At 42.8% G+C, this 126,157-nt stretch overlaps 9 protein-coding genes across 10 annotated transcripts; 6 read left to right on the plus strand and 3 right to left on the minus strand.

Annotated features, from left to right (window-relative positions):
- Positions 1–5,540: 5,540 nt before the first annotated feature.
- LOC137908523 (sodium/glucose cotransporter 1-like) lies at positions 5,541–11,043 on the plus strand. The gene is made up of 15 exons (XM_068752934.1): positions 5,541–5,669; positions 6,101–6,172; positions 6,522–6,626; positions 6,817–6,876; positions 7,383–7,487; positions 7,580–7,685; positions 8,079–8,159; positions 8,282–8,490; positions 8,934–9,069; positions 9,156–9,263; positions 9,331–9,481; positions 9,578–9,746; positions 10,287–10,502; positions 10,621–10,729; positions 10,829–11,043. The coding sequence occupies exons 1-15, from the start codon at positions 5,541–5,543 to the stop codon at positions 11,041–11,043; spliced, it is 1,971 nt and encodes a 656-aa protein (XP_068609035.1).
- A 2,235-nt stretch (positions 11,044–13,278) lies between these two features.
- LOC137908531 (sodium/glucose cotransporter 1-like) lies at positions 13,279–20,615 on the plus strand. The gene is made up of 15 exons (XM_068752942.1): positions 13,279–13,407; positions 14,060–14,131; positions 14,302–14,406; positions 14,793–14,852; positions 16,365–16,469; positions 16,562–16,667; positions 17,126–17,206; positions 17,329–17,537; positions 18,342–18,477; positions 18,564–18,671; positions 18,739–18,889; positions 18,986–19,154; positions 19,867–20,082; positions 20,201–20,309; positions 20,401–20,615. Exons 1-15 carry the CDS (start codon positions 13,279–13,281, stop codon positions 20,613–20,615), a joined length of 1,971 nt encoding a protein of 656 aa, XP_068609043.1.
- Positions 20,616–30,030: 9,415 nt separating this feature from the next.
- On the plus strand, positions 30,031–30,899 carry rnf208 (ring finger protein 208). The gene has a single exon (XM_068753034.1). It carries the CDS (start codon positions 30,031–30,033, stop codon positions 30,805–30,807), a length of 777 nt encoding a protein of 258 aa, XP_068609135.1. The 3' UTR covers positions 30,808–30,899.
- Positions 30,900–31,509: 610 nt separating this feature from the next.
- si:dkey-106l3.7 (uncharacterized) lies at positions 31,510–35,191 on the minus strand. The gene is made up of 6 exons (XM_068753033.1): positions 34,883–35,191; positions 33,419–33,580; positions 33,104–33,263; positions 32,530–32,612; positions 32,089–32,165; positions 31,510–31,955 (listed from the first exon to the last, which is right to left on the minus strand). Exons 1-6 carry the CDS (start codon positions 35,162–35,164, stop codon positions 31,865–31,867), a joined length of 855 nt encoding a protein of 284 aa, XP_068609134.1. The 5' UTR covers positions 35,165–35,191; the 3' UTR covers positions 31,510–31,864.
- Positions 35,192–38,115: 2,924 nt separating this feature from the next.
- On the plus strand, positions 38,116–40,201 carry cimip2b (ciliary microtubule inner protein 2B). The gene is made up of 6 exons (XM_068753218.1): positions 38,116–38,180; positions 38,256–38,461; positions 38,557–38,711; positions 39,034–39,160; positions 39,811–40,026; positions 40,098–40,201. Exons 1-6 carry the CDS (start codon positions 38,116–38,118, stop codon positions 40,199–40,201), a joined length of 873 nt encoding a protein of 290 aa, XP_068609319.1.
- A 1,280-nt stretch (positions 40,202–41,481) lies between these two features.
- On the minus strand, positions 41,482–47,425 carry LOC137908797 (AP-4 complex accessory subunit RUSC2). The gene is made up of 9 exons (XM_068753219.1): positions 46,127–47,425; positions 45,657–45,921; positions 44,596–45,561; positions 43,503–43,579; positions 43,206–43,380; positions 43,009–43,114; positions 42,878–42,924; positions 41,726–42,362; positions 41,482–41,587 (listed from the first exon to the last, which is right to left on the minus strand). Exons 1-9 carry the CDS (start codon positions 47,423–47,425, stop codon positions 41,482–41,484), a joined length of 3,678 nt encoding a protein of 1,225 aa, XP_068609320.1.
- Positions 47,426–50,765: 3,340 nt separating this feature from the next.
- On the minus strand, positions 50,766–58,417 carry scarb2c (scavenger receptor class B, member 2c). 2 transcript variants are annotated; one of them, XM_068752599.1, is made up of 13 exons: positions 58,270–58,417; positions 57,874–58,031; positions 56,911–57,055; positions 56,385–56,576; positions 56,118–56,209; positions 55,611–55,730; positions 54,434–54,612; positions 54,215–54,333; positions 53,409–53,482; positions 53,151–53,202; positions 52,531–52,683; positions 52,196–52,252; positions 50,766–52,098 (listed from the first exon to the last, which is right to left on the minus strand). In XM_068752599.1, exons 1-12 carry the CDS (start codon positions 58,390–58,392, stop codon positions 52,214–52,216), a joined length of 1,446 nt encoding a protein of 481 aa, XP_068608700.1. In that variant the 5' UTR covers positions 58,393–58,417; the 3' UTR covers positions 50,766–52,098; positions 52,196–52,213. The 2 variants fall into 2 exon arrangements, with proteins under 2 accessions (XP_068608700.1, XP_068608699.1); XM_068752598.1 differs by having other exon boundaries at positions 50,766–52,252.
- A 2,364-nt stretch (positions 58,418–60,781) lies between these two features.
- Positions 60,782–86,259, plus strand: rai14 (retinoic acid induced 14). The gene is made up of 20 exons (XM_068752928.1): positions 60,782–60,817; positions 73,346–73,476; positions 74,416–74,504; positions 74,842–74,906; positions 75,253–75,310; positions 76,031–76,101; positions 79,106–79,212; positions 79,434–79,609; positions 80,194–80,219; positions 80,568–80,654; positions 80,910–80,999; positions 82,121–82,246; positions 82,803–82,904; positions 83,759–84,469; positions 84,581–85,062; positions 85,228–85,396; positions 85,485–85,652; positions 85,780–85,938; positions 86,025–86,090; positions 86,173–86,259. Exons 1-20 carry the CDS (start codon positions 60,782–60,784, stop codon positions 86,257–86,259), a joined length of 3,006 nt encoding a protein of 1,001 aa, XP_068609029.1.
- Positions 86,260–112,706: 26,447 nt separating this feature from the next.
- On the plus strand, positions 112,707–125,767 carry fgf10a (fibroblast growth factor 10a). Its single transcript, XM_068752915.1, has 3 exons — positions 112,707–113,124; positions 123,343–123,446; positions 125,567–125,767. Exons 1-3 carry the CDS (start codon positions 112,707–112,709, stop codon positions 125,765–125,767), a joined length of 723 nt encoding a protein of 240 aa, XP_068609016.1.
- The last annotated feature ends 390 nt before the right edge of the window (positions 125,768–126,157 follow it).

Below are 126,157 nucleotides of genomic sequence, written 5' to 3' on the forward strand. Positions count from 1 at the left end.
TACGCAAATATAAACATTTTTGACCACATGTTGTGCTCATGTGATGTTGCTAAGCATCTGAACAGAAATTAACACAAATATCAATAGTAAATAAAACAAATACACAAAAAAGCTCCATTATTTGGCCAAAATCGCAATTCCATTTAAAGGAATTAGCTCAGAAACATTATCAGGTGCAGAAATAATCCAAAAAGATTGTGCAATCTAGAGTACAACATGGACAACACGCTATATGACTGCCAATCAAATGTTGAAATATATGTTGAACAGAAAGTAAATGAAGTACTAAAATACGGCTTTGAGGAAGGACAAAGAAGAAATTAATAAAAGTTCAAACAGTTCTGGAGTAGATTTGTGGATTGTAGTCAGATTTTTCATCGGTCTTTAGATCAACATTGCTTGAAATGACATCCATTATCTAATAAGGAAAAGGGGATTTTATTTAATTTTTTGAGGAATGCAAGTAGTTCTCAAACAACCATGACCACAAATATACATTTTTGGTATCAGGATGACATTTCAGAAACAATAAATATCTATAATCCTTTGTGCCCCTTTCTATTTCTAAGCCTCTTGAATCAGAGGTTATTGTAAAGAAGGAGAAATAAGATGGTCTCTAGACTCTTGATGCTTTCTGTGCTGTTGATCAGCAATTACTTCCATCTATCGCTCCACTAATTTGGATCATCTAAACTCGGGGTCCTCGCTCTATTGCCTCGGTCTCTTTAGGCTCTCCTGGTGACTCCTTCCTGTGTCTTAACTGACCTCAAAATTGACTTCCCCTTTTTTTTCCCTCTGGACCTCCTCGTCTTTCCTCTAAACTGGACATGGCTGTAAATCAGCTGGAGGATCAAGACAAGCCTTCAAGCAGCTGAGAGAAGATCCCAAGTCTTGGAGGAGCCAGTCTCTATGCTCTATTACCCCACAGAGAGTGTACTAAAGTCCGAGGGCTTTCCTCTTGGCTGCCCTCTGTTCACTGCCTCTTCCTCTGACCCCTCTAACATGAGCTTAATATCCCCACAGCCCAACATCAATGAACCCCTAAGAAGATTCTCATGAGAGGACTTAACTTTTTGTGAGCCAATCTTATATTCCAAATTTAGGACCAGTATCAAAAGTCCAAGAACTATTAAGAACTACGATGTTTGAATTCCATTAGATTAAATTAGTTCAACAACAAAATTTGTCACTTCAACATTTCCCTGAAATATTTTAGATTGAGTCCATAGCTAAGCCAGCAACTCTTAAATGGGGGTATTGAGCTAAATGCTAACACCAACATGCAAATACTCTCACATACATTGCTAGTATGCTGATGCTAAACCATCTCAATTTACAATATTGAATCTGTATTGTATCTAAATACACATTGCACAAATTTAGTTTTTGCAAATTAATTACAGCTTGTCATAAACCATGAGGTGAGATGTGTTTAAAGTATTTAACTAAAAAGTCTCAATCAAATACGTGTCATCGAAAGGGGTGCTAATAATAAATAAACAAAAATACACAGACTAAATAACAAAACAACCGAAACCTGCAGATGGCAGGCAGGTATCATCAAACAAAGATGGAAAATGAATGGATACAAACAGGAGGTTTGATGAAGGATGAGGATCAGGTGCGTCTCGTTTGGCTCAACGAGTCCGCCCTCACCCGTCATGCACACTGTAATCAACCGGAAGAAAAATCAGTAAGGGACCAAACAAATGAAACGACACACGACGTAACCATGGCAATTTGTGAAGTAGGTACTTGGTAGATGTCCAGCTACAGTACGGTCTTTCAAGCTGTGTAGCACAGCAAAAAACACACATGAAAATCCACAAGATAATTGTTTGTCCTTGACAGACCAGATGTTATCAGGCAAATGGACTTAATATCAGAGGCTATTATGCTGAAATTGTTTCTATTCATTCAAAGCCAACTTGAGGCCATCTTAGCAGGCTCTCTGGTTTTGTTAGCTCTCCTCTTTTTGCAGACGAATATACCAGGAGAAGGGAGGCTCTGCAAATAGATTGAAAGTGAGTATTTTACAAGTATATCAAGTGTCTTCAGACCAAACCTTTCAATTTGATTTGATAAAAAGCAGGATGATGCCTGGCCTGGAAAGGTAACTGTATTTGTTCTGGTGTTATGCTAAGTAAAACCAGCCCTTTTCTGCTGTAGACTGGATGTAATGAACCACATGATGGCTAAAGCCTTGATCAAATCCATCTCCAGAGTTTTCTTTGGACATCAGGTGCGATGTGAGCCAACATTCCTCTGTAGAAAAATGGGTGCGATAGCACATGCTTAACCAATGAAGGGCGAACAATAGAGCAGAGGGATAGGCCTCGGTTAAACATATTTCAGAATTAAATCTCTTCATGTCAGGGTAATCCACATGATTGGAACATTCTTCAGTCTTGGAAAAAGTAAAAATGCCAATTCACCTAATACTAGTGGGCCAGATCAAAACATCAGCATTGCATTGTGACTTAATAAAATGCAAGATTAAGTATAGGTAGATCTGACCCCAGCAAACAACAACAAACAGTTACCTATAATTAATAGGTTTACAGCCTTTCAAATTCTGGGCAATCGGTAATGTTCAGTTAAAGGTGTTTAAGCATATATTTTTGCAATATTTCATCCATGGAGTCTGTTTCATAGAAGCTAGCACTCTAGCTGGAAAGTGAGGATTTCTGTTAGTCTAAGTATATTTGAAAAGGACATGCTGTGATGCCATGTTTCTCAATGTTTTTGTCTTCTGCGTTATGCTAGAAAATAATTCTGTCAAAGCAACATAATTGGAGCAGTCAGTATTGGAATAATTCTTTAGCAACAGCTACAAACATGTTGTTTCTAAAGGGAAAAGGAATCATTGTGTTTTGTTTTCACACCATTGTATGGTATTTGGGTTGGTAAAATAATAATTCACACCCATCTGCAAAGTCGTTATAAAGAAGAAAAGATATTAGCCCATCAACTGTGCAACTGTGCAATGTTCTGTGCAATACGGTAAGGTGTGAAGCAAAATGTAAACATATAGTCTCTAATCGATTTCATTTTTGGTCATCCATCAGATGTCTGTCAGTTTCCACTCCCACAGTGATGCACCATTTCTGCAGTGTTGCACTACTGTGCCACCCAGTGGTTATACTATCCTCGAAAGTGTTTCACAGGTTTGAAACACAAAAGATGACCCGACTCCCTACTCGCCAAGGATGCCTCCTAGTCCTGACCATGGAGCTGTTCAAATCTGACATGAATAGTTGATCCAAACATGCCAAACATGTTCATATCAATAAAGCTCGAACAGATTAATGGTGTAAAGTGAATTATTAAAGACATCTTTGCAAAATGCAATTTAAAATCAAATACAATTTGTAGCATTCACATTTGCAAAGAATTGAGTGCTATGATTATCACATCAAGTCGGGTAAATTGGGACACGGAATTTCTAACTGAATTTATTCATTTTGCACGACTTTCCAAACAAAAAGCCTGAAGAGACCATGAGTTCAATTCAACTTGTCTGAATCAGAGCTTGTATTTTTCCGATATCTGATGCGTCATGAACTCAATATTTGTCCATCTCTTGACTTCAGTTTCTGTAATTATGTCACTAAGATATAAATCAAAAAGTAAAACAATGGCATTTAAATGTCTATGAGAGCATGAAGCATGTTTAGTATGTACTTTATTGCCCTCCCTGGGTAGAAAGTTGGGGTCACTGTAATAGTACTTTTGTTTTTTTCCTTTTTGGGACATTGCGCCTCACTAACTCTATGATGCCTTTATGGATACAAACTTCTGTTGTTTCACATGCAGTCATGCATTCCTGAAGCTGTGGTACACCATAGCTGAATGAGCAGTGCACGTCACACAACCACAATGCCACAGGTTTGATTATTGCGTTCCTCTTTCTCCCCAGTCTTTTATGCTCCTCTCCCATTATCCCACCTCATCCAAAGAAATGGAGCACTAGATCATTGGACATAGTTGTCAGCATTATAACGATAGATGGACTCGCAAGAAGCAATTCACCGAGCCGATGAGGTGCAGGAGCACGAGGACGCAACTAGAGAGAGTTGACACAAATGCTGGAGCAATGAAATCTTGTGCAAATTGGATTTTCTGAGAACAGTTACTGTTTGATCCACCGGGCGTAAGTCCCGTCATCTCACATTTGGAAATGCCCTGTGCACTAGTACAGTTTAAATACTGTCTGGGACACATAATTAAATTCATGAATGACTGCTTACTATTTTCTGGGTGGGTGACAAATGCTTAAGGCAATTTATTTACTGATCTTAATTATTATTACATCTCTAGACAAGGAGGTTATATTTTCGCTGCTGTTTGTTTGACTATCAATGGAATATCTAAAAAAACAGTTAATGACTTTCAGTGACAGTTGGGTATTGTGAGGAGTGTAATTTAAGATCAACTTACTACAATGATAGATTGTATTGCTTATGTGTCCACACAGCTAATTAGGTCAAAAGTAAATGAGCATTTTCTGGGTGTTCAAGACACATTTTATTTTTAGTATATTTCCTTAGTATATCCTAAAAGGATATACTAAATGCTAAAAGAAAAATGACAGTTGCATTGCATCAGAATAAAATGTAGTCATTTACATAAAAACAGTAAATTACTGTATTGGCAAGACAGTATATCCCACGCTTCAGTGGCCCTGGGCAAATATATAGTTCTAGCCACCAGAGAATGGAGGGGGAATAGAGAGCCTCCTAGTGGCCACTCCTGGTACTTTTATATTTGCAAAATACATTATAGGCTTGTCGATTACTCGGCTTTTGTTGATGTATTATTCTGGAATCATGCACGACTTTGTTTACATGAGTTATGATATGAGGAAAATTGTATCAAGCAATGATGTGATACACTTTTCAGCATCTCCTGTCTTTGGAATAATCATTAAAACACAAATAAACACAAATCAAGGTAATTATTCCACTGTAAAATAACATATAAGACGAAATGTCCTCATGCATTCAAAACACCATTATGTGTTTTATCAGCAGGTACAATTTTCTTTAACTGCCTTCCTGTTAATTACTGATATTGGTGTCAAAGTCACTCTGACGAGACAAATGACGATTACGTTTCTAATCTTTTGAGTCAGCATGCTATAAATGAATATTATCTCTATCAGTAGGCAGCTGCCCAGGTGCGCGTTAAAAAAAATACCAAACTCTAATATTCAACATTAACCTATTTATTTAGCCGCTTTAGTTCTGCTGGTGAGGCAGACCCGAACTGGTGACAATCATCTGGCACTTGGGTGAAGACCAGACCAGGTGGAAGTATCGGGCTGATGGCTGAGATCGGACCCAGTTGAGCCTCGTCAGCTGAATCTCAGGGAGGGAAAACCTGCCACGCCTCCTACTAACCACACACACGCACACACACGCACACACATACAAACACACACTCGCAGGTACAAGTCAGGTACATAAGTATCAGTGGTGTCATTCAGTCTAGGAGAAGAAGAGCAGGACACCTGCACTCCAGTCTCCAGTCTGAGCAAAATGGCTCAAGATAATTTTGGATTATCCCTAATAAGGAGTAGTAAAAAAAACGACACCTCGATTAACAATCCAGCGGACATCTCGGTTATTGTGATTTACTTTGTGGTTGTCCTGGGTGTAGGAATATGGGTGAGTTAAATACTTTTTTTTTTTAAATACTTTTTTATTAATGCCCCCTAAAAAAAAAAAAGAATTCACTGTAGGCCAAATAAGAAAAAAATATATATAATACATCATCTATTAAAAATAGTTATTTAAGTAATGTTAAAGAGTTGTCTGTAACAACAGCTTGGGTTTTAGCGCCTTTTCAGCCTCGCTTTGGAGTAAAAGAGATGTAGTGCATTGGACACTAATTATTTTTAACGGGAAACAACTCGTTTAAAGATTTCTTGAGTACCAGTATTATTTTTTGTACTTTAGCTGCTATTTTTTCCCGCAGCAAACACTTTTGGTCTCTATTAAAGCACATGTGTACAAAATAAGCTGCGTAGTCATGAATACGTTTTAATAGAGATTCTGTCATTATATGCACAGGTGCATTTTATAGATTTTCTTTGCAGGCTATGCTTCGCACCAACCGAGCCACTGTTGGTGGCTTTTTCCTGGCGGGCAGGAGTATGGTGTGGTGGCCGGTGAGTATCTTGCTGCCCAGGATCAGGGATGGTCTCTGATCTCTTATCAGAATTAATTTCAGTCTTAATCTTCCAGTCATACATCACTGGGGCCATTATGCTGTCAGAGATATATGACTAATGATATTGATTGTGCTAATTATGAGAATAAATGTTATGCAGTGTGTCATGTTGTGGTTATTACAGTAATAAATTAATTATCTGATACCAAATTGAAGCAGCGTTGTTTCAAACCTTCAATGTCAAGAAACTCCTCCTGTTTCTCATTGTTAAATGTATTTTATAAATATAGATTATGCATGTAGATTATTATGATGAATCTAAATTAATAAAACAATGCACCCCTCAGATCGGAGCATCACTCTTTGCCAGCAACATTGGCAGTGGCCACTTTGTGGGGCTCGCTGGGACAGCTGCCGCTTCGGGACTAGCCATCGGTGCATTTGAATGGAATGTGAGTTCTAGCATCTGATGTGCCAATATATTATCATTATCAGCTTATTTGTAACCTGAAACACAGATATTATCTCACTCAGGTGATATAAGTGTGTGATTATGGGTGGAGAGGCGCTGGATGACAGCAAATGTAATCTTTGCAGACATATTTTGTGCAAAGTTTTGAATTGTGTATTTGTGTGTTCCAGGCTCTTATAGTGGTTGTCTTTCTGGGATGGCTCTTTGTGCCGATCTACATCAAAGCTGGGGTAAACACTTTTTTCACTATCACTTCAAAGCCATTATATTGAATTGCTGTTAAATCATTGAAATATGTATAGCTGTTCAATAGCGGAATAGAATGTGCTGTAGACTAAAATTTACTTTCTCAACAAAATTTTAAGTAGGAGACAACAACTGCTCCTGTCCATTCTCTCTCTCCCTCCATTTTTGGCTCTCCTCTTACCTGTCCTTGCTCTTCTTCTGTCATTGTCTCTCTCTCTCTCCCTCTCTCCCTCCTTCTCAACCCAACCGGTCAGGACAGATGTCTGTCCACGATGAGTCTTTGGGTCTGTTCAAGGTTTTTGCCTGTTAAAGGGAAGGTTTCCCTTGCCTCCATTGCTCTTGTGGGACAAATTCGGTTCTTTCCCTGCTACACCTGTAAAGTAAATTGAGATAACTTTCTGTTATGATCTGGCACCCCAGAAATAAAAATGAAATGAATTGAACTGTAGAAGAGAATGCAATCAGCAGACAAATCTGGCTTGTATTCTAGGTTGTTACCATGCCTGAGTACCTGAAGAAGAGATTTGGAGGGCAGCGTATTCGCATCTACCTCTCTGTGCTTTCCCTCTTCCTCTATATTTTCACCAAGATCTCAGTAAGTGACGGTGACGTCTTGTCTTAACTCCAAGCGATGTTCTGTATCCCGACCATTAAACATTATGCATTTCTCCTCTCCCTTTCCCTCAGGCAGACATGTTCTCTGGTGCCATTTTTATCAACCTGGCTCTTGGGTTAAATATCTACCTTGCTGTTATCATGCTACTATTGATTACTGCGCTGTACACTGTAACAGGTCTGTCCACTCCGGATCTCCTTTACAGCATCAATGGTGTCATGACTGGGAGTAAAGTCTTGTCAAGCACATATGTTGATATGTAGACAAGTGCATTTCCTGGTCAGGTTATCTGCTGTGTGTTATTGTGACGATTAATTACCCATGGACTGTGATAACGAGGAAATAACCTTCTGCTGCTGTTTCGTAATAGTACATCCACGCCTGAACTTTAGATTTGCACAACTACAACAGTGAAAGAGCACTTGCATAATACCTCATGATGTTGAATACCTCATTTGGAGTGATTAACTGGCTCATGCACATAGAATTGTGCAATATGTTTACTAATAAACATTGATGACATTAAAATGTGTTGCTTTTGAGTGACATATATCACTGATTGTATCTCAGGTGGATTGGCTGCAGTGATCTACACTGACACATTACAGACATTCATCATGGTTGTTGGATCATTCATCCTTATGGGTTTTGGTAATATGGCATTTCCCTTGTAATCCTTATTGCAATCCTATTTATTTCAGAGAGCTCTTTCTGCAAAAACTGATTCTGTGTAAACACCAAACTGTTGAGTGATGCATGTCTCCTATCTTTAGCTTTCAATGAAGTGGGAGGCTTTGAAAACTTCGAAGAGCGCTACATGCTGGCTGCCCCTTCCGCCATAGCTAACATCAGTGCGAGCTGCTATGAGCCTCTGCCGGACTCCTTTCATATTTTCAGGAATGCAATCACAGGAGACCTGCCATGGCCCGGCCTCGTGTTTGGACTCACCATTCAGGCCACCTGGTACTGGTGCACTGATCAGGTCAGCTATGAAATGGATAGAACTGTTGGGCGTGACCACTGGAACACTTTACTTGTGCTATCTTAATGCAACCTATAAGAAGAGACAAGCAAACAATGGCTATCAACACACATTAAAAATGGATTCCCAGTTCTCACACACCTGTACACACATTAACACGCCGTTATCTTGTGTTCTGGTGGACTGACAAGCTTTTAGTCAGACCTTAATGCACTGAGAAACCCTGAGATAAGACTAAAAGGCAGAGTGATCCTGATCACAGTCCAGGATGAGATGTTAATTCAAATGCTAATTCCCATAAACATATGGTCAGCCAAGTATATCCCTGTTTAGTTAACGAAAAAAAATATCAGAAGATATATCCAAATGCATTGGAATTTATTTTTTTCACATTTTTCAACTAATTTTCTGACCGTTTCCCATTCCATGCTGTATTCCTGCAGGTGATTGTGCAGCGTTGCCTCTCAGGCAAAAATTTATCACATGTTAAGGCAGGGTGCATCTTATGTGGATACCTGAAGCTGCTGCCCATGTTCCTCATGGTTTTCCCTGGGATGATCAGCCGGATCCTCTACACCGGTAAGCCTGTTGTTAGCACTTCTATGATGCAGTGGTGGATTTGAATGTTTCCTGATCCCCTGTTGATCTTATTCCGGTTATTCCAGATGAGGTGGCGTGCGTGGAACCAGAAGAGTGTAAAAAATATTGTGGGGCCAGTGTGGGCTGCACCAACATTGCTTATCCTAAACTGGTGTTAGAACTCATGCCCGATGGTGAGTGACTAAAGATCTCTGCTTTATATGCTTCCCCTGAGTGAATCTGTTCAACATTTTATTTCAGGTCTCAGAGGTCTTATGCTGTCGGTGATGATGGCGTCTCTGATGAGCTCACTTACCTCCATCTTTAACAGCGCTAGCACTCTGTTCACAATGGACATCTACACTAAAATCCGCCACTCAGCCTCCGAGAGGGAGCTCATGATTGCCGGCAGGTAAAACATATTCAGGGTTCAGTTTGATGGCAAGGATTTCTGATGGTGGTTCTTATGTGCCTCTATCTCCTCTTGCTTGTGCCTGACTATGTACAGAGTGTTCATCTTGGCCTTGATTGCTGTGAGCATCGCATGGATCCCTGTGGTGCAGTCAGCCCAGAGTGGTCACCTCTTTGACTACATCCAGTCCATCACCAGCTACCTCACACCTCCCATTGCAGCTGTCTTTGTACTTGCCATCTTCTGCAAACGTGTCAATGAGACTGTGAGTTTCCATCACAATCATTTATTTACAAACACAATTAAAATTCTGTGCAATCAGCTGTCCAATGTGGATTGGGTGGCAGTCAACTGCAGGGGGCTCGACGACCCAATCTTTGGACATGGGTCGTCGGAGCTTGTGCGGGAGATTGAAAGGTACCGTCGAGATATACTTGGCCTCACCTCCACCCACAGCTTGTTCTCTGGAACCCAACTGGACTACATTTCTCTGCCATTGCCCGTGGTGAGAGACGGCGAGCTGGTGTGGACTTGCTTATAGCTCCACAACTCAGCCGCCTTGTGTTGGAGTTTACCACATTGAACAAGAGGGTCCCTTCCCTGAACTTCTAGATTTGGGGAGAGGTGTCTCACTGTTGTTTTGGCCTACAGGCCAAATGGCAGTGCAGATTACCCGGCCTTCTTGGAGTCTTTGGGAGGGGTACTGGATAGTGCTCCGACTGGGGATGCCATTGTTCTTCTGGCGGATTACAACACTCAACATGTGGTTAGTCTCAACCGACAATGTGTATTTTTCTTTCATCAGGGTGCATTCTATGGCCTCGTTATTGGCCTGGCTATAGGCCTGTGCAGGATGATTGCTGAGTTTGCCTATGGGACTGGGAGCTGTGTTAACCCCAGTAACTGTCCCACCATCATATGTGGAGTCCACTATCTCTACTTCTCCATCATCCTGTTTGTTGCGTCCTGTATCATTATCCTGGGAGTCTCTCTCATGACCAAACCCATCGCTGACAAGCATGTAAGTAATGAGACTGGATAGATCATTGCTTTCATAAACATGGAGGTTCACTGGGAGTCACTGCAATAAATAACTCCATAAAATGTTAGTCTCAACCCGTAGATTGTTTCTTTTCTAGTTGTACCGACTGTGTTGGAGCCTGAGGAATTGTACAGAGGAGAGGGTGGACCTTGAACTGGACGATTGGGTTAATAACCAACAAGATTCCAACCAAACTGACATAGAAGGTAATTGCAAGACATAGAGTAAAACATGCTTACAGGCATTTGCAAGTGTACTTATGCATAATCAAATCCATTTTATCATCTTTGTGCATTCCAACACAGAACCCGTGGAGGAGCCAGGATTGTGCAAGAAGGCGGTGATGAGCTTCTGCGGCCTGGAGCAGAATAACACCATGAAGCTGAGCGAAGAGGAGCAGGCAAAGCTGCAGGAGAAGCTTACAGACACCACAGAGGTGCCGCTATGGAGGAACATCGTCAACGCTAACGCTCTCATACTCCTCTGTGTTGCTGTTTTCTGCCATGGCTTTTTTGCTTGAAGAAGCCCAACTTAGGATCTGAGATACAATCATCTATGTTTAAGTGGATTATAAAGAAATTGATGTGAATATATGATCCATTTCTCTCAACATTCCAGAACAAATCTGTATATTTTATCCTACATATAAAAATGTATTTCACAAATATATACTACTGAACTCATCCAGGGCATTATTATGTTTTTGTCAAGTATGTGATTCTCAATAAATTAAGGTACATAGTTTTTCATTTTTTGTTAGCTTTGTCATTTAGCAGTGGTAGTAAACCATGAGGAGAGTCAGGAAGCCCCTTTGAATATGATATTTGCAGATGATAGTGATCTGCAGTGAGAGCAGGGAGCAGGTAGGAGGATTTAGAGAAGTGGAGGTCTTCTTTAGAAAAGAGGAATGAAGGTGAGCAGGAGTAAAAGAGAGTACATGTGTGTAAGTTTATCTAAGGCTGGAAAGTTACTGAGGAAAATAAATAATCTCAGCCCCAAACCACTGGATACAAAGTTGTGAATTTATTTTCATTCAATTTACAAGCATGTCTGGTCATTTTTTCAAAACCTTTGATGGAATAGTTCAGAATGGAACATACTCAAAGCCTTTGATTCTGTTCCCTATCAACCTGTTCAACACGTTTACAGTCTCCAATACAAGTGTTTTATTAGCGTTTATAATATATTAAATTCAACAGCAGATGGCAGCATTTCGAGGCTTCACTGCTGAACCATCAAGTGAAGCAAAAAGCTATGAGGGCCACATTGGTTCATGGCGCTTCATTGTTTCCCATCACTAGGCAGAGGTCACAAAACGGGTAGTCATTCATTCTATATCTCAATGTTCATTCCATACATATCAGACCCCATTCCATATATATCAGGAATCATTCAATATTCTCAAATAATAATTTCCTAAACGGCCCACCATAATACATATGTCTATAATATGTATATATAGCTGTTTACTGGAGTTATACTAGGTTATAATAAGAGGAAAACTGTATTAAGTGATGATGTGATTTATTTTTCAGTGTCTACCGTGTTGGCCTTCAAACACAAGGCTTTAGAATAATAATTAACACACAAATAAAGACACCCATCTACAGTGAACACTGGTTAAGGAGATCAGGGTTAATGTATTGTCATAGGATTACGGTAAACGAGAATACACTTCCTTGTTGATGCTAGTTAGAGATCAAAAGGCCTTGCTTGGGTTCAAAGATTTCATATTTGCTTGATTATTCCACTATAAGTATAATGCCAAACTGTCCTTAGACATTCAAAACACCCCTATGTGTTTTATCAGCAGGTGCAATTTTCTTTAACTTCCTTGATGTTATTTACTGATATTGGTGTCAAAGTCACTGTGACGAGACAAATGAGTCAGCATGCAATAACCTAGTATTAGCTCTATCAGTAGGCTTCCGTTCCACCTAGGTGTATTTTATTTAACCAAAATCTAATATTTAACTGATTTATTAAGCAGCTTTAGTTCTCTGAAATAATAAGTAGATTGAATTGACTTCAGATGCAGTTCAGATGAAGCTTCCTTAGTTTGAAATCCACACAAGCGTCTTTACTTTCCTCATCGGTTGATTATTAACAGCAAGCCACTAAAAGCTGACACATTTTAACCCATTCATTTTCACATCCCCAGTCAGGCTCAGCAATTATATTGGCACATACGTTATTTCAAACATTGGTGGTGCAGGTTGGTGTTGAGGCAAAGAGAAGACACTGGGTTGAAGCTCAAAAGCTTTACTGAACAAAAACGCATACAAAAGGGCACAGGTGTAGCGGCAGAAGAAAATAGGAATCCACTATGAAGGATAATCCAAACACACAGAAAAAAACACTGGTGAGCAGAGTCACGAGAGGCTAAAGCTGCCAGCGAGGCAGACGCAAACTGGTGAAGACCAGACCAGGTGGAAGTAGCGGGCTGAGATCGGACCCAGGTGAGTCTCGTCAGCTGAATCTCAGGGATGGAATGGAAAACCTGCCACGCCTCCTACCAACCACATTCAACAGGGAAAGAAGACCAAGTTAACCCGAACAACCCAAAACCACAACAAAACAAACACAAGACTATATCCTCTCTCTCTCTCTCTCTCGCTCGCTCTCCCTCTCTCTCTCTCTCTCTCTCTCACACACACACACACACACAGACAAGGTACATAAGTATCAGTGGTGTCATTCAGTCCAGGAGAGGAGGAGTGGAACACCTGCACTCCAGTCCTCCGGTCTGAGCAAAATGTCTCAGGATTATGTTGGATTATCCCTAATAAGGAGTAGTAAAAAAAACAACACCTCGATTAACAATCCAGCGGACATCTCGGTTATTGTGATTTACTTTGTGGTTGTCCTGGGTGTAGGAATATGGGTGAGTTGTTCACACTTCATGTGCTTCTTCTCTTTGAATATTTAACTCCATGTTAATTTCACTGTATTCACAAAATATATTGTAGTCACAAAGGGAAAAAAATACAATATATCATCTATTAATGAAATTACTTATTGACATACTGTTAAAGAGTTAAAGAATGCAGCCTCATAGGTAGCACGGTTAGCAGGAGCTAGTGTAGCACAGCCAGTGTCTCCCTTGAGCTGGATCCAAGCCCAGATAAATACAGAGGGTTGCAGCAGGAATGGCATCCGGCGTGAAACTTTGCCAGAATTAAATATGCAACCAACTTCAATATGAAAGTCATACCAGATCGGCTGAGGCCCGGGTTAACAACGACCACCATCAGAGGAAGACACCAGAGGAACATGTACAACAGGCGAAGTGTCCAGTAGGAGTGACAGGGGAGTTCAGCGTAGAGGTGGGATTGCACCAGGGATCAGCTTTGAGCCCTTTTTGTTTGCCATGGTGATGGACAGACTAATAGATGAGGTGAGACAGGAAGCCCCTTGCAGCACACACTTTTGGTCAAGTATGCACTTGTGTACAAAATAAGCTGTAGTCATGAATACGTTTTAATAGAGATTCTGTCATTATATGCACAGGTGCATTTTATAGATTTTCTTTGCAGGCTATGCTTCGCACCAACCGAGCCACTGTTGGTGGCTTTTTCCTGGCGGGCAGGAGTATGGTGTGGTGGCCGGTGAGTATCTTGCTGCCCAGGATCAGGGATGGTCTCTGATCTCTCATCAGAATTAATTTCAGTCTTAATCTTCAAATCATACATCACTGAAGCCATTATGCTGTCAGAGATATATGACTAATGATATTGATTGCGCTAATTATGAGTTAATAAAACAATGCACCCCTCAGATCGGAGCATCACTCTTTGCCAGCAACATTGGCAGTGGCCACTTTGTGGGGCTCGCTGGTACAGCTGCCGCTTCGGGACTAGCCATCGGTGAATTTGAATGGAATGTGAGTTCTAGCATCTGATGCGCCAATATCATCATTATTAGCTTATTTGTAACCTGAAACACAGATATTATCTCATTCAGGTGATATACAGTCCGGTCAAAAATGCATTTGGCAGCCACCGATTGTGCAAGTTATCCCACTTAAAAAGATGAGTGAGGTCTTCATCCATGCAAGATCTCCCCTCATGTGCTACAAATGATATTGAGAATGGCAAGGAATCAGATCAGAATTAGATGGGGGGGGGGGACTTGTCAATGACCTGAAAAAACCAGTCACAAAGGCAACAATTAGTAACACACTACGTCGTTATGTCATCTTTGCAGAAATATTTTTTGTAAAATTCTGAATGATATTTCTTGAATGTGTTGTGTATTTGTGTGTTCCAGGCTCTCATAGTGCTTCTTCTACTGGGATGGTTCTTTGTGCCGATCTACATCAAAGCTGGCGTAAACACTTTTTACATATACAGCATAACACAATATCAAGAATAGCAACAAAGAAGAATCAACTGCATTCTTTCAAGTTTGATTGAATACATTTCATCCGAGAGGCTTCTTCAGTTCTGATCGACTGGTAGAGAGTTTAGATACTTATACTCTTGTTGGAGCAGAAAATTAACAACAAAGAAGTTACTGAAACCACAAAGGCAATCAGTCTTCCCAGGAGTATTATTATTTCCTTTACGAATGCTAATGCTCACCAGCAGTCATGCAACCTGACTAATGAATCCCCTGGAGTCATTATTATCCATAAGGTGTGCTGTTATGCTGAGATGCATCCAGGTGTGGATGTGGTTTTTTGTATTTTTGGGAAAGAGGTCAATACTGCATTGTATATAGACGGTGTCTCTTAATTCTCCTCCTCTGTTCAGGGGTGGCTTCTTTAACTCCTCTCTCAAACCATCTATCTTTCCCGTCTAAAACCTGGACATTACTGTCCTCAAAGGAGTGTCCTTTGTTTTTTTCAGGTGCAGATGGACTGCTGAGTCTTGTCCTGAGGAGTTGGCTCTCCTGTGTTGAGCCATGCGCTTGTGGAGCGGTTGTTTGGTCTCCCCAATGTACCGGTCGCTGCATTCTTCACTGCACTGGACAGCGTTCACTACATTGCTCTGTTTGTGTCCTGGAGTTTTGTCTTTCGGGTGGACCAGTATCTGTTTCAGGGTGTTGCCAGGTTTGAAGTGTATGGGGAATCTTGTGTTTCACCGGCAATGTAGGAGATGTCAACGGATTTCCGTTTGTCTTCCCTCTCCTGTTCCTGGTTGTTTTTGTTGTTATATTTGTTGGTCTTGACAAATGCCCAGTTTGCATCGCCACATGTCTTTAGAGCATTCCAGATGTGTTTCTGCTCTTTGGCCTTTCTTTCGACTCTGGTGGGGATGTTTTGGGCCCAGTGGTTCAGGGTTCTGATGACCCCTAACTCATGCTGCAGTGGGTGGTGGGAATCAAAAAGAAGATACTGGTCGGTGTGGGTGGGTTTTCTGCCTCCACTTCTTGGGTCCTGAGTTTTACCCAGGTGTAATCCACATACCTGAACCAGCCATTGCTGGGTGTAGTCCCTGCAAAATAGGTCATGGGCCTTGCTTTCCACCTCTTCCATATACAAGTTGGCTACTATCAGAGATACCGGTGAACCCATGGCACAACCATGTTTCTGCCTGTAGTAGTTTTCTCTGTACTGGAAGTAGGTGGTGGTCAGACAGAGATCCAGCAGCATGCAAATGTGGTCTGGGGTGAGGTGTGTTCTGTTCGGTAGTGAAAGAATCAATTCATAACCATCCTAAATAAAGTTTAGAATGTGCTTTCTGAATTTCTGCTAAATCATTAAAATATTTATATTTTTTCCATAGCGGAATAGTATGTTCTGCAGGCTAAAATGTATTTTCCCAACAAAATTTGAAGTAGATGACGCCAACTGTAGAGGAGAATACAATCAACTCACAAATCTGTCATGTATTCTAGGTTGTTACCATGCCTGAGTACCTGAAGAAGCGGTTTGGAGGGCAGCGTATTCGCATCTACCTCTCTGTGCTTTCCCTCTTCCTCTATGTTTTCACCAAGATCTCAGTAAGTGACGGTGACGTCTTGTCTTGACTCCAAGCGATGTTCTGTATCCCGACCATTAAACATTATGCATTTTTCCTCTCCTCTTCCCTCAGGCAGACATGTTCTCTGGTGCCATTTTTATCAACCTGGCTCTTGGGTTAAATATCTACCTTGCTGTTATCATTCTACTATTGATTACTGCGCTGTACACTGTAACAGGTCTGTCCACTCCGGATGCATTCATTTCCTTCTCCACAGAACTCACACATTTTTGTCAAGTTTCTAAAACAAGTGGAGCTATCTCCTTTACAACATCAATGGGGCCATGACTGGGAGTAAAGCCTTGTCAATGCCATATTTTGACATGCAGACAAGTGCATTCCCTGTCTGGCCAAGTTATCTGCTGTGTGTTATTGTGATTAATTACCCATGGACTGCGAGGAAATAGCCTTCTGCTGCTGTTTCGTAATAGTGCATCCACGCCTGAACTTTAGATTTGCACAACTAGCAGTGAAAGAGCACTTGCATAATACCTCTTGATGTTGAATTATGAATACCTCATTTGGAGTGATTAACTGGATCATGCACATAGAATTGTGCAATATGTTTACTAATAAACATTGATGACAATAAAATGTGTTGCTTTTGAGTGACATATATCACTGATTGTATCTCAGGTGGATTGGCTGCAGTGATCTACACCGACACATTACAGACATTGATCATGGTTGTTGGAGCATTCATCCTTATGGGTTTTGGTAATATGGCATTTTCCTTGTAATCCTTATTGCAATCCTATTTATTTCAGAGAGCTCTTTCTGCAAAAACTGATTCTGTGTAAACACCAAACTGTTGAGTGATGCATGTCTCCTATCTTTAGCTTTCAATGAAGTGGGAGGCTTTGAAAACTTCCAAGAGCGCTACATGCTGGCTGCCCCTTCCGCCATAGCTAACATCAGTGCGAGCTGCTATGAGCCTCGGCCGGACTCCTTTCATATTTTCAGGAATGCAATCACAGGAGACCTGCCATGGCCTGGCCTCGTGTTTGGACTCACCATTTTGGCCATCTGGTGCTGGTGCACTGATCAGGTCAGCTATGAAATGGATAGAACTGTTGGGCGTGACCACTGGAACAATTTACTTCTGCTATCTTCTTGCAACCTATAAGAAAATACAAGTAAACAATGGCTATCAACACGCATTGGAAATGAATTCCCACACATCTGTACACACATTAACACAAAAACTGTTAAAGTGCCTGTTTTTGCCAGAATCACTGAATTGTTCTGGTGGACTGACAAGCTTTTAGTCAGACCTTAATGCACTGAGAAACCATGAGATAAGACTAAAAGGCAGAGTGATCCTGATCTCAGTGCAGCACCAGCCACTCATGTCCTCCCTCACTACGTCCATGTATCTTCTCCTGGGTCGACCTCTAGCCCTGTTTCCTGGCAGTTCCATTCTCATCATCCTTCTACCGATAAAGTCCCTGTCTCTCCTCTGGACATGTCCAAAGCATCAAAGTCTGTCCTCTCTGACCTTACCTCCACAACGTCTAACCTTCACTGTCCCTCTTATTGCCTCATTTCTAATCCTATCCAACCTGGTCACTCCCAAGGAGAACCTCAGCATTTTCATGCTCTGCCTCCTGTCTTTTCCTCAGAGCTAATTCAAATGTTAACTTCCACGAGTCCAGTTCTTGTATTTTAAAGGTTTACTTGAAACTTAAAACATTACACACTATGTATACGCCAAGTATCGACGTAGAAGAGTAGCAAGGTAAAAAACTATTTTGCTCCAATTTTCCATCTTTTTCCTGTTTTACTCCACATCCTGTGTATAAAAATAAAAGCATCTCAACAGTGATTTCCATTCTATGCTGTATTCCTGCAGGTGATTGTGCAGCGTTGCCTCTCAGGAAAAAATTTATCACATGTTAAGGCAGGGTGCATCTTATGTGGATACCTGAAGCTGCTGCCCATGTTCCTCATGATTTTCCCTGGGATGATCAGCCGGATCCTCTACACCGGTAAGCCTGTTGTTAGCACTTCAATGATGCAGTGGTGGATTTGAATGTTTCCTGATCCCCTGTTGATCTTATTCCGGTTATTCCAGATGAGGTGGCATGCGTGGAACCAGAAGAGTGTAAAAAATATTGTGGGGCCAGTGTGGGCTGCACCAACATTGCTTATCCTAAACTGGTGTTAGAACTCATGCCCGATGGTGAGTGACTAAAGATCTCTGCTTTATATGCTTCCCCTGAGTGAATCTGTTCAACATTTTATTTCAGGTCTCAGAGGTCTTATGCTGTCGGTGATGCTGGCGTCTCTGATGAGCTCACTTACCTCCATCTTTAACAGCTCTAGCACTCTGTTCACAATGGACATCTACACTAAAATCCGCAGCTCAGCCTCCGAGAGGGAGCTCATGATTGCCGGCAGGTAAAACATATTCTGGGTTCAGTTTGATGGCAAGGATTTCTGATGGTGGTTCTTATGTGCCTCTATCTCCTCTCGCTTGTGCCTGACTATGTACAGAGTGTTCATCTTGGCCTTGATTGCTGTGAGCATCGCATGGATCCCTGTGGTGCAGACAGCCCAGAGTGGTCACCTCTTTGACTACATCCAGTCCATCACCAGCTACCTCACACCTCCCATTGCAGCTGTCTTTGTACTTGCCATCTTCTGCAAACGTGCCAATGAGACTGTGAGTTTCCATCACAATCATTTATTTACAAACACATTTAAAATTCTGTGCAATATATTGTGCAATGCGGATCAGTGCCTACAGGCCAAACAGCATTGCAAAGTACCAGAACTTCTTGGAGTCTTTGGGAAGGGTACTGGATAGTGCTCCGACTGGGGACTCCATTGTTGTTCTGGGGGATTTTAACACTCATGTTGGCAATGACAGTGAGACTTGGATGGGGTGATTGGGGTGAACGGCTTCCCTGATCTAAACGCAAGTAGTTATCTGTTGTTGGACTTCTGTGCTTAGTCACTGTTTGTCCATAATGAACACCTTGTTTGAGCTCAGATATGTCCATAAGTGCAAGTGACACCAAGACAACCTAGGCCAGAGGACGATGATCAACTTTGTTGTCGTGTCATTGGACATCCGGCCTTGTGTCTTGAACTCTCAGGTGAAAAGAGGCATAGAGCAGTCAACTGATCACCACCTGGTGGTGAGTTGGATCCGCTGGCAGGTAGGGGGGGAGCTGTGGTCACAGGGTATGCTGTGCATATCGCGGTGGCATACCCCGATCCTGATGGTGGAATAAGGAAATAAGGGATGCCGACAAGCCGAAAAAGGAGTCTTATCGAGTCCTCCGAAGGCTGCCTGGGTGCACCCTTAGAGATAGGGTGAGGACAAACATGTGGTTAGTCTAAACCGACAATGTGTATTTTTCTTTCATCAGGGTGCATTCTATGGCCTCGTTATTGGCCTGGCTATAGGCCTGACCAGGATGATTGCTGAGTTTGCCTATGGGACTGGGAGCTGTGTTAACCCCAGTAACTGTCCCACCATCATATGTGGAGTCCACTACCTCTACTTCGCTATCATCCTGTTTGTTGTGTCCTGTATCATTATCCTGGGAGTCTCTCTCATGACCAAACCCATCGCTGACAAGCATGTAAGTAATGAGACTGGATAGATCATTGCTTTCATAAACATGGAGGTTCACTGGGAGTCACTGCAATAAATAACTCCATAAAATGTTAGTCTCAACCCGTAGATTGTTTCTTTTCTAGTTGTACCGACTGTGTTGGAGCCTGAGGAATTGTACAGAGGAGAGGGTGGATCTTGAACTGGACGATTGGGTTAATAACCAACAAGATTCCAACAAAATGGGCATTGATGGTAATCACATGTAGAACATGCTTACATGCATTTACAAGTGTATACGTACATAAGCAAATCCATTTTATCATCTTTGTGCATTCCAACACAGAACCCGTGGAGGAGCCAGGATTGTGCAAGAAGGCGGTGATGAGCTTCTGCGGCCTGGAGCAGAATAACACCATGAAGCTGAGCGAAGAGGAGCAGGCAAAGCTGCAGGAGAAGCTTACAGACACCACAGAGGTGCTGCTATGGAGGAACATCGTCAACGCTAACGCCTTCATTGTCCTGTGCATTGCTGTTTTCTGCCATGGCTTTTTTGCTTGAAGAAGCCCAACTTAGGATCTGAGATACAATCATCTATGTTTAAATGGATTATAAAGAAATTGATTGGTTGTGAAATTATGAGCTGGAGCTCTCAAGCATGTGATCTTGAATAAATTAAGGTACATCATTTTTCATTTTAGTTTGCCATTTAGCAGCGGGAATAAACTATTAAATAATCATGTTGAGTATGTAGCAGATGCAGAATGTGTACAATTTACAAAAAAAACTTTAATAAAGGCCATATAAATTAGAACACCTCATTAATAGTGACTCACGCTTGTCTTCCTGTGGAGAGTATAATCACAATGCATGCAGTCATGGAAACTTAATATTTGATTTGTGATCACAGCCACAAGTCAATGATTGTGCAAATTCACATGCAGAAAATATGATGCTTCTCTCACAAAACACGTAGAATGTGATTGTGATGTTCATTCGTGTTTAATTCATAATGTGCACTTCATTGGCCAAGATACAAGCTTTTACCATTTCTGTATTTTCTGCATCCTTGTTAGTGTCATTGTTTTCTTTTCTGTTCTTTTTCATTAGCACTGTCACATCTTAAATCTGTGATCGTAAAACCCCGTGAGGGGGAATGAGGATCAGGTGTGTCTCGTTACCGCTCCTGTCAGCTCGCTCACAGGTGTGTTCAGGCTGGAAACACACAGCAGAAAGCATGAGGGAAGGGAAAACACAGGACAAAAAGATATCACAAATAGCAGGACTGTAACCCCTGTCATTGGTTTCCAGAACTTGTTATCACATATGTTTGTAATCAGTAAATCTCTGTGACAAAATAACTAATTAATAAAATGAGAACCAATAAGAGATGTTTCAGAATTTATTGAAAAGGTTTTCACCAAACTTATGAGAAGGAATTGGCCTGGAGAGACTGTTATATTTTTTTGTGAATTCAATGATTTCCACAACTTTCCTTAATTCTAAAATTTGTAAGAGTGTCTAGTGTCTTGCAGCTCTATATCATTGAGATCTTCTTAATCAAAACAATTCATTTGCACAGGGTGATCTCAGAAAAGCAAGCTTAACGCCACTGTTTTAGGTGTTTAGACAATGGACATCTATCTACCTTACATCTGGAGGTAATGTTATTTAGGCTGATTAAAAGCTAATTTAACAGCTTAAAGTATTTTATTGAGCTTTTAAGCTATTTATTTGACCTTTGGAGCAATTTCTTTATTTTTTTAACAGAACAATGATCTTTTGTTTGAAAACAAGATTACTTAATTAAATGCAAAGTCAACATTACAGTTTGCTGTATTTCAAATTAAACATTTTGGTAATAACTTGACCTTCATATGATATTATTTGTAGAACAGCTATCTTAACAACACTGTTTGAGGTATTTGGTGTACCTTACATTTGAAAGCAACATTATTTACTAATAAGCTAGTTTGACATCATAGTTTAAATATTGAAGTGTTGAAGCTTTTGAATTTAAGTAGTTGTAGGTAGTAGTACCGGTAGTAGTGAATTTAATAGTGTTTTGGAAACAAGGGATAGCAGAGTATAACCGAAGATCATGTGCCAACGAGCCATTTTGAGGATCTTTATTGCATTAGTCCTGTGTTGACTATGCATCCAGTCAATCTTTCTAAAATGTGACTTCTGAGAAGTTACAGCAAGTTCATCCAACTCCACCACTAACACTTCTTTAACCCCAGATGTCCTGCTATACTCTATGACTTACGGACGCTTTGTCTCATTACATTATTATGTAAGCATAACCCTCTTACATTGATTGAAAAATCGCATCATGTTTTTTTTTCTTTGCTCGAGTTTGATCCGAAGATTATTTATTGGTCAGCATGCATGCAGGCTTTAGCAGATACAGAACTTATTAAAATCCTTGTTATGCAACATCACTCTGCAGCTCAGTGACTGGAGCTTAGGATGATGATTCTGAGTATTGGGTGAATTTTATAAATACTCCTCAAGTTATTTAAAAAAAAGAACTCTGCAGTTACAAAGATGAGCAGATCATACAGTGTGTGTAAAATGTGTGCATACAATGAGGTCAATTTGAGGTCATGTCAACCAGGGAAGCCACAAAAACCATTTTCCGAACCAGGCGCGGCGAAGGATCGGCCACGCCGTTTTCTAAGCCTTTTTGGTTTTCGGGCCTGAGCACGGGTTACAGCACACGCAGGAACCACAGGAGGCGAGTCGGGCACAGCAGAGTCTGAAACACACCCAACTTCGATGGGGTTTAACTTCTCAGTTACCTCTGCTTTGACATAAACATTTCTGAGTCTCTACTTAGGAAATCGTGAATGAGATGCAGCTTGCTGGTATTGATTTTGATCGATCGCCTTTTCCAAAGTTTCCTGTCAGCACCTCATAGATAGATTGTTGCTTTGTTTTCATTCTCAGATCTGCTGACCAGATTAGATCAATCTGCAATAGCTTCCTGTTTCCTGTGTGCCTGGATGGTGTAAATATATCCATCCATGTGTGTATTAATTTAGCATTTTAGAACTGACTTATCGTATTATATGTGTTTCGTATTTTATTTGACTTGTGTGGTTGTGTGTTGTTGTGTACTAGTTGGTATTTATGCTAGTAGTTGTTTATATGTGTTCGTTCTTCAGTCATGGTTGTCAGTTGTGTATTTGTTAGTAGTTGTGTATTATGTAAGTTTGTAGTATTTTTGATTTTTCAAGTTGCCTATTTATGCTAGTTGTTGTGTACCTATGTTGATAAGTTGTGCATTTATGTTATAATTGTATTTAAATGTTAATCTGTATTTGATATGTTGGCTATACGAATTATCTTAGTAGCGTATTAGATGTGGTAGTGCATTTACTGTGGTGCTTTCAGTGAAAAGCCTGCATATCTATGCATATTTCTGTATAAATGTACATCTGTGTGTATGATTGTGTAAGTGAGTTTATATGACGGTTGTGAAAAGTGGGCGATGTTGTTCCCGTTCTTCACTGGCCTCCAATCCTCCAATTCTGTGAGACTAGAGAACGTGATCCTGCCTGCAGAGGTACTGCAGTGTGTGCTGCATCAAAAAAGACCAATGGGAGAGAGAGAGGGAGTGTGTATGTATGAGAGAGAGAGAGAGAGAGAGAGATGGGGGTGGGCAGGCAAAATAAGCCACATGCATAAGGAGGGAGCCAGAGCGAGAGTGCATGTGTGTGTGTGATGACTGCGCATGTGTGACGGTGAGGTGCACCGAGTGGAGCAGGCGAAGGAGAAGGAGTAATGACCGGCAGCTGAGAAAAGAAGAAGAGATAACAGCAGAGGAGAGGGCAAGAAAGAGAAGAGAGGTTTTACCTGAACACCAGACGAAAGGAATTAAGGAAGAGAAAGGGAGGCGCATGCAGAGAAACCCAGGAGGGAAGCTCAGATCACCACCCAGAAGGAGCCCGGCGATATAAAAGGAAGAGGTGCGGGGATGGAGAAGCAGAGAGGAGAGGGGGACTCTTAAACATGGCACAGGTGGAAGAGTGAAGGACAAAAGACGCAGACGGGACACAAAGACTGGAACAAGGGATGAAGCGCTCGACAAAAACATCCTGAGACGTGACGCATCCTCTCCTCCATCTTACATCTGCTACGTGTTGTCCTTGTTCATTGAGCGAGAATCAAACTGACAGGAGAGAGCATCCTCCTCCCCGCCGAACAGCACGGCTGAGCTGATCCGGTTCAACCTCACAGAACGCCATCAGCAGCTTCGACGGCGGCCACAACCAGAACCGGCGAGAGAAGGCGAGAAAGGACTGGAACCAGAGAAGCGCACAGGCAGAGAGGTGAGGATGAGAGAGAGGTTTTGTCCTTCTGTCACGTGTGTGTGTGTGTGTGTGTGTGGGGAGAGGGGGTTCTGTTGGTTGATCTGCATCGGTTGGATGTGCACGTTGCAGATCTGACATTTGTGTTGATCCTAATTCTCTTTGCTTTGTGCAAAAAATATAATAGAGGTGGCCTCTGCCTCATGCCTGATGGGATTTACACGGCTGTTGCATCATGGTCATCCATTTTGCAGACGCACGCACAAAAGCAGAAGCATGAATGAAGACACGCACAGAAGAAGAACACACTGGCACACACGCGCCTCTCTTCTGGACAATGCAGATAGGACAGATAGCGCGTCCTTTGGGATCGGTCAATAAGTCTTTGAGGTTTGGTCGATGGAATCTTTAGCGTGTTATGTCTCTACTGGTTATGACATTTCGCAGAGCTTTGCACAGACAGACAGACAGACAGACAGACAGCAGGGGCAGGAAGAAGGCAAGAACGGCGGCGGGGTGGGCAGCAGGGACAGAGCCGTAACAGCCTGTTCTGTAGCCGTCAGCAGCAATAAGGCATCTCCATATTGGCCGTACATCCGTGCTGCAGTGAGAGAGCTGAGTACACCATGCTGCAATTGCATAACTGCCCCGGATCACGCATCCCCTCCCACATGACAAAGCCACACCATCTACCACAGCCCAAGTATTTCGCCACCTCGCCTCTATCTCAGACCCTCCGCATCATCTCGAGCCGTAACACCGTGTTCTGAGGAAGCCTCTGTCCCTTTAGCCTCCTCAGCGGTCTCTATCAGGTCACAGCGATGACAATATCGGCTTCATTTTCCCATCTGTATGCGGCTCTGCCATGTTGCTCTGGCAGCGACACACACATGAACAAAGAGCACTTCAACTGTAATGAATTGCGAAGCAAAATGGCCGATGTCTGCGCGGATGCCAGCGGGCTGAATTATTAAAATAACAACTCCCCTCGTATTCACCGTGTTTCTGCTCATGCAAAAGCACAAACGCGAGACTGCCATCGTCCTGCAGCGTGGGGAGGACTTGTGTGCTCGTCGGAGTGATTGCCCAATGAGGAATGAGAGCCAAACATCATCTGGATGTGAACCGTGGAAACAAAACAAATCGGTTATTTATGTCTTGGCATTTAAAATATGTTGTCCTTTCATCCAATGCTGCATTATGTAAATGAGTTCCTCTGATTGCAAGCAATGGCATGCAATTTAAAGACAATAATGACAATTAGTTTTATGCATTATACATGGCCCAACACCAGGACTGGACAAACAATGCACCCTGTCATCATCTGTATTTAGACAGTCCTCGCTTCATATACTTTTCAAAGGGTAAAAAAAAGAAGCAAAGCCTCCCATAATTAGATGATTAACAATATTTCAGGACGTCCGTCGAGAAGCTGCCACCAGAAAGTCATGCTAGAATTGCAACATGCTATGCAATGAAAGATAACATTACATCCCACACAGGTTTGAGAAGATATGTGCACTTTTACCCGTCGAGGCATGAATGTGAATCTCAGCATAGCTGAAATACCTGACATACTACTGGCATGTAGCGCGGGCCACAAGGACCTGGACTGTCCAGGCCAACACAGGTTCGACAAACGGATGGATAGACGGATGGCGAGAGGGAGAGACTGCTCGATCGACAGATTTCCGTTGGGCAGGGAGACAGGCTAATGCAGTGTCTCTATGACTCATCCAGAACATGCTGCCCGATCTGTACGGGTCGGACCTGTGCGCTGTGAGGGAATATTTTGGGAGTGGGAGAGGATAGGAATGTTCTCGATGTGCAGAACGTGCGTGTTTATCGCTCCGAAGTTGCGTTTGTTAAGGTTTAATGACTTGGAGATAACTATAATAAGATATGCACGTTTTGAAAATTCCTCTCAGTGGCTACCAGTTGTCTGCTCGATTGTGCGTCGACTGCAATGTAAAGGGTAGTGCCCTGTGCACGAGTCGACTGATGTGTGTGTGGCTTTATGCTGTGTATGCAGGTCTGTGTGTGTTTAGTGGTATGAGGAATTTGCTGCTGAGACAGACTCCTCTAATATCTCTGTGGTTGGCTCTCCTCTTCCTCCTCTTGCTTGTGATAAGAAGGTCAAATGCCTGCCATGATTTCATTAGCGTTATAATTTCAATACAGGGAGAGGATCCAGAGCTGTGTGTGCACACGGATAAACACACACAGGCACACACACGCAGTTAATGTCAAGACTGAACGAGAGCTGTGTATATGGTGGCCGGTCAGAGACGAGCTTCTTACATGAGGATTTTTGTCAATTAGGACGAGGCGGCGCCGAGACGGCACATCATCGGGTAGTCTGAGTTATTTACCGGCCCATTTCAGAGTGCTGTCACCAAATTAGAGGGTAATTTTAGATGCTTCATGTCCCCAAAGGTCAAAGGTTCGAGCAGCTTGGATGTTTTATCAAGTCGAGCCTTGCCACCTCCAGAAAGACGTCTTATCTCAAGACGCGTCCAGGTCTCTGAAAGGTGAAACTGATTGTTACGATTTTAAATAATAGATTAAATGACTGAAATATTCAATTTGAGATTTTACAATAGCTCTATTTTTACGTGAGCATAGAATGAAATAAATATCTATTCGATCATTTCAATCTGTTTTTACGTAATTAATCTTTCTTATTTCATGCTGCTGTATATTGTTATTTTTTTTATTTTTTTTTGGAACTCTTTATTAAAACAAAACATTCAAACATTCCTTGCACATATACATTGTGATGGGGTCAAACAGGAAGTAAAATTGTCAATAATTTTTTTTTATTTTTTTATTTTTTTATCCATAATTATTAAACAATAGTACGGTAGTTGAAATTAAAATAAAACCACACAAATGGAATGTGTTTTGTGGTTGAATGAAGCCATTTGTGCTTATTTTTAGGGATGGGGAGAACATGTTTGTTGCTTATTTTGATGAAGACAACAAAAGAAGCCAATGTGTTTTTATAAAAAGTCAAAAATCTTGATTTCAACCTGCAATTATCTGCAAAATACAGAAGCATAATCTGATCATGTATCAATATTTCAGTCACTCATGTACCATCTGATCAAATCATCTTTATTGATTTTCCTTCTGTCAAATTCATGAGTGTAAGGAATTTGTCCTCGTATAAAACAAAATAAGTTCTCACATGACTTGCTGAGATTTCTTTCCAGAAACATCACAACGCGCCATCACCCTAAATGCAACACTATCTTTATTATGTGAATGAATGGATCGCATTAGAGAAAGGCCACTTTGCAGCACTTTCAGAGCTGAAAGAATATATTTAGAAATATTATGATTAATTCTGTCCAACGGCATTGTGTATTTGTTGAAAGCACAACGCAAATATATCTGGGCTGAAACCGTTTTCTGCCTGCCTGCCCACCGTGGCTTTCTGCATCACATGAAAGTAATGGGCTGAAACGCTCCAGCCTGCTCGGCGCGTTTCTCTCATTCACTGTAAATCTTCAACAGGGTTTGGGAGCAGGAAACCACTCGGAGGTAAATAGATAAACCATAAATAGAAACAAGATTGCCGCACTCTCCCTCCTCTCTTTGTCTCTCGCTCTTTCCCTCGCTCTTCCTCTCCATGTAGGTCACCTCCTCCGCTGTTTTTTTCCCCTCTAATGAATCATCACTGTTGACAGCTGTGCAGAGAATGAGCGACGTGTCATCCGCCCTCCTCTGCTGTTTGCCAGCCATTATTCTGTTCAATCTAAGAACTTTTCGTGCGTGCATGTATTCACTTTCATATCCCCACACACACACTGCTGAAACCGGTTCCCACGTATGCTCGAGTCTCGGTGACGCAACTCACAAGATGCTGATAGACAGCAGGAAGTGTGTCAATAGCTGGACCGCAGCGTGTCACAATCACCTGCCGGGACCAGTGTGGCCGGTTAGATTTGCAGTTTAGAACAGTTTTCCTTCTAGTTTTCCTTTGTGACACTGTTTTCATAAGATTTTTCTGAATTGTGAGGTTTTTTTTTTTCATATACTTTTACATCCCCTTAAGCACATGTTTTAAAATCTTACAGGAAGGGGGTAGGAATTGATGAGGATGGACTTTGAATCATAATCTCAATCTTGAGGCAAAAAAAAAAACAGTTTAAGTGTGTATTTTCAAAACGGATTAACAGTGGCAGAATGCGTTTACAAAGCTCACAGCGTTCATCTTATTTGTTGTTGGATGTTGAACATACATTGATGTACTGCATGCATGCCTGAGGTCACATTAAAGGTCAGATTATTAGAAATATCTCTAAATATTCAGTAAAGGAGAAGGATGTGATTAATCTATCAATCTAGACACGCTTTCGTACGCCGAGGCCCGAAGCGTGAGGCAACACAATATTATATTGTTCATAAAAGAGACACACCTGCGCCAAGGCCAAGATTACAGGTTTTATTTCATCATGAGTCTTCTTGGTATCTTCAGGCTTCAGTTCAATACTAACTAACCTAAAATGACTATAATAAAACATTTATTATAGTCATTTTATGGAAGCCAACCTTGTGAAATGTGCAGTTGGTCAGTGCGTATGCTGCTCTTTTTGCTGCTGTTCTACCTCTCATTGCATATCAAACGTAACATTTGCTAAATTGTCTTTGTGAATCTGTCAATTAGAGCAGAAATTGGTTTCTTTTACAAAACCTTTTATTTATTTTTTCACAGGCAAGACAGACAAAAGGACGGAAGGAAAAGACAATAAAGAACCAGAGACACCGAAAAGTGACGCAAGCACAGACGCGTCCATGTGACTCTTATCATATCAGCGGGGAGGATCGTCTTTAAAATAAAGACTTGTCACTCCAAACTGGGAGGAGTTCAAAAAGTCTTGGAGCTTCAAAGAATAATTTTAATAAACCAGTGTCGGAGGCCTCTTCCTGAATTGTTACCGCCGAGCCGACTAAAGGGTCGTCTGACCTGGATCGAGAGCGGAGACCAAGACTCGAAGCTGAAGCGTAACACACTGCAGGCAGAAACATTTAAGTAAGAAACACACGTAAGTGCTAGTTTGAGACTTTTCATTGGCAGGCCACAGGATATACTAAGAAAAACATCACCTTTGGACCTTTCTAGACTACCTGAACTTAATCCCCCTCCAGCCTCTGTGAATGCAAATATCCACCAAACATTTACTATTTGTGTGTATGTGAGCATACAAGATTATTTATTGGTGTCATCACCGTGAGAAACATTTTTGTGCTGAATTGTCCTTGTGTATCAGTATTGTGCAAATAGCTTTCAGAGTTAGGAACATCGGAATAAGTGAACGACAAACAACAAAATAACCGTCATATGTAGTCGACGCCAGTCTGACGCTGCGACCTGGACTGTTCTGCACGTATCAGCAGAATAACAGCCGAGGATTGTGGGGCTCTGGCTGAACTATTCTATCGGTCGATCCCTCATAAAGACTCAGGCTGACAAAAACACACCAGAGGGCGATCTCTGAGGAAGCATGGAGGCAAGCATCCGTCCCCATGTCCCATCCAATGGCTGATTTCAGAGAAACAGTCCAATTATATCCCCCGAGTCCAGAAGCAGGCCGAGGTGTCTCGCGCCGATAAGAGTCGTAGCCCCTGTCTCTTCCACTTTCAGGAAAGTGCGAATGTCCTGCCTCCGGCGTCAGCCCATCACCATCCCCATGGACACGGTCAAGATCATTCAGTCGGAGAAGTTCCCCAGAGAGTGCCCTGTGCCTGTCACTCAGCCACGCTATGCTCCGCCCCCCAGAGTGGCGTGGGCTGGCGGAGGTGAGGGCGAGATCATCGTCAACCAGGCGTGCAGCGACCTGACTCTGGACATGGCAGGTTCCCCCCGACCCATGGTCCCCCCTGTGGCTCCCGTGGTGCGTAGGGAGCAGAGCTTCTTGTCGCAGCGCAAAACCAGTGCCAACGAAATCTGCTACCACCAGTTCCAGTACAAGATGGAAGACGTCATAGTCAACCAGTACGTGCTGCGCTCCTCCTCCACCTCGTCCTCCACTTCCTCCTCATCCTCATCGGGACCCGTCATGCCCTGCGAGCCGCTGGACTGCCCCACTTGTGGTCACACCTACAACTTTGCCGGGAAGCGCCCGCGCATCCTCTCCTGCCTGCACTCGGTGTGCGAGGAGTGCCTGCAGATCCTCTACGAATCCTGCCCCAAGTATAAGTTCATCTCCTGCCCCACATGCAGGCGCGAGACAGTGCTGTTCACTGACTATGGCCTTGCTGCTTTGGCCATCAACACCAGCATCCTGAGCCGCTTGCCCTCTGACCCCAACGGGCCGGTGCAGTGGGGCGGCGAACCTGACCGCAGCTGCTACCAGACTGTGCGCCAGTACTGCCAGTCCGCCTGCACCTGTCAGATTGCCAACCCTTTGTCCTCCTGTGGCATCATGTAGGGGGGGGGGGCACACACACACACACACACACACACTGCAGGCATGCCTCGACGATGCACCCCCCCCCACACACACACACACATGACCACCACCACTCTTATCGTCTATAATAAGCTATACCCTTCTCTGCCAATTCTCCCTGTTGCTCACACACATCCAGTAAATGAATACTTCCACAGATGTTATCTTTATATATTTAATAGCACAGATGGATGCTGTGTGGGACTAATGGATGCTGATGGTATATATATATATATATATACATATATGTATTTTATGTATGAAGTGGAATCCTATTCACCCTCTTGTTTGGATGTTTGTCATTGACATCTCTTTACATGGGAATGCCATGGGAGGTATACCCCCCAACCTCGGTGAATAAAGCTGAAATAAATTATGACAGTAACTCTGTGTGTTCTGCACGTGTTATGTGTCAAGTTGCAAACGGACGGCTTTAGTTTAAACGTTTCAAAACAGTGGGCTTTGTCACTGGACCGCTTCGTTGTTTGCCTTGACATCGATTTTAAGGGGACAGTTAGCAGACAATTTAAGGGGGCTTAAATCATTTCATAAATGAACAAAATTGATGCTGCATCCTAATTTACACCCTTTTTTTTTTGCCACTTTTCATGAAAGGATGCAATTTATCAATACTTTTTTATTCCATAGTGCTGAATTGTTTGTCTTTTATCAAGCAAGCATACAAAATAATATGTGGATTTAATGTCTCAAATGCGAGGATGTGCTTTTTTACTATCTTTGTACAGTAATTATATTTAAGAATTGACACATAGACTATATTATAAAATAAATATATATATATTTTTAAATGATCACAGGATTGATTTGAAATCAACAACATAATCATATTTGTACAGTTTTATATTTAAGAGGACAGGGGAAATAAGCCGAGGGATCGACGACTTGATATTTCTAATGTGGGAACGCAGCAATATTTGCTGGTTACAAAAGCAGACATGGGAGAAAGCAGTGGAGCTGCTCAGACATTTAAACGGATGCTTTCTCTTCAGAACTGGAGCCAAAATGTCCATCATCATTATTCTGACAGAGTCTTCCTCCTGCTCCTCTTGAACATCAGGTTCAACCGTTGGCGGGCCGAGGTTTTCTCAGACGACTGCATCTGTTGGCTGTATGGATAAAAACAAAGTTATAACATATTAAAACAAGGATCTGATGAAGAACATGCCACAATGGCGATGTGAACGCGTTTCCTTATTGAAGATTAAGAAAACCGCTTCAAAGACAAACAGAATATCTCACCTGTGAGCTCTAAAAACAGGCCGCATTCTAAATGTCCAGTTCTTGGCAACTTTATTCCTCTCCTTTACTTTAGGCACCTGAAAAGAGAAATAATATTGTTTTTAGATCAAATCATTTCGATTATAAAAATATTCTTAAAAATTAGGACTCTAAGTGAAAAAACAGCATTGCAGGGATTTACTCCTCACTGAAACGTCATGTAAATGATTATAGCAGGACGGCGACGTTTCAAATGTTGGAGCAGAAAAGTTCCGTGGGTTTTGAAAATGATATCATGGTTTAGAAACTGAAAACAATATGCTTCTGTTTGTATTTATAATTTACACAGCATTTTTATTGGAAAAGGTCATAATATACAATATTTTCCTGGTGTATCCTGTATATTGTATTTTTACATCACTGTTTTTCCAGTACTGACTGTGTACTTTGAGCATACTCTACCTTCTTTGTTTGGCCTTCCTCTTCCACGTCCAGCAGGTCTTCCGTACTCCGACACTGCCCTCTGTGGTCCACATTCAGCTCTCCTGTCCCGATCACACACAAGACATATCGTCTCTGAACATTCTCTTCCATATAAGAATGTACAAATGGATTTAAAAACACTACAAAGATTTGGCTCCATTTTATATTAATGATTGATTGTAATCTATTGTAAAGTTACTTGTTTCTCTGGAAGATGAACTTTTAGAGAAATAGCCATGATTCTTTCAGATGATAATCCCAATCTTGCATGCTATGCTATTAGAAATGCCATATCGAGGCCGCACATTAACGACCGGTACTTATAATTTAGCATTTTTGACATATTTTTTTGTCTCTTTGATTTTGTTACTAATTAAATGAAGATAATCTTGAAAGGATATTAAGGAACAAAAAAAAAAACAGGTTATTACTTTCACTTGCCTCAAACTACTTGGCAAATTGGCACGTAATCAAAATGTGGTGCTTTAAATCCCTTCAGTGTACAAATCACATCAACACAAAATGATGAGGAAACAGTCCAACTGTGACTCACTTGAACGCAGAGTTGTTATGGCCGGGTTTGACGCTGATCTCTGACGAAAATGTCTCTGACAGTCTTTCCGGCTTCGGGGGGAGCTTGAATTGTGCTCTGCGCTTTCCTTATTTTCAAGACTTTGACAAGAAGAGATCTCCTCTGGACTACGAGAGTCAGCCTGTCAGCGAGAGAAAGCCTTAAGTCATTTGAAACATAATTCATATTCACCCTAGAACTGAAAGATGATTCATTATTTTATTAGCTAAGACGTTTCATTAACCGAGCCTGATGTGCAAATTGCTTTTCAAAGTTTCCATGCGTGAGCGTCGTCACCTGGTCTACCTCCATGTCCTGGTGCTTCTGCAGGGCATCCATCTCCATCTTTAATGATCGGTTGTGCATTTTTTGTTTCGCAATTTCTTCCAACATTTGGCACACCTGCTGCAAGTAGCTGAGCCCAGGACTGAGTCCTTCCCCTTCCTCTTCACTGAGGTCCTGCACAAAAAAAAAAAAAAAAGCAGCATTAGCTAGTTTATTCAAACAGTAAAATCACAATTTTATTCTTCTGAAAAACCCATGAAAAAATGTTGCAGAAGCAACAAATCAAAGCTGCCATCCTGCAACAAGACAGACTTTGTATTTTTGCCTTGTGGAACCAGGCACTGTGTTCAAATCTTGACAGCAAATGGATGGATTGACATGAAAATTGTTAGCATTCAATCGCCTTCCCATATTAGTGAATAGTAGGCTAATACATGATCCTCCAGGTGCCAGGTTAAAATTCTGATAGCTGTAAAGACCAGGCATAACCTGTATTGTGTTTTTATATGCTAAGGAATGCCGCGGCAGCAATACATCAGCAGTGACACGAGCATGTAGCTCAAAGCTGCACCTAAATTCAGCGGCTTGGCTCAAGTACTGACTATCTACTCGAATTTACTCTGTAGTCTTATTGAAAAATAGATTTGGGTATGTTTAAAGAGAATTTATACATTTAAGTGATTATTATTCATTCAGCATTGAATGTAATAATGGCTAAAAAAGATGATACTCCTGATTATAAAATATATCTAAAATGTGATATATATATAGATAGATAGATAAATAGATAGATAGATGATGTTACACCATCATTTAATGTAGAGTTACATTTTGATTGGAGCGATGAAAGCATGACATCATATAATTATGGAAAGTGTGTAATTGCACGCCTATTCTGATTTTGCAATCTGCAAATTTATCAAAGGACAGCTCATGATGACATCAGCCAAACATGTGCACACACCCAAACACTAACAAAATCACTGAGAAGTTGAATGAGCACAACCGGCTTCAATGATCCAGTTGTTTTCGGTGCCACAAATTTACAGACGACCATCTCCTGTTTTTCTTTCACGTTGCTGAACAAAAAAATAAAACGCCAAATCAGCACTATGTTTTCTGTTTAACAGCGTGCCTGTTCAACGTCCTCCACCGTGTCTCCACCCGTTTTCACCTGGGCAGACTGGTTGTTGACTCCTCCCACCACAGACAGACCTGGTGTCTGCGTTATGGCATGCATGCCCGTCTTTCATGTGGAGACTAAAATGCCGTGTTGCAAGTTGAAGCTTTGTTACACCGCCTGCACTTTCTTTGAACATGCAAACCTGTGTTGCGCAAACTGTGACATTGGTGCCAAGAACGCACAACCGGAAGTCCACACATCACGGGAATACTTGCATCTCTGGTTTTTCAAAAATAAATTACCGGTATCTTAATGTGAATGAAATCTGATCTCTAAAATACGCAGGATCTCACCTCGAGTCTTGTATGAGCTGGTCGCTTGTCAGAAATCATATATAGTGGCTGTCTGTCCATCTGTCTCAAGGGGAACAATAAGTCAGCCATCCGTCTTTGTCCAGGCTGGTTAGAGCTCATTAGTCCAGGTGTGTGTTGTTTGGATGGAAAAGATGCTTGAAGTTGCTGCGTTGACACCTCATCCATGGTGAGGGACTCTGAAGGTCCAGGAGAATGTCCCCTCAGTGTCTCCATGGTGAGGGACTCTGAAGGTCCAGGAGACTGTCCACTCAGTGTCTCCATGGTGAGGGACTCTGAAAGTGCAGGAGACTGTCCCCTCAGTGTCTGCACTGTGAGGGACTCTGAAGGTGCAGGAGACTGTCCCCTCAGTGTCTCCATGGTGAGGGACTCTGAAGGTGCAGGAGACTGTCCCCTCAGTGTCTCCATGGTGAGGGACTCTGAAGGTGCAGGAGACTGTCCCTTCAGTGTCTCCATGGTGAGGGACTCTGAAGGTGCAGGAGACTGTCCCCTCAGTGTCTCCATGGTGAGGGACTCTGAAGGTGCAGGGGACTGTCCCCTCAGTGTCTCCATGGTGAGGGACTCTGAATGTGCAGGAGACTGTCCCCTCAGTGTCTCCATGGTGAGGGACTCTGAAGGTCCAGGAGAATGTCCCCTCAGTGTCTCCATGGTGAGGGACTCTGAAGGTGCAGGTGACTGTCCCCTCAGTGTCTCCATGGTGAGGGACTCTGAAGGTGCAGGGGACTGTCCCGTCAGTTTCTGCACTGTGAGGGACTCTGAAGGTGCAGGAGACTGTCCCTTCAGTGTCTCCATGGTGAGGGACTCTGAAGGTGCAGGAGACTGTCCCCTCAGTGTCTCCACTGTGAGGGACTCTGAAGGTGCAGGAGACTGTCCCTTCAGTGTCTCCATGGTGAGGGACTCTGAAGGTGCAGGAGACTGTCCCCTTAGTGTCTCCACTGTGAGGGACTCTGAAGGTGCAGGAGACTGTCCCCTCAGTGTCTCCACTGGGAGGGACTCTGAAGATGCTGGAGGCTGTCTGCTGATTGTCTCCAATGTGAGGGACTTTGAAGACTCTGGAGATTGACGCCTGAGTGCCTCCTCTACTGTGAGGGGCTTTGAAGACGCTCTAGATGGTCGCCTGAGCAGATTGTCTATCATGAAGCGAACAGAAGAGGACTGAGGCTGTCTCCTGAACACGTCATCTATTGCATGCCGTTCTGAAGAGGCACGAGAGATTCGCAGGAGTCCCTTGTCATCTCTAGGGGGTTCTGATACCGTTTGAAATCTGCTGTTGAGCAGCTGGTCCACCATAAACTGCTCGTTTGATTCTCGACATTGATTATTGAGCAGCTTGTTTACCGTGAGTTTCTCTGACGGTGTTATAGCTCCTTGCCTGAGCTGCTCGTCCTCGGCAGAGCCCTCCAGAGATGCTTGATAGTGCTGCTCGAGGACATTATCCAATGGAAGACAATCTGAAGAGGCTCGGCCTCGTCGCCCGAGGTGCTCGTCCACAGTCGAAGGCAGTCGAACAAATTGCTTGCCCACCCCTTTCACCATAAAGGGCCGTGGAGCACTCTTTACTTTTTCAGAGTAGGTCCTTAGCAATGCTTGCTCCACTTGTTGATGCAAGCCCTTCTGAGGTTTGTTGGACCAGCTCCGCGGCGGAGAACTAACCGGCGACTGCGGCTTCGGCGCTCGGACGAGTCCGCCGTGCTCTCTCTGTGGTGAAAATGCATCCATTTCTATATTATCCGTCGAGACAGAGCGGGAGGCGGCAGGAAGGGACACGTCAGAGCTGGCTGTCTCCACTCCGGAGTCCACAGTTTCTGATGGCAGGTCTGTCTCCATGTTAGAGGAAGGCGTTCCCGGCCGTTCTGAGTATGAACACTGACCTCTGTCGTTAACCCATGCCTCCATGAGGCTTCCAAAACTCCTGTATAGATTCATCGCCAAGGATCCCCCCTCAGTCCTTCGGACCTCTTCAGCCACTGAACTGCAGCAGGCAACAGGAGACAGCCTGCACCGTCCGTGGCTGAGGTGTCGTAGCATTTAAAACATCCCTTCTGATCCGCCTCGACTCTCTCACCACACCCTTTCCCGTGTCTGTCCTATCGCAGCGCTGAGCTTCGTGTTCATACCTGCTGCTTCTTGTCGGTGAGTGACTCTCTCACAATGTTATTTTATTTATAATATTGAATTTGTGTGTGAGAAATCCAAGACAGAACAAGAACAAGCTATAGAAGAGATCATACAGATTTAGAGTTCACCTCCCCCAGTGTTACGATGTGTGTTTGTGAATAGACTGAAAGAGTAAAAGTCATTTGTGTCTTTTCAGCTTTGATCTGAGAGGAATGTGGACAGGGGGCATGCCTTTCTGTGTCCTGGTTGGATCTGCATTTCCTGGGGTGAACGGGAACTCTATGTGAAACACGCTCTCTCATTCAAAGTCCTGGAGACACACGAGCAAGTTCGTTTGAGGCGGTGTGCAGTCTGCCATAGTTAAAAGTAACTTACCGTTTGGTGCTTAGGTACAATATAAAATAAAAATAGCAGTAGAAAAAAACAACACGAATTGAAAGTGATAAACAGTATATTAGGATTAGGACGTCCCCTGTCCTGTACATCATCGTCCAAGTTCCACAAGCATCATCTGTGCCCTGTTCCTAGTTCCACAAGCACGTCCCCTGTCCTCTGCCTGATTATGCCGATGCCATTTTCAGACAAACATTGCACAACCTGCCATATTTCCACATTTTGGGGTCCTCTTTCCTGTTCCTTCCCTATTGGAACGTCACCGTTTGGAAGATTTGAGTGATTTTTGGCAGTTACTGGATATTCAACAAGCACGGAAAAAAATTAAAGCCAGAAATTATTGAAGCCTTTAAAATGGATTAAAAAACTTTACACAACATAAAACAACGCATAAAGTATCATAACATCATGGAATGATCCAATCATTCGCTAGGGGTCGCTGCTGAGCATCAAAACTCAAAGACACTTGCGTCTTTATTCAGGTTTGAAACCTCTCCCAGGTAACAGGTCAGTGTCAGTGGACATGTAAACCCACGGTATTCTATGGAAAGGTATGCGTGATTAACAGAATAATGATTGAATTAACTTTAGTAATTCTGTAATCCCCTTTGGGACGAGTCTCATTGAGCTTCTCCAGCGCGTCTGTTTCATTCTCTGTAGCAACCAGCAAACAGCGACCCGCTTCAGCCTCTCGTGGTGCCGACATGGAGAAACACACGCCTAAATTCAGCAACACTCTGCTGACACCTGAGCCGCATTACATGCCGGGGTAAGCACAGCCACACCGATGCGTTCAGCGCTCCAAAGGCTGCAGTCCGTGCGTAACGCGCCCTCCTCGTCTCAGCTACGGAGGTTATTGTCCGCAGCTGAAGTACAACATGGGCAAGACCTACGGCCAGATCACGGCTGAGCTGCTGACCAGTCCTCAGGTGAGACACCCCGATCGGCTGGTCCTCCACGGAGGGGGGCACGTCCCCGAGACAGAGACAGCCGTCCTGGCGCTGAGACGCACCCCAGACTGCGCGGTGAAGATGATCCCAGGATACACAGGCAGGCTGTTTGCAGTACTTTGTACTATTACTATCTTAGATTAACAGTGACGGTTTCTTTTTGTGTCTGACCCTGGTGTCTCTTGGTGTTTTTAGGCTTCGTTCCAAGAAGTCGGAGCTACTTTGCCTGCAGCTACTTTGAAACGTGTCAAAAAGCTCTGTCCGAGTTTCACCAGGGGAGGAGAGCAAAGATCCAACGACAGTCCGCAGACCAACCGGATGTTGTCAGCCACAGCGAGCCAGCGACCGGAGTAACCTGCGCGCGCGCACACACACACGCGCACACACATGCTTGTTGAATTATCCATGGTGGAACTTCAGTGTCAGATCATTGTACTGTAATCCACACTAAAAGCTGCTCGAGACCAACCACAGATTCAGCAATTAGATCTGGAATCAGCTTTTCCATTTACTTCTAGTCACTGGCATCCTTTGCTCTGGAGCAGGTTTGCATTAAAGCAGCATTACGAATGTTTAGTGGAGTATTTGATGCATTTATGAGCTCATAACATGTTTGTTGTGTGATTACATTTGATGATCTCTCCTTTGCTTCTCTGCTGCCTCTCGGCTCAGAGACAGAAGCTGCCTTTGATAGCAGCCTCCAACAAAGTGAAAGGCGACAAGCCGTTGAAGTCTTTCACCCCCATTGGAAATCCTTATTTTATGGATGATGATGATCCACACAAGTTCTTCATCTCAGGTAGAGCACAGTGGTTTCATTTTGGTCTGAAACATGCGGTGATCTTATTATTATTTTTTGCAGGTTGCTCTGAATGAAACAAATCCTATTTGAAGTTTATATGACAAATGTTGTGGCACACGGTTCATTATTACATCCGCCAAGGAGGTTCTGTTTTGGGCGGTGTTTGTCTGTTTGTCTATCCGTTAGCAGGATTACGGAAAAACTGCTGGATGGATCTAGATGAAAATAATAATCTGAAGATGGGTCTTTATCCAAGGATCCAAATTTTCCTATTTACTTATAATGGAGGATATACAAAAAAATTAAATATTATCTTGAAAAATATATTCAATTCACTCATCAAATTACATTGGCAGGAATTCTTTTTAAATATTAACATTAAAACCCCATTTATGGATTCAAGAATTACCGGTAGTTAAAAATAAACTCTGATTCACTTTTACTTTTCACGGTTGGTGTATAAAGATACCGAGAACAATGCGGATGCTGTAAATCTAATTACGAAGCTGCTTGCCGGAGGTTTTTCTAGCTGGTTTGAGTAAAATTAGCATTTAGTTGAGAGTTTTTCAGCTGCTTTTTGGGCTTCATTCCATGGAAATAAATTCCCGGAGTTCCCCGGCAGCTCGCTGAGTGATGTGCTTTCACAGGTTTTACAGGGCATGTGCCCAAATCTCGCTTCATAATTGGAAAAGGTCACCCCCTCACCACCAACCAGGCACTGATCCAGTTTGGGAAGCAGCAGCGGCAGAGCAAAATCACATTCCAAGACATTCCGGAGTGGATGGATGGTACAGTAACTCCCATGGATGGAATTTATCCATCAGACAGGGGTCTGGTTCCGTCATTCACAGGACACATCCCAGGTCAGTGTCAGCTATACAGGCCTTGTGCCGTCTTTGTGAAGCTATTAAAGGATTGGTCTGCCATCCCACAGGTTACAGGTTCACATACGGACAGACGTTTGGTCAACTTTCCCAGAATGCGCTGGAAAAGAGTGGCATCAAGAAGAGCCTGCAAGCAGTTCTAAAACCGTTATAGCCTTCAGTAAAATGGTCTCGTCTGACATGAAGCAGTGGAATAAGGCTTAATTCCTCATCCTCACATTTCCTTAAAAATAAAAAGACATTAGGAATGAGCTTTTAGACTTTTAAATTACAAGCAGAAGACGTGAATGTGTCAAGACTTTATTCACAGACTTTGATTGTCGCCCGGCATTACAGAAAGCATTCAGTGTTCCAGGGAATTATTCTGGGTGGCATAATTTCACAGAATCAGCATTATTGAAATCGACTGAAAAAACACAGTTCTTTCCTATTTTTATTTTCTCTCTTAAAACTTGGCTTTCACATTTAAATACATTTAAATACCTGAAACCACCACCAGGTGGCTCAAATCAGCGCAACTCAACAAACGTCACTGGAAGACATGTCCAATATCCAATCATACAAAATTACTCTTAAAAAAACTGTCAGAAGAACTCGATAGAAATATCAGATACTGAAACACTGCACTGAATGTCATGAGTCATGCACCGTCAGTAAATTCATGCTCATTAAAGGAAAGTTACTGAAAATAAAGCCCCGCTGTCAACCCACAGTGCTCATATTTTGTACTCGTATTGCTTGCTTTTTTTCCTGCCCGTGAAAAGTACCACAGTGACATAAAAGAAATGCACATACATGCAGTACAAGAACATCAAACATACTTCAAGTGCATTTTGTGACTGATACTTTCAGGATATGGAAAAGGAGAGAACAATGGGAACCTACTTGGAATTATTCCAAAGTATAATTGCAATGGGAAGAGTAGGGCTCAGATCACGAAGCCGTGTCCAGGAACAGAGCCCGGGATCTAGAGCAGAAATGATGATTTCTGGCTCTCAGACTGAGATCAGCTATGACGAAGGCTAACGTGGAGATTTATGCATCACTAAAACAAAAACTTATCGCACTGCACAAACTAGAATACAGTCACCTTAAAGGACAAAAAACAAACGGCTAGATAATAATCACATTTCAATATTCATCATTCTCAACTATACGTAAAGACTAACACTTGAAACGCATGTTTTTATGTCCGTGGCCTGATCTCCTCTGTTTAGTGCTACGTCAGCTCTGCAGAGACATCTGACTGATTCAGACATGCTATAATAAAGGAGAAAATGTTCTGGCCTCTGATCTCACATGAACAGATTTGGTGCAACAGAACCGTTAGCCCTGTGTGTGTTACGTGCTGTGCGATCAGATCGGTAATGATCGAGTCCTGTTCATTTCCTGCAGACCGACAACCTCCGTCTCTGCGCTCCTTCCCCAGACGGTTCATTCTTCAGCCTGAGCTCCTCTCAGCTTCATTGATCTGATGGACCGAGCCAGCTCTCCAAGCTGGAAGCTGTTCAAATGCAGCCACTGCGATGGAAGTTTGCACCTGTGGGAGCAAAAGGTGAAGAGCTATTGATCATGAGTGGAGGCTTTCATTAACATAGATCCAATTCCCACCAAGATTAGAATCAAGAAAATGCATTGAAATGAATGTTACAAAGCGAAGCTCACTGCTGGCTCCCACCTCCTGCTTTGTGGTCCGACGTGACTCTGAGAGACTCGTTTTGTCCCGGCGAAGGCGCTGCCCGCCCCAAACAGTTTGGCCCAGCGAGGCCAACCCTGCAACGGACTCCCGTCCTGGACAAAAGTTGACGTATCTGGGGTCTGCTCTTGTTTCCTCTCTTCCTGCCTGCTGTGAATGCTTATTTGAGACCAAGTACATGCGCTCCTACGGCTACGCTCCTCTTCAACCACGCCGTCTATGAGGTCAGACTCCATCGGCCTCCACTCTGGAATGGGAGCTAACGAATGACCCCCGCTGGCCCGCACCTCGTTGCAGACCCCCTTCAGTTTCTCTTGGTGATGCTGGCGCGAGGTCTTAGTGTGCTGGCCGCTGCGCTCGCCGACGAGCGCTTTGTCGGCTTGCAGTAAAGGCCAGCAGGTCACGAGGTGAGCTGAGCACGGCGAAGGCGAAGAAGCACCGCCCTCCTCTGAACACAGCTGCCTGCTTTCCAACAGCCGGGGCTCCAGGAGCAGGTTCAGGTCAAAGGGCATGACGGAGAGCGGCTGCAGCAGAAGGAGCAGCTCCTGAAACATGGGCTGGCACCGACCACGTGACATGCACAGGAACCCCCACGAGTGGTAGCACGCTGACACCACATCTGTGGAAACAGTGATGAAGACACGTTTCAAAAGCGGCACGCTGAGGCTCCATCTCCCAGCTCGTTCCTGTCACCTGTGCTGCTTTGATCACCTGCAGCTCGTCTCCCAATCAGCGCTCGCACCACGTGCACTCTGCTCAGTCCTCACCCCCGTGTCAGATTGTTAGTGAGTCGTTCCTGCTCTGCAGCGTTAGTCTGATGACTCGGGCCTTTGGCCTCGCCGGCCTCTTTGATTCCGTCTCTCTCTGCCTGCTTATCGACCTTGTTCTGATTAAACCACCGTCTCGTCTTTTGGGTCCTGTCCAGCATTAGTCCGTGACAGCTATGTCCTAACCTACGTCTGCTGACGCGGTTCATTGACTGCAGGATGCTGGGCATAACGTTGGTAACTAAGAACAAGAAGCAGTCCGACCCACGCTGCCGTTCCGTATTGATATTGTGATTCGATATTGTGATTCTTAATGCGACGTAGCGTGGCCACGAATGAAAACACAATCCATCGAGTGCTCGCTCACCTTTTTGACTCTGGAGATGGCTGAGCCAGAATTCCAAGGCTCTCAAGCTGAAGGGAAACAAACGACCAACAAAAGATGAATCCTCATTTGTGCAGTGACGCTCTTTATATCCAAGTAGTTTCAGAACTTACTTAAGGAGGCCCATGATGAAGGCTCTCAGTCTCATGCAGGGACTGCTGAGCTGGGGGAAGAGTGTGATTTTTGAGACCAGGCTATGAAGAACTCTGGTGGACGGACCTGCAGCAGCATTCGAGAGAGACCGGAAAGACTTGAATCAAAGAACTGGCGACATTTATTACATCGGGATGGAATCAGGAGTCACATTTACCGATCTGAGTGGAGACTTCCACGACACTCCAGGAGTGGTTCCGCTGCTGCCCAATGATGAGATCCAGTTTGTGGTCCCGGAGACCATCTTCTAGAATGTTCTGGAGAGCTGGACACAAATGCTCCAGGACCAGGCCAGCGATTGTTGGACTGCGAGAGCTGTTGCCCAGACGCATCTGCAGCACAAAGTAAGTTTCACGCTGACTTCCTCTGACTCCGGTTGTAGAATGTAAGTACTCTCGTTTTGTTTCGTTTCCAGCTGTGTCTCCTTCTGCTTTCTAGCTCTGTAACTTCGTACCTTTTCTGCAGGGTCTCTGCTGCTGCCAAAATGAGCCACGACCAGATCCATGGCCCGGTTCACAGATCTCAGCAAACCTTGACACGAGAAGAGAGGTTGGACAGGATTTACTTCTCTTTAATACTTGCATATATTGTGTGCGCAGACAGAAAACACTGAAATATTCATGTACGCTGCACATACCGATGTGAGTCACCGTCGCCTAGTTTCTCACTCGAGCTGATTGGTGACTTTCAGCTGGTGCTGTGCGGTGGGGATTCTATCAACCCATCTGTTTCCAGCACAAATCTACTAGCTCCTTGAATGTTCATTCTAGTGCAGCGATCTCTCTCATCTGACATTCTTGTTTGACGATATGGGATTGTTAACGTGATCTGTGTCAGGAACGTTACTGCATTGCAGATTTATTTTGAACTTGCTTAAAGAAAGAAAAGATCAGTCCATAAAATAACACCGGCTACGTTCTGTGTGTTAGAATAGAAATGGCATCTGAAGATGAAAGAGACCTTTTATCATTTTAGCATCAATCCTCACTGAATTACTCTCCTCCGCCTTGTTTTGTTTTTTTCCGCATTCTGGCTCAAACCTGAAAATGTCCCCCCTAAATTCTTTATTCGCATTGATGCTGCCTGCAGTGGCGCCTCACGCTGAGCGTTTGACACATCTCTGATCATAAAGTGGTGCAATCAAACTACCAACAAATAGCCCATGTGATAGCAAAAACCAAAATGATTAAGTGTAGCATAAATCATTAATGCCCTTCCTACTGCATCATTCTCCCTCCCATCCTCTCTTGGAGCTTGAAGTCTCACACACACACACACACACAGGCTACGGAGCAGGATGCCTGGCCAATCATGTGCAGGGAGAGTTAAAAATAGGTCATGTTTGAGAGGAAGCCCCTTCAGGGTATGGAAGGCTCTGCCGCAGCACGCTGAGTTTTTAATGCTGCTGCTCCCAACAGCTCATGACTGAACAGACGATCCAATTTAAGAGGGACACGAGCGTTTACTGCCACTGGGTCCGACTGGTTCCGTTCACATGTCAATGCACGGCACTGTACTGCAGCTGTTTTACACAAACGGTTACTCACCTCTCCTCTGGAGATGGCTGATAGACATGGACTCGTAGAACGTGTGGGGCGAGAGGAAGAGCTCTGTGGGAGGCTTGTCACTCAGGATCAGAGACTCGCCGTGGTTCACGCTGGCCTTCCCACCGAGCCCGCTATAGGCCTGTATTTGCAGCCCAGACGCTACAGAGGATAGCAGAGAACTCAGCGTGGAAAGCGGCGCTGCTGAGAAAAGGGCTGCGGTAAAACTGATGTTCAAGAAGCCAGAGTCAGCCGCTGGCGCCGCCCGGTCCGGAGAGGACGGCCTCTCTGGCTGTGAGCTAGTGGAGGAAGATGCCTGTGGATTTGTGTCAGCTGTTACAGTTGAAGTAGAAGGTCCGTGAGAAAGCGGCGAATAATGTGCGGTGTGGTTCTGATTGCCACTCCTGGACTCGGTGTGGCGCTGGTCCGAGGCGAGGTCAATGATGTCCCGATAGGTGTTATTGCCTTCATGCTTTGGGGCTGGGGTGACGTTTAAAAAGGGTCTAGCCTGAGTTCTGGATGAGTTTGGGTTTATATCTTGACCCAATTTGGGCTTTGGGCTGTTGTAAGTTGTATCCAGGCTGCTTTTTGAAACACGGGGACTCAAGCGTCCCCAGCTCCTGCTGGACTGACTCCATGTGTGTCTCCGACTGAAGCACTCGGGACTCGGCGTGCAGCTGGAGCAGGTATCAGAACTTGAAGGCGCCTCGAGAAAGACGGGGTAATGGCCGCCCATCGGTGATACCTGAAGGTCAGAGAAGCACTGACTCCTCTTTCCCTTGAACTTGAAGCCTGGTTGGGAGCTGGCCGACTTGCTGCTCTTCTGATTCATGTACTGTTCTAGAAGACAGCCCAAGTGCTGCGCCTGCGGTTTTCCTGCAGGGACCAGAACAAAGGGCTGGATGGGCAATGAGCTCGGCCTTTGGGCCTTACTGTAGCGGACCACCGCGTTTCCCAATGAACATGCTCCTGAGACGGAGGTAGAGAATCAGAAATCAGAATAGTTGCATCCAATGATTCATTATACAGGACGTGTGTTTGGGTTCAGTTCTTCGGTGTCTTACCTTCCTCCACATGCTGCTGGTCCACGATCAGAGTCGGCCGTGTGGTCGTAACGCTTGCGTCGTGGAATGCATCGCTGAGTGGGCCGCACTGACCCAGGCGTGATGGCGAGGGGGCGTGGGAGATGTTCTGGATGCTGTGTGCATGTTTCAGACTGCAGCAAGGTTTCTCAGCGGAAGCGGCGGCAACTCGCCGGTCGTTGGCTTGAAACTGATGGTCAAAGCTGGCGCCGCACTGCGCGGAGAAACTCTTTTCCAACTTCTTCTTCTGAGGAAGAAAAGGAACCGAGTCACGCATTCCCTGCTTCATGGAACGACGCTTTTCTGATCATCTAATGGATTTATAAATTAAATATAGCTCAAAACATTGAATAGTCCCTGTCTCTCCTCTGGACATGTCCAAAGCATTGCTACAGTGTATTGAAATGATCTAACTGAGAAGCAAAACAAGAACGGACTTACTCCAAATTTACCTTTGTGACGTCTTTCTGTTGTCCTGTCTTGTCATTGACAAAGAGGTGCTCAGAGACGGGGAAGGGACGACTTCTGCTCTGACCGTCCGAGCAGCTGGTGACGCTGGAGTAGGCAGGACTCGGCGACTGGGACGAGAGGTCGCAAGTCACGAGTTCGTAGTACTTCTGATTGGTCCCTATTGCTAATGTGGCCTGGCTTTGGAGACAAGCAGTCAGGTCTGATACCTCCAGTGAGGAAAGACCTGCAGGTAATGGATCCAGGGAATAAAGGTTGCAGTTGGAGTCAAGGCCATGGGGAGACCTGCAGGAAGCCGAGGGCGTTGGGGGAGAGTTAACAGTCCTGCCATCGTGTTGGAAGTCCTTGGCTGGAGTCTTGGAAAAAGGTTGGAGGTTGAGGAAGACAGATCCCTCAGATGCCTGAGAGGGGTGGACTGCGGGACTGCCGAGGTCATGAGGCGTGGCAGGGTTGTTACTCCCGTTATATATAGTGCAGAAGTTAACCAAAATGCCATCGGAGCTGTTGCAGGAAGAGTCGCTGACATACTCCGTGCGACTGCTGAACAGCTCCGGGGAACAATTGGACAGATTTTCTTTCATCCCCTCCGAGTTGTGTTCACTGTCGGCCTCGGTGCCACATCTGCTCCCATCAGAACGCAAGCGTTCAGCTTTCAATGAGTCCAGCTGGAGGTGCCGGTTCGGGAGCCACTCCTGGTCGCTTTCAGTGCCGTGCGTGGCCCCTTTGCCGCCCCAGTCACTACCCACAACCCCATGATGGGGCATAGCGTAAATTCTGCCATCATTATTTCGAGGCCAATTTGAATTTCCATGCAGCACGAAAGATGAGTCCTCGCGATACCTGTGCAGATTACCTCCATCGCTATCTTCGTCGTCCTCATCTTCATCTAGCTCTGTGTTGGGAAGGAACGAGTTGTGTGGCCGCAGACCGCCCCCGTTCCGAGAGGTCCTCTTCTTCGGATGGGAACTCACCTCCTCTGGTGACGAGGTCGAGTCGTACCTCCCGCTGCTGTCGCTGCCTCCTTCCTCTTCCACCCGGTCCTCATTCAGGCTACCGTAGCTGCTGGAGAAATGCCTTCGCCCACCAGTGAAGCTGTGCTCTCGGTTCAGCGAGTCTTTTTCTGGGAGCGACACGGCTCGGGTCAAACCAACCGAGCATAGCCGGCTGGGCCTCTTCGACGAGCTGCACAGGGATTGGACAGGAAGTCGCCAGGTGGGAAGCTGAACCACAGGAAAGTGGCATGCTATGAGCGTGTCCCCTGAGAGAGTGGACGCTGCTATCATGCTGCTGGATGAGGCCCGGTGATGGGAGGTGCCTCCATTTTCTTAAAATTCAAGCCTGAGAGAGAAGAAAAAGAGGGAATGATATGGCATTAAAACATTAAATTAGGTTCCATCATATCAACCATGCACTATTCCTCCTGAATTCTCTTCCCTGTGCCAAACCGTCACAGCCCGAATACCGGACTCTGACGCGTTGTTTCAGACGCTGTACGAAGGGATTCAAAATCACTTCCTGCATTTATGTGGCAAAATCCACTCAACCTGAGGTTGATCTTAAGTGTGACTACTGATGTGACAATAATTTAACATTCACGCCACTGGAGGAAAGCAAAAAGTCTATATGTTGCACTGGCCTAATCTTAAATCATCCCTGCTTAATTTTACTGCCATTCCTGAAAGTGTGCTTTTGGTGGATAACGTCTAACCTACTAATACTATCAACGTAAATCAAGTTGCTAAAGGTTTGTTTTCATGGTTAAGGAATCTAAAAATGGGAGGTAAAATAAATGTCGGACAATAATCTTTTGGTGTAAATTTCAATATAGGAGGACTGAGGTGCTCGGTGGAGTGCTTTTCTCTGGTATAATGTGATGCGGAATATGAAGGATGATTTCCCCGCGTCTTGTTCCTGCTTATACTCCGTTCAACACCACAGGAAAGTAGGCCAGTCTGACGGATTAGTTGTCTGCAAAGAGCCGACAGCTACGGCTCATCATCACGCATCTCCGGTGATCAGCTCTGTCATCTGGAACTGAAACACACACCGAGTGGTCGGGCAGAGTCTCACTGGAAATGTTTGTGGGATGAGAAAAGAGTCTGTCGGATCTCTTTTTGTTGTTGTTGTTGTTGTTGTAAACAGATAATGACGCTGCTCCTTATCAGAGATGCGCTTCTGTAATAAGACATGGCGAGATATTTCTGTCAGGAAAATGTCATAAATAACTGAATGACTTTAGAAGGAAGTCAGACGGTAGCAAGTGTCATAAAACGCTCACAAGGGATTAAAAAATGCGTCATTCGTTTTTACGTGGTGTGAGAAAACCGCTGGGTTTTTTTGGGGTTTTTGCTTCTATCTCTGTCGGCCAGGTTTGACTGGAATCCTCAACATCTGCTGATCGTATGTATCGTCCCAGAATCAAATATACACGGCAAAAACAGGGTAGGCGGTTACCCTCAAAGCCACAGGATGACATCCAGAGGTTGTGTCGGTCCATGAGGAAGAGGATTACTGCTGTGATCATTATTATTGATGGGCGTTCATTGATTACTGATTGGAAAATATTCCATAGCCACTCAGGATGTAGAGTCCTGATGTATTTCTTATGTAACTTGTTTTTGTTATTCATCAGTTCAGGATAATAATTTAAAATATAACAAAGGGTTTTCACGTGACAGAAAAAAAATGCAGTCATATATTTCCACGTCAACAAGACAAACACAAATTAAATCAATAATTAAATAAGGCAAAGGATTAGCATCACGAGAAAGTAACGCGTTCGTGCGTTCCATGCATCCGTTACGCGCGACTCACGCGATGCGCCGGTTTATCAGCAGTCGTCATCAAAGCTGCTGTCCGTCCTCCTCTTCGGGTGATTTCAATAAAGTTCGGTCCAAAAATAATCAACCCAAATATATAGATTTTTTTTTTAAATCATACGGATGCTCGACGCGTCTCTGACGTCAAAGACGGATTAGGAAGATAATATTATTCTTGTCTGACATCTGCAATTATAATGACGGGGACTGTGCGTTTCATAGGATAAAATAAAACCGGTCCAACGTTATTAAAGGTCCGGACAGACTGTCGAACCTTGATGCTGCCGCTTCAGCAACGCGCAGCCTGAAGGGTGTATGACGTCACGGCGTATTTAACCAATGGCGTTGGAGAAGTGCATTGAACGGAGCCCCGACACCCGGCAGGAAAAGTTAATCAGAGAATCCATACTTATGGATAATAAAAATAGTCTCAACATTAGGAGCAGGCTCGTTAGTTATGGTGTTGAAGATATGGAATTTAATCACGGAATGATGAGGTTAAAAAAACGGTTCAGAATGATGTCATATTTTTTTCAAGATTGAGTGATTTTCTCATTCTTAATTTATATAACTTTATTTAGATTCTCACAAGACTTGTGCGCACAAGATAAAGATACAATAAATTAGGATATCCTTACTTTCACATTCTGATATTCTTCATAGTCCAATAAGAACCTAATAATATTACTAAATCCCCTAATTAATAGCAAATTATATTGCCGAATTTGTAAAACTAATCAGTATAATATTTCAAAATAAATTTATACATTATTTCAGATTTCATTACAATATTTGTTTTTATGCAGTCTGACTTTATGCAGTCAAAACACAGACTCGACAAGGGTATGCTGTACTTATCTTTATGTCAGCGCGCCCTCTAGTGGTAGAAAGTGAGCAATCAACGTTCTCATTCGTCAGCCCTCCTATCGAATGTCATCTCTCAAGTAGTTATTGTGAAATCCTGCAGATAGACAAACAAACTAGTTTTAAATTTAAATTTCACAGATCAGTGAGAGAATGATGGTGATGAAGATGACTCGCTGCTGAAATGTCCTCATGATGCCCGTACAAGAGGGTTGCTGTTCTGTCTGGGTGATATCTTGGCTGGTGTCACACGCGATAAAGGCTTTATTTGGAACAGGGAGGAGCCAGAACGACATATTTCACTGATTTATTCTGATTTGTGACTTTGATAATGTAGGTTAAGGCTTGGCAGAACTTGTTCTCAAGCCAAAGGCAGTGAGGCAAACATATTTACACGGCAGTACTTATCAGTCTTGTAATGGCAACTTAAGTCAAAGTTTATCTGCACGAAACCAAAGTACACGATTACCGGGTAATTAAGGACAAGGCCACGTCAGAGGCATCTCAGTCTGCCCAGAGCTGCAGATGCATAAACATCGGTCAATAATCAACAGAGATTTTGAGGAAGCTCCATTTAATCCAGAGTCTCTTCTGGATCATCTTTTCTTTAGCAGAGGTAGCTACCTTAGTTTTATTGTGACTTGACTTCAATGGAAAATGTTTACTCCTACACATCGTTGTCCTGTAATTGGGCCATTTCACTCTTAAATCCAGAACACAGTTGGAAGTGGCATGATATAGATAGCTGTGTTATCTTAGTTTAATAATTGCTGTGTGGATTAAAGTTGAATGAAAATGAAGCAACCTACTGCCATTCTCTTCAGAAAGCATTAAACAGACTGATAGTTATTTAGTCGCATATAATCATGCTCTCCTCTTGACCTACATACACACAGACAGAATGCTTTTGCAATGCACATTGGATGAAATACCAACACACTTTTAGAGACTGGCTCGGTTTTATTGATGCTGCAGCAAATGACAAGGTGCAAAAGGTTAGGACCTAAACCTACAGGATGTGAATGTAAACAGTGATTACATATTGACTATGTAGTAATAGGGGAAACAATGTTCTATTTTAGACAAAGCAACAAGAAAATTAGCACATGCAAACAGTCAGTATTTATTTAAACAGCAGGAACTTACACAATTATACTGACATTCAGTTCAACTGACAAAACAGCTGTTCCATCTGGAGGGCCGGGGATCCGATCGGCTGCAACCCAATACAAAAAAACTGAAGTCACCATAATCTCATAAAATGTTAAACTCGGAATCCTAAAAAGAACAACACTTTCTAGTGTTTAATAAAAAAAAAAGCTTTTTATACTTGGTTAAATATTTTTCACGAGTGTCTGAAAGTTCATTTTCATACATGGAATTTAGGACAATATGACTTAAATATCAGATTCATGGCAAAATACTGCAGTATTGGGGAAAAATAAATCTCCTTTTAAAATGACATGACTTAGTGTGGAAACAAATACTGGCATTTGGATGTTTTCAACAACATTACTAGTTATCAAGCCATGGCTGTCACTGCAGAAAGTACTTGGTTTTAATTAAAGATTCAGAGCACCAACTCAACAGACTGAAAGATGAATGCGAGCAAAACACGGCAAATGGAATCTGATAAAAACAAACGATCCCCAGTAATTTTCACAAACATTTTCTGGGACCTATACATTTTTGGATGTACACATAATAATCCTTACTGTAAGAATGCTAAACATCGGTTTTCTGTGTTTGGTGTCTGAATAAACTGTCACAGAAATGTTGATAAAAGTATAAACTGGTATAAAGAGGATTTTCTCTCTTGCTTAAAAATAGCTGTATAATAGTGCTGCCTGTTGAAGCCTCAATGATTTATTAGACGATGGTCAAAACTGATTGTTGGAACACATTTAACCAGATCACTGCTATGATTCTGTCACTATTTATTACACACTTCTCCATTCAATATGCAGATTACAAAATTTGACTGACTCAATCCGGTATCCTTTGTTCAGATGTAGAAACGTAATTATAATGAAGTTTTAATTTAAAAGATGCAAAGTTAGAACTGGCTTCAAAGGCAGACTCCAAAGGAAGCCTATAATCAACAACTCCAAGACGAGACAAAGTCATCTTTGCTGTCTTTCCTGATACTACTACTACTACTACCACTACTACTATACTTTCAGCTTGACCCGTGAGGGGTCGCCACAGCAAATCGATGTTCTCCACTTCACCCAGTCCTTTGCATCATCCTCCCGTTTTGCACGCTGTCTTTCCTGAAACAATTTCATTAAAAAAAAAGATTAATAAGTTGAATTCTGGATTATTAATAATCAATAATTAACATGTCATGAGCATGTTAATCCTCCTGACGTCTTATCCTGTTCAGGGCTACGATGTGAGCAGCGGCTTTCGTTCTGCTGCAGTGCTCTGAAACAAACCATACAATAATGTCAAAGGTGGTTCATAAAATCAAACTTGCTGTTTGTACAAAAAAATATTTAAATATTTATTCATTCATTTATATTTAGATAAATAAAATTGTGAAACCTGCCTCTCATAAGAGCATCTCATGTTTGTCTCTTATGAGAGGCAAGATTCACAATTTTATTTTATTTCACAGACTATAATAAATTTAAATATAATACAACAGTTTAAACAGATTCACATGAACAAAAAGTACTCTAACAAGCTCATTACTGTCTCACCTCGGGGACCTTTTGTCGACACATCAGGATTATGAAGACGGCTCCCAAAATGATGCCGAGCCCAATCAGAATGAACGGAATGTTCGCCAAGACTTCCTGCTCTCTAACAACCGCCTGCAGCTTCAGGACTGATGCGTCGTCAATGACGACACTCTGGCATGACAGGAGGTGAGACGTTAGAGGCTCAATTAAATGTATTTTAAATTAGAGCATGAAACTGAATAATACCTACAGCTCTTGGACACTTGATACTTGAAATAGTTCTCTTTAATAAAGTAATTCCAAATGTGTGGTCAGATTTTGCCCAATTGAAAGTCAATCGCAATATTATTCTGTCCAATCAGAGTGAGTTTTGGCAGTCACATGACCAGAAAAGGGCACAAGAGGACATTTCAAACCACATATTTGTGTAAATGATGCCAATTAAACTATCTATCCATATTCCACGTTTTTAAAAAACATTGACTTCGATTTCATTATTTCATTTCATGCCATGATAAGAGCGAATAAGGTCAATGAATCTCTTTATCATCTGAACGTGGCCAAATTTGTTGAGAAATGTATACGACTACCAGTATGTCAAAACTCTGTGTGTGTCCGATGACTGTGTGCTTTCGTACCTCATTGAGATAAACCACAGGAAAGACCAGAGTCCTCACATTTCCTGTTTGACTAAAAGAAAAAAACATAATTCTGTCAGTAGTTGAGCTCATCGGAACATGAATATTATCTCTACGCTAATGTGTGAACCCGGACTCGCGTATGAATGACAAACAAGCAACGAATGTCAGAAATAGTGGCATAACTAGTTTATAGATTATCCTAGTTTATAACAAACAGTATCTCAGCTGAAGACACTGATGAAGAAAAGCAGTTACCTGAAAGCGGAAATTTTCTCGATGTAGACGTTGATCTGGAGCCGCTTTGCTGCCTGCAGGATGATTCCTGTTAGCTGGAAGAGAGAGTTACACGCAGTTACAGAATCAGAAACCGAATCTTACTCGCGCATCAATCTACAAGCTGTGAATTACATGTAAACAATTCAACGGAGACGTAAAGGTGTGCATCTTTATTGCAGAGCCTGAAGCTGTCGGCGAAGGGTATTCGATCTACTCATGATGCTAAACACAGGAACTAGCAAATCACTCTTTAAGACAAGAAGCTGCTGTTCTTGAATCAGTTTTTATGATCTTAAACTGTACAATGAAGATCACAGGAGAGGAAGGAGAAAAAACAAAGCGATAAAATGATATCTTATTTACTGCTGTCAACCCTGAAGGTGGTGACGTTGTGTACACGACCGAGTATGACAGTATTGTTGTGAAATCAGTGTTATACACGACCAGAAAAAAGGTTCATCATTATCTTTATTTTATTACCTTAAAAACACTGTTCGGATTTAATTAAGTACAGATCGTGAAGAAATACTTTTGGTAGAAAGTAAACAAAGGCTGTTTATATTTTTCTGTTTTTTTTTTTTCTTTTAGTTATTGCTGTTTTCATATTTATCTGCTAAAGAGAGAAAATCTGAAAGTGTGATTTTGAAATTTGAAACAACCAGAATGCTTTTCCATCAGTGAAATCTTGTATTGAAAAACATAGAAATATTCATAGATGATAGATTTTTCTATTAAGGAGTAGGCGAGTTTTAAACCAGTTGATTTTCCTCTTTAGAAATTCCTACCGGATTGATGTCGATCACTGTCTGGTGCTGCTCTTTCTGAGGCTCCATGCCAAACACGTCTTGAACGTACTTCTCCTCTGCCTGGTAGAAGTGCGGTGAGGACATTATGATGGGGGCTCCTAAACACACAAGAAACCCGGTGAGACATGGATGATTGTACCCTCCTCTCTCCAAACACTGGCTGAAGTGACACAATGAAATGCGTAAAGCGCTCCCCACCTTGCTTACACAAGCTGACGTTCAGTATTCCGGAGCCCATGCAGTTTCCGGCAGGGACACAGAAACCTGCATTGGCTGGATTCACAGACATGTTGGCGAACACCTTGGCGGGCAGACTGAAGCGATACCCAGGGATCCCCTTCACAGTCACATCCTCCTCATATAGACCGTAAATCGACCTTGTAAGCAGAGCCATACATTAGTTCATCTCTGCAGGTGCGCATGAATTCTGTATCAAAAGAACAAGCGCTCTGTGGCATGTTGATTTGCAGAAAAACAGGCGGTGCAGGTCTTTGACACATTCCTGGCTCCTCAACCGTCTCAGAACCGGCGTCAGCCGTTTCATTTCTGATGTATGACCAGTTGGAGAGAGCTGATCGGGTGTTTTAAACACTAAACAAGCCAGCAGTGACCTCGATGAGGAGGCCCAGACGGGAAACTGGCCAGGCTAAGTTGCTATTCAATATCCAGACAGGATCAATGCAGATCTTTGTGACAAATGAGAGAATAGACGGTTCAAAAGCAAAGTAAAGACAACCAGAATAAGAACCAATATATCCTTAATTACATTCCATAACACTTAATAAAGCTTTAAGCTCTGATGCGCTCAAAAGCAAAATTAAGAACAAAATTCATTAGTGTCTTAAACTGTTTCCAATTTAAGCAACATCCAAGCTAAACTAAAGCTTCTAACCACCATTAGATTCTTCTATGCCTCCACTCCCAAAAGGAGAAAAAGGAAATGAAAATTAAATGTAGAAGGAAGTAAAAAAAAAAAGAATCGGGAATCCACTCCTTGACGGAAATGTACCGTACTCCAAAATTCTTTGCTTCCTTCTGTCACATGTGCTTCTTTTCCACAAATGTTAATGAAAATATGTCCAGTAGTTTATACAGAATACACGCAAAAAGATATTTAGCTATTGTTAAAAAGTCCTAAACCTAATGCTTAATTCATTTACTTACAGCATATCCAACCATTCTATAAAGTTTCATCAAAACCTGTCACATGGTTTAAAACAAAAAAAAGAGAGATTTTGTATAGACCTGCTCCCAGAAAATCAAACAAGCCTGCAAACAACAAAGAAATCTGAGATGCATAAATATGTGCAATCATTTGGTGATCTTTTATGACATGTTGGTCTTGCAGCTGCGTGGGCATTGAATGGTTAATCACCTGCACAGGTCAGAGGAGAACATGTAGAGCTCCTCATTCTTTGTGATGACGGGATGGAAAGATGCACCGTTGGTTCCATTGATCATGTTGCACTCGTCAGATGACCACCAATTCAGCGAGCTGCGCACAAACACAAACATTTGATTATTTGTTTCTTGTCAGGTTGTCATTTCTCTATTTAAAGCACCTCTCTATCATTTGTCTGATAAGTGCTTGCTAGAATGGAAGGTTGCTTTTGAACCTTACTGACAGACACAACGGAAGTGTCTGCAACGAGGCTTAAAAGGGAGACGACGACAAAAGAAGCGCATCAAGTAGCTGTGTCATCAACAGGATGAAATGAGCCTTGATCGTTCTCGTCTGTCACATTCGCCATCCAACTCTCAGATGTAAATATTTTAAGGTAATCTATGAATCTTGCCAACAGGAGAGAAAAGCCTTTATTGAGTATAACTCTTCTGTCATTGTTATTTTGTGCTAGAGGTGAGTGGTAAAACTCCTGGTTACCTCTTTCCGTTCCACGTATCCACTCTGGCGAAGTCTTGGTAGTTTTGCTGGCCAGTGAAAAATACATAATCACCATCGTTGGAAGCGTTTCTCTGTGAGGGAGAAGTAAGAGCCAAGAAAAATGTGTGTGCGGGAAAGCAGAAAAAAGACACAAGTAAGACACTGTTCATTTTATGGGAATTAAAGTCCTTGAGAAACCATCTAATATCACGTGACATTTTATGAATAAACACACTGTAAAAACTGAATTATAATCTGGAATGAAACCTTATAGAAGAGTCCGAAAACGTTGTCCAGATCAGGCACCAAATGTTTGACGACTGTGAGCAGATCGTCTTCATATCCCCACAGGAGCTCTCCAACTGTACGGGTGGTGAAGAGGCCTTGATCGGCGCCCCTCATGTAGGCGGAGATCAGACTGGCCTGAATAACACTGTTCTTGACTCTCTCCATCACCGTCTAGCACGATAGAGAGGGGACGGAATCTTATAAAACACCGCATTATGCGTCATGACTTAAACTGCGCAAGTTCCATGAAGAAGATAAGAAACTAATTTGCTTAGCATGTGACAAAACCAAAAACCTGAAGGAGATGGATAGAATGTACAATCAGGTCGGTGCAGCAATGCCTTAATTAATGCTGAAAAACTGAAAACACGTAATTGTTGTTTTGAGTTAGGATCTCGGCACTTAATACAAACAAATATATTTAAATGGTGTCTGTCTGTGGCTGCCCAGTAAATAAAAACTCTTTGAACCCTTCAATAATTTACTACAGATTTCTGTGGCTCACCATTGCAGGGATGTTGACTGTCCTGATGAGGTCACTCTCTGGACCTCGAGACATATTACGGACAAATACGTAGGTCTTAGTGTTAACAGCTGATACTTTAGTCCCATTGTCCTGGAAGTTCACCTGCTCCATAGGCCGGTACTCTCTGTGGAGGGAAAACACCGTGTGTTCAAATTATTGCTACAGATCTGCAGTTTATCACCTCAAGAATCGTAAAAGTATGATGAGAATGTCTCATTTTGTGCATTCATGTGTACATAAAATATGACAGTGTGAATAAAAGGCTCTGGTAATGTAAACATGTATTGAAGATGATATAATTTTTTTATAGAATAAAGGAGGAAGAAGTTTCACTTGAATGCTTTTTTACTGACTCAACATCACATGATGTGTCACAAGAAGAACCCCCCCCCCCCCCCCCCCAGATATAGTTGTTGAGCAATAATGGCAGCTGGTGTGATGCCATCAGTGACAATCAGAAATAATAAACTCCTCTCCAAAGAGCTTGTTTTCAATCATAATTCAAATGATTCAGACACATAATGTGAGATTATAACAGAAGCTCAATATCACATATAAATACATTAAAATGTCTCTGCTTCTGACCCTATGATTTCACATTACTGTACTTATTTTCAGATTTTGAGGTAATTAAAACATTTATTATTTAGTTAGTACTTCTATGATCATGAAAAAAATGCAACCAACCCAACATCTAAGTGAAACTAGCATTTTTACAGAATAAAAGCACAATTATATATATTTTTACTTCTATCTAGTCAACCCTAAGCCTTCTTCGGCATTTATTTCCTCTTATGTCAGCTTAAAATGAATATTATGATCTTTGTAACCCTTCCAATTTCACCTTCGGGGAATGGTAAATGCTTTTAATAACCCCTAAAATGCATTCAAGTGAACCCTTCACATAAGACTTTTAGAATAGATTGAGTAAAATGGTCTCACCTATATGTGTAGGGTCCGATCTGCACCACAGCAGGCCTATCCCCATCCAGAATCTCCAGGGAATTGGTCACATTAAAGAAGTAAAACTGCATGTAAATAGGGGCTGGTGGATTTTCCCAGGCCTCAAATGCCTCTGTGCCATTCTTCAATATTACTTCCTACGGGGGGGGGACAAAGCAGAGTCTAAAAATGTGTCTCATCGTTTGATGACCACTTATAGGTTATTAATTCCAGATACAAATATGCCGATTAGATGGATTATAACTCTGCTAGAGTTCGCTTTGTTAACAACTATCCAGCAAACATTTACACAATAAATGAGTGGGTGAGACAAAAGCTGGATGTTATCTGAGGTTGACGCCTTTTATGGAATGTTAGCTTTTATAAGATGCTTACCTTTCTAACGAGCGACTGCACAGCATGTGAAAACACATGAGACAAGATCAAAGCAATGCCCAGCACGAGGAATAGTACAGAAAACACTCCTGTGCTGTAAACGCAGCATGATTTCAGTGGCATGGTGAAGGTTCTCGGGAGATTTAGTTTCTGTGTGTCATGGCTGCGTTTGTTTTTGGCTAACCAGGAACTAGCTCGAAGAAGAAACGTCAACATCCGGAACGAAAAGACATCTTACTACTACTTCCGGTTTCTTCGAACATGGACAGCAGACAGCCGAGATGAAAACATTGAATTATCAATTTAGAAGCAACAAGTTAATGAACATTTTATATTAACATACATGCAGATCCGTAACACTCTTACGTGAATTGTGTTGCAGACAGAAGTAAGATTTGTCCACGTTTGATGCTGTTGAAGCACGAAAGCGTTGAAAATATCTCTCTTTTCGAAACAGACTCTTTGTTTTTAATATGATCAGTTACGTCATTCACGAAACTCTCGTCCCATACTTAAATAAGTATATAACACTGACAGTATAATATGTAGTGTAGTGTACATATGAATGCGATAATCAACTGATCTTAATTTATTACTTATGCAAAGTAGGTTATGCTTTTTTGTTTGTTTGTCTGTTTGTTAAAAGGAATACTAAAACACCGCTGAATGGGGGGGGGGGCTGAAAATGGTTCCAGATACCCTTCTGGATAAAACAACAACAACAACACAAAGTGTCCAATCCCAGCTGAGTCCAGCTTTTATTTTATGTCACAGTTCCATGAAGCTTATCTTCCCCACTAGGTGGCGATGTCTTAATGTTTAGCGAGACGACGTCAGCCTTTGGATTCTCTGCTGACACTTGAGTTCAAACGTGATCAAACGGGACAACCTTGTCCAATAAGTCTAATTGATGAGACGGACAATGACACAATGAATGGCTGGACCCCCCCCCCCCCACCGCCGCACACACACACTGTGACCCAGAGACAATGAGGCCTCCCCTGGTATGATCTCATTATTACATCCTTCAACGCAGACACGTTCCTACCTGCACGGAGGTGTCGCCCATAACCTCAACATTGTAACATGATTTTAATGAGAAAACCTATTTTCTTCCCAGCAGCAGGTAATGACATCACGATGACGTCACTTCACACCAATGTGCCACAAGGCCTGATACAGCCGAATCCTTTGAATCCACCTCTAGAGTTTAATAACGTTATTATCATTGGTTAGATTATGGATTATGAACAAAAGTGATTTTTTTTTTGCTGTCCACTTTCTTCTTCTTTTAAGTTCTTACTTTCAAGTCTCTCAGATCTGATCTGGGACCTGCTGGTGGGACATCGTGACGTTATTTGTTTGTGTGTCTCCATATTTTAAACCGACCCATAAACTGTTCCTGAACGCTCCAAATTCATCTGTTGTGAGAAATAATCCCGTTTCCAGAATTTGAACGAGACACAATGGGGGGGGGGGGGGGGGGGGCAGAAAGAGGCTGGCGCGTCGGCGGTCACAAGAGCGACCGGGGAGTGACGTCACTCCCCTAACCGGGCAGCAGCCCTCGAGTTGAGTCCTGAACGACAATCGGGCAGGAACCGGGAGCGACTTTTAATTGATTCCGGCCCAGACGAGCCCGGCTGCGTTCCCTTCAGCTCCACCGGCGGCCCGTCGTTTCCTTCACCGGCGCGGTGGCTCGCCTGCTTTCGGTTCCAGCCCCCCCCCCCTAACAGAACCGGGTAAGCGTGTCCGGTCATTTCATATCTTTCACGCTCGTAGCGTCGTTAGTTGTTTTTTTTTTAACGAGGAGCTCTGAACCGTTTTCTTTTTAAAAGTAATCCGCGCGTCAAAGTAATCCGTGCGTCAAAGTAACGCAGCTCAAACGCGACCCGTCTGATTGTAACGCCCTTTGTTTACACTGATTTTACAACGATCCGCGTCTCCTGCGGAACGAGCTGCAGATTCAACCATGTTCGTGCGTTCTTTACAAGCTTTGCGTTGTTTGAGGCGCAGACGCGCGCAATGCGCCGAAGCGCTAACGGACTGAAGTAAACTTCACCGTCTGGCAGCAGTGGTTCGAGTGTTAGTATTTTAATCCGATCATTTTAATCCGATCAGGGGTTCACAGCAAATATCGATCGATTTGGACTCGAGTCGAGACGTGGCTGTCCTCGATGCACCCCTCCTCTATCTGCCCACAAAATGTTCAGAAGCAAGTTTGAATACTTTTTTTCATCTTAATGAATGCATAAACATTTTGTTACTCCATCCATAGCATAAAGGCTCAAATGTCTTGCATATATGCAGACACAGGGTGTAATAATAACAATGGACTAATAATCATGACTAAAAAAAAACATTACTTGTAGAAGTGCAGTCACATTTGTTGTAGAAAGTATTGCGTTGTATCTCAGAATAGAAACTAAATTTAAATTTAAATTTAAACAACCGCTTTATTTCCACAGCCTTAGTCTGAGCGATCGAGGGAGAGCCTGCATGGACCAGACTGAACATGAAGAGCCTTAAAGCCAAGTTCAGGAAAACTGATGTAAGTACTGTAGCAGATGCTCATGACTGTGACGTGTGTGTGTGTGTGTGTGTGTGCATGTAACCACTGGAGCACGCGTGTGCGTCTGCAAAGCGGAGCCTGTGGGCTGCAGCAGTTGGGCATCAGCAGAACTGGGAGATGCTATTCTACTATTTAACAAAAATAAATAGCTTGGAAAAGTACAATAATGATATCGGTGTGATCAATCTAAGGCTTCCTCCAGACTCTAGGAAACCGTTTAAAGTAAGTCATGCCCAAATTCACATGACATGTCGTCTGCTATAATCGAGGGTGCGATGAAATGAGACCTTAAAAACGGGCTCGTGAGAATGAGAAACCGTGATTCTTGGTGGTTTCTGCCTGCCGTACTGCAGGAAGTGAGGCGTCTCCACGGCGACTGACTCGTTTATTGCCACAATGACTGTAATGTCACAGAGCCATAAGCCAGACAGGGAAAAATCTGGAGGGTTGCAGGACGAGTGGGATACGTTATAACGAGTTCTGGGAGTGTCAGAAATACATAACTTCTCAAATGGGGCGGGAGGGGAAGATGACAAAATGAGACACGCTCTGTAGAGAGAGAGAGAGAGAGAGAGAGAGAGACACTGTCCCACAGAGGAAGAATTGGAGCACGCATTCCCGATAGCGATGCATTTATGCCGTCATGAATACGAGAGGCCGGTGGAGATTCACCTAAAGATCACCGAAAACATTCAATCATGCCTTTTTGTTCATAAGGAATGCAGATGAAGGCAGTGAAAACAGGAAGGTAACGGATTTCCCCGTGTCTGATATATCTTTGACAACCTGCAATTTCACCATCAGCCCACAGCTTGATATTGGTGAATTATTAAAAAAAATCACGAAGCTATGCAGGGAGAGTACAATGGTGCCCATTGTTCGAGAAATCGTGAGTCCAGCTTTGGGCTACCGGGTCACGGTTCCTCCTTGGTGTGTAAAAGGGAGGAAGCCGTCTCACCTTTTCTGGGGGCGGGGGGGGGGTTCCTATCAAACCCAAAAGATTTGTTTTCTGTGGCTGTTTCTGAGAACGCTGGCCTGCGCTGAAATAGTCTGTCGTAGGAGGCACGAGGGAAGGAGAGCGGCTGATGTGGACGTTGCTTAGAAACACAGCTGAAGTCGATGCTTATGCAGCCCCCCCTCCCCCCCCCCGCAGATCTATTGATTGGGTGTCTGAACATTTTTAGATTTTCATTTAATAAAATAATAAATCATTCTTTTGATAAATGCGTAATGTTTGACGCTGTTTGGATAAATGGAACTAAAATGAGTTATAGGATGGTTGCCCGATTGAGATGATCTGAAATGACCACAGTTTATGCTGCATATTAGCGTCGCTTTCATTCATCCGCATGCTTCCATCGCTATCTCCATGTCGTTTCCCACCTCTTGGTGCTTCGGTAGCGTTCAGGACATCGTCTTCAGCCAGAATTAAAGTACCGTATTTGCACCACCGATCGAAGGATCGAAGCCGGACGCCGCAGCGTCACTTTGGGAACTTTGGGAGAACTTAAGTCAAATTAAAGAAAGGTGAATTTGCACCGGAGAGGAAGCACCGCATATAATAAACGGGAATCAACTGATCCAACGGACAAATATAGGTTTAATTAAAGCTTTCAAATAAGAGTCTCAAAATGTATGTTTCAATAAGTTCTTCTTGATGAGGCTTGTTGGTGTTATTACACTGTTATTACATTTACAACAACCATTAATACTATGATAAAATGGAAAATGTAATCTTTCATCCCAATTATTTGTTTGAGTTAACGATCCACTAGCGAGCCCCTGCAGACGCGCTCATTTTCACACCGTGATCTCCTGGGAAAAAATGCTATCAACTTAGCGAACACATGGTGATTACAATTAATGGACATGATTATGATTAGAAAAGCGCGTTTATCCTCTGAGCCAATGGCCATTCCTTTTTCTTTTTTTTTTTTTTATAGAATTCCAGAACAGCCTTAGTAGACAGAAAATATCTCCTTGCTTCTATTTTAGGCACTTTGTCAGTCAGAGATTACCCAGGAATGCTTCCCCAAATCCGCCCCCTCCATTTTTAAAAAACAAATGCCTCTTTAAATAGCTTTTCGATGAAGCGCAGCCATTTCCAGATATTGTGTGATGAAGTGTGTTTTACTGTTAAATCTTTCCTGGATGCATCACTTTGAGGTTCCTCCTCCAGCCCAGGGAACTGAAAGCATCAGGCAGCCAAAGTCTGACTCAAACACCTCCTCAACACGAGGCCTAAATAAGGTAGAAGTATTCTTGGAGGGGATCAGATGAATTATTCTTTACTGGAATATAATGCTGGCGGTATCGAGGCAAAAATGTCAACCTGAAAGTAAATCCATGGTTGTATGTTTTTAAACAAGGTTAATTTAGTTTTGATGATACTGCAGATTGTGTAATAGTCTGAAATAATAGCTCCCTAAGGATAAAAATAAGTTAATTCATTCATTCATCCTTTCATCTTCCTGACCGCTTTGTCCGCTGAATTACAAATGTTTTAATATTTAGAACTAATTTCAGTTTGATTCACTTACACAGCATGAACAGTGCCTTGTCGTCTGAACATTAAACTGAGTTTATAGTAATGAAGCAGGAGATAAGCAACACGTAACTCCAGATTGTCCTTCACACCATTAGCTCATGAAAGAGTCCTTTGATCAGCATAAGGGCATTCGCTGTACTTTGCACCTTGCATCATTTAGGGATCTTAATCCCTAATCTTTTCAATCAGATTATTTGGTTTTCTTTCGTGTCTTGTCTTTTTTCTCTTCAGGGCTGCACATTGAGAACCACATGAGTTTTCTTTTAATATAATCCAGAGTAATAGTTGTAGTGTGACATGTTTGAGTTCCTTTATTTTGCAGATTATTTCACATTCCACATCATCATAGTGTGTTTGTGTTGTTTTTTTTGCACTCCATGCTTCTTGATAAACGAAATAAAACATTTTATCTATCTTTACATTGACTGAAAAATAGAGACTATTTAAGCCTCGAGGATTAGTTTGTCGTCTTGCCTTTCCTGCACTTGAGATGTTGTTATATTGATTTGACTGCTGTGCCAGATTATGCCAGCTACAGAACTGATCTATAGTATAGATGAGAAGGAGAACTTGATTATCAGTGTGTACCTCATTTTACAGAAAGACAAAGGTGCAGAGTGTAAAGTTTGTCATCAGTATGCAGTGAAATAGAAGCAGCACTGTCGATGCAGCTTCAAATCTATTTCCGCCTTTTAAATATGACAAAAAACTGTTTTATTCAGGGAATAATTGTTGTGTGCAGCTGCAGAAATGACATGCAGTCTATCTTAAAACAGCAGTGCAGACTCAGACTCACGGTGAACACGCTGGACGACGAAGCAGTGTGAAAATGCTTCCTATTGTCAAGGCGCTGTGTCTGGTGTGCAGGATGAATAAGAGGAATTCACACTTGTCCTGGAATGTTTGCTTGCTTCTCTGCTGGACTCTGTGTCCGTTTGTCTGTCTCTGCCTGACACAGCTTTGCAAAATGTCATCCGCATTTTGGATTATTTGCAAATCATTTGGTTTCAGCCTGTTTTGCCCCCCAAAAAGTACGTTTAATGAAGGGGGTTGTGTGTCAGCATCGTTTAAGACGAGCAGACAGTGTAATCTGGGAATTGACCTTTCTGTGACACGCCCGGTCCAGTCGTGCAATAAGCAGAGCTGACAGGCCTCCCTGGATACCGATAGAATGAAACTATCCACTGTGATATATTCTTGCACCATGAAAGTCACGTGTAATCTTTACACTAACAGTAAAATGCTGCAAAAAAAATAATAATTATATAACGTCAAAAACATTACATATATGAAAAGTCATTGATTTATAACTAGTTAACTTTATTTATTAAGCACTTTAAAACAACCGCAGCAATTCAATTAAAACATAAATAAGTGGAACCAATAATGGAAACACAAGTAAATAATGTGACATTATTAGTCTTAGAAACCTTAATTAAGTGTCCGAGTCTGTCAACCTTTTGAGAAAACGTTTATGACTGTGCCCCCCCCCCCCCCCCCCAAATGAGTTCATTAGCCGTGCTCTCAGGCCTTATTACCACCCTCAAGCCCTTTACTCAGAGACTGTTGCTTTGTACACAAACAAACAAACAAACACAAAGACAGGCCCCGTTACCTCTGTTTCGTGGCAGTTCTTAGCTTGTTGTTTGATTGTTAGCAGGATTGTTGTTGTCGTATTTGGTGTGGATTTAGATGAAAGGCGTCGATCCAGAATTTCTTCACCACTTTCTTTAACAATGCAAGATTCAGCAAATACAACAGAACCAATTGCCCCCGAGGTTTGGAGAGGGGTGGTGCATGATCCGGACATGCTTTACCCTCGAAGGTGTGTGTTGTGCAGAGTAATATGTGTATTCTTGGTTCTGGTATTAAACAGTCACTCCGGCCTTCCTACTATCACACTCGATAACCCTGCTCCCCTTGCTGCTCGGCTAAGCAGGATTAGTCAGGGCTTTCTCTCACACACACACTCAGACAGACACACACATGCTTTGACATCCCTTTGACCAGTATCCATAGTGTATGTGCAGACACACACACACAGCCTCCCCCTTAATCATTCCAGTCTCTCTGTTTCTAATTCATGTGTGGATTATCCTGTCTCCTGTGTCTCCACACATCTGGTTCATGGCTTCAGCCAGGCCGACCTGCACGACGCTGGAGAATGAACTCCACATCTCCTGTGTGCTGTCGTTTATTACAATACACAGAATCGGAATTTATCCGTGTAAATATGGAAGGAATGGAGCTCGTCTTATCTGGGGTTACGGAATGTCTTTGCTGTGCCAACTGGAGCACAACTGCCAAAAAAAAAAAAACAGAAAGAAAAGTAATACAGAAAGTAATTGGTAGTATGATCATTCCTGAAAATCACACGGACTGATCTGGAGGCGGTGCCGCCGGCCTTTAACATCCGCCGGGGATCATCTCGGTGGTGCAGGACAGCCGGTTCTGGTTCTGATGCCCATTCGTTATTCGTGCTACCGTTTGCTATACGCTGCTCCATTGGCCCCCGTTGGTATTTGGCTGTTGCTGCAACCGTTCCCAGTATGCTGAAGGTTCTCTAATGACTTTGACCACCAGGAATTTACTTTACAATGTGAAAATCACAGACTTGAACTAATTACGGAACGGAATGGCAGAGACAAAAAATGACTTGTTTATAAAGCAGGAACTGCCCAGGGGATCTCTTTATCCCGTATCGTCTGTGTACATGAACTGCAGACAGCCCGTCCCGGTAAAAGCAGCTGGGTGTGATCTCGTCTGTGTCCATGCATGTGTTTGCACGCTCATTTTTGTGTGGGTGAGTGCTTGTGCAATGCGCACGGCCGCGTTGTTGTCTGGTGTGGGTGCGTGAGGACCTTTGTCCTGATGCGCAGTGGTTTTCTCTTGCTTCACGTGCACGCTTTTGTTCTGTGCTTACGGATGTGCATCTGGTGGACGATGAGACGCTGCCTCATTACGTCTGTGGACATGGTTCAGGATTGTAGACTAAGAACTAGAGACTGGAGATTATGGTGTACAGCTAAGAGAAATAAAAAATGACCCTGTGCAGGAGGAGCAGTCCCCCCCCCCCCAACGGCAGGTTGGAGCAGATGGGATGTTTTGTTTGGTCTCTGTAGGACAACTGGAACAATATTCATACTGGGGGATGGAGGGTTAGTTCCCCTGAGAACATTCCTTCATCGGAGACGCTTGACATTGTCCTGATTGATCTTCCATTCTTGCAAATGTCTGTGGGTTGTCCTCACTTCGTTGTCGCGATATGAAGTGTTTGGAGATCAATAGTTTCATACGTAGAACATGCTTATTGTAGAAATGCTGTCTTTGAGTTGAACAGAACAGTCGGTCCATTCTCCCCCTCGTGCACCGACTCATGTCTGTGTGTTGGCGTGTATTAACTACCGACGAGAGTTAGCCATTTCTTTTTGTCTCTGCTCCACAGACATGACGAGCAGCAGCCCACCATGAAGACACTGGTTGCTTTCCAAGTCCTGCAGTGTTTATTTATAGCGCAGGAAAAGCTACTTGTGTCAGAAGGAAGTGTCACACTAAAGTTTTTTTACTGGCGCCCATAAACGATCTATGAAATACTGTAAGTACATTCCGTGAAAATAGCTCATGTGTCATTCTTTCATCTTCTTGGAAGGTGGCAATCTACAAAGAAAGCACAGTTTACATGATCTATCATCTGCTTTTCCGTCTTTGCTTGTACACGTGTAACATCTGTCAACAAGCTTGTGGGTACAGTTTTTTTTTTTTCCCAGTTTGGAGCTTCGCTGTGGCCTCGTCGTGTTCCTGTAATTAGAGCCGTTGTTTATGAGAGTACTTGGAAAGGTAATTAGATAATTATAGAGGTCACGGAGAAATCTGAGTTTATTAAGATCTGTCAAGTAAACTGAAAAGAGGGCGAAGGCGGGGCGGATCAGTGAACTGACGATATAAGTATGTTCCTCCTCTGTAAAGGCTTATAGAGATAGAGATACCAGAAACAAACCATTCAGGGTGTGGATGCATAAAGGTGTGCAGCTCTGTCGTCATTGTTCTCTGAGATGTTGCGTTTTGGTTCTTTAATCGCTTCAACCAAGTCGCATGTTTTTGGAGGTGAGAGGAAACCGTGAGAAAAGCCACGCACAGATAGGATTGGAACCCGGTATCTTGTTGCTGTGACGCGACAGCGCTGACCACTACGCCACCGTGCCACCATCATCATAATATAATACTGTAAATGAAATGCCAAAAAAATGGTTTTATTAAACCACGGCAACCCGAGGGCGGTGACTCGAGGCTACTTTAGCCGCTGCTACCGTAACACACCACAGTCTGTACGATCCAACGCGGGTGAGTGGCATTGTGGGTTATATTTTTGAGGAGGAAAACTGTGCATTGAAAACATCTCTGTGCTCCGGTGAGTTCGATCATGCAGTAAAGTCTTGAGTCTGTCAACGTAGAAGCTACAGGACGCTAAACTGCTCTGATGATCACACCGAAGTTCACTTTAAAGTCTTAGTGGGAGGAGGTTGGCGCTAATAGCGTCGTGGTTTCCATGTTACAGAGTTTCCAACGGAGAAAAATGCTCTTACAATGTGAATTGGTCTCATTACCCAGATTGGGCAGTATTGTGAAATGCATCGGTCATAATGAGACCAAGCAGCTGGTCTGTGTTTAGCTCTGTCGACTAACTCTTATTCTGGGTTGAGTTTCAGGGTCTCGGGACTGTTTGGTGTGTGTGTGTGTGTGTGTGTGTGTGTGTGTGTGTGGTTCAAAGTAAGCAGTTTCAGCTGTGTGTTCCAGAGAATGGATGCATTGTTGAGGATATTTGAGCGTCTGCTTTGCCCGATAAGGGATGCGATGTTAATCGCCACTAGTGATCAAAGTACAGACATATTGTTGTCCGTTTCTGTCTTTCCTTCCCTGTTTCTTCCTGTTCATCCATCGTTTTCTTTCTGTATTGTCCTATTCTGTCCATCCTCTCTCTCAAGCAATGAATAGTCCTGTAATGCATGCAGACCTGTCTGTCTGTCTGGCCATCCGTCTGTCTCAACACTTCAGTCTCACGTTTCCTGATCGTTGGCCAGATCACGTGAAATTTTCAACCCATGCAATAAAAGTGATTGTGGCAGCAGTGCTTTTAAAAACACCTCCATCCATCACAGGGCATCTGGAAAAGCTATTCCTGGGCATCTAAGGACGTTTGTTTTGGATATATCGTACTAGTTGTTTTAGTTCCTAGGAATGGATTTGTTTAAAAAGAGTTTCCTTTTGTTTCAGGCAAATGGCACACACTCAGAAAGTTAAAGTACAACAAACATTTTAGTGAATCTCATCAACAACATCATAAATGTTATTTTACTTAAGGCATCCTGAAGTAAATATTTTCTTCTCTTGTGCTCCACTTGTTCTTAATGGTGCAAATCTAAACGCAGAATGTGATGGAGGAATTGCTGCGGCCGATCTCAGTTTGTTTTTCCTGCAGAGAACTGAAGAAGTTCAGACGAGGAGAAAACCAAACTCTCTGAGCCAAGAGAAACATTCGGCTAATAAACAGACACAAACATTTGATGAGCATTGGTTTCCTTTCCACTTTTGTTCTACAGTAAAGCTGTGGGAATGAATCAATATTTGATATAGAAATGAACATATAAGACCACATGAGGAGGAGGAGGAGGCACAAAGACAGAAGAAAAGACGGAATAACTCATTAAAAATATAAAACAACACTGCGTACAGATTTATGCAAATCCAGTATCGCTTTATCTGTTTTCTTCTCTCAGCATGTCTCTACCAATCAATTAATTCCTTTCTCTTTGCCTTACCCCTTTGCCTCTCTCCCCCCCTGTTCTATTGCCCTTGTCCTTGGCAGCCAGTTTAAGGCCTGGACAAACAGGAAACTCTTAATGTTATCAGTCTACTCTTTGTGTGTCTTAATGAATGTCAGGCAAAAGACAGAGCGGGAACAAACACGACTGTCCACACCCTGATCCCACTGTAAACACACTGAACAGAAGAAATAGAAATGGAGGGAAGACCTGAGAGAGAAGCAGACGGACAGAGGGGAAACTGGAAAGGAAATGACATGCCTTTCACTTCCTGGTGCCAAACACAAAACCACGCCGGCCTCCCTGGATTATAATCTAAGGATTAGCAACCCATGATTTGTTGCCAGTGCTAAATGCACGCTTTCCAGTGTGAGCCGATGTCGGCTAATCCTATTTAGTGCATGCAGATATGATCTGAAGTCATGTGGAGTTTATGTGGTGGGAACCTTCAGCTGTCTTTTTGCAGTATTGTGTACATGCACTCTACTCGTGGGGGCTGTAACTGATACGCTTCGCTGATTGTTGATCCTCAACATAGCCGCTGGTTTATTCTAACCCACTGTAGGTCTGAAGGTTTGGCGCCGTTTGGCCACAACAGCCCAGTTATGTTTTTGTGCATCGATATTCTCTTGTGTTTTCAAGTTGTAGTTCAGAACCTATTTTTCTGACTTGAAGCGAAGTCCTTGCAGCCGCTTGCCACCACATTCCCTTTAGTCTTTAAGTACCACGTTTGCAGCTATTTTACGGTGGGATGAACATTTTCATCTTGCCTTCATTTCCTACACAGCAAGAGCTTCAAATGTTTTCTTCTCCCAATGCTTTCAAATGATCCAATCAGGGACTACGATAGATTTCAATCCTTCTCTGTGAGCTAATGGCGAGGCCCACCTCATGGTTTCTCACAATAATTATTAGTGGTAGTAGAATCTAATGTCTGCGTCTAACAATCCTCCCTGGATTCATCAGAATGCAGTAATTACAGAGCAATTTCAAAATGACAGTTTATGGCAAACCTCCCTGAGAAAACTGTCTCTGTACAGTTCTTTGAAGTGCTGAGACTAAACAGCATTTATGAAAAACGGTATTTTACACTGCTGTTTTTAAGATGGATCTCTTTTGTTGGTGCTGTGGTCATGGCGAGTGCACGCGATTATTTCTTCGGCCTCGCTGCAGTGACTCATTTTTGTATGTGGCCAAAACTGGAGCAGTGCATTCCGCTCCACTTGAATCTGTCCAATGCGATGTAGCCTGAAGCTCAGCGGAGATGGCCTTTCATTCTTTGTTTGGTCTATCTGACACGAGCGCCATTAGGCAGGATCGGACCCGCTGGACATAATAGAAGAGGCATTATTAGAATATATATTTTTAATCAGAATCTACCTGCCATGTTTTATAATTAATCGCTGAAAAGTTATTTATTACCGGTATACAAAGCCATGTTGATACATAAATTGTGCAGCTGATGAAGGGTTCCTTGAGTTCATTGGATGGTCTGTGGATCTTGCAAAAAAGGCTGCTAAACATGACTAAATTCTGATGCAAGGTAGTGTGTGGAAAAGTCATTCAACATTAGACATTAGAACGCGTATGCATTTAATAAAATTGATGATGGCTGATCGGCAGGAAACTGCTCCCAGCCTGCAGTTGTCCTTTAGGGCCTCCATCCAGGTGGATTTCTTCAGTAGCAGTAAAATGATCAAATGCAATGTAAAATGTTAATTAAGTCATGTTAAGCAACAACTCTTCAACACGGGACTGCTTCTGTTGTTGAAATTGTCACATTATAGGACTGGGTTTGTTTTACGGCCATTTCCGGATCACAAAGGTTCTCAATTACTGCGGGAGGCCCGCCCTTCCTTATGTCCACAGAGCATGATAAGAAGAGGTCTGTGCACAATGTTGAATTACATGCACAAACCGCTCTTGTAAAAGTAGCTCAACAGAAGCACAGAATGTGTGCATCTGTACGCATTTCTTTCTGCTAACTTCCTTCGGCTATGCCTTTATGTGCACACACCTTTTTCTTTTTAGTTCCTTTCGTCCTCTGCTGTTTTTCCCACTGTAGTATTGATCAATGCCTCTTTGAACAACACACACAGCCATGAGCCTTTTCATTGCAGCACACCAGGAGATGATGTGTGTGAAAACACGTCTTTACCACTACACCGTATATGGGATGTGTCATTTATAGCCTCAGTCGCTGCATCTCCTGCTGTGTTGTGTTACATTGAATGCCAGTCATAATGATGAATAGCTGCGTGTTCCACTTTCGTTTGCCTTCTCTAACCGCCATTCATTACTGGATCTTTATGAATGTTTTGACCCAGACACCAGGAAACCGTTCAGCAGAGGTGGTCATGACCCGGTTCTGTCCGGTTCTGTTGTGTGAAATAGATTCTCAAGTGTTCGTATTTCATGAAATATTTCTTATGATGTGTGTAAAGGGCAGTCCTCTGATGGAAACATAAAGCAAACAGCAGTAAACTCTTAAAGGATTATTACATTAGTGCTGTTTTTATACAAGTTTGTTTGTCTGTATGTATATATATTTTCTTGTATTTTGACTGAATACTCAATTAAACGTGTGCTGTAGAAAATACACATTTTGTGTAGAATACAAACCATCTGGAAAACCAATTCTTTTAATTCTATATAATTTTTTTTAGCTTATATTCAGCCTTTCTTGAAAAAGGGAATCGCCCATTAAAATGTTGCTCCATAGCGCCGCCAATGGTCAAACCATACGATCGTATAAACACAAGCAATTAAAGCAGAAATGCATAACTCGCAGCTATATGCTAGTTATGAAAACGTTTTCCGTGAGCTCAGCTGAGTCCCTTTATATCTGATCTGTTATTTCCAGTGTGCCGGAGATCTTTCTCATATTACACCACCTCTTAAATAGTATGTCACCTCCAGCTTCAAAGCATTGAAGGCCGGATCACAAGGAGTGTGTGTGTGTGTGTGCATCCTTTTACAACAGTTTTCCAAAGCTCCTTGCCCGAAAACCAAAAATATTTCCTCAGTCAAGGTCAGCGTTGACTTCACTTCCAGCTTTCAAAACAGTTTAATACATTTAATGTCCTCGCTGGTCCACGTTAATGAGTTTGTGTGTTTGGCTGCGGAGCTGCGTGGTCAGAAGGTTTTATATAGCCCTGCGTTTTTTCCACCAGCTGTGCAAAATGTATTGCAGCATTTGCCACAGAGGCTACGGCTACCATGTAACACCATGCTGGCTAATAGCTGTCTTAAAATAGGATACAGTTTGGCATCACGGGGAGTTATGGGGTCGGATCCTTATCACGGGTAGGTTAGTAGGCTATCAGGTCAAATCTCCAGTGCTGCATTCTGATGAAAGAACGCATTTGTCATTAATAGCAATGTTAGTTTCATGTAAATGTAGTTATTAAACTTGGCATTAAGCTTGTTTTCTTTCAGACTTAAACAGCTCCTCAGGCCTCCTCCGCTGTATTCTTAGACTTTAACAGTCTCTGCATGAGATCATGCATCAAAACTTTCCAAAAGCCAGCCTCGCTTTATCTGAGCAACTTGTCGGTGATAAAAAATGTGAGGCTATTTGATTTGTGTGTGCGTGTCAGGGAGCATGCCCACGTTGAATGTGTGTGTGTGTGTGTGTGTTAGCATTGTCTCCCACTGAATAATATTCTTCATATTAAAGGTATCTTTAGTAATGCGAACGCCAGCGTCTAATAATGTACACAGCGTCACCTCCACTGAACGTTTTGTCAGCAGGATTGCACAAAAACTACAAAACAGAATGTCATGAAATTTAGCAGGATGGATCTCTGCCCAGGATAGAGAGTTTTTGAGTGGTGTTAGGTAATATTTCCCTGTGACAGCTTGGGTTCTCCCCCCACAGTAGAAATATATTGCAATATTGATGAACTGGCAACTCTAAAATAGCCTGCCGCTGACAGAGCCTGCAGGGTTTGTCTCACTATCTGTCAAACCTCAGCATAGGGTGGGCCCCACTGGTCGCCCGGACGGATGGACGGATGGATGGACGGATGGATGGACGGTCTTCTGGTTATATACTGGTTGCGTTTAAAGCCAATATACTCTGTCTGTCTTCTCGTATTCGTCTCTTATTCTCTCCGTCTGAATTCCTTTCCCCTGTAGGTCAACGAGTGGAACAAAAATGACGAGCGCCTTCTTGCAGCGGTCGAGCATGGCGAGGCGGAGAAGGTGGCGGCGCTTCTTGCCAAGAAAGGTGCCAGCGCTGTAAAGCTCGACAACGAGGGAAAATCGCCGTAAGCGTCCTATTATCTGCTGAATAATGGAGGAAGCATTGCTATTTAACCCATTTATCAATGGAGAGAATTACCATCCGTATATTTTAGCTTGCCCTTTCATGTCTCTGCAGCTTTTCTGAACCAATGAAAATGACATCAGCACAGCCCAGTCTAAAAATACGGCTTTTCCCCGTTGTTCCCGTGTGCTGACATTTCCACCCATCCCTCCATCGTCCCGACATTCAGTGGTTTTAGCTTCTTGCCTCATCGATGCAGATGTCTGACAACACAGTGTGACCGCTCTTTTCTTTTTATTTCCTGAAACACAACACCAAAAGACAGGCAGAAGCGCATGCAGGTTCTCGTGTGCTGAAACAAACACAGGCTTTTATGTTTAATCAGAAGTTCACAGCCTTGGCCTTTCCTCTGTATGTTACCGGGACACAGAAACACACATGCAGATGCGTAGCCTTTTCAGATCACGATGAATGGGACTCAGTCCTTTCAGGGCCCACAAAGGAGGAGTTTACAGAATCTCTATGGTGATAAAACCTGATGGAAAGGCATGTGGGCATAGTTGCGAGTGTGTGGGAGTGTGTAGGAGTGTGTGTGAGTGTGTACCCTACACAAACACGTTTGGGGGGGGGACGTTGTGCATGTGGACAATTTTATTTTTTTCCTCTACACTGCTGAGCTGGAAGGCGGCTGTGCTGATTGCTGGCTCAGGTAAAGACTACAACTTGTGGTTTTGTGGTTTATGCTCTGAACCCCACCTGGAGAAAGAGAATTAAAATAATGAACTAAAACTTAATTAGAGGTTCTGTTGCCGCTGGTTAAGGCTAGGCTAACTCATGATATGGGACTTTAATTGTAGGTCTGACAACCATCTTTTCTACACCTTTATTGTGATTTGACAACGATCTACATTTCAATTCTGTGTCTTGGGTTTGTGTGCAGTCTTCATGTGGCAGCCGCACGAGGACAGACGGACTGTCTGTCTGTCATCCTGGCTCACGGAGCTGACCTGTCGGCCACTGATTCTGCAGGTTTGTACTGGAGTCATACGTATCAGTGGTGGAAAACGTGGACATTGTTTCAGGTGTTCTATTTTTCTGCACAAATTACAGTAAATTCCAGACTATCGAGCGCACCTGACTATAAGTCGCCGCCACTGAATTTAAAAATAAAACTATTCTGTACATATAAAGGACGCAGCTGTCTATAAGCTGCAGGTGTCAGATTCAGATTCAGAATAGTTTATTAATCCCAAAGGGAAATTGCATTCACGTAGTTTGCAGTTTCATTTTCACATAGACCTATTCTCTTCTTCTATACTCAGTCATTTAACCTAATGAATTAAAACTGTTCTTGATTTATGTTCAGGTTTCAATCCCTTACACCTGGCTGCCAAAAATAATCACATCGAGTGCTGCAAGAAGCTCATTCAGGTAAAGAGAGGCATCCAACTCTCAAAGGATTTATTGTGTGTGATGTGCTAAAATGACAAATTGCAATCAAGCATTTAAGGCCTTTAACGACGGAGCATCCAGCCACCCTGCAGGATTTCTTCTTGGATGCAGTTTTGTGCTTTGAGAGAAAACAGGAGCCTGAACCATTTTAAGAGACATTCTTAATCTAAATAAAATAAAACAAATATTCCTTTTGATTCCTAGAACTCAATGTTTAACACACCAAGCAATGAAATGTCAGACCCAAAAAAATAACTTCTCTTTCCTGCTCATAATTTATGTGTAGCGTTAATGTCCAGGTGGAATATGTCTCTGTTCCCTCCAGAGTAAATGTCCCATTGATGCCGCCGACAGCTCAGGAAGGACTGCTCTTCATCACGCTGGTGAGCGACTCGCGTGTCGAGAGCAAAGGGTACAAAAGTGCTTTGTTGGAGCTCAGTCTGCTTGGACAAGGATCTGGGAAAATATTTTGTCAGATGAAGCAGAAACTTGAAATTTATTGGATGAAATTATATTTGGGCTCAGGTGGTTTCACCTCAGTTTGTGTCGGTGAAAATGCCTCTTTAAAAATACCAACGACTGTGTTGTTTTTGAAGCAGTCGATTATTTTTATGCCTCTAAACAATTTGCTTTAATAATCTCTGCCTACACGAGCCGGCGAGACGCGCTTCACGGACACGCGCAAAGACGAGCAGGAGCGCTGCATCACCATCAAATCGACGTACGCAGAAGTGCGACGCGAAACCCGTGTCACTTTGTCACTTTGTCACTTTTTAATTTTGTGTATATATTTACTTTAAGTTGAATGAATGTGTGTTGTGTGCCTCGAGCTGGGACCTGAGTGCTGTTTTTTGTTCGTGCATGAGAGTGTATGAATGACATTAAAGATTTCTTGATTCTTGATTCTTGATTCTTGATTCTAACGACAAACCATACAGTTACCGTAATCCCATTATAAAACTTTACAGACATTACATTCAAGTTCTAACCATGTTATTTGTGATTAATTATGGTTTTTTTCATCATAAAGAAGGGATAAATTAAATTCAAGACCACACCGCAGTTGTTTTCTTTGTCTAACAGCGCTTGTATTTTATCCTCAGCTGCCAGTGGGAACATCCAGACCGTCCAGCTGCTCTGCGAACTCAAAGGTCCCACCGACCTGAAGGATGCAGTGCGTATTTCGTTTTTATTTTCCTGGCAGAATGAAGACCATAGAAATGACTTTCTACTAGAGAGGAATTTGTCTGCAGGTCAAGGATACTTCTTGCATTTATCTGCTGTCAAATATCTCTGTAGCTTTAATGGCGCCTTTTTACAAGTTTTAAAAGCATAAAGTCAAGTTGTCCAACAGCTGTAAACCTACGATATGAGAATCCTCATTAACCGACATTGCACGCATAAATATTGATTCATATTCAAAAGTCATATATATATGCACATACGCGTGAATGTGTGTGATGGACGGGGTCAGGGAACTGTGGGAACTCTGCTTGCAAGCCGCAGACATGTGGTCTCTATTGCAGTGAGGCTCGCTGCCTGTGCCTTTTAACCAGTGTGTGTATGTGTGTGTGTGTGTGTGTGTGTGTGTGGTTGTGCGTGCGTGCGTGTAAAAGAAACTGAACAGAGCCAGTTTATCTGCGTTTTATTAACCCACCACTTGGCAGTGTTGGAGAAACACAGACACACACATCTGTTAGCTCACACCTAAAGATCTTATGTTACTGTAAAATAGAATTTATCGCTGCCACATGCTTGTGACATGTATGTTTATGGCTTCATGATACCACCCTGATCCGCTGCCTGCAGGAATTTGGAGTCTAAAATATAGATTTTATGGTCGTATATTAGCCCATAGACCTCCTCATCATCAAAAGGTTCTAGATTGTTCTTGGTATCTTTATACACCAACCATGAAAAGTCAAAGTGAATCAGAGTTGGTGTGTATTTCTAACTGATTATTTAATCCATAAATGGAGTTTTAATGTTTACATTTAATCTTTTTTCCTGACCTCATTCTGGATCTGGAAGATAATTTACATGATAGTTCATATGCATTCATTTGGTAAGTGAAATGAATGCATATTTTAAAAGTTTTGATTTTTTGATAAAGCCTCCATTATAAGTAAATTGGAAAATCCAGATTTCTTTGTATCCAGATGGGTATCCGGATCGCTCTCAGAATTAAATGGGATCTAAGTTAGACCGAGACCCATCTTCAGATTTGTTTTCATCAAGATCCATCCAGCGTCAAAAAATATAACCTCCTTGGTGGGTGGAGGTAAAGAATGGAGCTTTAAAACAAATTTTAAAGCTCCATTTACTGCAATGATAACCAAAATTTCAAACTGATCCAGAATCCAGGATCTCTTCTGGATCATCACCAATATTTAATCATCTGTTCCTGGTAACATTCCCAAAATGTCCCATTAAGTCCCATTAAGATCCATCTGTAACCTTTTGAGTTACGTTGTTAAAAGACAAACAGACATATACATGCCGGCAAAAACATAATCCCCTTGGCAGAGGTAACAACAGCAATAGCGCTTTTACATCTGTGTTTTCAAAGCCCCTGACAGACACAGCATCTGTTACATTCTGAATTCTATTTTCCAGAGAAGAAGCAGTTCCCCAGAAACAGGCTGAGCAGAGACGACGGGGCTGATCAGGCCTTTAGCAGAGCTCAGAGGAACCCACAACATAGTTTTGTTCACTGTGGCATGTGGAAGCCGCAGCCTTGTAATATAAAACACAAAACTATGCTGACACACTTCACTGTTTCTTCATTTCTTTTGCTCTTTTACACTCAGACGTGGACATTTTATGCCTTCGTGTCACTAAGAGCAAATTGCATTTTGTCGTAACTCAAGAATTCATTGTGCTCATTATAATAAACTTTCGCACAACTAAATTTAAGAATATATAAAGTTGTAAATATAATAACAAATAATAAAGTTTTAATACAACTTAATATCCAAAATATTAACTGTGCCGTCATAACTTTCAAAATTTGCATCCGTCACCAAAGAATATGAAACGTATAAATAATTGATGGTCTGTTTTTGTTTCCTTCCACCATGAGCTCTTTGGCTTGAGCTAATATTTAGCTTCATTGATTACTGTTGCACCTCGTGATCCAGTCCTTCGTATTCTATGTCCATAAGTGAGGACAGCATACTGTTTGTCTCACTTCAAATGTGTCGAGTCCTTCAGTCTTCCTGGCATGTATCTCATGCTGTCTCTTTAATTTTGCAGTATAATCATTACTAATGACTATTCCCATAATTACCTCCGCCAAGGAGGTTGTGTTTTTACTGCCGTTTATCCGTCTGCCTGACTGTTAGCAAAATAACTCAAAAAGTTATAGATGGAAGTTGATGACATTTTCAGGAAACGTTGGGAATGTTACCAGGAATTTGGTGATGATCCAGAAGGGATCCGGAATTGTGGATCACTTTGAAACTTTCATTCAGTCAATGGAGCTTCAAAATGTGTTCCTCACCGAATTTTATCTGGATCGGATAAATAACTTCTAATCTAATAATGATATCAATGTGAATCCAGTTTCTAAAGTTTTTTTTTTTTATGGTTAAGGCATCTAATAATAGAGATAACATAAATGTAGGACAATAGCTTTTGGTGTATATCACAATATAGGGGGGCTGAGCTGCTCGGCGGAGGTCTGCGCTCGCAGAGTGCTTTTCTAGTTAAATATGTATTCCTTATCTGCTGTCAGAATATAATCTCAGTGAGGGTGATGTTGGCAGCAGAATGTGCTTGTTTATGTTACATTTAGGTCATGAATGAGTAAGGTTAGGTTCAATGTCTCGCTGGAGGCTTGGAAATGTCAGTCCTGGAGATGGATATGTACGTTTGGTCTGCCAACCTTTAGAACTGCAAATATATAATTTTGGGAATTTCCCAAAAGCTACTTTCTTCACAAAGTGGAACAACTTTTGGTTTTACTGTTTTTCTTCTCTGCTCTGGAATTCTCTCAGGAGACTTTTGCTTCTTTTTCACATGGATCTGACATTTCTCTCACTACACATTCTTTACGTCTAGGAGGCCCTCGTCATCACGTCACATAGGATGAGTTATGTAGCTGTGGGGTGTGTTTCCTGCACAGAATGATCGCAGGCATTTCTAATATTTGTAATGTCTTTTTTTTCCTCCCAAAGGACGGATTCACCCCGCTGCTGCTGTCTGCAAAACACGCTCATGCTGATGTGTGCAGAGCTTTGCTGGACTGTGGTGCTGAAATTAATGCCTGTGACAACAGCGGCAGGTAAAATAGTCATAATGATGATGCATTTTATTCATGGCACTCAAGGAAACATGACAGAACACAACAGTACAAGGCGTTTGTGAGGGAGAATGGCAGAGCTGGTAGATGAAGGTGGAAATATGCAGTGATATAACCGATACACGCCACGGAGTACTCATGTCCTCCGAAGACGGGTCAATGTATTGGTGATAAATACATATTTGTACATTTCCTTGCTGTAGGACAGGCTTGATGCTCGCCAGTGAATCAAACGCCGTCTCTGTCGTTGAAATCTTGGTCCAGCGTGGCGCAGTCCTGCCTGCTGTAGATCCACAAGGCCACGATGCCAAGCTGTCGGGCAACTCTGAGGTCACAACTGCCCTCTCTGCTGCCCTGGGCAGACAAATCTCAGGTAAGAGTCACGCAAATCCACATTAGGAAGGAGAGTAAGGAAGGACTGAGGCGGCAGAAGGCATTGTTACCTTCATTTATTTATGGAATCAAACACAAGCACATTTTTTGTCAATTCGATTTCCATTCTACAACTAAACTAAAATCTTAGTTTTGCATTTTTGAGTTAGAGACCCTTAAAATTATTTGTGTGTTCAAACAGTAGAAACATGGCTGCACAACATGGTCGCCTCCCCAGGAGATCCAATACAAGCGTCCTAATGCAGAAGCTGACATTATTAAATATAATCTAAGTTTAAACCTAGTCCTGTATTACCCCTAAAACTAATTGAACTTTAATGGTGAAAACCCACGAGGAGCTGGTTTTAGATCCGTGTCCCCCCACAGTGTCGTTCCACAGTGTCGTTCCACTGTGGTAGTTTAGTTCTGACTCGTTTTCCAAGTCAACACTGCCACCTGGAGGAATTCTCGCTTCATATTCACGTCATAAACTATTTTAAACTATGTTCTCTATGTCGTAAAAAAAACATTTGGAGAAACTAAATGACTACATCTGTTTGATTTGTTATTTTCCTTTTCTCCTTTAAACAGACACAAAGTCTCCTAGAAGTCCTCAGGTAAGACCAGTCTCATTATTCTAAACAATAAAAGTTAACAACCTGCAACAACCAATCGACTATTAATGGCAGTCAATAGTTTAAATCAGTTGTTAATGATGTAGTCTGATTCACAGCGGCAAAGAGCTAAAAATGATTAATGTTTGTTGTGTAGTTACATCTCATAGAATACAGTTTAGAATTAGCTTTTCTAATGTCTCGATATCAAATTTCTTCTTTTAGTTGCTTAAAAAAACCAAAAAAAAAACCTTAGCGCTCACTGATTGACTCAGCTTTTACTAACCAGCACCCCCAACCCCCCCTTTTTCTTCTTCTCGTTGCCTTTATTCTCTTTTGCTGGCGCCTCAGCATGATCAAGTAGCTAAGCTAAGTGATGAACGGATCACAACTCCCAAAAAACGAAAAGCACCTCCACCTCCTATTAGCCCACTGCAGGTAAACGCATGCCTCTCTACGTCGCTGTCGGCTTGTGTCAGTTCACCACTCTTTACATTAATGCCTGCAAGATGTCCATAAAATGGACAGTCAGACCTTTTGTTTACGTTATTTATTCATTTATTTTATGAATGTTTTCGCTTTGCTCGACTAGCAACGGGACGTCTTAAAACATTTTTAGTTCAGCAAAATAAATCTGGAAAAAATCAAAACAACTGAAACTAAAACATAATCCTGAATTCATTCTTTCTTCAGAGCTCTGGACATTCTTCTCCTTCGCCCATCGTCTCCACTGGGAACCCCGCATCCAACAGGAGTGACACTCCCAAAAGCTTCCACTACAAGGTAAAATAATGATTATCAGGCAATGTAAAAAGTGTGTCACGTTCAACAATGAGGGGTGACCTCCCAGGAAGCAGAGGCTTGGATTCACGGTAAATCAAGCGCTTACATAATGAATTCGAAGCTAACTGATTAGACAAAGACCTGAACTAAGGCGTCCCAATAATTAAACAAAATTACTGTGGGGAAAAACAACAACAACAACAACAACAACAAAGGAACCGGCTGACGTCCCAATCCTAAACCAACTCGAAACACAGCTAAAATAGCAGGAGGGTCTTATTGTGGTGGGCTGGCACCAGGAGAAACCCTAAACTAAAATACACAGCCAAAAAAACGAAGTAGCGACACAGCAATACTGATGGAAAAGAAGAAACAGGAGGTTTAAAGACAGATGTGATGAGTTGGAATGGCTGATCTGCCAGTTCGTCCACAGCTGCGGCTGAAAGAGAAATCACAGGGACAATGGGTTTAGATGGAGAATCCGACAAAGTCTCTACAGACAGGATCACAACATCCGTAATGGTGAGGTGCCCAGACAGGTTTGCTCCTGAGCCCCCCCACCCCCACCCCCCATGGGCTAGGACAGGGGTGGGCAAACGTTTTGACTCGCGGGCCACAATAGGTTCTAAAATTTGACAGAGGGGCCGGACCAAGAACAGATGGATGGAGTATTTGTGTGAGCTAATATAAATGACACATGAAAGCTATAGCATTAAAGGATTTGGCCTTTTACAGGTAGCATTACAGGGAAAAGGTCAAATGAATGAGCTTTAATTATAATAAAATTTAATTTAATGCTATAATTTGGACAAGTTTGGCGGGCCGGATTAAAAAGACCAACGGGCCGCATATGGCCCCCGGGCCTGGGTTTGCCCATGTCTGGGCTAGGATCATCACATGTAGCAGACAGCAAATCCTGAAAGGTGCATCTGAACCCAAATCAGGACCAAATCTGATTGCTCTTGAATCTCGGTCCAGAGGGAGACATGATCGTCACGTCTTCTGTGACCTTTGTCTTCTGCCTCTCACGTTTTACACTCTCTCTTCTCCTTGTCCATATTTTTCCCCTTTCCCCCTCCCATCCCTTTTTCCTACCACTCCTCCCCTTTCCCATTTTAAAGGAGGATGAAGTTCGAGGAACAGCGCTGAGAGAGGAGGTGGAGAAGCTCCACGAGGAGAGAAACATGTTGCTGGAGACAATCGGCGACCTGAAGCAGACGGTGACTTCGCCTGGATCGGATACAAAGGTGATTAACGACTGAGCAGTGCCGTGGCCAAGTGTTTCCATACGAGCAGGTCGGAAAGCAGATGTGGCGCCTGGAACAGAAGCCGAGATGGACTCAGAATTATGTTGGAAAAGCAGTAGTCGATCACAGGGCAGCAGATCCAGAGAAGTGTTATTGATATGTAATCATGTTGTAAATCAATCCGTTTAATCCAAATGCTTTTCCTAATTGCACGAAGAGACATCGAAATCTCTGCTGTTTGGTTCAGTTCGAATTCAACGGGCTGGTTATTCTGACCATAGCTTCATTTTCAACTGTGAATATTTAACAAGTTCTAGAAAGACTAATGGTTGTTAAAATTGTACATCAGAGTACCATAGTTAAATACTACACGACACTGACTACAGCCTCCTGTGTACTGCTGAACATTTTCACCTTGGGCATTCTTGAAGGAGGTCTAACCAAAGCTTCAGACGAGTCCCGACTCGCTTTGTTTTTCAGTAGGTAACTAGCTTTGCTTTAGCTTGTTCACGTAAATGTATGTGTGTTGAATGTGCGTCTGTGTGTGTATTGACAGGTGGAGCATAATTTAACGGCGTCTGCAGCTCTGGTTTCCACTCTTCAAGCCAAGATTACCGCTCTGACTTTAGAGAACCAGCAGCTCACTGGAAAGCTGAAGGTATGTAATCCTTTCATTCAGGCCCGTGGCTAAAAGCAGCGCTGGAATATAATAATAATGTTCAGTTGGTGCAAATCCCCATGAACGGGGATGTGGATTTACACGACAGCGTTAAAAGCATTTACAGCAAGTGATCCAGAAGAGATCCTGGATTCTGGATCACTTTGAGATTTCCATTAACAATGCGGTAAAATCTTTAATACCTGGGGAAACGGATCCAGTTGAAATCGGGGGGAAATGTCACAACAAAATGATTTAGTTTTTGGACCCATTCAATAATCTCTCTCTTATTACCTCCCTAAGGAGGTTCTGTTTCTGCTGCTTTCACCAAAACGCTGTGGAATTAGTAGTGAACAAACGGATTTGTTGTATCTTCAGAAGCTCTGGATCCAGATCCAGAAGAAACCACCATTACTGAAAGTGTGATTTTAGTGAATAACTTCTAATCTAATAATGATATTAATGTGAATCCAATTGTTAAAGGTTTGTTTTTATGGTTAAGGAATCTAAAAATAGAGATAAAATAAATGGAGGACAATAATTTTTGGTGGAGGTCTGTGCTCTCTGACTGCTTTTCTAGTCACAATTGAGTCGGTGTTTGTTCTGTGACTTTTTCTGGATTACAATAACTGTGTGTTGGACATATCATATAATATCAAGTACTGCATTAAAATTATGTCTAGTACTGTATTGTTGTTATTAGTAATACCAAATTAAAGAAGAAATTATTTATCAAATTAATAATTTTAAAGAAAAAGGATAAAAAAAAATTGAAGCAAGAAAAATAAAAGCGGGATTTGAAATATAATGATATTTAAGCTCTTTACTGTCCATCCCATCTCCTCATCTCATAGAGACATCCGTCCATCCAAGGAAACGAGGACGAGAGGGAGACTAGCCGTCCAAACAGCATGGCCTCCAACTCCTCCTTCCACTCTACCCAGGATGAGTTTGAGTCACAAGTCCCTCCCTCAAGCCATGCAGAAAAGCAAGATGGTCCAGGCAGTGTTTCTCTAAGGCAGGAGGAAGACGATGACAGAGGAGGAAGCATAGAGGAGATCAGACTGTTGAGACAGGCGTTAGAAAGTGTACAAGTTAAACTATTAGAAACCAGGAAGGAAAATCGCTCGCTTCAAGGGCAGCTGAGACTGGAGCGAAACAGGGAAAGAGAGGAGCAAGAAAGTGTGAGGGAGAAAGGAAGAGAGGAAGAGCTGATGGAGAGTCTGGCGGAGCTCCAGGCGAAGCTCACAGACACTCAGGAGAGATACCACCAGGCAGTGGAGGAGGTGGAGGACCTGACAGCCCAGGTGGGAAGGGGAGGAGGCGAGCCGATGGAGAAGCAGGAGGTCCAGAGGAGTGCATCATCCAAACTTCAACATGAAGTTCAACAGCTGAAAGCCCAGCTGGTCCAATCAGAATCTGAGCAAGAGCGGGACGCCGAACGACTCAGAGAGCTCGAAGAGATGTTGAAAAGGGTGGAGGAGGAACGACGAAGCGGAAAGGAGAAGGAGGAACAGAGGGAGGAGCTGTACAAAGAGGCGCAGGAGGAGATCAGGATGCTCCAGGTAGTCATGTCTTTTGTCTTCTGTCTGAGTGCTTTCTTCTGTTTCGCTTTCAATTCACTTTAACTCCTCATTTTTTACTTTGTCCCTCCTTTGCGCCTCGTTATTATACAGGAAGCCCTGAGGGGAACTGTTCCAGTTGAAGCTGCAGCCAAAGACTTCGTAGAAATGAAGGATGAACTGAACGAGGTCATTGATGGGCTTCAGCGCCGCCTGCTGGAACTCTCACACTCCTACAGTGACACTAAGGGTCATCTGAGCGCCGTGCAGAAACAGCTGACTGAAGCCCGAGCCGAGAGCGCGGCGGCGTCGTGCTCCTCCTCAGAGCAACAGCAGGGGCAGGTGCTGAACCTCAAGGTGGAGGAGCTGGAGGCGTCGCTGGCCGAGATGGAGAAGAAGCACTCGGCGGCGCTGGAGGAGGTTTCATTGCTGAAGCAGGAGGCGGAGGTGCAGGCAGAGAGCTCTGTGGCCCTCGCGGACCACACACAAGTGATGTCATCTCTCGGAAATGCCATCAAAGAATTGGAAAGTCGGTCGAAGGATCTGAAAGAGCAGCTGTACCAGAAAGCCTTGGACTTGGAGGCACTACAATGCAGGTGAGAGAGCGTACTGGTGTCCCGTGTTTGCTGGGTGCAGCTTTTTCTGCTTAAAACTACAGAACAAATGTGTGAAATTAGAATTGCAGTGGATGAATGAATGTACCCGAGCTATTTGTGCATCTACCACTAGGCGTCACTCTGTTGTTCTTGTGTCTCCTGCAGGCTAACAGATGTGAAAGATGACACGCCAGATGATTCGGTTTCCCGTGCGGAGCACGAGACGACATGTGAGCGGCTGGAGGGCGAAGTGAGCCACCTGACGCAGCTGCTCCAGGGGGCCCTCAGGAAGCAGGACGAGATGGCCCTGGGGGCAGCAGATGCATGGCAGAAGGTGAGGAGGCGGAGGAACACGAACAAAACAAGACCTAACAACTTTCAAATGGGGAATCTAAACAATCAAGCCCTCATTCCCACATCAGGCACGAGACAACTGTGCAGAGCGGGAGGCCCTGCAGGAGCTGGTTACATCAAAGGAGAAGGAGAACCAGGCGCTGACCTCGAGGCTGGCTGAAGCCCAGGATGCTGTGAGTCAGCTCAAGCAGCTGGTGGAGAATCATGTTGCCTCAGAAAGAGAGAAGAACAAGAGGGTGAGTAGGAAACTGGAAGCAACGGCAGAAGAACCGTCACTGTTTTCGCACCAACCCTTTACCAGTTAACCCAAACTAAACTAAAAATAAACAGCAAGCCTCCTCCCCCCCCCCCCCCCCATCTCAGATAGATGACTTATCACGAGAGGTGGGGAAGCTGAAGGACGCCTTAAACAGCCTGTCTCAGCTGTCCTACGGCTCCGGCTCGCCTTCCAAAAGACTGCAGCAGAGTCAGCAGCTGGAGACAATCCAGCAACAAGTCAAACAGCTCCAGTACCAGCTGGCTGTAAGAGACATCCAACACGCGTATTAGACGGAACACGCGCCATTTACCTCGTATGCAATTCACCTTTTTTTTTTTTTTCTGTGCAGGAGTCAAAGAAGCAGCATCACGAGACTGTGTCCGTCTACAGGATGCACCTGCTCTACGCCGCCCAGGTAGGCTCATTCCGTAGCCTCAACATAGTACTACAGAACACAAAATGTTTTTAGCGTTTTTAAATCAAACTGTTCCCTTCAGGGTCAGATGGACGAGGATGTGCAGAAAGCCTTAAAGCAGATCCTGATGATGTGCAAGATGCCAAGCCAAACCAAGGAGGCCTGCTGAGACGCACCGGACTGCGACAAACCTGAACTGCTGACATCCGCTAACCACATTGTCATCCCGTCCAAATTCACAAGATGCCTGCACTGCTCAGGAGGCAGCAAACGGCACGGTGCCCCCGGATACACCTCAAGTATTACTCAGAAATAGGTTTAGAGTATTGTGTTTGTTGCCTTCAGTGTCAGCCCGACTGTCTCACGTTGTTTTCTACCAAACGTGTATTTCCCGCACGTGTACACAAGCAGTGTGCAGTAATGTAAAATCACTTGCACTTTGACGTGTGGAAATACAATGAAAAGTTGGTTTGGTGTGTTTCTGTTACAACGCGCGCGCTCGGTTGGCGCCGCTCTTAATAGTGACTATTTTATGACGCCGTTTTTACTTATGAAATGTTCCACGATTGTCAACGTTGTCCCGACTCTCATTATTTGTGCCCTTTTAACAACGCACGTGACTTTGTTCAACGCCAGCCTGAAGATCACAAATAGTGTTTGGTTGCACTTCTATGAAGAAACATGCATGATAGCGTTTGTAATGCTTATTTTCCTATTAGCACAGAAGTGTACGAAAACGTATTTTACTGTGTTGCTTTACCATTTCGTGTTTTCTAAGTTGGGTCCTGGAACTTTTCTGCGTGTCGTGCTCTCCAGCACAGATACTATGCAACACAAGTGAATTGATCGAATGAGTGTGAATGATTGTTGGAATGACCCCCCCCCCCCCTCTCCCCCAACCCTGCAGGCATGACCGGTTACAGACAATCATTGATCGTTGATGGCCGAGTTTGCCGTCTGTGTGTGTTTTGTGAATGTGTGATTGTGCACTATTCGGTCGTCACGCCTCAATCAGCTAAAAAAAAAAAAGCCCAACATTTCACAACTCAAAATGTTTGTATTTTTGACTCAGAGGATAGTTGAGAGATATTTAGCTCTGACATTTCTTCTCTTTTTTACTTTTGTTCTTACTTGCAGAGATGTTTTGGCTGAAAGCAAAGCGCTGAGTTCATTTCCACCCCGAGTCCCTGTCCCATTGTATTAAGTTATTTAAATCGCCAGGAGTGTTTTTTTCTTATCCATCTGAGATACTCGTTGTAGGTACGGATGCACACTGTCCATTTGAGAAAAACAATTCAAATGCATTTCTGAGACCTTCTAGAGTCTTGTGATGTCACACTCCTTTGCCTTAGTACTGTACTTAGAGCCTTTAGATATCACCTTTGGTCTACAGTGTTTAGATTCTTGAGTATGCGCCAACACTAAGGCCATTTGACTGTCACGTTTTATCTGACTGACTGAAAATAGTTTCTCTCAGGAACCTTTGGTTCTGTTCTGAACATGATTTACGCCCGTCTTACATCAGAGTAAAAGTAAAGCTTTTACTTCACAGGCGGTAGAATCTCGTAAAAGCCGTCTCTCTTCCTCTGCAGACCTTGACTGAAAGAAGGAAACAACTTTCCTGTTGGTTTGTCTTTTCTTCTTCTATCTACGAAACGTTTTTATAGCGACACGAGGAAAAAAATGCATGTTTGCCAACTGCTCCACAAATCCATTTCAAAGTTAATGTACAACTGTTGGTTTACGCCATTTGCCTCTTTTATATTAAAGTATGTGAAAACGACAGAACGAATTACTTCATTTGTGTTTAAATACAAAAGAGAGTGATTAAATGGATTTTATCATTCCATGCTATTCCCAGTTTACGCGGGTTCCCAGGCGACCACAGATTAAATGGTAAACGGACTGCACGTTTACACCTTCGCGGTGCTCGAAGCGCTTTACATGAGGCCTCACATCCACCCATTCACGTACACCATGCAAGGTGCTGTCAGACACACTGGGAGCAATTTGGGGTTCACTCCAACATGCAGACAGTCAGAGCTGGGATTCGAACCACTGGTTTACCGACCACTGGACGACCCACCCCACCAACTAAGCCCACTCTTATTCCAACTCAAGCAGCTCACATGTCAATACTGCTCCTGAACGATGTTATTAAGCCAACATTGACCACAGACAAGACGCCAGAACCAAACATGCAACTTAAGCTAAAATAAATCTAAAGTATGAAAAACGGCTGTGCGTCATTGTTAAGGGGACATTTTTGTTGAGCTATTTCTAGTGTTGAAATGAAAATAAATAAACAGATATATTTATCCAGCTGTCTTAAAAGAATGAAAGTGTGTCTTGGTTATTTGAAGAGTCAATAAAAAATGACGTAAACGTATTTCTGGTAAATATTTGTTGAATTGACAGGATGGGTTGAGACTGATCAGCTGATAAACAACCACGAGATGGCGGCATTTACCAAAAGTAGGTCACTTTACCATATAATCCCACAAATGACAAACTCAAAGAAAAAGTAGAACAAATGAATGTCTTATTGATGCATTTTAGTTTTCGTTTGTAGGACAGACAGCACCATCATCAGTAGAATAAGGTAATGCATATCGGAGCAGAATAAACTGCTGTAAGTGTCACTGGAAGCTAAGCTGCAGAAAATCTGTTCAGTGGCAGGAATAAATGCTGTTAGATGCGGGCCACTGGCTCACTTATCATATCAGATCAAGTGATGTCACTGTGATGAGGTCACTACGATATCAGTAAAAAAAAAAAAAAAAATCCCCCATACTTTACAGAGTTGATGAAAGTATAGAAAGAGATCCACATCTGTACCGGCTCGACCTGAAAGTGCAACCAGTTCCTCTTTTGTCAAAGATCAACCCCGGAACAAAAATGTATTAAATTCTATTGCCAATCTCCAGCTGTTGTTGGCAGAGGAAAATAGATTTTATTTCCTTCCATTACTTTGAACCACACATACACACTAAATGTCAATATTTACTAATGCAATATGAACTTCCTTTCATTTGTCCACTTCTTTTTTTATTACACCTGCATTCATAGATACATAATTAATGTCACAATGCATTTCTACTATTAATCTTTCTCTAGAGTCAGAGAAAGAAATACACATTTGCGTTTTGCAGTAAGACAAAAATAATCCTTCTGTTGGTCAGGCACACCGTCCTGCATGTCAGCACGCTGTCCTCCCTCAATGTCCACTCAGCTTTGGCTCTCAGAAGTCCTGCCAGCCCAACCCTGCAGTAATTTATCTGCTGCTCTGTTTCCTCCAACCGGTGGCACAACCACTTTGTTTCCTGCCCCTGCCCTGTGTTCTGCCCGCTGGTCAAACACACACACACACACACACACATACATGCAAATGAACATGAGAAATGCACACACACTTCTGCTTTTACACGACAACTTCCTGTCAATCTTTCTTTCCCACATGTTCTGCCCTCAGGCGTCGGGAGGTTAGGGCTGTGATCCTAATCCAGCCACGTCCCATTTTTTGTCAAGCGTCCCGGGCTGCAGTAAATTCTCAACCTCTGGAGTTCGTGTATGACAGGACGAACTCCGCTTGAATAAACTGAAATGTTCAGTTTGATGTCATTTGGTGAGGATGTTCAAACATTGGAACTTTTTCATCATCAGTCCTGAATTTATTTGGTTATTTTACTGAGATTAAATTAACTTTTTCTGTTTTCCTATAACATGTAATTTCTTGAACTGGGTTTAATGTCAATAGTCTTGTCACGTATGTTTCCCCCTATCTGGATGACCCGGTTTAATCGGTGATGGACAGCAAGATAATGATCAAAGAATTTACAATCAATCAAGAACCCATGTTATTTTAACAGCTCGGGTTATTTCATATGTTTGTGTTTGGATTGTGGATTTGGCAAAAGAAGAAATATATGAATATATGAATGCAAGAGCTCTGGCTCTGGAAAACACCACAAAGATATTTTCTGACACCTGTAGACACAACAGAGAAAATATTCATGATGAAAATAATTCATCATTATACATCACATCAGATAGGTAGATGTGAATCTGTTTGGGTAAAATGGTTTTATTTGTCGTTGGTCGGCAAATAACAAGGGAACCTAGAATGCAACCCTGAGGAACCCCAGTACAGTATCTTGTTGTTTACACTTATTCTTTTTAGCTTCCAATATATAATTGCTAAAAAAGGAAGTGAATTATAAAACATTTGGTCGAGAAAGAGATCTTAAAAAGGAATAAATCAATAAAAAAGAGTAGCTGACAGGACTTTGACCGATTGTCATAACAGAAGGTCAAAGCCCAGGAGAGGAAGGCTGAGGCTGCAGGAGGCCATTCAGGGAGGAAATGAGAAGAGGCTGTGGCCAAGAGAGAAACACGAAGTCAAGTGTATCTGTTGAATCACTGCGGGGATGAGTCGCAGCAAATAAACGTCCTCAGCTGGAGGGAGAATGTCGGCGAGGCGGCGGACATCCACCACGTTCAGGATATTTAAACGTGCCAACCCTTTTATTTTGTTTATAATGCGCATTTCTCGGGGGATCAACAAGTGCGCGCACGCGTAAATATCATTCATTGGCTTTTCACTGACGTGCGTCATGCGTGGTCAAGCGACGCTTCGCTCGTTATTTCACTGAAGGATTTCCTACATTCTTGCCTGATTTTGAACACACCACGCCTGCCTGGGAATTAGCAGAAATATTCACAACAATATTTACAGTTGACGCGCAGCCAGCTGCGTGAACTTTCCTTGGAGAGCTCGGGCGACCCTGTGCCTATTTAGGCTGCAGCTGTAATCCTGATTAGATATAATCACAATGAAACGTATATATATATATATTTTTAAAAAAAAACACTTAAAGCGCAGCGCTCCCCTGCGCGTCGTGTTCCCAACCCGCCGTGGTAAACCGGCACGTGTGCGTAAAACGACGCGTTGAGCAGAGCGCTAAACGTTGTTGACAACACTGACAACCGTGAAACACTTAACAAACACAGCGGGGCTCACATCTGCAGCGTGATGGGAGGTCTGATGGGATTGGATGTCGTAGAAATGGAGGAACGGAACCAGAAAACGAGAACAGTTTGACGCTTTTCTGGATCCAAAATGTCATCATTCTTCCAGTCAACAAAGTTGACCTGCTTGTGTTTGCATCTTCTACACGTCGCTCTGTTCTCTGCAGGCTGGCCTTGAAACAGGACCCTGCAGCAGATGAATGGAGGGGCGTAAGAGACGCATGCAGCTTAATTGCTGCAAGATGTAACCTCGCCTGCAGCCTACTATGGCCCACAAACACTCACACACATCCATGCACATGAAAGCAAGCTGGTGTACACAAAAAGCATGCAAACGCACAATCATACAGGCACACATGGCAGTAGAGGCGACACAAATTGTGTTAGGAAATTACAACGTGGCTGTGTCACGGCAGAGGTCCAAACATCAGACGCATTTATTCTGTTTGTTTGCTGGTGAAAAACAAATTATTTCTACAACAATGGTGCCCTTTGATAGAGGATGTTCAAAATTCCTCCTCCGTGAGACAAACCAAATCCAAACGGTTCAAAATCTGCAGGTTGTGTTTCATTATGCAACTTTGAGATCTCAGAACCTGAGTCTAATAGAAAAAAAAAATCTAGAATCAGCCTTTACTGGAACATTCATTCATTCTCTACGCTTTTTGCGCTTTGCGCGTCACGAGAATTGCTGGAGCCTATCCCACCTTGCTATGGGTGAGAGGCAGGTTACACCCCGAATGCGTCGCCGGCAATTCGCATAGGGCCACACAGAGACAAACAAATATTTACACACACACTCATACACTATGGGCAATTTGGAGTAACCAATTGACCTAAATTGCTTGTTTTTGGAGGTGGGAGGAAACCAGAGAACACGGAGAGAACCCACGAACACGAACAGACACACTCTGTACAGCTAGGACTCGAACCCGGGACTTTCTTGCTGTGAGGCGGCAGCGCTAAGTATTGTGAACAATACTTAAATGTGAACATTTAATTCAGTCAGAAGTAATAAAAGTATCTACCACCTTACAGGTCCATAAAGAATCAATTGGAAAAGGTGATTGTAACAGTGCGTCCTGGGAACACTCAAATCTAAAATCACAGAAAGATCACATAATAAAAAAAAAAATACACAAAATTAATTCTTGCTTTGGGCAGCAAACCAGGATGACTTAAAAGAACAGTCTTGGCTCAACGGATTGGGAGAAGTAGGGGTTCCACAAAACGAGGTTTGACAGCACAGTGCAGCTGTGCTGATGGCAGATATGAATTCTTCAATCCAGCGGTATTTCCCTACAACCCCGGCACCAGTTCTGGGCACGCTGATGCTTTTCACTGACATCACTGCGCTGACTGCAGATCTGCTGGCAGCAGTGACCTCGGCCACTCAGATACAGTTGCATGTGTTTCTAACTTTTCAAAAATGTTCCTGGTAACATTCCCAACATTTCCTGAAAATTTCATCGAGATCCATCCAGACCTTTTTGGGTTATCTTGCTAACACATGTTATGACCTCGCCTCGGCGGAGGTAATCATGTATTTATTATCTAGAGACAAGGGCAGCATGGTGGCACAATGGTTAGCGCTGTTGCCTCACAGTGGGAAGGTCACAGGTCCAAATCCAGCTTGGGGCCTTTCTGTAAGGAGGTTGCGTGCTGTCTCCGTGTCTCCGTGTCTCCGTGTCTCCGTGGGTTCTATCCGGCTTCATCCCACCTCCAAGAACGTACTGTAGGTCCAGGTCGTTATTGGAAATGAGAATTAATTCTTAACTTACCTGTTTAAATAAAGGTCAAAAAGAAAAAATGTTTAGGAAGCAATTTCAGGATAATATGGTCTTAAACACTTCCAAGTTCTGCACATGCGTAGATGATATTTAATAATCCATTATCATGTGCTGCAGCCCGGGTCAGAGCTGCTTCTTCCCTCTGTGTAGATGTGGGACATTTGGATGAGATCCTTCATCCAAAAGTGTTTTGGCCACAGATCTAAACCGCAGAGATGTTTACTCCTGCATCTGATTTAGCCCAGCGTGATTGCAGCACTATTGTCTGGGGGTGGGGTAATAGCAGGCCTTTGATCAGGATATTTACTTGTTTGTGTTTTACATTATGGCATCTTACAAATATGTTAACAGTCACGCCGACTCACTTGTGTCCCGGGGCACCTATACTCCTTAAACCAGTAATGTATAAGACATAATAATTGCACGATCACTTGTATACTGTGAGCAACATGTGCATGTAAACATTTGGTATGGAGCCATGTAACGGAAACCTGAACGGGAAAACATTTTGCACAATGTTAGATTAATTAGGAAGGTCAGGAAAGCAACTTCACTGGCCTAAGTGTTGTGCCGATGCGCCCATGACTGTTTGCAGGTCACGCCGTCTATCCTTCTTATTCCAAACAGGCTTTGTGAGCGTTTATATATCACTGAAGTGAACTGAAAAGGCTGAGACCTCGTGATTTAATTACCTTGCCCTGTTGCCGACGTTCCCACTCTAGGCCGGCCTTTCCAGTTGCAGTCCCTCTCATTTGCTTCGGCCTCCCCACATCAGGTTCTGATGAGCCTAACTGGAAACACGTGCTCCACGCTGGCTCCCCCCCGACAGATGGGACAATATCATATTATTAATGACAGAAAAGGAGAGATGGAGGGAGGGCAAAATCCTCCCTCCTCAAAGGGCTTGCTGGTCTTAAATAGCTCAACACTGAGCTGTTGTTGCTTCTGAGGAAGTTATTATAGGAAGGCGACACGTCTGTGTTTGCATATCCTTAAAATCCACCTTAGTACGCTGCAGGCTTAACTCCTTGTCGCTCCTCTAGGAGCCAATGGATGCTGGTCCCCGTTCACACGGATGAAAACGCATATTTTGGATGTGGACAACCTTTTTGGGTAGTTTTGGTCTGAAGCTGTTTTCAGTCTCCAAAGACATTTTAACAGTAGACTGATTCCAACTTTGTGGCTCCATGTTAAAATGTGAGATCCTTATAAAATGTTGCATTTCCTTTGATGAAGACGAACCTGGCAGGTCCAAATCGCTGCTCAACATCTGACTTGAAAGCTGCAAATCAAGAAACGGGCTGGACGAGATTGTTTAAACTCATCTCAAGCGTTAGGGCGCTTTTTATTTTGAGCTCTTACAACACGCTAATGCAAGTTGAGTAGTTACCCCCACTGCCCCACTGCCCCACTGCCCCACCCAGCAACGACGGCAGATTCAACGGCTGCAGCCACGGATCAGTGTGAGGATGAGGCGTTGGAATAAACCGACGAATCATTTCTCTTGAACCGAACGGGCAATTTTTCAGAAGCAACACAAGCTGAACGACAATTAGGTGGTCCACTGCTTTAATGGCTTTTTCATCCTGACACCCCCCCCCCCACACCGTCACTACTGATTCACTTCCTATCAAAGCGCCGGAAACAGCGCTAACGTGAGTCAAACCAGCATAAAACCACATATGTCTCTCTCTCTCTCTCACACACACACACACACACACACACACACATAATGCTACAGCATTCACAGGAAGGGGTCTCATAGTTTGCAGCCAAGTGACAAAGAATTTACAGGCGTGCTATTTGGACCCTGTAGACCCGAGAGAGAGCAAAAAGAGGCCTGACACTTGTCTATATGCGCCTCATTTAAAAAGGTGAGACGTGAGTGCGGTGTCTGGAGGAGGGGGTTAATTGTGCTCTTAAAAGAAGACTTCAAAGGGAGGCTGGTGGCGGGCCCGAGGGGAACGGGAGTGAGGCAGGATGAAGAGGAGGAGGATGAAGAGAAGATGCTGTAACTGGCGTTAGGGGCTTAGAGCGATAGCTGGGAAAGGGAAGACAACCTTCTTGAGAAAATGTCCATCCATTGCGGTTCATGGGATTTGCTGGAGCCTATCCCTAAGGGTGAGCGGTGGGGTACACCCTGGACACGTCACCAGGGCATCGCAGAGCCACACAGACAGACAACCACTCACGCACACACTCCTACCCGGAGAACCCGGCGGAAATCCACATGGACCCAGGGCACAGATAGGATTTGAACCCGGTACCTTCTTGCTGTGAGGTGACAGCGCTAACCACTACACCACTAATAATGAAAAGGAAAAGTATGTATGAGAGAGTTTCCTTGAACCGGGAAAGCTCAACCTGTCAAATGAAGGCTTTTGCTTTTTTTCACATTTAATAATAATCTTACAAAATAAAATTGGGCCTATTTCCATAAACGATAGAGGAGGGGTGGATCAGTGATCATGAAATTTACAATGAGTAAACTTTTTTTTTTTGCTGCTATTTAGCCTTGAACTGATTTTCCAGGCAGCTGAACAGACCCAGACAAGTCATGCATGAGCGTAACACAATAAAGCGAGCAGAATAACGAATCTTCCGGTTGATTAGCAGACACCGCTCCGTGTTATTACAAGCACAACGTCGCCGTCGGTTAAAGCGAAACATTAGTCATGTTAGAAACCTTAACCAATGGCTCACTGAAACTCTCTGACAGTAATAGCTGCTCTCGTGCTCTCTGACCCCCTGATTGGCTGTGTTAGATGTTAGCTCAATGTAGCAGAGATGATTGGACATTATCATTGTTCTAATTGGACCCGCTAACAGGCATCTGGGAAGCAGATGGGGGGCGAGCAGCTCTCAGACTAAACACTCCAGCGCTGGAGGAGACACGCTTCACATGCCACTCCTGTCGGGCAACATGCTCACATCTCCAATAACGTACCTTTTTAGCAACCTTTCTTTTTTTGGCCTGACACCCACTTATCCAGCAGGCATTGAACTAGGCCCATTAAAGATATTGTAAAGATTAGTGAAACACAAAGGAGAGCTGAATTAAATATAATGAGTTTTAACACATTTGACGCGTGACCACAAATGTTTTACGAATGCAAAGTGCATCCAGGTTTCCCACAGCAGATCTGAAATGGAAAACAAATGCATAAATCTTTCAAGAAATTTCAGCCACTCGTGCAATGCAAGCAAATGAGAACGTTCCCAGTCTTATGGTTGAAAAGCAAAAGATGTAGTTAATTCATGAAGATTCAACGTTCCCCCCACAGAGCATCGCGTGTTGGGAGTCGATCACACTGACATTTATCGCCAGCTGAACATTTCATTTCCGCACCACATCTCTCCATGTTGCCACATTGAACATTTTTCCTAGTGGTTTTCTAGACACGAATAAAAGTGGCGCCCGCTGCTTTTGAGACAATTGTCTTTGTGATTGTGACCTTCTAACCGCTGTGTTTTGTGGAACGGTAAAACATGGTGGCAGGTAGGAATTCAGGACCAAACTGAATCAAATGAGCTCAAAGAGGCGACGTTAAAATCCTGAGAAAATGTCTAACAGCCAACTTCAAGGCGTTGCTCATTTCCAGCGTGGATTTGTTTAACATTCAACGTTTTTCAGCGATTCATGGTCCATCCACGGGAGGACACCGGACCGTGATTGCTCTCCGTGTGGACAGACGGTTTTACAGCAGTTTTGTTGAGGAACCATAGCAACAACAAAAAAGTGACAATGAAAATATAATCTGCATCTGAATCAATTTGGCAGCATTTGTTTATTTTTTCTTCTTTTGAAATGATTTCATCACAGGTTAAATCTCAAGATAATTCCAGATCAGATTACGTAATAATAGGATTATTGACTATGTGCTCGACACCTGCTTTTAGACTGCACACACACACACACACACACGGATGCACAGTTCATATCCATGCTTACGTGACATATCATTGGCCTCTGTCTCCCTGCCCCGTCTGACAATAATTATAATGATTCATTTAGTTCTATGATACAGCAGACATTTTTCTTTGTGTGTGTCTTGGCCTGCAGGCCTGAGTGTCTCTAAGTGACGGGTCTTTAATTACAAGCACAAACAAGCGACACCACATACATATGTTCTGGTTTACTGTAATGAAGTAGACACCATTGTGAAAATGATGCTGTCATCACAAAAAGAATTACAGCGAAATATATATCAAGTTCTCCCTTCGTCCTTCCAGTGCCTCTCCCTCTGTAAGAAGCAATCACCGTTAGTATAAATTCAGTAATCCAATCTGCTGATGCTGCTTTGATGCTATGATGCTGCTGAGACAATGAATGTACTTACAGTACAGTAACAAATTAGACCTGGGCTTTCTGGCCCTCCGATCCACTCCTCATCAGGACCCTCCAGACCTTTAACCATGTGTTTCTGATCAGTTGAATTAATTACAGTTTATTTGGCTGAAGTAAATTTCTTAGGAAAAAAGCAACAACCACAAAACAGAAAAAACAAAGTGTCTTGCTCTCTGTCTCCGTCACTTGTTGGACGGGGACAGTGATCGTGCCAAATCTCCAGTGGAGACAGAAGTTGAATTACAAAGCAAACTCGGCCTGTCAGCATGAGCACGACGTGTGCCACATGTATGACCAGATAACACCAGGTGGTGGTGTGAGTCATGTCTCAGCCTTTGGACGTGTCTCATACAAACCGACGTCGGTGCCCGTTAGTAAACGGTTAATCAGGGACTAGATTTGGGCTAATGCTGGCTGATAGCATTTTTCCTGGAAGCTCTGCAATTTGTTTTCACAGCTGGACTTTTAAAAGATCTTTGTGTTGTTCAATACTCCCTCCGAATGTGTATCCTTAAAAGCTTGGTTTATCACACACCATCAGTTTTTACGCTGTTCCCTGGGACGGTTCCTTTTAGAGTGTTTAAACAACTATATTTTTGCTTTATTTATTTATTTTTTGTTCAGAATGGCAGAACAGACTTAAAGTCTGCACCAATTTTAATGTAGTTAATGATCAGAGATTCGAATTTGGTGCAGTAAAGTAATAGCAAGATCACCTTGAGGAACAGGAAGCAGTCTCCTCTTGATTTCACACTGGTGGTGGTGGATATGCCAGATGTGAGAAAGAGACGTATATAACTTTGGAAGGACATCTTGTTCTGCTGATTTAAAGGTGGAACAGATGAGCATGCTGGGAACTGGAGTTTTTGGTCAGTCTATGCTGAGAACAGCTTTATAAAATTAAGATTGTCACAACTATTTAAAGACCTTTAAGTTGCATTATTTTGTGGTTGTGGAAAAGATGCTAGATTTATGGCAATAATTGTAAACTTGTTATTGAAACTTTTATATTATCGTTAAGCCCACTATGAATTTCACATTTAAAGTTGATTGCATGCTTAATTCTGGAAAGTTTTACGGCGGACGCCCTTCCTGCCGCAACCCTCTGCATATATCCGGGGTTGGGACCGGCTCAAGGGAGACGCTGCCTGTGCTACGATAGCTTCTGCTAACCGTGCTGCCAGCTGTGGCGACCCCTGACAGACAAGCCGAGAGAAGAAGAAGACAAAGAAGAAATTATTTCTGGGTTATTTTACACCAAGTGTTTTTACCATCAAAATGATTTACATATGTTGGATTTCTCCTCTACTTTTTCTTTTTCTTTTTTTTTTGCTAAATCACTTTTCCAGCCACTGATGGGAAAAGAAACGGCAACGTGGTTTGAGGCAAGCATCCAACAAAAGACCTCTCGCTGTGACGCTCCTGTCACATCTGTTGCAAGCCATCTGAAAAAGGAGACAGAAGAGATATGCTGACATTTATGAAGGCAAACAGACAGACTGTGGGTCAACCTTTGCTAGCGGGCTGGAATGACCCACTGCCGGAGGTCCCACCATGTTGAAACAACTGTTAGTTGGTTTTAAAAACCTCCAGCCAAAGGTTCAGAAAGAAAAAGCAAAATCTAAGTGACTTGGTTGGCCATCTCCTTCCTCCTCTTGATGTTGTGACATCCTAATAAAAATGATATACCGGTAATTAAATGTATAAGAAAACGTAACATTTTAAAACAGATGTAGTTTTCTAGCATTTCCTTACATGATTTATGCAGTTGTTCTTTTGTTGTTGCTGTTTTTCTCATCATTTTCTCTTTTCTGGATTGTACTCACTTAAAGTTATGGTGAGTGAGAGTGCAATTTCACCTGCAGCCAATTTAAAGGCAAAAAAAATCCTGGTCGGGTCATGTAAGACATTTTGTAACATTCATTAATTCTTAAGTTATTGAGTGCAAATTGAATTTTTTTTTATCTCATTTTTCTAGTTTTTTTTTTTTTTAATATGAACAAATGCATTTCTGCTTTTTCACCAGACAGACGACTTCTTCTCTCATCTACTACATGTGCAGCCAAGCTAAACATGCGCTCGCTCTCAATGCTTGTGCATGGGGCGGCGAGATAGACTCGGGCAAGTAGGCGGTCCTGTCAGTGATCTCATGGCAGAGCAGAAGGGGACAGCGGCTGACTTTCAGGCCTTTTGCAGATGTAGATAAGATCAGTTTCATATGTAGGAATCGGCCGATGGCCAATCTCCTAAAATTAAGGAAAACGGTTCGATCGATTGATGCATGTTTATTAATTAGACTGGAGGCAGACTGTAGATAACAGACAATACCTTCCTTTTTGCCAGTTTAATGCACTGTTTTCCCACCTCTTACAGTTATTGCTGTGTGAGGTGAGAATAACAACATTAATACAACTGGAACATTTAACATGGATCTACCAGCTCAAGGAAGAAGAAATGATATGCAACAGTGAGTTGTGGGAGCTCCTTCCCCTCTGAGCAGAGGTGCACATCCAAAAACATTTTTCCTTTCATTCAAGCATCCAGAGATTCACACCTTCCACTCCTGCCTTGTGTAAGTGATGACTTTTCCTTTTACCTGCAAGTTTCCTGCACTATTATTTGGAAAGTCTTCATCCACTATTACACTTGGATACTAACTTATAGAGGTCATGGTAGTTCTCTGTGGGGTCTGTGGAGTGTCTTGTTCTGCAGAGTCTGTGGTTGACCTGTCCACGGCAGCAGCAGCAGGTGTTTAATGTGTGTCTCTAATGAGTCTCATTCTGTATGCTGCTCAGCTGTCTCAGCGTGTCACTCCTCATACCCCAGCTATAGACGCTAAGCTAATGCAGGCTTAGTGCCACCAGATGCTTGACAGATCACACCAAAGATGGACTCCTGACTGAGTCCATGTCCTGCCACATCCTAACAACATACAGCTCTCCATTATTGTTCTGTCGCTGTGGTTTACAAATTGGGGCACAAAGACCCACTGGGGTACTTGAGGTGGTTCCAGAGGGCCTCAAGCAAAAGGGAAATGACTGTTCGATTTTGATTGTGTGTGATTGTGTTTGTCATGCGCTTTTGTCATCAAAATTGTTTCTGTGTGTGAATGTGTTTCAGAGTCCCTGACTTGGAAAAAGTTTGGTTCCTGGTGCTAAACAAAGTTAAAAAAGAAAATATAAGAAGAACTCAAATGTGTTTTGGATGTTTGGCATTGTGACTGAAGCCTTCCTTCCTTCCATCCATCATAACCCGACTCCTGAATCTCTTGGACTGTTCATCTTTCTAAAATGGATTGCAAGATGTAAATATGGGCTGTATAAGAATCAATAAAGTCTGGTACTAATAAAGAATTCAATACCCCATATAGTTTTGTTGCTGTTCAATCCAGTGGTGTTGTGAGTTACCCAACTTTGCTGATGTAATACACACACGTGTGAACTCTCCTGTAAAAACACACATTTCTCTCTCTGGAAGCTCCCATGTTGCTTCATCATTCATCCAAACACACAAGAGCAACATTCAAAACCACTGATCAATCAAATGTAACGTGACGTGATTTTTTTGGTGGTGTATAAGTTTCCTGAACTTGCATTGCGGCTGTATTTGTTCATCCTTTTCTGATCTATTAGCCATTAATCATCTCTTGTGTACGCAGTTGGGTCGGCATACAGATCATCAAAGACACTTGTGTATCGCTGCCGCCTCATGAGGGAGTTGACTTCTCCTGCACAGAATGAAAAGTGTACAGAGAGGAGGGGAACCCGAGAAAGACCAAAAATATGCGCAGTTCAAAACATCTCCAGACACAAGCTGCACTGGTCGCTGCTTGAGAAAGAGCCTTTGCATGTCGCTACAGAATCAGCAATTAAATGAATCATGTATATGAATTGTTTGCATTAGAGCATTATCTGAAAGAGATAAGACAAGAATATCTCTGTCATCTTACTAGATACAACAAAAATGGAGCAATGAACTCTCAAAATGTGCAAAACGTCCAGCGTGAGATGGCAACATTAGTGGTTTGTGAAAGCACTTTTGGCTCATGCAACCCAGATGAATATGTCTTGAAAATCCACTTAGGGCTTCTTTGGATTTCACGGGGAAAGGAGCAAATCGTTTTTTTAAATACCTCCTTGAAACATGAGGAAACCTTGTAAAATAATCTGATGACTGATCTTTAAAGAGTTCCCACTACAGAGGCAAGTACTCAACAGGTTGATTCAAGTACATTTCAAGGACTTCAAAGTACTCTCAGGGTATTTTCATCTCAACACTATTTTGCATCTGCCCCACCTACAAACGAGCGTCTTCATCCTCTCTGGACGGATTCCCTTTTGCCTCGCTTTGTTCGCATGTCTAGACAGAATACATTTTGTGTGGCTTTCAGTAGGCTGTCTATTGTCTACCTGTATACTAGGCTATGGTTGGATGGCTTCACCACATCAGAGGGCTTTGTCTGAGGTTTGTTCTCTCATCAGAGACCAGACATAATTGCCTTTCAACTCCTGCTGCCCTCTCTTCTCCAGACAAATGAGGGGTGCAGGGGATTTGGAACATCTCTACATGCTGTGCATGTACGTGAATTCGCAATGAACCTAATAAGGCTTTAAAAAAAAAAAGCAGGTACACCGGTCACCTCTTTACTGAGCATGTGCAGAAAGGTCAGGAAAGGGGAGGGAGTCTTTGCCCCATTTAAACCTGATACTCGAAATAGGACCGCAGCGTATGGAACAGGAGAGGTATCTTGTTCAACGGTCAAAGCAATGCATGTTGGGAGTTGATAGAGCAACCTACGTCTCACTCTTTCCTGTGACCTCTCACCCTGAACTGACCATCACGAAAGCACGCTCGAATAATCGCGTGTGAATTCTTCTATCTGCGAGGGCGTAAGGGTGGAGCAGCAGGAAAAAGGAGATGCTGAAAGCGCTTTGTAAAATCTTCCACATGAAATGATGCCATGCTGCGGCGTCTAAAGTGGGATATTCTTCATGCTTGAAAGATCTGGGAGCATTTTGGCCAAACAACTCTCCAGCCATGCAAACACCTGGTCTCCATTTTACCTCCTGACTATTGTGGCAGCCGTTCCAAGTCAACGTCAGTTATTGTGAAACACGATGGATGGAGGGGATCAGACCCGAGTTAACATATTATAGCTCTGGATGTGTTTTTTTAAAGAGTAGAATTGCAATAATTAATAGTATGGAATAGATCAGAATCTAGATGTCTTCTGGTTCTGGATATTTGCTTGATAAAATCATGATCAGATGTCATTTGACCTCCTGAAGTAATGAGTACCGGGGACTCACCTCTCAGGACGAGTCCCCACAAGGACGCAATGAGTCACATATATTATCATTTACATATTGCAACATTAGTATTAAGGCACCTAATTCAACTATTTTTTTCAAATATCATTTTTGTTCACAAAATAAGATACATTTTTTTACATTCAGTTTATTTTGCTTCATTCATCAGCTATCTAGAAAGCACAAACATTGTACACAAAACAATCACGGTGTGTGTGTGTGTGTGTGTGTGTGTGCAGTAACCGCACGTCACTGCATCCCACACGATCCACTTGCTTAATTTATACTACCTAAATATCCCCCTTGTTATTACCAAACTAACAAGCTGCAAATTAAAGTATAAATAATAATTTGAATGAATAGTTACACCAGATATTACACTAGTTATTAGTGCATTACTATTGAACTATAGTGCACTTCACTAACATACGTTAATAAGGCAACATGTAAAGATGAAGGTAACTTGGAGCATAAGATTTACAAACTTAACAAGTGTGTTTCATCTGTTTGCTGTCAGACGACATGACTGCCTTGCACTTAACACGCCTTCTAATGAAGCAGTGTTTGATTGGTTCTGGAATTCATCCCGCCTTTTATGATGAACACTGATTGGTCACAGACCTACTCTGCTTTCAACCTCCAGCCTGCTGAAATAAATAAGAAAACCACACGAATCATCAGTCATCAAAGATAACTCTCTCTCTCTCTCTCTCTCTCTCTCTCTCTCTCTCATGCTGTATACATTTATTTAGGCTCTCTTTAACCTCACATTTTTGGTTGTCTCGAGATCATGATACTAAATTTTGGCACCAAATAAAGAGACAAATATGAAGATAAATGTCCTCATATGTTGTCATTATTTTTCTCAGAAACCACATCATGGTTTAAAAAAGAATACGTTTAAGATTTTTACATTCCTCAGGTCCCAATCACCCTCAAATTGGGATAGAAGAAATTAAAAATGCATGCCATGCAAGAGTTTGGGTTTCATTATGGTCATAAAATGTTCTCACATCAGTCTGTTGGAACATTGCAAATTATCACCGTGTGTTAGAGGACTCCAGATTTAAGAACAGAAAACCCACATAACATAATATATATAAAACTAATGTACATTACACATCCTCAAGTTTAACGAAATTGTAGATTATAACACAATACAAATAAATGTGCAAAGCAAAAAATGACCAGTTACCACAAAGTATTCAAAATCAGTTCAAGATGAAGTACATACGACTTGAAAACATGTATTTCTGTGAATGCTTTGGGAAATATTGTATAAGGTTCAAAAACAATATTTATAAGTATATGTATATAAATATTGAGTAATTTCCTAAATAATTGGATTGCCATAAAAAAGCAATCTACTGCATGAAGAGGAGAAGGGAATTTTTGTTTTGTTTAAATATTAGTGTAAGAAAAGGTGTCGGTTCCAAATGTGCATTTGCTTTAATCTCCCCTTTTGTTTCAAAAGAGGCTGGTGTAAACCTATATATTAATTAATTTAACCGTCTACTCGCTTTCTCTGAAACCAGAACTAATCCGCCTGTTGCATTATTCAGCCGGAACCAACACTCCCAGTACCAGCATCAATATTTCAGTGATGACCAGTGCACTTCTACCAAACAAGGTGATGACATGTGGATATTGGTAATGTGCAAAAAATACAAGTCAAAGGCTAATTTGCTTCATATTGTATATGGGTGACTATAAGAACATTTTAATTGTATTAATACATAGTATTTATCAACTGTTTTAACTTCTCCTATTAATACATTTATAATATTTGACCTGTGGTTTACAAATTATGTTCCAGATCCTCATTTTAAGAATCATCCATCAAACTCTCATCATTTGATCATCATTCTCATCATTATGCATTTACGCAACAATTGTTCAGCCAATGACAGTTTTATATTTAAAAACAGTGAATCTCCTGGTCAACCAATATCGAATGGCCCTAAGTAGAGCACGGACGTCGTCCAAGGCCGGCCCAGGTGACTGTCATTTGAAATCCATCAAGACACGGATGCCATCAGACTGTTCATTCTGTGAATATAAAGTAAATATCATGGATCCACCCCTTTTCAGGTACCTATAAATTCTTTCTTTCTTCCGTAGCCAATCCTCGACCAAGTTTTACGAGATTTGATAAAAAATTATGCGAAAACCAGGATCCACTTCAAAATATAAAAAGTTCTTTGCTACCAGGGGCACAACACCCCAACCAAGTTCAGTACAGACACAGGTCATTCAGTTGGTTAAGCATATGCAGTTTATTTTTTATACCTGTATATATTCTATATATCCAGATGCTTTGCTTAAATTCAGACTAAAGGACAATAGAGAAGGCCTTAAACAGAGAATACTGCAATTGTTAATATACCTGAAAAGAGCCCTTGTGTCAGAGTTTGTTTCCCAGTGGCGGCTGCTTATAAGTTCAGAGCCAAGTGATGGAAATGATCATCACTGTGGTGAAATGCTAATTGTTACCACGGCAAAGGCATCATGAGAATTAGCATTCGAGTGTCAATTGTGTTTAATGTTGAAACGTTTTGTGTCTCCTGCTTTGGCCACAATTAAATTACTTCCATGCAGGTAGAATAATAAAAATAATGACGCTATGGCAACTATATAGCTTGTAGGCAGTGGCTCAGTGGGAGCGTTGGCTGGTTGCCGGAGAGGGGCCAGTCTACTGCCAGTACACTGCCGAGGTGCCCTTGAGCAAGGCACCAACTGCGCGAGGCGTGCTGATCATGCATAGGCTGAAGACTCACATGTGAATGATCTGTTTAGTGGGGCCCCTCATTCTAGGGTGAAAACGTAATGTCGTTGTTGTGTGTGTTGTGTTCACCAATAAAAAGCTTTGTGTGACGACGTTACAGAATGTCTGGTTTAAGTTTTAAGATGGAAAATCAGTCGTAGAATTGGCGCCATCTGGTATGAGGAAATCACAGTTGAACGATTCAATAATTCACGCTTGCTTAATTAATTAAGCTGGCTGCTGACTTTGGACCTTGGTTAGACGTCAGTGTCATTTTACCCCAAAGTCACCGTCTCTAACGGCAGCACGGTGGCACAGTGAGTAGCGCTGTTGCCTCACAGCAAGAAGGTCACAGGTTCAGCTCCAACATGGGGCCTTTCTGTGAGGAGTTTGTATGTTCTTCTCTGCGTGGGTTCTCTCCGGGTTCTCCGGTTTCCTCCCACCACCAAAATCATGCAGCTTTGGTGAATTGATTATGCTAAATTGTCCGTAGGAGTGTGTGTGAGCGAATGATTGTCTATCTGTGTGGCCCAGCGATGAACTGGCGGCTTGTCCAGGGTGTTCCCCGCCTCTCACCTTCGCACGCGGCGACCAGCAGCAGACTACAGTTAGAAAGTGTAACTGCTGTAAACCAAATTGCCCTCCGAGGGACAAATCAATAAAAAGTATTTAGTATTTAGTTGTTGGTGGCATACTAATCTATCTGTCAGGGAGTTATGTCTTTCACAGATGCGAGGTTGGGTTTCTAGAAATCAAACCATGGCAGCACTTTCTCTCAAATGTATTAAATTAGCTCCGTTATGACTTCATATTGAGTCATGATTTTAGGCCAAAGATGTAAGAAACTATTCACGTTCACGTTAGATTTCTGGGGGCACTTATGAATAAAGAAGAGCGGCAGCTCTGCATCAGATCGCTTCCTGCGCTGTGTGGTTCCATTGGTAATGACATTTCATTCTTATTGAAGGATCAGACTACGCATTTCAAGAATTCATTCCGGAAAAATGGTTTGTGATGTCTGCATTTCGCAATCATCTGGATCATTATCCAGCCCAGAAAAAAAAAAAACAACAACTTGTGTGACTCATATGATGTTGCATAATTTACTTTCTACAAGGCAAACTATTTCTACAACAGCAACCAAGATATCCAAGATGTGACTATCCTAATGATGTGATGACTGAAAAATATTGCTTGAAGACAGTACCTTAATGGTTTTATTTATCTGCAGCTTTAAGAAACGTGTTTTTTATTATAAACCGTCCTTTAAATAAATCGGCATGAGAAGAACATAAAAAAAAGCTGCGGTGTGTGAATCATAAATAGACAAAGCAGCAGTCGTATTGCTCGGCATCACCCAGGAACATCTTTGTTTATGTGATATGAAAGTCGTGTCTCTTCTCTCAGGAGTTTGGCGTGGTTTCCGAGGCAGCGTGACAAGGAAGCGTTTGCTTGTGCTTCTCTTATTGCTGCAGCTATCATGCTAAACTGGGCTGGTTCTCATTTCAAGTGCAGGCAGCCATTTTCATTGGAATGATGTAATTAATGTCAGGAGGGCAACAAAACAAATCTTTAAAAGTCCGTCCTGATAAATTCAAATCGAATATACTATTCATGCTTTGAATTTGAAAGAACATATCAGAATAATTAAGGCTTACTGAGAACAATCCATTCAGCACCTTTATCATAAATGCAGTGTACAGTATCTGCACATTTGTTGTAAGACCTCCTTTTCGTCTATAAGTGCTTTAATGTGTCTGTAATTTAAGTTAACTGCCAGGGCCATTTCTGCAAAGCTGGTTTGAGGACAATAATGCATTCAAAGCCACCAGCTCAACCGCAATGAAACAATTAGAATCACTGAGGCGAACTCGTGGTTCTCCTTCCAGGCATGAGCAATCAAGACTTATCCAAGGCATGACCAAAGGAGTCAGAGGGGACCCGTGTCAACTCATCTTGGATGGAATCTGCAAAGCGGCTCATGTTTGCTGATCTAAAGTTTGCAGCATTCTTTGGGGATAGGTGAAGAGGCTTCTTGTACCAACTTCTGATCTCATTTAGTTAAGGTGAAACGTTCAGACCCGGTTTGCAAAGACAGTTTTATATCAAATCCTATGATGCCAAAACCTACGAGGCAATGATGTTAACTTTTTTTAAAATATTTTTGTGATTTATGAAAAAGCAACACTTTAATTACAGTGAGTCACATTTCTGCATATTTTTTAAACTTTATTATGAATTGTGTCAAGAAGTGTTTTCATTCTTGCGAATAGAAAGTGTTGAATGTTGTTGAAAAGTGTCCTAAGTTTAAACATTTAATGTCAGTCTTCCCCGGTGAAGAGACATCCGCAGCCCGCTTGAGCATTTTAAGTGCAAAAGGCAGAATATTTCAGCTCCTCCTCTACATCAAACAAACTGTTTTCTGGTGGGATGAAACATTTTTTTCTCCTCACAGAAGGCTGATTTCCAACATCTGAGTGTGGTTAGAGCTGCTGCACAGAACAACAAGAGCGTGAGGTTAGGCAATGAAGAGCTCGGTCAGTAATTTATCTTTAACTGATAATTAGCTCAAAAGTCAAACATGATTATTATTACAGCAAAGTAATTAATACACATTTAGTAGATTTCAGCGCAAAAATAAAAAAAGAAGCGTCACTCATTTCCAGTCTGCTTGTGTTTGTACGTGTGTGTGAGTGTGTGTGTGTCGTCATTCTACACCCAAATTCAGGCCACAGACCCATTGACCTGATGTATCTGTCTCTATTTTCCTCTCACTATATCCAAAAGACTCACATGAAAAATATTCAAGACAGAAGGCCTGCACTGAAAAGTTGTTTTCATTGATTCATCTGCTATTTTTATTGATTAGTAAATTAGATATTAGAAGAAGAAAAAAATCTATCTATGGGCTTAATTATTGGACTAGTAATGTCCAATAATGAAGCGGTCCCGAACATTTTTCTTGCCACGGACCGGTTTCATGCCGGTTCATAAAACCTGATCGGGACATCCTTAGATTTAAGTTTGAATCCTGGTATTGTCTTAGAAATGGTAGATAATATTAAATGAGACAACATTTACGCCCAAGTCCATCTAAAAAGTGGAAGTAATATTTTGTTCTCCACCTGACACGATTAAACTGAAGACGTTGAGCGGTAGCAGAGGACCGTACCAACTGTAGTAGTTCTTATAAAAGAATAGTCCTGTAAAGTGACTAAAATACTGAGTATTAACTGTACTGAATAATGCACTGTAGGTGAAATTAATGTATCACTAGAAAAAACAAAAAAGATTTTCCAAGTATTCTTAAGCCCTGCTTATTGTCACAGCTTGAGGCGGGCCTATGATTTTCCCTGCATTAACTTCTCATGTCTTCCAGATCCTCTGTCACCAATCAGCTCATTTCGGTCACCTGAGCTCCCATGCTGACCTGCAGCTATTCTGTCATCAGCCCGGACACCGCACCATTGCCAGATTGTTTAGTGGCACTGCTGGAGCTGTGGATTCTTTCACAGTGTAGCGTCTTCTTTGAAGGAGCGCTCCACGTGTCCGCCTCATAGCAACGCCTTAAACATCTAATACAGGTTATTCAATCGGGCGTGCGTACTGCATGTTGGAGAGCCGTGCCATAAAGTGCTGTCCGTGGTGCTGAGTTCGTCTACGGGTGTTGACATATTTACGGTCTTGTGGCACCTGAAAGTGAGGACATGTGTGAATATCATAAAACAGATCAAAAGCTGGACATTTCTTAATTAACAGGGCTGCAACTAACTGATTCGAGCTAAAAAATATTCTCAAATAAATTAAGAATATTTTTGTATTGTACAAGTTACACATGACATGAGGAAGTGACAACACGGATAAATCGTGACGATTAGACAACATGTGAAATTCTGCACAGTAGTTGGTCCTCCATCGGTTCTTCCCCTTAAATCAATCTGTTGTTAGGGTTAGGTTCTTATTTTGCTTTCATTCCACGTGTTTCCCCCCCTACTCACCAGTTTTCTGTTTGTTTTATGTCTGTGTTTTTTCATTTTTTTACTTAGTTAGTGCCGCCAGCCCGTCATCGCATCGTTTTGTTTTTGTATAGCAATTGCTGCTATTATTTTTTTAGTGTTGTGATTTTTTTTGTTGGTGATAGTTCGGATGCCAGCTCGTCCCGGTCCTTCCTGTATTTCTTTATATTCGATTGTGTGAGAGTAAATACTTTTTTTTTCTAATTTCTGCCCGTGATTGAGTCTCGGCACTTTGGGGTCCACTCTCATACTAATTCATTGTCATCTGTTCCATCTGCAAAGTCCAACCCTCACTGAGAATGATGATTTCCAGCACTGAACATCTATATAATCTCAGTTAATCACATTTCGGTTAAGCACTGGATGAAATACAAGGGTAAACACACCAAACAATGTGATAGCTCCGATCTATCCCCTGCATACCTTGGACGGGAGTCCGTAGTTCCAGTAATAATACAGACTCTTATAAAAGAGGAAAGGATGGGAGGAGAGCCACAGGCAGAGGTATGTTTGTCTGACAATGTGAAGGGGAAATTAAACAATGCTGAAACCAGACAGTAGACTGAGATGCTTAAAAAGTAAATCACAGCAACACATGTAAGCTACAACATTCAGCCAAGCATGGAGAGATGTTTATCTGATGATTCGACTCCAAGCAGAGACGCTGCTAGACAAAAAGCTGCACAGGGGCACGGGGGCCCACATTACTCCTTTGTTTACTCCAAGTCGGTTGGTTTGTCTTGTGAACATTAAACTGCTTTGACGCAACATTTCATGGATACATTGTTTTTTTGAGTTAATGAACTGATATATACAGCAGCTTTTTTAAGATATGGCATTTTACTGGGACAAGCCAGATCAACAACAGATTTATCAAGTACTGACAATCATGCCAGTTTGCAGCATTTAGCTGTGTCATGTATGCATCTTGAGGTGATTTTCCAATAAGCATCTGTTAAACTAGAGTAAATCTTAAGCAGTAAAATTAGCACATGACTTCAAAAGACCCTCATGTCAGTGAACAACCATCTGAAGCAACGTGGCAATAAAAACGTATTTAACAGGAAATTATTTCAATTCTGAAAGAAGAGCAGCAACAACCCATCGGCTTAAAAAAAGTAAATGAACACATGGATCCACATTGAGTCTTAGTTAAGGAGTAGAGGTTTGAGCGCGTGAGGTGTCAGGGTTTAACGTCTGAGCAGTTCAACTGCATAAATATGATTGGTTGTCAGCCGGTGGCCACACACCTCAAACTGCGTGATGACAAAGCACGATGATTGCTCTTCCCTTGTGGTGGGATCCCAATGGCAGTGGACCAAGCAGGGAATTCCAGGCATCCCTCACCAGAGCATCACTTCCCAGAAGCATTCCCAGGCCAGATGAGAAATGTGATCCCTCCAGCAATTTCTGGCATCTTGATGCAATTTAAGGTCTTATACCTTGATGAATTAAAATCTACGAAGCAAAAGAGAGAACAAAAGTACAGAATATGAGATGCAATTCATAAAGGGAGGGGTATTTTAATCTCATATTGGTCAGGAGGTCGTCACTTAACGACGTACTTGGAGTTACTGTTACAACAAGTGCATGGAATGCACTGGCAGCGGAGGTTTGAGTGAGTACGTACATATGTACAGTATATCTATCCCAGCCTTTCTTTGGTTGACAGGCTGGGTACACCCCAGAAGTGTCGCCAGGGCATCACAGGGTTCTTTGTGTAAATTATTTTTGTTTTGACCACACAAATAGTCGGTCAACGACAAATTCCTTGAGCGACGGGGCCTTCGGAACGTAATTCCACCCGTACTTGACAAATGTATTAATTGTTGAATTTATTTTGTCATTTTGTCATTCTAACTTCATGCATTTAGATTATATTTAACATATCATTACTTTGACTTATTTTGTTTAAAATATTAATATATATTTTAAATATTTCTGAAAGTAGAAGAAAGAATAAAGTACACAAATTTGGACCCAAAAGTACCAAAACGTAATTATATTATCAGCACTAATGTGGAAAAAAAAAGGCAGAAGGATATGAAGGAAAGATTTTCTTTTGGACCTGTTCAGCTCGACTGGTGGGGTTTTGTCTGGGAATGGGAGGAGAAAGAGAAAAGGGGGAGAGGGAAAGGGAAAACAGGGTTGGACAGACCCCCCCCCCCCCCCCCCCCCACGCACACACACACACACACACACACTTACAAGCAGACGCACAAAGCTCTTCAAAGCCAAGTGGTTTTCATAGACGTCCAATTAAACTAAGAGATGACATCTGGGGAGCTGCAGCAGATAAATAAGGTGAAAGGAAAGACAAAATTCAGTCACCTCGGAGAAACTCCAGATAACCAGGGAGAGCATCGCTGATAGTGATAGGAAGAGAGGGAGAGGCAGCAGAAAGAGGGAGGGGGCCAAAAAGAGAGGGAGCCACAAACGAGAGGAAAGAAGAGAGGCAACGCAGCGCTCCGGCGCTCAGACTCCAAGAAGCAAGGACAGAGAGGAGATAGGAGCCCGGCCCGCTATCCAGACGCCCAACGAGAGAGGGGAGAAAGACGAGAGCTGCTGGGCTCAGTTTCACACTCAAGGAACCTCAATCCAGCTCCAACAAAACGGGAGAAACAAAGAGGGAAAAGAAGAGAACAGTCCGGCTCCTCTGACTTTTTCTTGACCTATCTTGCTTGGATTTCTCTGGACATTTTTTTTTTACTTCCTGACTTTATTTATTCATTGTGTTCTGAGCGCTTTGATATCTTGAATCCAGAACTCGTCGGCCTGTCTGCCATCCACCTCACTGGACTGGACAAGATAAATGGTTTGGGACATGTGTGTGTGTGTGTGTGTGTGTGTGTGTGTGGGGAATGAACTGATCATTTAGAAGTGAGGATGTGTAGGTGTGCATTCACACTTTAAAAGGAGTTTCTGCGTGTGTGTGTGTGAGCAACTGAAAGCAAAAGGGCAGAGGTCTCGGGAGGAGAGGGTGGAGGTGGTGAGAGGTCTTTACGGGCGACCCCCCCCCCCCCCACACACACACACACTCGTTCCCACAGCAAGGTGATCTGAGTTATGGATGTTGATGCATTCCTGCTGCGCAGCTGAAGAATAAAGTGCTCAGGGGCTACAGCAGCACCGTCGCCCTCACCCTCACCCTACATCCTCTCACACAGTCAGATCCATCTTCACCCCATCCACTCTACAGATTATAAAAGCTACAGTCCCGGTGAGGTTGGGGGTCCCCAGAAGGAGGAGGTGTAGTTGTTCAGTCAGGGGGGAGTTCTCCCGCTCTCGTCCCCTCTCCCTGCACCCAGCTCAGCATGCCCCAGCCCCTGAGCACCTCCACAGCTCTCCCAGCTCCACTACCATGTGTAGATGGACAGTGACACAAGGTGCACCGGTCGCCTGGTTCTCCTCCTGCCGCTGCTGCAGACCTCCTTCCCTCCTCCTTTCCCTCACCTTTCTCCTCTTGCTCCTCCTGCTCGGACCCTCCGTGTCTTCATCGGACCATGACGCCCCAGGGGGGGACCCTCCGGACATCTTCAGCTCACAACCGCCACCTCCCTCTTGGTCACCCCCTCCGCTGCACGCATCCTCTGTCAGGTTGCCACGGGCGACTAACGTGTCATCGTCCTCCACGGTTGTCGGGCGCCACGTGCGGAGCAGCTACAACCATCTACAGGGAGATGTGCGTCGGAGGAAACTATTCTCCTACCAGAAGTTCTTCCTTCGCATCGACAAGAAAGGGAAAGTTAACGGAACCAAAATTGAGGACGATCCACACAGTGAGTGAACAGTTTTCTTTTTAAATGTGTTTTAACCATCCACCAGCCATCATTGTGCCGTGAGGTTTCACAGACTCAAATGTTTAGTAACATCAACTCCTGCTCCTTTTTCTGTCGTGCATTATAAAGCCTACAAAATCTGATTTTGACCTCATCCTGAAACGGTTCGGGTTACCGGTAGTCGTCTGAACCGAACTCCACCGGTTCCTTTAGGGCAACTTCAGATAGAGTAAGTGCACGGAAATTATTGCAATCTCAAAAATGAAAGCAAATGTGCACAAACGTAAGCCTATGGGGCAAAATGTGCTTGGAAAAGTGTGATTTAATATATATATATATATATATTTTTTAAAGATTTACTTTGAGCTTCTTAAAAACCAATCAACAAATAACAGTATCATCACATGCAAACCTTAATGATCCACAACCAATACACTTCTAAGAGTTCGAGTATATCTTGTATTTACACACATCTGGAAGTTCCCCCGGTGGACCACCGTCTCCTGGTCTCCGAATAGCTGCATTACCTGAGGACATATTGATAGGAGACCAGCCCGTCGCCCCCCACATCTACCTGCCCCAAAGCATTCCTGCTAAAGGACTGAATTAGATGGGCGATGTCCAAAACACAAGATTCTTCTTTAGTATTTTTTTTTAACTGGCATGTCTGTGAGAACGTAACCTTCGTAAATGGATTTTTATCTCTGCACATCTGAGCTAACACACACTCTTGAGCGCAGAGAGGCCAGCCCTTGCACATGGCCTCCACATGGCAAAGCCCACAATTAACCGGGCCAGGATCTTGGTGAACACGTGTGTGCTGAATGTGTCTGTGACACTCAGACACCAGCGCTCTGCCAGACATGGCCAAAGGAATTTCAATTGGTGTCTCGTCCCTGCGTCTCTTGCGCGCAGTTGCCTGACGCACGTGGGCACATGCTCTTTTTCACACATGTGCGCACAGCAATTGCAACCATTCGGAAGCAATGCGTCACGAACTATAGGGGTATAAGGTCGCGTCGTTAGAGCTCAGCAGCGCTTCCTGCATGTTTGTGGCTACTAATGGGGAATCATTTTCTAGAGAAGGAAAGAAAATCTTAAAAATATGAAGACTTGGCCACAGAATTCAGACTCTTTTTAAGTCACGTTTGCCTTGGCAGCATTTAGTGGACATTTCATCAACTGTTTATTGACCTGGTAGCAAGTACAGATGTTTAGCATAGCTCAGGTTAAAAGATGGTGGATGCAAATGAACTGTCCGTGATGAAACAATGACATCATAATGTGCATACGAGACCAACAGCTTCTGCAGCTATGTTGCCGCCTCCTGCTATTTTGTGCATGCTCTAAAGAGGAAAGTCTTTTAAAGTGAAATCAAACAGAACATCATTCCACTCCAATAACAGAGAACATGGATGTGGTGATATTCACTAGTTTGGGCCCTTCTGTTATTCTTTGATATGTCACTGACTATATTATTATTAATGTATGCAGAGCAGTTTAGCGCTAAGTGCTTCCTTCAAAGCTGCCCTCTTGGACAAATTAGTTATCTGACATGAGCTTCTAGTGCTCATTGAAAACACACGGCTCCTTACAGATAATGCAAAGCTAGCTTGCAAAATTCTTCCGAGTTTCTGTAATGTGTTAGAGGATGCTCAGATTTTGAACATCCACTCAGGTTTCGAACATCCGCTTTTTAGTTGGCAAATTCTCGAGGAAAGGATCAATTTAAAAATCTATTTACGGGGGGTAGTTGCTGCCGTTACTATGGTCGAGTAGCCTGGTAAAGTTCAGGAGGTCAGTTTGAAAATGAGCGTCATTAGATGGTGTCAGAGGTGATGAACAAGTTTCAGCGGTTGAGGCACTCCTCCGCATCAGAGTCCTCCCAATCATCATGTCAGAGCTGAGGGCGGCACTTGGTCCAGGGTGAGCGCGTGTGTTCACCGATGCATGTTGGCGTTTGTCTTCATGTGGTCGTGCACATCTCTGATTTCACGTCGTAAGGCCTCGATAACAGGGATGAGTATAGAAGAAAGTGCCGTTGGCACTCGAGCAAAAACGCCAGCCGCGATTCGTCCATCGTCTTTCACGTCGTTTTAAACAAAGCAATGACGCTAGTGTGCTCGCACTCAGGCCGCAGACGTGTGGTTGTGCATAGGTCAATTAATGTTGAATGATGCTACAGTTCCAACTGTAGCCACCCAGATTACTAAAGCCTCCACACACACACACACACACACACGCACACATGTAATGTCTGACTTTGTGAAGGTTTTCAATGTCCAGGGCAATTACACAAGTCCACCCTCTCTGGTTTGACCCCAACCCGCTGACCCAAGTCAGGAAGCTTCGTTAATGCAGAGGTCACCCACTGCATCGTTACAAGGAGCATGCAAATGTATTATTCTAAACTGACATCAAGTATTTATACGCACAAGACGAAAAAATATTTAAAAAATCATATTCATTCATATTTGCAGCTATAATCCAAAATTCACAATGAATTCACAATGTTCCGTCTCTTCTACATACATGCAAGATGGAAGGCAAACACAAATTTAACAAGTGCTTGTCTTTCATTAGTATTTTCAACATCTTCTTGAAATTAGTCCCGCTCCTTTTCGTTCTCGTTTCCCACTGCGCCTGTCTCCTCGCTCCCTGCCTGACAAGCATTTAGTGTTCTCATGGGAAAAGGTAAGAGTGTGGCCTATTAAAGAGAGTTACGAGGAGGTGCTGGATATACCGGGGGTTAGTGTCAGTGTTGCTTTTCATTCAAAGTTACTTTGACATCTTCATGGACTCCTCTCTCCAGCAGCCATAAATCCCCGGGGTGTGCGAACATCGCAGCGTGAGCTTGTTGAGGAAAAACTGAAGCGATCATCGAGTACTCCTCAAGCTTCCTAGAGAGAACACCGACAATTAGATTCAGCTGTCGTCTGAAAACATACAATAAACATATAGCGCTGACGCATTTTCATAGCGCTTTTCTCACAGTCATGATTTGTATTAAACGGCTCTGATGCAAGACCCATTTACTGAAAGGAACCAAACTGGCATCATATTGTCATCTTAAGTTTCTAATCGCTCACGGAAAGCTTTAAATTATACATTTGTAAATTGTTTCATTGAAGCTGAAACCAAGTCAAAGCATTGATATTTATTATATCTATATATATCTTATATCCTGTAATCTTTGATGTCTCGGATGAAGTATTCAAGTGTTTTGTGGTCGATAATTGTGGCGAGACCAACGTGGTGCACGGCAGCGCATGCAGACGTTTGGGATTCCCTCGTCTTTAATAAGCCGCTTTATGTTTTGTCACCAGGAAGGCACGAATCGTAAAGCATTCAGTAAGTGAACACATTGGTGAAAACTCAGAGCAGTCCTCTTTATTCTAAACTTGTCGGCTTTTGATAGATATTACTTCCAATTTTCACAGCTTCCGCAGAGTCAAAATTCCGTGACGCCGTATGAAGAGACTTCGGAATATGTATCATCAGGATTTTCCAGATGCTGTTGCCTGCCACCTATCAATACCGTTATTGACACTTCCTCGCCCTTATTTGATCCAAAAATGAAGACATAACGTGAAATGTTACTACTGATTGTTGCGACGGCTCTTGTCATTCTCCTACAGTGGAAAACCATCAATGATGCAACATTAACAGCCTGGTTCTCAGGAAATCTCACACACAGTCCAAACCACAAAGTTCCCAGAGCTTTGAATACAAGTGAGTTTTAACCAACTTGGCTGCATTCGGCTGAGGAGCTGCAGAGTTCACCATACCAGGAATTCTCCTCCTGCTTCAAAGGGCAGAATTCATGACTGGGTATATGCCCAAAACCATGCCTGCGTATAATAATGGCTACACATGACAGCGTCTTTTTGTAAACAATTAATTTGTGGTCACTGTTAGCATGGCTTTGCATTCATGCAAACAGTGACCACCGGTCTCTGCCTATAGGAAGAATATTTATGCACTATTTAAGTGCTGTTTTTCTACTTCTAATGGGTCAGTGTTTTTGCCAAGTGTCTCCCAGGACAACGACAGGAACTTCCTCATTTTTCCATCACTGTTTACATATTTTCCATCATCCGCGCCTGATATTTTGCCATCGATTTACTCCCCTGTCCATTAAAGTGTCAGCTACAACAGGGTTGGACTAAGAGCCAGTTGGACTAAGTGCCTCCAAACATCAAGACTCAATTACCGTCGTCGTAGCTTGTTGAAGCTGGTATGTAGTTGGCAAATCTGGAAGATGATCAAACACGCACTATTAACTTATCTAAAGGTTCCGAAAATGTTTGATCCATCTGGTCGTACTCCGGTATTCCCGTAGAGCCCTCAGAGCCCAGGTTATCAATATGAAGAGGCATGCACCATGTGAATGGCTGCCCATCCAACTCCATGCTGGCTGATCTGGAGCACCTGGAGCATTGTAGCACTTGCAGCTTTATCAGGAAGACGTTTAGTCTCCGTGGCTCAAAGCCCAAAGCTTACATCATCACAGCGACGTTGGAGCCAGCGCTTCTCTGTGGCAAAATGTGGAACAGAAAAAATACGTCTGTTTAGTTTAACCACTTCACCTGCAGCATACTTAAAAAGCTCTTCTGGGTTTTCTGTTCCAGTTCGTTAAGTTCATTCCAAGATGTCGCATTATGATGCAACGTGTGCTTGTTGCATCAGAAAACAAATCGACTGTCTCCACTTGCATAATTCAATGCTTAAGATGCAGATGCAGGTTTCAAGTTTCTTTTTAATAAACTGGAGTCATGAGGAGATTTATTTATTCACTTTTTGTTCCGTGTTCCAAGTTCTCCAAGGAATAGCATTTCCTTCATTCTATATAACCGCAAATATCTGTCTAATCATTAGTTGCAGCTTACGTCCTGTAAAAACATCTGCTGGTTTTTGTTTGCTTTTTAATTATCATACCAGCGACTAAGATGAAGTCTGATACTGAATGTGTCATTTGGGGGTGTGGTGCATGTGAACAGGCGGAATCCATGGCCAGTAAAGCAGTGGGAGGCTTGGAACAGCATCTGTGACAGATAACATCCAGGGCTGCTGCCATGCAGACACCACGTGCTTCAAGGAAAGCCCCCCCCCCCAATCGACTGTGCACACATACGCACACACCTCACTTTACTGCCCCCCCCCCCCCCCACACACACACACACACAGTGCATGAAAGTGAGGCTCTTAATGGAGTCATCAAAGGTAGAGCTCAGAGTTGAGTCCAGAGAAGCATCTGGACAGCCTGGTCGTTTGAACAGAGAAGCCAGGAATGTCAGCTCATTACCCTGTGTGTGTGTGTGTGTGTGTGTGTGTACAATATGTGCAAGAACATAAATGCCAGTAACAATGAAATTGAGACATTAACATGCAGAAACTGCACACTAATTTTACGTGTTAATGAATTTTGTGGTGTAAAACATCACATTTCCGAGGTTCAAAGTCGGCGCCAGCAGCTCAAACCACAACAGTTAGAGAACTTTACACTGGCAGCGAACTGTGAATGGAATATGTGCGAAATGCAGACAAACGTGACAGCACTTGGCCTGAAAAACAACGTTTGCCATGTCAGGCCTCTGAAATGTTTTGACAGAAACTGGCATTTTTGGCACTTTATCGTGTTACAAAGAAAACTGGGAAAAATAATCACAGTTGTTCTTTTTTTGTTTTGTTTCCTACTTCAGTGAAATTACCATCAACATCACCGTGATTATTTTTTGGATTCCTCCCACTTGTTTTTTAAACATGTGTGACGTAACCCGCTGTAGTCTCGCTGCACAAAGTGAAGTGATCTCAAATGATGCAGCGCAGATGGAAAAGTTAACACTATCTGTTGGCCGGTCCTCAGGGATTTTTAAGTGAGGTTTTCATTTGAATGATCCAATTTCTGTTCAATTCTTTCAGATCATCTGTATTTATTTTACTTCTCATACTTCAGTTGTGAAATTGCATACAGCTTTAACAATCTGTGGTTTTGGGCTGTTTCTGTCCAATAGGAGACATTGATGTGTGAGTCTTCCTGTCAAGGAAGGAGAGGAAATCATTATGGAAGCAGGAATTAGATGAATAACACAGAGTGAAGATGAAAGAGAATGATCAGAAATGTGATGTGATGTGAGCAGATATTAGTGCTGCGTGTCACTGATGTGAGGCAAACGCACTAACAACTACACCACTGTGCTGCCAAACCAAAACATAATTTTTCCAAAATTTCAAATGGCACCTCAGAACAAATTGAAATGGCAACAACAACAACAACAAAACGTGCCACATCAACTTTCACTGGAAGATTTTTTTAGATACGCTCTGGAAACGAAACATGACGGAGGGACGTGATGGACAGAGGGGACATCCAGTACTCTCTGTACACCCTCCTCACTTTGTTTTGGTATTATGTTAGGCACAAAAATGCATTTGAAAAATCAGAAACAGGCCTCAGTTTTCTAAACTTCAGTCTAAACTGTTGGCAGGACAGGCACTGATGTGGCTGCTCGCTGCTGGATGCGTCCACATCAGCCTAAACCGCTACCTCAGCCTGCTTTTAAACAAATCCTCTACAGCAGCTTCTACTCTGGTCCAACATCTTCACCAACGCTCACCAAGCCAAGTGCACAAACAAGAAGTGTGTGTTGGAACTCCAAGAACAAATAATACAAAGGAAGTAGTTCAAGTCTGCTGAAACCGCAGGTTTCTGCAGTGGCCAAGACGACTTGTTTGCATGTTTGTACCAATATGGCAATTACAGCTGAATGGTTTCATATTTTCTACTGCTATCTGATTCAAGCACATCTGCAGTCTTTGTTTCCTCATTTTGAATTCCTCCATTCCTTTGTACCCTTTATGTTTTTCATGTTAAAGTGGACTTTCTTGCCTTTGGAGGCATGGCTGTAAGCTGTCACAGTGCATATAAGACATCAGTCACTCTGCTGCCATCATTTCAAAGACAAAATGATCTTATTATTATTCAGGCCTCAATTGAAATAAATCAGTCACTTTTGCTTATTGAAAAATGTGTTTCTTGGACATCAGACTTCTCTGCTGAAAAAGCGCAGGGGTTGAGTTGAATTTCAGGATAATGATGGAATAAAGGAGCCAAGCTGTTTCTGCTTTTCTCACTCTTCAAGATGCGTTCAAGATACAAACTCGTCTGGAAGAGAAAATGTTTCACCATACAGGGAACAATCTGCCGTCCACGCACCCACAAACACCTTTGTTAATGTGCATGAGTCCAATTGCGTGTTTGGATTGTTTGGTGATTGTATGCTCAAATCTGTCTGAAGAGAGTATTTGATTAATCTTTTACACTTTTTTATTATTATTTCATTTTACATTTCTGTTGATACCAATTAACAGATTATCTAAACTGATGGGATTACAGACATTGTTTTTTCTGAATACATGAGGACAGAAACGCATCCAATTTTCATTTTTAAAATGAAGATTTCCATTCAAATGTTTGAATTTACCAATGAGTGTAGGCGTGTTTATGAACTGGTAAATGAGCACGCTCCTTCTGTTGGAGGGCCAGGTTGTGCTTGTTTGTGCTCGCAGCTCCATCTTGTTACAAGTTTTGCCTTGTTTTTATGAATGGCGTGGTGTTGGCCTGTTTTACAGGCGTCTGCCCTTGGCAATATCTTTTAAAAAGAAATGTTGCGAGCAGATGATGTCCATGCCTTTCACATTTCCTTTTCTTGTCATAAAACTGCTTTTCCTCGACATGTTAGAAATGAATTCATAATTGAAAAGTTGGCCTGAGGGGCGCGGGAGAACAAGACAAAAGACACCAGTTGTTGCAGATGGAAGTGTTGAATGAGGAAGATTAAAGCCAAACACCAGGATCTGAACCATTTGTGCATCTGCGTGTCTGTTCATCACAATGACCTGATGTACGGGGGGTCGCGCCGTGAACAGCTGCTGCCTTCAGCTGAAGCCTGGCCTTTCAAGTCGCTGGGAGGCAGACTGCTTTGGTAAAAGGACCAATAAAGAGGTCTACACTTTGGTTTTTGACAAACCACATCAAACAAGAGCAGGAAAAAAAGCGTTTGAACAGGTGGACTGGCCCTTAGCGCAGCACACAGAGATCTTGTGTCAGCTGTGGAGCAGCGAGACCACTTTGACCTAAATAGAGCTTTTGCTGTACATGTTGTGTGTGAATATTGAACAGAGAATCAAAAACAGAGAGTCTCCTTGCTATTCTGTAATGAGAAACTACAATGAGATAAATGAGTGATGAAAGATAAAATAATACATACAAGGGTTCAGAGTGAGGATTTATGGCTGTAACACACAGCTCCACGATGGTTCATCTCCCTGACCATCAGGTAGTCGAATCAAGGCGGCGGGACGACGCACATCTCTGAGGAGGGATGAGGTCGACAAAGGCAGATATTTAAATGAGATCTAAAGTGCAGCAAACAACGCCAGAGTCATCTGTTGCCTTCCTCTCATCCAAACATTTATCAGGATTTGCTTTGATTATGAATTCAAATACCAATTCTCGATTGAAGTTTGAAGCTCTGCCCATCGTTAAGCCACACACTTTAATAATTGCATAATTGTTTAATTGATTCTCTGATTATAGGAAAACGTAGACAGATGAAATCGGGTTTTTTTTGGCAATCAGAGACGGCAGACCTCAAAGGAATGGGTGCATTAATCTGAAAGCAGCACAGGGCTGCTACAGCCTGTTAGCCCCCACCTGTTTTAACGTGTTGGTGTGATCCCTATAATAACATTCTATTGGCTATGCGTCCACGCAACGTTTAGCCAGCGCATGGCGTGTCTGTGGAAAAGTGAGAAGTGAGAAAGGAAAAGAAGTAGAGGAGTAAAAATGCTGACTAATGCTTCTTCACAAGCAAAGGACGCTGTCGCATCGTGTCATATCCCAACTGACATGTTGATTCTGAAGTGAATCACGCTCTGCAGGAAAGCTGGGGGTTTGTATGCATGGGATAATCCGTGGGAATAAAGCCCTCCCTCTGTCTGCAAGGTGTAGGTCTGTCCAGTAGAACAACCAACAGCTCATGAAGAAGTCCAGTCAGCGCTGATGAAACGCCAGACGATCTCAAAAATGACACAAAAGAAAGATTCAAGGAAATGTCTGTTGAATTAATCGTGGTCCTACGCCGTTAAGTGAGGACCATCTTCTGTATTCAATGTTTATATTGGACTAAGGAGCGATAGATCTGCTGCTGGCATGGCTGGCGAACGGGAAAAACATTTTCAACAGAATGCTTACAGTATGTGGTGGATTGTGAACGAGTGAAAGTTGGCCCGGGCTGAAGTTGGAGTCCTGGCCTGGATGACCCCAGTCCGCCCCGGCAGGGAGCTGTCTATAAAACATGACTCAAACAGGAAGCTAATTACTGACACAATGACAATAAGAGACTGCCAGAGACGGTCTAGGCTCTTCCTAGAATCAGGCTCCACTTCCTACTGGCCCCTCCGACTAATCCTCTCAAACCCTTGATGGTTTTATGGCTTGGTGTAACTGACTTCAGGATGAGAGAACGAAAGAGCTGGCGACCACAGCTTTAACCAGTAAATGAGTCAGGCTTGAAAACTGATACAGACGCCTTGACCTCTTGCCAGTCTGGCAGCCGCCGAGAATGTCTCCGTCCCGTGCGTGTGCTCGACTGCCTGCCTGCGCTCCCCTGGTCAGAAAAGCAAACACAGAGTGGAGAAATGTTTTTTTCCTGGCTTACACCTCAGTCCCAGAGCATGCAACCCACAAGTTAGCGAGCAAAATGAACAGGGGGGGGGGGGCAAGAAGCTGGTCTGAGGTCTGCCTGTGACATTCTGAGGACGCAAGACTGGGGCTCACTTGTGCAAGAGAAGCTGAGTTGATTTAAATGTATCTTGCAGTTAAATGTAAGACGTTTTGCATAATTAAAAGAATACTGATACATTTTAAACGACTTCTTGTACAGTAAATGGATACGTTTGATCTCTACAACAGTTACACTCATCAAACGGCCCTAAATTATTGAAATGAGCAGAAAGTGCTTTTTGATAGACTCATTTGCTTAATGCTGGTTTGCAGTCGCTTGTCTTTAGGTTTTAAACCGGTATGGTCGAACAAACAAGCAACTGCAAGATGTCACCTTTGCAACTTTTTTGCTGACGCCAGCGTGCGTCATTTAATACTCAAATACTGTCTCGACTTGTGACACGTTTGTCTCCCTGTCCTCGCTGCATCAGGTATTCTGGAGATCAAGTCGGTGGACGTGGGGGTGGTGGCCATCAGGGGCGTCAGCAGCAACTACTACCTGGCAATCAGCAGGAGGGGGGAGCTTTATGGAGCGGTGAGTAGCGGTTTCATCGTTTGAATTCTGTTTTTTAATATTGCACACTTGTTTCATGATGATTTGGTTTTATTAGCATTGCTGTGCAAAAGATATTTTGCTCTACCTAAACGGTTGACTCTGAGTTTCCTTTGAATGCTTCTTGCAACAAAGGACAAAGCTGCAAAGCTCTCTCTGTTCCAGAAATAAGAACCACCGTTCAGTCAATGCAAGCGCTCCTCCTCTCTACCCACCATCAGCTCTCTGCTCCATTCAGAAACAGGAAATACAATCCTTTGGTTCCTCTATTCAGCTCCGGGTCCCTCTCGGTAGTGCGCCGCCTGCTTCATCTGTTTTCTCTTTCTCTTTCTTCTTCTCATTCTCTCCCTCCTCCTTTGCCTTTCTGTCTCACTCTGAAAGGCCCGACTTTCAGCGTGTCTCTCTGGAGCCACACCGCAGATGAAATGACACACGGTAGAAAAAGAAAGAGAGGCATTCTGTTGCATGGCCTGAAACTGAATTCCCATGACGTCTTCTGCCCGGTGCAACACAAGCTGTAGCTGGCATTCGATTACACTTGATGGGGTTCAAACAGTAACTTCTTTATCCGGTGGTAATGAAATGGAATCATTGTCACCACCGGATAAATACATGTAAATGACACAAAATATGATGCTGGCTAGGAGGATTTAGCCTGATTGCATTCAGTGTCAAATCCTCAGAGAAAAGAAGGAAGTTTGTTTAACACAAGTAAAATACGTGCTGGGGGGGTGGGGGGGAGGGAGGGAATTATTACGTCTATATTTAAAGTACAGATTTGCTTTTGCAACGTGATTGCAATTTCATTTTACTTGTGAGGTATTCAGAGCATGCTTGTGGTGCAGTCATACAAAGCACCGAGCTGCAAGTGTCTGTAAAATATTCTCTTTCTGCTTTGGGAACATGGAGTTTTACTTCTGGAATCAATCTGAACAGCTGTATCCAGAAACAGAGGGAGCGAGAAAGAAAGAGAAAGAAAGAGATTGCGAGCATGTGTGTGTGTGTGTGTGCGTGTGTGTGTGTAAATCTGTCTGAGTTTGGGGCAAATACATTTTTGCTTGTGAATATCAACCACATCTAGTGGACTGGCTGCTTAGGCGACGTAAGCCTTGAGCACAAGGGCATCTTCCAGCCAACTGACAAACGTTAATCTCTCAGATCATCTTCTCTTTTTTTTACCAGTGGGTGGTCACATGCTAACCTCTGTGCCCCCCCCCCCCCCCCCCCCCCCCCACCGTCTCCTGCAAACACTCCCCCTACGGCCGTGCAATCAAATAACGCACAAACAACATCTTCAACTATTTTAGTTTCATGTCCAGCTTTTTTTTTTCTTCCTTTTTTGCAAATGACCCTGATTACAGTGTGGGGTTCATTTAGGGGCAATGGCTTTCCAATTTTTTTTTCAAGGATGTTGGCCAATTAGAATGTCAACATGTTGCTGGATTCATAGCCTGAAAGCAAGAACAGTTTGAAGGGCCAAACAGCCCCTTTTAATTAAATACAACCTCCGACCGTTAACATAGCCTAGTAAAGCTATCTATATATCATAATAACCATAGCCATTGGGCATTCAAATGAAATATCATTCACGTAGTATAAACACATGTTTTCCATGATTGAAAAAAAATGAGCGTTTGAAACAAAGTTAAGGATCCACCTCTGGTCTGTATGTCCGAGTGCCCAGAGATAACAAACGTAGATAAATGATCTCCCAAATGAAAGTGGTCGTCACTGCTGATGAGCAGGCGGCCAATGCATTAAAGTAAGAATGAAAGCTTGCTAATTGCTTTTAGCCGAAAGATGGTTTCAGATTGCTGTAAATATACTGTCATAGAGGTGAAAGTACAGTCCTCCCTCGTTTCTCAAGGGTGTCATGTTCCAGGTCAAAATCCGCGAAGTTGCGACACCATATTTATTTTATTATGCACGTGTATTATGTTTTTCAATAAAATAATGAAAATAATGGAGATTTAAAGGTTTGTACATACTGCCGAATCCCGCGATACAACGAGGGACGATTGTATTTATCTTCTTTACTCTCATCTTCACACCCTGATTTATTTCTGAATAAGTGATGTTTGCTCCTCATCTCCCTCCTGCAGAGGGACTACGGTCCCGACTGTCGTCTGATCGAGCGCATCGAGGAGAACAAGTACAACACCTACGCTTCAGCAGAGTGGCGCAACAAGAAGAAGCACATGTTTGTGGGACTGAACGCCAATGGCAAGCCAATGAGGGGGAGGAAGACACGGAGGAAAAACACAGCCACTCACTTCCTGCCCATCGTGGTGCACCCGCGGTGATCGGACGCATCGGCCAGGACGGAGCCCTGCAGACCGCAGGGGGTCAGACTGATGTTACAACAAGGGCTACATTTGACAGATCTGAATCAGGTCTGCATGATGCACTGAGGAGGACAAGAGCGGAAACCCATGGACATATTATCTCTTTTGGACAAAGACATTTCTATTTTTAAAGAAAGAAATAAGATATATTGCTAAACAAGGTATATATTATTTTCAGTTTTAAGTTATCAAGAACATTGGCACAGTAGAAAATGAAAGGAAAAAAATTTAAACAAATGACTTCTGTGCCAAAATACAATCAGTAACTAAAGTTTCTAGATTTGTGTACATTAGGAAAGAAAAACAAATGACAGAAGATGCAAGAGAAGAAAACAGAGGGAGAAAATA

This window comes from Brachionichthys hirsutus, chromosome 19, assembly GCF_040956055.1.
Source record: "Brachionichthys hirsutus isolate HB-005 chromosome 19, CSIRO-AGI_Bhir_v1, whole genome shotgun sequence".
In the NCBI taxonomy this organism is placed as follows: domain Eukaryota; kingdom Metazoa; phylum Chordata; class Actinopteri; order Lophiiformes; family Brachionichthyidae; genus Brachionichthys; species Brachionichthys hirsutus.

Excerpts from the sequence above, each read along its gene's own strand:
- LOC137908797 (XM_068753219.1), bottom strand. The coding sequence starts at position 47,425 with ATGATAGCAGCGTCCACTCTCTCAGGGGACACGCTCATAGCATGCCAC. Across the intron at positions 45,922-46,126 it reads AACAGAAAGACGTCACAAAG|AAGAAGAAGTTGGAAAAGAG; the intron begins GTAAATTTGGAG and ends TTTCTTCCTCAG. Across the intron at positions 42,363-42,877 it reads CCATCTCCAGAGTCAAAAAG|ATGTGGTGTCAGCGTGCTAC; the intron begins GTGAGCGAGCAC and ends CTGTTTCCACAG.
- rnf208 (XM_068753034.1), top strand. The coding sequence starts at position 30,031 with ATGTCCTGCCTCCGGCGTCAGCCCATCACCATCCCCATGGACACGGTC.
- cimip2b (XM_068753218.1), top strand. The coding sequence starts at position 38,116 with ATGGAGAAACACACGCCTAAATTCAGCAACACTCTGCTGACACCTGAG. Across the intron at positions 39,161-39,810 it reads ACACAAGTTCTTCATCTCAG|GTTTTACAGGGCATGTGCCC; the intron begins GTAGAGCACAGT and ends GTGCTTTCACAG. Across the intron at positions 40,027-40,097 it reads ATTCACAGGACACATCCCAG|GTTACAGGTTCACATACGGA; the intron begins GTCAGTGTCAGC and ends GCCATCCCACAG.
- LOC137908523 (XM_068752934.1), top strand. The coding sequence starts at position 5,541 with ATGGCTCAAGATAATTTTGGATTATCCCTAATAAGGAGTAGTAAAAAA. Across the intron at positions 9,747-10,286 it reads GCAAACGTGTCAATGAGACT|GGTGCATTCTATGGCCTCGT; the intron begins GTGAGTTTCCAT and ends TTCTTTCATCAG. Across the intron at positions 10,730-10,828 it reads CAACCAAACTGACATAGAAG|AACCCGTGGAGGAGCCAGGA; the intron begins GTAATTGCAAGA and ends ATTCCAACACAG.
- scarb2c (XM_068752599.1), bottom strand. The coding sequence starts at position 58,392 with ATGCCACTGAAATCATGCTGCGTTTACAGCACAGGAGTGTTTTCTGTA. Across the intron at positions 57,056-57,873 it reads ATCGGACCCTACACATATAG|AGAGTACCGGCCTATGGAGC; the intron begins GTGAGACCATTT and ends TTCCCTCCACAG. Across the intron at positions 53,483-54,214 it reads CAGTGATCGACATCAATCCG|CTAACAGGAATCATCCTGCA; the intron begins GTAGGAATTTCT and ends TCTCTCTTCCAG.
- LOC137908531 (XM_068752942.1), top strand. The coding sequence starts at position 13,279 with ATGTCTCAGGATTATGTTGGATTATCCCTAATAAGGAGTAGTAAAAAA. Across the intron at positions 14,132-14,301 it reads GGAGTATGGTGTGGTGGCCG|ATCGGAGCATCACTCTTTGC; the intron begins GTGAGTATCTTG and ends TGCACCCCTCAG. Across the intron at positions 18,890-18,985 it reads GAGCTCATGATTGCCGGCAG|AGTGTTCATCTTGGCCTTGA; the intron begins GTAAAACATATT and ends GACTATGTACAG.
- si:dkey-106l3.7 (XM_068753033.1), bottom strand. The coding sequence starts at position 35,164 with ATGGAGACACTGAGTGGACAGTCTCCTGGACCTTCAGAGTCCCTCACC. Across the intron at positions 33,581-34,882 it reads CAGCTCATACAAGACTCGAG|GACCTCAGTGAAGAGGAAGG; the intron begins GTGAGATCCTGC and ends TTTTTTGTGCAG. Across the intron at positions 32,166-32,529 it reads AGGAAGGCCAAACAAAGAAG|GTGCCTAAAGTAAAGGAGAG; the intron begins GTAGAGTATGCT and ends TTCTCTTTTCAG.
- rai14 (XM_068752928.1), top strand. The coding sequence starts at position 60,782 with ATGAAGAGCCTTAAAGCCAAGTTCAGGAAAACTGAT. Across the intron at positions 74,907-75,252 it reads GCTGCAAGAAGCTCATTCAG|AGTAAATGTCCCATTGATGC; the intron begins GTAAAGAGAGGC and ends TGTTCCCTCCAG. Across the intron at positions 81,000-82,120 it reads CCAAAAGCTTCCACTACAAG|GAGGATGAAGTTCGAGGAAC; the intron begins GTAAAATAATGA and ends CCCATTTTAAAG.
- fgf10a (XM_068752915.1), top strand. The coding sequence starts at position 112,707 with ATGTGTAGATGGACAGTGACACAAGGTGCACCGGTCGCCTGGTTCTCC. Across the intron at positions 113,125-123,342 it reads AATTGAGGACGATCCACACA|GTATTCTGGAGATCAAGTCG; the intron begins GTGAGTGAACAG and ends TCGCTGCATCAG. Across the intron at positions 123,447-125,566 it reads GGGGGGAGCTTTATGGAGCG|AGGGACTACGGTCCCGACTG; the intron begins GTGAGTAGCGGT and ends TCCCTCCTGCAG.